The sequence below is a fragment of the Gymnodraco acuticeps genome, unplaced genomic scaffold, assembly GCF_902827175.1.
Source record: "Gymnodraco acuticeps unplaced genomic scaffold, fGymAcu1.1, whole genome shotgun sequence".
Taxonomy (NCBI): domain Eukaryota; kingdom Metazoa; phylum Chordata; class Actinopteri; order Perciformes; family Bathydraconidae; genus Gymnodraco; species Gymnodraco acuticeps.
The window spans coordinates 2,724,650-2,851,383 of record NW_022990271.1 but is presented as its reverse complement, the minus strand read 5'-3'; the positions used below and the strand labels follow the sequence as shown (position 1 = coordinate 2,851,383).

The following is a 126,734-nucleotide window of genomic DNA, read 5'->3' as shown; positions in this document are numbered from 1 at the left end:
CCCCATCACCAAAAACCCAGTATTTACATTCTTATATTCAAAGAAAATCAGTAATATCTTTAAAAACTACAAGTCCTTTTCTATCAGCTGCGCACCGTTACCTATTTACCAATTGGATCAAATATAAAAGTCAGCCGAATTAGTATTGATAATGCAAGGAGATGTATTGTGTGAAGAGAAATTGAAGATGTTGTTTAATTGCTGATATATGTATGATCCACGTCACATATTCAGTTTCGGCGGGATTTCTTCCAGTTTGTCCAGAAGTTTTCTAATCAGGGCTCTATAAATAGAGAACTACGGCAGATGTGTAATATTTAATACAGCCGAACCGTGTATTACAATGCCGTTATGTGATGACTTTCAAAGAGAAAAGCAAGCGCACTCGGAATAAAGTATATATATATATTTTTTAATGTTTTCGGATTTCATATCGCTAAACACCATATCCCAACGTGCATTGCGGCTAAAACATCCAATCACCGAGCTTCAACCATAGCTGAGGATCTTGGGTAATCAGTTAAATGGGTGTGTATCGCTTACGTCTGTTTCCGGTGACTTTATTTTGAAATTCAGTTCCTGCCGGATGCCAAAGAAGCCCGATATTATAGAATTAAACAAATAAATAAAAACAAGGATAATTGTGTGTTATTCTTTTCTAAATAACAGTGTGTTATTGTGCGAAAATTGAAGTAACTTGAAAGGTTGAAGTGAAAAATTGATACAGCGTATTTTTGGTATATTCATTCATATATAAGAGGTGTGTTGCATCATGTTATCACTAATATATGTGTGGTTTTATACATTCCTGTGTGTTAATAGTTGAAGGAACAAAGTACATTTTTCCTCTTAAATATAGAGGTTTTTTATATATTCAACAATGTTAACAATGTTCCCTTTTTCTTAAAAGTAGATTAGCGCAATAGTCTTTTTCTTCCACCTGTGTAATCAAAAGGGTGGGTTTTTGGCTATCTGTGAGGAGGTCAAATGCAGGATTACTTGTGAGTTCTGTTTTGAGTGAAAAGATGACCCATTAAGTGTTTTTCAGAAAGCCTTGTTGCAGTTAGAGGCCATGAGTTTCTTAGGTAATCATCAATGGTCTTTGCAAAATAACAGGAGAACTCCAAGAGACATTTTCCCCAGATAGAAGGCAGTTACATTCTTGTAGTTAATGATGCATGTCAGACAGACCTATAAAAAGGGCCTTGAGAATTGGGTCACACAATTAAGGTCTGAATAAAATGTATGTATTAAATTGTGCTGAGCAATGCCTGTGGTTGCATTCTATTGACTTCTCTGCTGTATTCTTTCATGTGTGGGTAAAATTGCTACAACATTTGTGGAGTAGGTAACATGTTTTATTACTCTGCATAAAAAGGGGGGGTGCAGTTGTGCAGGACAGGAGACTAGGTGGGGGAGGGGAATATTCTGCTTTCCAACAGGTCAGGGAAATCTACATATCTTGAATGGTATATGTGTGTGTTTAATTACTTTGTATTTATAATAGCAGTCTGTGTAAACAAACGATGGAGATATGATAAATGAAATGATTATCTTTGTGAGCAAGGGGATATTCTTTGGACAGCTCAGGCCTCTGGAATGTGCAGAAAAGGGTGTGTGTGAAAGTCTATGCGAGAAAGTGAGATAACGGACACCAGATGTATTTTGCTACAACCTCAGAGACACTTGTTTATTATCTGCCTGGCTCGCGCTGATTCGCTAAGAGACGCCATCTTTTTACATCTCCCAATGAGATAACCTGACTCAGCTCCTCCTGTGTTTTGTGGTATATAAGTTTGTTTTGTATTGAGTTTGTTCTCTTTTTCCTCCTGCTGCGAAGACCGAAGGATCCCACCAGCACGAGAAACTAGAGCAGGAGTGCTCCTAATTGTATTATACTGAATTGTATTGCATTGGATTATTACCTTTTATAATTAAAACAGATTATTGTTTAACTGGTATCCTGGTGTTTTCTGATTTCCTTCCTGTTATGATTTAAGGACTCGCCAAACGACACGCGGGGCCGAGGTGGGTTGTAAAAACCTCTCTGGCGCCAACATTATTTAGAAAAGAATAACAAATTAGAAGGAAAAAAAGATTTTGAAAATACAGATTTCAGTATTCTGAGGCTCTGAGCCCCATTTATTTTCCCCACGGACTGCAAAAAAAGTCAGATATTATACGATTTAAAATAAAAACAATAATCGTGGCTTGATATTGAGTAAGAAAATAACCACACAGCTTCCGGTCTTCCAAGACCCGACCGGACAAAAAGACGTGGTGCAGGCACAAAACATACTACCAATAGAAATACATTGCTTTTAAAATCGTTTTGTGTGACACGAAAAAAAAAAAAGGGGGAAATCGTGTTGGTGAACAAGAATCAATAGATTAAATATCGTGACTACAACACGAAATGCCGTGAGAATGGGTGTGTATGTTTCAAAATAACTGTCTGTGACATAAACATCAATAAAGCAAATAATTGTTGAGTATGGAATACAAGGATTACTCCAATTTTGAGTAGCTCTAAATATATTTATACAAAGTTCAGCAGACATTTAGCGAAAACAACATACAGTAGATTTACTTTACAGCCAAACAACATCCAAACAGGTTATTCTGTTACAGTGCACTAAATCCACCTTGGTGTCAAGCTCATGCAGAAATCAAATACATTCAAGCTGTATGTGTGTCAAATATGCACTTCATCTGCAAAACCCAAAAATTAGATTTTTTTCCAAGCAAATCATAAATGCTGCATAGATGATGATGAGGATGCATATTTCAGAAGAATGACTGCCTTTATTCTGAAGTCTGAACATGCTATCTGTTGGTAAGAAATATCTCTATCTGGAATGATTTCTACAGCCACGCCTCCTAAATGCTTTGCTTTGCTTTCGGTTGAAAATAATCCAAGTCTTTTAGCGTATGGGAAACAGTAACCGTGAGAACTTTGGGAAAGTTTCCATTTCTGGCCAATCTTTAGACTAGCAGATGAGGGTCTTTCCCTCATCACAGAGATCCTTAGAGTAGGGTTCAAGGGACATTAAATGATTCAACTGAGCTGATGGCACAAACACAAACAATTTTGTAGAAAATAAGTTGAACAGGCCCAAAGTCTTTAACACTACTACTATCATTGTGAGGCCTTCGATGAATTGCTCAGTGTGATGGAAACTTCTGAAGCAATGGAGACTCAGAGAGCAGGAACTTTGATGGCAAACACTAATGGTTTATTTGGAGCTTCGGCCGGAGAATTCACAAGACGTGCTGTGCCACGAGTTGACACAGCGGTGCCAAACCAATTCTGAAGATCTATACCCCAGACCCATGTATTTAGCTAGTTCTGAGAGAATAATCAACATTGTGCAAGATAAAACCATAACACCTCTATCAGCTGACGCCAACAGGCAGGAACAGGCAGACAAAACACTGAGAGCACAGCCTGATAACTGATAACTGATAAACTGGGTCAAAGTTATGGGCCCAGGAAAATATTTCCCCAACACAGTATGTACATTTGCTGATTTAATTTGTTCTTGAACTCTTTTCTAGACAACTGTTGATTTTGGCACAACAATGCGGTAGTTATCCGTGGCTATCACTCGCCCTGTTTGCACCCCTGGTAGAGCAGGTGACTCATGCAAAGCCAAGACCTTACCGCCCATTTCCCTTTTTCCCATCAGCATTAGCACTGTCAATAAAAGCCCAAACCTTTTATCTGGAGCCATCATTAAGTTGACATTTTTATTAGAAAATGACAACAATTACATAGAATGGCATGACAATGATCTGGAGACATCAAACAAAGCCAAAAAAAATAGATGACATATAAAGTATAGAAGATCAGAGTTATCTAACACATGCATGGTTCCACATTTTTGAAGCTGAAATGTTCTCCTGTTCTGCAGATTTAGTCGTGTAGTTGGTCTGTATGCAACAACGTGTTACTTCAATTTATTTAGGGCCATCCCAGGTATCATACTCTCTGAAACCTGTAGGGCATAAATAAGCTACCACTGAAAAAAGGAGTGGCTCCTTTTGAACTAGCTGCCTGCTTTCATGTTTTGCCATGACAGGTTTTGTCAGTGATGTCACAAACTACTTTGTCTGTGCAAAGTCAGATAAGGCCATGAGATAAATTAGTTTAGCTCTCCTCCATCACCTAAGCAGTCAACGTCATGGAGACACACATAGACTGTGTCTCAAACTGATTTAAATTCAAAACGTGATGAATTTATTTTCTTTGGTGGGTTACAAAGCTAGCAAAATTGACATTCTACATAAATCCAGGGTCCCTAAATTCAAATGATCCACTTTTATCAAAACAGTGGCTTGCGAAGCAGGAAAATAAACTACCACATATAGCCTGCCAGCAGCATGGTTAACAAAGGTAAATTACATAAGATCATCCTGATGGCAGAAATAAAATGAAAAGAAATAAGTTGTGCAACAGGTATTATGACTTTGAATGAGAACCGTGAAGGATGTAAACTGAATTACAGCATGTTACACGGGCCTGCCCTTTTTCTAGAACATCTTTGTACAACGCTGCTTATCTAATGTTGTACACACTTTACATTAAAATTGCGACAGTTGCGGCTAATGTCATTTTTATTTGTTCATTGTTTATATAGTTTTTATCATTATGTCATTATTTTGTACGTTCTGGACATTGCCTTGCAGATCTTTAATGTCCAGGGTCCCAGCATTCATTTAGTTTCTTAAAGAAAGGTTGCAGGGGAGAGGAAAAGCATCTCCTCTCTATTTGTGTAACTGATGTGTAACAATGCACACTAATTTTGCAATTAAATTGATTATGTTTTTTATTGGGGAGTACTTTGTAATTTATAAACCCTTTGGATCTCCACCTCCCCTGAATATATCAATTAAGCTCTATGATTGTATGTTTCCTAGCCTGATGTTTGAATTGTGCCAACAAATAAAGACTAATCACTTCAGTGCCTTGAAATAAAATGATGTATTTAAACAGAGAACAGATTACATTATATTTCATTTAGTTGACGCCTTGATCCGAAGCATTTTACAATAACCAATATCATCTTCTACCCTCAAGGAGACAATTTAAAATCCCTTGATTTACACTCAACATGCTGAACACTTCTTTTACACATCAGTCTATCCTGTTGCTTAAACCAAAATCAGTGAGATGCAAAATGAGACCTTAATCTAGAGGAAATAATGTTATATTTGTAATTGTCGTGACTGATACGGTCAGAATTGGAATGTCGTCAAGCAACAACAATACTGTTGTAAGGCGGCAGGGGCGGACTGGGAGGAAAAAGTGGCCCGGGGATTAATTGACAGACAGGCCCACTTCATGCGCGGCATGTATCGGCCGGCCGGCGACGAAAGTATGTTACTTAACAAAAAACCCTATGCATTTAATGTTATTTTGGACCATTATTCATATAGTCATCACATTACCTGAGCCCTTGAGTTGCCTAGAGCAAAATAGTTACGGCATATATTTAGTGATTTTAATGTTAACAGATCATTGATGCAATAACATTTGGACCCAATTTGCCTGACTTGACACATGGAATAAAACATGGGCGTGGGAAGCATCCTCAATGTGGGCGAGACAATTTAACAGGGGGTGTGGGCAGGTGGTGGACCTCACTTCCTCTAGGGGGATCCGGGGGCAAGCTCCCCCGGGAAGATTTTTTTAAATGTTGAAGTTAAATGCATCAATCTGGTCCATTTTGAGAGCAACATTAGGGACTAAATCTATGGCAGTCAGTAGGGGCTTGGACTGTGAGCCGTAGGGTCGACGGTTCAAGTCCCCGACCAGACCTACATTTGGAGTGTGGACTTCTACTTGGAGAGGTCCCAGTTCACCTCCTGCCCTGCCGTGGTGCCCTTGAGCAAGGCACCGGACATCCCCCTTCCCCCCTCACTCCCATTGCTCCCTGGGCGCTGTACAATAGCTGCCCACTGCTCCTAGTACTAGACTCCTGGTACTAGGATGGGTTAAAAGCAGAGAACACATTTCACTGTGTGCTCTGCATGTGTGACCATTAAAGAGGGTTTCATCTTCTTCTTCTTCTTCTTCTTCTTCTTCTTCTTCTTCTTCTTCTTCTTCTTCTTCTTCTTCTTCTTCTTCTTCTTCTTCTTCTTCTTCTTCTTCTTCTTCTTCTTCTTCTTCTTCTTCTTCTTCTTCACCCATATAAAACAGAACTGTAAACAGATTTACTTTTTCTTTCAACATGTATTTGAAGAGCAAGTGGAGGCAAAAGTGACCGCACCCAAACAATAAACCTGCTGGCTAACAAGCCTAAACTCAGTAACAGAATGTGGGCAACACGTTGTTCTCCACAGCCGCGCGACCTCTGAGTCAGACGTCACTGCCCTCTTTTCTATCCTACGGGTACAGCCACTCCCCCTGAACCCCGTTTCCCTGCCAACCCCCCCCCCCTCCCCTCCCCGGAACACTTATAAATGTGGGCCGGTAGGATTTAGGCAAAAAAAAAAAAAAAATTATTATTATTATTTTATTTTTTTTAATGTGGCCCTCCGGCCGCGGCACAGCACCAGCCCACGCTCCCGGTATTCCCAATGGCCAGTCCGCCCCATTCCCAATGGCCAGTCCGCCCCTGTAAGGCGCTGTTGAACTCTGCTATTATGTGTTTGTTATGAATCTGCTACAGAAATGTGCACAAGCGGATATTTGTCCATGGTAGAATGGAGTGATAAAGGCTAGTTTCTCAAATAATGGTGGTAATATATGTGAGAGCAGCAGAGAGAGTGAGAAGAAAGGAACAATGGTGGCTGCCATGAAACATGATATAACAGGTATGGGGGGGGGGCTTTACAATGGCTGCTAATTGGCCTACACATGCCCAGTGGACTTGCCCTGTGTTCTGCTGCTTTGAACTGCATCTGATTGTACAGGAACACAGAAGGAAAAACATTATTTTTTCAGAGTTTGAAAATCTGTGACTACTGAGATAGATGTGCATGTTAGTTTTTTTTGCACATTTTCCTCATTTGTGCAGCATATGGTCAAATGAGCTCATGTTCATAGGATATTTTTTAAATGTATCTCACCTTTTTTCAAAAACATTCAAAAGCACTTTCTGAAGATAAACCTTTGTTCAGAGTCGTTGGGTTCATAGATTTGCATCAAAGAAAAATGAAAAAAGGTTTTATCAAAGTGAAATGCTGCTCCGAGTCTATATTATCTCAACATTTGTATGTAAATGTTTTGAAATTCCAAGATACTGATTCACCATAATGTAAGTTGAAAACCCATTGAAGCGTTTTAGGATAATGAAACATAGCTTTCACAAATCTCAGCCTTTCCCCTAAACTACTGATACATGTATTGTCCCAGGAGCCTGACTAGAATATTCTTTAAAATGCACTTTTGCATTTGAAGGGCAATATTCTATAAGGGTTAATCACATCAAGTTTTTCCTTTGCTGACCCATATGAAAATAATTTGACAGCAATCTTTTTTTTTCATCAAAAGTTACTTTGACCTTCCCACATTTTGCCTCATATGGTTGCAATATTTACACAATATAACATGTTATGACCTCGAGAACAAACACACTCACAGGAGGAAGCACTGTGAGAATAATTGTAATACTGAAATCTGACTATTGCACGCTGTTGAATGTGTTTAAGCCTTGAGGTTATACCTGTTATGAATCATCATTTGTGTATTGTAACCTTTCATTCTAAACAGTAACGGAAATTGGCCTTTTGTGGGTGTAGAGTGCACGACTGGACACGTTTTCACCCACATGCTGAGTAATTCACGACGACTGTTGATTCACGATTCATGATCGTTACAGAGAGACCGGGGCTAATGCCCTGCAGTGACACACCCATTTTCCTCAGATGCCAAAAACCACAACAGTCATTAGAGGTTTATCAATTCTTAAATTTCCCCTCCTCGACACCCCTCCTCGACTCCTATCCTCGATACTTAGTCCCGCCCACAGGAGATGCGAGTGGAGGACTGAGGAGGGGAACCGAGGAGAGAGGAGGGGAAGCAGCAGGCGGTTAGAGAAATGAGAACTCCTCTCCTCTGAGCAGTCATTTTAAAGAGACGTCCATTAATGATGACAGGAGGCACAGCAGCCCTCTGTCTGATGGACAGATGTGTTCATGATGACTTATATATTTACTTTGATTCATTCACAGTGCGGTATAATGAGACAATAACAGGCTACAGATGCGGACACACACACACACACATATATTTATATAAATATACAATTTCAGAATCAAACAAGTATGAGAGCACTCTCATAATAACGTAACACAATCAGAGACTGGATATATCCCCCCCTCTCTCTGGTCGCTGAAATGGGGAATTAAAATTACGGGCCAAAAGTTACAAGTATTAAAAGTAAGCAGAGGACACCAAACCAACTGAGACCCCTCTGTCCACCGCATCTACGCACTGTACCACACACACACACACACACACACACACACACACACACACACACACACACACACACACGCACGCACGCACACACACCTACACACTGTACACCACACACACACACACACACACACACACACAAACACACGGTGTGTGTGGTACAGTGTGTAGATGCGTGTTGTACAGTGTGTAGGCCTACCACACACCTACACACTGTACCACACACACACCTACACACTGTAGGCTACCACACACACCTACTAAAGCATAATCAGGCTACAGCCGTTGTGTATTTTATTATTGGAAGCACTAAATGGTCTTAGAAAAATATCGACTCTTTGTAGATATCTACTAAACTACAGCATACAAATACAGAGAGTAATGTATGCCTGTTATACTGAGTGATATATATTTTACACACGGCTCTGTTTTCTGCACGGACCTCACAGCTGTTCTCTCTGGAAACATCGCGACGCGATGAAAGGAGTTTCTAAAATAATATCCAGAGGATGCATGCAGAGCTGTCATTGGCTGAGATAAGTCTGGCCATGCGTCACGCCTCCACCGTTCCCGGAAATGCATCCGTGGAGGAACCATCAGTGTATCCTCGGTTAGAGCTCCTCCAGAGAGCCTCCTCGACGCTCGGTCCTCGATGTGCATTTAGAGAAATGAGATGTCCTTCAAAATGGCGCGCTGAAATTCATTTCCGGGTCACTACCGGAGGACCGAGGAGTCGAGGAGTCGAGGAGTCGAGGAGGGGAAATTTGAGTATTGAGAAACCTCTATTGTAAACAATATGCACTGCCTACAGGGAGATGAGAATGAGGCTACTGACCTGAGTTTGTGTCAAAATCATCCTGGTGAATTATATAATTGCCTGAGAAGATTGAATCTAGGCCAAAAATGAAGGCTCTTGTTTTGCTGAAACTCATTCCCGTAACCTGGGAAAAGTGAAAGGTACATTGATAATTCAAAACTGATATGAAAGTGTGTGTTGTTTTTTGTCTCCATAACCACACATCATTAATCATGTCTTTAATTAAGGGGTTCATCCAAGTTATTTTCCCAACTGTGAACCCATTGTTTTTAATATTTCAATGAATGCTGTGGTGTGTAGTTGTACTATGTTGCGCATAGTCAAACTGTTGGTTAAACTTAATTTACTCGCACATCAATGCTCTGCTGCATTTACATATTTATTTTATATGTAAACCCTGTACATCCTATCCAACGAACTACAATAAGCTTTGCTTAGTTTTTATCCTTGGTACCTTTAATTGTACTTTATGACCAGGTGATTACTTGATCACATTTACCATCATTTTAACTACATCTAACTTCTATAAAAACTGCTAGTAGAGTGAATATGGACCAAAAAGACTGTGAAAATGATGGAAGAAATTCCATTCAATCAGGTTAGCTTTCTCCCTCAGGGTGTTTTGTTTCTTTTCAATTGTTTATCCTCTGTTTGTATATCTTGTACATTTGCATGTATGTTTGTTGATATATCATGTATTTGCATACCACTGACTGTCATATTAGATCGACTGTATCTGTTTGCATGTATACATACTCTACTTTGCTATTCTGTATATAAATACATAGATAAATTGAACATGACCAATGTATTAGTACTGACATGTTATTGTCATACTGAAACAAAAGTCTTAATTTTTTTAGATAGATATAACCAGTGACATTTAATTTGTATTACTGTAAGCTTACATACACTTAATCTACTTTTGTAATTTCACCAGTATGTCTTTGTTGGAGTCTGGTTACCTACAACATGTATAGGAAACTAGAAGAAAATCAGTAACGTGGTTTTTCTGGTGCTTCTCTTTTTTATTTCTGCTGATATGGTTTGTTTTATGGCTTCTATAAAGTGCATTAGATTTAGCCTCATCAGTGTTTGTTTCCTTATTATTTAGTTTTATTTGGAATTTAAGGGGGTGAATGTGATCATTCAGCCAAGTTTCTTAAGTAACTGACAATGTTCCTGATATTTATCATCTTCCAGTAAAAATTATCTGGAAACAGAAATACTACCCGAAAAACTGGATATATTATGTTTCCTCAGTATTTGTTTGTTATGCCAAAGGAAGAGGATGAAAAAAAAAGTGTGAGAATGTCTGAGGAAGAGGGTGTGTTCACAGGTGTGCCAGCCCTTCTGCGTGCATGTGTGTTTGTGTGTCGTCATTTCCCCATTGTTGCACTGACGTGACACCTACCTGCTTGTGTATAAAAGCAAGCACATGATTCACCTGCTTCATAATCATTTCAGCGTGCCAAATACCTTTTCGGCTCTCTGACAGCTAACTTCAGCCCATTGCTTTGTCACAGGTTTCTATTAAGATGAGGAATCTTCTTGTGGGGGTTTTTCTCGGACTTCTTGCTGTTGTCCACTCAACACCTGTCCATAGTAAGTGAAAGTCTTTTTTTCTTTTAATAACAAATACTTAAGCAAACACTTATATTCTAGTTTAGCATGTGTTTGTTTTTATTTGGTAATTAAATGTTTGTTTATATAATTACATTATAAAATCCTAATCCAGGTCCATTTAATTCTGCTTTAATCCTAATAGGAGTTATTTAACGGTAGTCAGTACAATTATGTTGAAAAAACAGACACCTTTCCACCTCAGGACTCATGGACACAGGAACACACAGACAGACACAGACACAGGAATGTCTCTATGCTGTACCGACCTCTAAAATTTCAATAATTCCCATCGTGTCCTTTTTATTACCCTGTGAGTCAGCACTCCCCTCCTTACCCAAGACGCTCTTTATGTTTCAGGTCTTTCTGTAAGAATTCCAGAGTAGTATTTCATTATGGGTGCACATGGTTCCCCTGGCATCTCCAGATTACACACAGGGATCTTTGTCAAATGTGCTGAGCCCCTCCAGGAGGTGCAGTAAAGCGTGTGTCTGGAGTAAGGTGAAACCAAAGATCAGCTAAGAGCTGTTACACAAGTTTGGGCATCCGGTAACCTCATAGGGAACACTAGTGCCGAACGTGATGGGGCAGAAATGGAGAGTGGAGATGTTTGATTCAATTCTCAGGCTTTATTTGTAATATATTTCAGTTCACTTATCTTTTCACTTTATTGAGATTTTTCAGATTTGTGCTCAAGTGTAAATACACAGATACACTGTACTACTGAAGGTCAAGGATCATCAATGTCATACTTTTTTAGTATCAACAGTTAAAGTACTTGCTCTCAAGAAGAATGGTACCTTTAACTTATAATAGTATATTATTTGCAACTTTAGTATCAATGTGTAAGTAGTTTAAACACTAATTTTTCGAAAACACTGGTTTATTATGTTATTATGTATTGCATTTAAACGTTTATTGTATACTTAGTAAGATGTAGCTATAGCTCAGGGAGTAAAAAACCCAATTATTTTTATGTAGTGAAGTGAAGTAGAAGAACACAATGGAATTACTCAATCAAAGAACAACCTGCAAACAGTAGATAAGTACATGCTAAATGCTAACTGATTATAGTGTGAAATATCTAAAAATCTAGACTAGTAACAAGCAAAAACTTAAATCTAGCAAAGTGCCTAATTTGTTTTCCTTTGTGTCACAAAACTCTGGGATTTTCTTCCTTCCAGACAAAACTGGGTGTGTCAAGCGTGGTTGGCTCTTGTGAAACTGATGCTTTGATGAGGCTTCCTTTCTATTGTAAACTCTCTGATAGATGATTAGTCACAGAGGTTAATCATTACTGTCTCGAAGCAAACCTCATCAACGAAAAACACAAAACAAGTTTATACAAGAATTTTGGGCATAAGCCCTGTGTGACAATGTTTGTAAGGTATCAAAAAGGCTTGGTAACTTTCCTTTCCACTCATGTCAGGGCTGGTAAACACTCAAGCTGAACAGTGGATTTTTCTGTCTCTCTTTGTCCTAGCTACGACTCAGATCCCAGTCAAAGCTGAAAATGAAGTTATCAGAGAGGCTTTGACGGACGAATACATCATCGAACAGTCTTTACTCCCAACATTGACAACTAAATCGCCCAAAAGAAACACTACCGTTCAACAGATAACTGACACCACTCAGGAAAGTGCTAAAGGGGCGTCCATGGATCACATATCTACATCCACCATCTTGCCAGAGGACACTCAAGACAACATTTCAGATTCAACCACTACCCCAAACCGTCAGCTTAGCTTTACCTCTTCAGAAGAGCCAAATGAAGCCAAGTCAGGCGTCACGGCCACCCACATCACAGTCCCTCAAACTACTGACCTTACGACTGCCTTCGACATTGCCTTCCGGTCCACCCTGAGTTCTGAATCAGGCTCTGGAGATGGAGAGATGTTTACCCAGCAGCCTACTACAACCCCCAGTATGACGTCAGGCTCTGGAGATGGAGATGGGGAGATGTTTACCCAGTACCCGACTACAACCCCCAGTATGACGTCAGGCTCTGGAGATGGAGATGGGGAGATGTTTACCCAGTACCCTACTACAACCTCCAGTATGACCTCAGGCTCTGGAGATGGAGATGGGGAGATGTTTACCCAGTACCCTACTACAACCTCCAGTATGACCTCAGGCTCTGGAGATGGAGATGGGGAGATGTTTACCCAGTACCCGACTACAACCTCCAGTATGACCTCAGGCTCTGGAGATGGAGATGGGGAGATGTTTACCCAGTACCCTACTACAACCTCCAGTATGACCTCAGGCTCTGGAGATGGAGATGGGGAGATGTTTACCCAGTATCCGACTACAACCTCCAGTATGACCTCAGGCTCTGGAGATGGAGAGATGTTTACCCAGGTCCTTACTACAACCAGTTCACCATCAACCTCCATGGCTGGTTTTATCGCACCAAGAATGTTTGCAGGAAGCGAAGGATCAGGTGAAGGATCAGGATCAGATATTGAGAACAGCGGTATAGTGCTAATCAATGAGACACCTTCGAAGCAAGAACCTTTGAGAAATAGCGAAAATAGTAAGTATCTAAAACCTGCCTCAATAGTTATGCCTACAATCATGAACATTGTGTTTTATTGATTGCCAACGGAAAATATAAAACCTTTTTTTCTGTTCTTAGATCAGATAGGCCTACTGGACGATCCTGCCACTAACATAGGACACAGCACACCAGGTAAGTTTTGAAAAAATTGTAAACCAGATTTGTTCATGATCAAACTCTGCCATAGTCAGTCCCTGTCCTAACTTCTTATCTCCCATATCTCCAGGTTGGATCATCATCGTTGGTTTTATTGTGGGCCTTGCAGCATTGATAGTGCTATTTGTTGCCATCGCTACCAGAGACAAGTAAGGCTTTGAAAAAGGACAAATATAGCTATATATGTGTTGTTATAACTGGTTAAGCCTAGAAAAACATTCTTATTGTTCCTTATTTGTGCAGGTGGAATGCACCAAGCCAGGCATCCGAGACCAAGAGTAGCTCCTCCAACCAGCAGAAGGAGATAGAGATGAAAACGTTCCTGCACAAAGATAATCCCAGGGAGAATGGAACGGCGGGAGAGTACACGGTCATCCCCCTGGAGGAGCTTCCAGAACCTTCCTCACACTGAGGTTCAGACACAGACTCTCCGGAGGCTTCAGACTAATCACAGAAACACAAGTCAGAGTTTGAAACAGAACGCTTTGATCAGAGCAACAAAAGGGGCGGGGCTGTGTAGCACAAACGGTTCCTGTAAACTTCTCAGCTCTGATCCTAGTCCGGACCCCGAAACATAATGTGGCTTTTCCTGTCAACTTTCATAAACTCTTATTTACTTTTAAACTACAGCAATATTCATGTTGATGCTTTTATTGCCATTGTATTATCCGGAAAGAAATGCTGTTAGATGTTTTATTGTTTGTTTTTTGAATGTTTTTTTAACTGGCAATGATTCTGTGAAAATCTCTTTTTTGCAATAACATTATCGGTGTTGTGGATTGTAACTTATTTTAAGCTGTTGTGTTGTTTCCCCAACCTTTATTAAAAAACCTCTGATTCCTGAACAGAGCCCGACCCACTGACTCTTATGGCACATTTCCACTGCAGCGGGGTAGCCCCGTTTAAGCGTCCCTAAGCGTCCTCGCTCAGGCCTCGGGCTGCCTCGCTGGCCGTCCGAGGCCGTGGCGCATTTCCATTACAGTTTAGGACCTGGGGTAGCAACGCAGTGTAGGCGGGGCGATCGGCTTCACATTTCGAGTTGTTCCGTCGAGCTCCCGCTGGATTTTATCATCCCCAATGAGATGTAGGAACGTCGTCACCTTCTCGGTCGACCACGGTGTGCTTTTCTTTGACGTTGCCATTTTTGTAGCTCCTCCATTTACAAAAATGCTGTGTATAAAAATGCTGCAAGCTTGCTTCTAGATATATATGCGACGCTAGGGATGATCTCGTGTGCGATCTTGTGACGATTCTCTCTGACCAATCAGCAGTCGAGAGTGTTACATTACATTACATGTTATTTGTTAGACGCTTTTATCCAAAGCGACTTACTGTGGACAATCCCCACAGGAGCAATTTGGGGTGAAGTGTCTTGCCCAGGGACACAATGACATGCTGACTGCAGTGGGACTCGAACCCTGATTCGAAGTCCAGCACTCTATCCACTTAGCCACAGCCGCCCGTGTTGACGTCACTAGTTCAGCCCTGGCCCTGGCCTGATAGAACCACGATTTTATGGGGCCGGAAAAAGAGGGAAAAAGTTCCCGCTAGCCGGGGCTACGCTATATGGAAAGGCCACCAAAAACTGGCCTGACCGCTTGAGGATGGTTAAGGACGCTTAAACGGGGCTACCCGCTGCAGTGGAAATGCGCCATTAGACAACCTACACAGCACTCCATCTGTCGTTATTACATGTTCATATGATGAATTACACCGCATTTTATTTGAGAAATAAACACAACCACAGCTTATAATCAATAAACATTTATTTGTTTCCATTAATATTTACACACAGGTATTAAAACAGTTACACACTTTCAGTCCATTTGCCAGACAAATATTGTTTGTGTTACATTCAATCCTTCTTATTCTAATTTACAATAAATGTTGCATCACAATAAATGTCAGACACAAGGGAAATATTGGATACATTCTTGGACCGAAATGTGCATCAAATCATAAAGGAAGATAGAAAATATATGTTTTGTTTTGTAACGATTGAACGATTCCATGTTCATGTTAGGGTTGGACAACAATGCTACACTAGGCCAGTCAACTAAGGACATTTAGATCAAGGCCCGGAAACAATGCTACAGAAGTGATGTAACAAATAATTAGATAATGGATTTTACATAAGTCAGGCTACGATGATAATTTCCTAGGAAGAGTCTTCAATTTGTGAGAAAGGTAGTGCTTGAGCCAAACAAAGGATGACTTGCAAAGGTATCACAGCAGCATGGTGACATACTGTATAGCTGCCAACACAAAACTGAATCAATGTGCTGATGACCATTATATACTTAAAAACAAAATTCCCTGATTGAAGAGGAGAGCAATATTGGGCTCCCTTCCCCTAAAACATTCAGAGATCAGTAGTTTATTTTGAAAACAAATAAATGTAATGCATTGTTTCTAAATAAATAACTCTAAACTTATAACCACTAGTGGCTCATAACATGAAAATTAACATTGTACTTACATTGTTTTAAATAATATTGTTAAAGTCTTTATAGAAACGTTTAGCATAGCAAAAACAATTCTGATGCTTGACATGAAATGTCAAATCCTACACATTTGATTTATACACTTTATCTAAAGATGATATATAAAGTGCAAGGAGGCACTTTAAACATGAATATAAGCTGTCACTTATCTGAAAAGGGAAATAAATAACCTGTTTTAACTTTGAACAGAGTTTCTACACGGAGTCAAACTCAAAAACATATTCAGCCGACATCCAATGACCTTGTTGTTACGGCTTCAGATTCAGAGGCAGAATTTAGTGTGCATTGCTAAACAGTTATGACCACAGTTAAATAACTCTGTGTATACACAAGCGTGTTATTTATATATAAATCTGCACTTTTGATCATAATGTGCGAAATCGCACTGATACCTTGTGAGGAAATCCAGCATGTAAGGTGGAAAAACTTTACTTCTATTGAAATGTGTGTCCCAATATTCTAAAGAAATTAATAGTAATAAATGTTATTCATTGTTAGTCATCACACTGACTGCACTCTGCAGTTGACATCGTCAAGGCAAGGTTGTCATTTAGCAAAGAAATAAACAGTTTGAAATAAAACACAGAGCAATGCACTGGCCTGCCGAGAGTTTGAGAGACACCCCCTACCCCCCTTTTACTCTTGTTGACCCTCCGACTTCCTTTCCTTCAGAATCTTCCCCTTGCTCTCAGAAACACACACAAACACAGAAATTCCAGTACACAGGCATACTTCTTGACTAAAAACAGAAACACAGTGCGTCACCCATAAAGAACATATATACAAATGGAATAAATAAATAACTGTGAGGGCACCCTTCACATACATTTCTATTTCTGCTTTACAGCTCTCTGCAACACATCCTGTGCTGTTTGTTGCCACAGTTAGAGGTCAAACGCTCTGCTCTTATGCTTTAAGTCCTAAGCTTTGCTTCTTAGGCTTGGCCATGTGTGTGACATCAAGGAGTAATCCCATAAGTCAAAGAGTCATAGGTAGCACAGTGTTGAACCATTACTTAACTCATAATGACAGAAGCACTGTTTCATTCTGTTCATGTTCTATTTTCATGAACACAGTTCCCATTATTTTGAACCTTTAGACCAGATTTGGACATTTCACGAGAAAACAAAATACACAAACATGTTGATATTGACAACGATTCAGTAAGGAAGTCTGTCAGACTATGAATATGCCGATCTGGTACATTTGTTCTGAGTCAATAACACCAACCTTTGTATTTTCTCTTAAGTGGTCCTTGTATCAAAGGTAACAAGGCCATCATCCACGTTTCATCGCTCCGCCCTTAAAGCTACAAAGAAAATGCTTCAAAACAAAAGAAAAAATTGATTTTGCACAAGGTTGAAGAATTATTTTGTTGACAGAACAAGAGGATTGCAGCAGCACCAAGTAATGTGTTGTCAACCGAAGGATTTATTCTTATTTACAAAGTGAATGAAATTAAATGCACCAGTTCCTTACAGTTTGTGTATAATACAAGTTGCTGAGTCATCTGTAGTTTGCTCAGTAGCTACCCTGATGAGTAACTGAAAGGAAGAGACTGGCCGTCTAAGGATAGAAGGTGTCGTTTTACTCATGATATTCTGAACAATCTGTGCTGTTGTATTTGCTGTAAAGTGTCTCTACTGTAGGCTATTTTTATTTTATGTACAGCACTTTGGCTCGACCAAAAATCGTTTATAAATGTGCTATATAAATAAAACTTGATTTGATTGATTTGACTGTTAGTTCTTGTGGTACAGTTGACTCTGCTAACTTTTCCCCCTTTCTTTTCTACGTAATTTTTTTTTTGGTTCATTTTTAAAGCTGGAACTCAGGGTAAGGCGTGGCAGCATCTGGATCTGCTTTACTCGCATTTCCATGGTCCTTCCTCAACAAGAGAGAACCCTCCAGTCCTGCCATTTTTGCCCATGCCGACCTGTAAGCAATTATTGAGAAAATCTAACTTTATGGCCAAGGCACTGTTATTTACATCGTCAATGGTTGGGAGCAAAGAAGCCATGCGTCATTATATTCAGGCCCTTTTACATTACATGAATTTACAGGCCATCGACCATAGGGTATAATAATTGAGTGAATCCCCAACATTGAAATACATGCGATGAAGCAATGATGCTGTTTACATGTCAATGTGGTTGTGGTAACAAGATGATATTAAAACAAGGATAGTTCCCAGAGTTGGCCATGTATTGTATGGATTCTCCGCCCAACCGAATTACAATAATCAAAGAGCAACTTCAGCAACTTTAGCATCAGCATGCGAAAGTTGCATTGCACAAACAATGAAATAGCAACACAATTGAGTGAAATACTCTTTAAAATATCTTTGATAGGCATGTCATGAATGTGTGCATCACTTTGGGTGAAACATGGTGAAACAGCAGTCTTTATGTATACCTACAAAAAGCCAATGATTGAAAATTGTAATTTGGTCAGGGCTGCCAGAAATACATGTCCAATTATGTAGACCAAAATAAATAAATAAATAACAACAGTTAGTTTCTTAATGAACTCAGAACATACCACGCAACAAAATGCAAGTGAAATATAATTGTGTACAAGACAACACATTAGGAATGGTTGATGCTTACTGTCATTTGTGTTTCATGAGAATAAAACTTATTTTATATATAAAAATTATAAAAAACAAAAGTGTAGTATACAAAAGAACAAGCTTTGCTTTTGTTGAACCTGGTACCACAAAAACTGCTTTTTCATACAAGTAACAGGTGAAGAGCTAAATATGGAAATATTTATTTAGCTCTTCACTCCATTCAAAAAAACATTTTCCTCAAAGAAAATGTAACATGTACTATTTACATAGACACCGATACACTGATGTATAAAAAAAGAAACACACACACAGAAAGGAAAAGAAAGGGTAACACACACACAGAGCAGGGGAGGTTTCTCTACATACAAGTCTCTATGTCCGTTAACGTGAAATGTACCTTGCAGTCGTCTATCAAGACTGAGTTGCGGTGTGTGTATACATTCTGGTTGGTGTTATTTTCAATGAAGGATTGTGTCTTTGACATCTCAAATTCTTCCATCCGGGCCTGTTGATCGTAAAGGTCAAGCTCGTGCTTGGAAAGGTGGTACACAATGCCCGCTCCATAGGAGTCCCCGACCACATTGACTGAGGTACGGAAACGATCCCTGCATGAAGAGAAGGTGTGTTTAAAGTGTGAATGATAAATGAAAGAAAAAGCTAAATGGAGCGAGTCTTCTTTATGTTTTAATTTAAATGTTTTAGTTATGTTGTTATTTAGGCTTCTAAATCATCACAGAAAAGTAAGCATGTCTTTTTAAAACAGCAAAATAAAAATAAATGTTAGATGCCGGCAAAATGTGCTCAATACCGTCACACGAGCAAAAACCTAAATAATTCATTGAAATCCAAGCATCTGTATTGACTATGGTGGTTAAGCTCTATGCTTTATACATTGTGTGTGTGTGTGTGTGTGTGTGTGTGTGTGTGTGTGTGTGTGTGTGTGTGTGTGTGTGTGTGGTGTGTGTGTGTGTGTGTGTGTGTGTGTGTGTGTGTGTGTGTGTGTGTGTGTGTGTGTGTGTGTGTGTATGGAATGTCCTGGAATGAAATTCCTAGAACATATGCTGAAAACATATGTATGTCTAACAAAGTGAAAGGATGTTAATAGCTTAAGAAAATAAGGTGTTGAGGTGATTTTACATCCTTAAGATTGCAAAGCATCCAAAAGCAAGTTGGTACCAAACAACCAGGCAAGCATGATACAAGTGAGTGTTTATGCTTAGTGACAACTGGACTGTTGGGGATATATGAGTCAATGAGGTAGTTAGAGTTGTGCTTTGAAGCTGTCATGTATAACCGTTGTTATTTAGCCCCGAGTGAATGATACCTTTCTTATTTTCAATGTAGTCTTTTTGGGGGTAAAGAAATAAATTGTCCAAACATTATACTATACTTGTATGAAGTATGGGAAGTTACCATTATTCTCTTTATCTTTTTCAAGCCTTAATGTAAGAAACACCTGTATGGTATTGGAATGTTTTTTATAATGATAGTGTTTGTGTTCATGGTGAACTCACAGCAGCCAGTCGACAGCAACCAGGAGGCTGATGTCCTGAGTGGGCAGCCCCACCGCCGTGAGGATCAGAAGCATGGTCACAAGTCCAGCGCTGGGGATACTGGCCGCTCCAACACTGGCCAGGGTGGCTGTCATACTAATTAGGAAGCAAATCCAACTCTCATCAGGTCGGACAAACCACAGGCTCTGAAGCATCAACATACCTCTGCCACTTTAAACATGCAGATTCTGTATTGCTAAAATAAATACTTTGACAACAAATTATAGTTTTGAAATAATCAATTAAACTAGAAAGAGTCTTAACCATGGACAAGAAAATGTGGATAAAATGATGTGAAAATATCAAAATAAATCAAATGACTGTGTTTGAAAACAGTTGGAAACATGTTTCACAAGCATTTATAAACAATTATTTTTGCTACATCAGATGTGCAGTAAGGGAGTGAAGAATGTGGATAATGTGTTTCCAAATGTTGCCTTGCTAATGTGCTGTGTTATCTATATTTGTAGTCGCATGTTCACCTGACAGTCACAATCTGGCCCCAGTCGAGGTGAATCCCATTCATCTGAGCGATGAAGATGGCAGCCACAGCCTCATAAAGCGCTGTGCCGTCCATGTTGATGGTGGCACCCACTGGGAGTACAAAGCGAGTTACTCTCTTGTCGATGCCCAGGTTCTCCTCTAAGCATCGGAACGTGACAGGCAAGGTTCCAGCACTGCGGAAAATAAAACATAAAGAAATGCTTTGTTGTGATCGTCATCAACATCATATAGTGTCGTTCAGTTTGCAAACTTTGCACCCAATTTGGCTCTAAAACGTGCAGAGATGAATCTGTCTTGTTCACACTTTCATGTTGCAATAGTGTTAAAATTGCATAATTCCTTTATACGTACTGAAATAAATCAACTCTGGTTATTTGATCATTGAACAAAATATACAAATTTAGGTCAAAACTTTGATGAATTACAAATAAATAAGTTATACTAGTTTGAATTAACTTTGAGTGGAATCCCATAGAGAAAACTGCAATTGGGACTCAGCAGTTGTTTTGTATGTTTTTGTCTGATAATTATCAAGTGTCTCTGGCAGATGGAGGAGCAGTGAGCAGCACAGACATTGAGAGAACTGAGCTCACCTCAGGAGGCGAAGGAGTGTGTCATAAATAAAACATTAAGTTATCTCACATTGAGGCAAAGTGAGAAACCGTTGCTGGCAAGACTACTTATTATCATTTGAAATAAAGGTTACTTTTGTTATTTACTTTATGGCCCTGGAGGAGAAAAGGTGAATCTGAGTATTTACAAAAATCATACAGCACACTAAAGAACAAACCTGAACTACACTCTCTGAGCTCACCAGGGTCAGAAAGTCTGAATCCTAGAGTAAATAAATTAAGACATCTTACCTGGATGCTGTTCCAAGTGCCGTGACCCAAGCTTGGAATATTCCCATGAAAAACGTCCAGGGGTTCTCTCTTACTATCACAAAATATATCAGCGGGAGGAAGATGCCTCCATGGATAATGAGCCCGACTATCACGGTTACCATGTACATCCCCAACTGCCTAGCAACCACCTCCAAATCCGCAATGGAGATGATCTTTCCACAGATGAGGCAGGCAATACCAAAAGGGGAGTACCTGAAGATAGACACAGGATTAATCTTGTCACAAACGAGCTGAGGACCAAAATGCAAAACATGGGAAACCAGGGATAGTCGGTAACCAGCTTTATTGAAGGCAATAGTCTGGTGGGAGACAAAACGGCAGATAGTAGGCAAAGGGCTGGTCGGGGACAGGCCAGGGTTCCAGGAGAAAGCAGGACCGGAGTCGCAGGTACAGAACGGGTCAGGGAGCAAGCGAGGCAGGCTGGTCAGGGACAGGCAGGGTCGAAACCGGGAGAGCAATCTGGAGGGTAATGCTGCAAAGTACGATCTGGCACTCAGGTGAAAGTGAAGTGGGCCTAAATACTAATGGAGCTGATGGGTGTAACAGAGTGAGAGAGAGAGACAGGGTGTGACTACCAGGTGACTAAGGAATGTTAATGCAGAAAATAGGTGAGTGAGAAAGCAGACTGTGACAAATCTGATCAGATTATATTTCATCAGGAATATTTTTTGTTTTGGTATATAGTGATATTTAGGTTATTCAATATATATTAATGTATGTTTTATGTAAGCAAAAACAAGTTAAATAGTTTGACAACTTACCACATAATAGCACCAACAAGCCTCATCACAATCTCATTCAGGACGTTGAAAAAGTCCAACATCAACTTAGCCCTTTCTCCCATTTTTCCCATAATAACACCAAACGCGACAAAGAATCCGATCAAACCTATAAAAATAAGATAACATTGAATTAGTCTTGGATCATGGTGTCTTTCAGAAAATAAATAGCCAAGAATGAGGGTTAACCACTCTTCGAAAAGCCATATGCTAATGTAAATTGCTTTGTTTTCAATAAAACAATAATATTAGGGAAAAAAAGGAAATGTATGTTTTATCCGCCAAGGAGGTTTTGTTTTTAGCTCTGAATGATGCTAACGAACTTTAACTACTGCTTTTTATTTCCAGTCCTACAGTGGGTGGTTCTTTAGACTTTTAACCTACCCAAGACGTTCATCCCACTCTTGAACTGAAGCGTCCTTTTAACTGTGAACTGTGGAGGTGCTTTTGTTCTGTTAGTGGGCACTGGCACTTTAGTGATTACCGTTTGGATCTGGATAAGAAGCAAAGAAAGAACACACACTTGGAGGAACTGACATATGAATCATACAATGTATGTTGGGCAACTTATTTTTGTAAGACTCCTACCTGCTGAAAGCAGGCCTGCACCAAGTTTTCTGGGAAAAGGTTTCGGATGAGATCAAAGAAAGCGTCCACGCTGGACACATCGCCGTTCTTCTTTCCCTGGCCGAGGCCAGCCCTCATCTTGGGGTTACCTGGGTGGATGACCAGCACCAGGATCACTCCCAGGACCGCAGCGATCACAGTGGTCGACATGTAGTACACCATGGCTCTGGTGCCTAGGCGACCGCTGGATTTAGCATCCAAACCAGCAAGTCCTGTAGGAAATAATATAAGTTACTTATCTAAAAAAATATATATATATTATCTTAAACAGATAGTTAAAAAGCGAGATTTTGTTAAAGTCAATATATTTAAATGATATGCAGATATATAGCAGATCTAACCTCTTCTCTTGGTCTGTTTTTTTGTAATAAAATCTGATTTAGACATCACAGTTTTCATTGATTAGCTCCACGGACCGGTTGCAGCATTTAAATAGTGAAGTCTCAACACATTAGTCTACACTCATTTAGAGGAGTGTTGTGATTGCTCTGTTTATGAGGACATATTCTCCAAATCTATTGGAAATAACAAATTCTGACCCGACTCCGGATAAGCGGTTGACAATAGATGGATAGGTGTTGCACATGTGAGTCCTATATTCCAATTATATATGCTTTAATCTGCATGAATGTGTATTTTAGTGGACATGTTGCCCTCAAGAGCATAGTCAAGACAATTTAAATATATTTATATAAACTGTATATAAAAAAAAAAGTGTAGTTGGTTGGTGTCTGGCGTCCTTAGCACATCACCTGCCTACTCTCCTGTCTCTCCTGTTGCAACTGAACTCTCAACAAGTCGGACCGTGCAACCTCATTTCAGGACAGTTGTCATCTAATTGAGCAGAAAATGTGCAGCAGCTACTGTACCTCACCCACCTGTGACCAGACTGGAGACAACAAGAGGCAAAATAAGCATCTTCAGCATTCTCATTAGGATCTCTCCAGGGAAGGCGATGATCATAATAACATCAGGAGGGAGAGGCGATATGTGCCGCAGCAGCATTCCAGAAATGGAGCCCAGAAACACACCTGAGCCGGCGGGAAAACACACATCAAACACAAAGCAAGCTGACTGTGAGTCATGAGATACTAACTGTGAACACAGAAGGATTTTATCAACATTGGTGTGATAAATACAACACCTTTTGCTTTTTGGAGTTTTAAAGCAACACTACAACCTGTCATCTAAGAGACACAGATGCATGGTGTTACCTAGATACTGTGATATTTTGTGTTTATACTGTAATACAACTTTTAACCTTGGGTTTTAACATTAACAGTGAAAATATAACTGATCAAAGTGTTTTCCCTTTTACTTCTGTCAAAGAAGAAATGCTGTAAAACAATGAAAATTAAAACTGCGGTCACAGACGTGCACGCAGTTGTGGGCGGGCCTTCGCGTCCGAGCGCCTGTAGGGGAGGGTCGCCGGTCGTCCCGGCGTCAAGCAGACGCGCGCGTTTCCTCCGAAATGAGCCGTTCGTCATTTCTCAAACGTTCGGGTCCCGGGCTCCCAGGTCTTCCGGCAGCGACCGGGAAACGTATGTGGGCTCGCCGCCTCGAAGGAAAACACATTTCCGTAAAGGCTCGTCGACGATCGATTATCGCGGAGGCTGTCTGGAGGAGCCTTAACCGTGGCGTGCGGTGCAGTGGGTTGTGCAGACGTTCTGCCCTTGGCCGTTTGTTTACTCGATAAACGCATCTCCTCTGGATATTAGGCCATGTATGTTCTATACCAGTGGAGTTTGCTTTTTGTTGTTGTGTTTATTGATCAAAAAGCAAACCTTCAATACAGCTGTTATGTGGTCAAGGTAAGTAAAGTAATGATTGAAGCTGTGTATTGGTTAATATTAGTGGATGACTTAAAATGTAGTCTCAACATATGTATTGTACTGTATTACAGGATGAAAGTCATCAGATATAATTGTAAATAGTTATGTAATTTAGCTATGTAATGTAAAAGATCCTGTTAGCAGGGCAGTGGTGTTTGTTCTCGGCATGAAAGAGGTCTCCATTCCATTTCTAGTAAGACATGTAGGTGATTAGGTAAGGTGTGGGTGAGAAGAGAAATGAAGACAGTTTGTATGTGAAATGAAAAAAAAAATGTATTTGGGCTTGAAATAGTGTATGCAATGAAACGGAATGATTGTTTTTGTCTGGGAAGTCAGATGTGTTTGCAGATTAGGTATAGAATATGTGGGAATGTGGATTGGTGCTGATAACGTCAGACCTTTTTGCTGACTGTGGAACAACCTGTGGAAATGACTGTAAAGTAAGTAGGGTTAGGTGCAAGATGTCACAGAGTTGGTTAGTGTTTGTTGTGGATGGAGTTGACAGTGTTGAAGGCAATGGTGTGCCTCTCCTTGTGTACGCATATAAAGACATAACATATATATAGTCACACATTACTCCTAACAAGTCGCTCTGGTACTGACAACAGTTATGTGGGACTCGGCAGGGATTAAGGCACTTTGTATACCTGTCCCTGCTTCCGTTGTGTACACACACACACACACACACACACACACACACACACACACACACACACACACACACACACACACACACACACACACACACACACACACACACACACACACACACACACACACACACACACACACACACACACACACACACACACACACACACACACACACACACACACACACACACACACACACACACACACACACACACACACACACACACACACACACACACACACACACACACACACACACACACACACACACACACACACACACACACACACACACACACACACACACACACACACACACACACACACACACACACACACACACATCAATACCAATAAATTACTGTGAGTGTTCTTTGTCAGTTAGAGAAATGGAACTGTTGAAGGTTAGGACTGCTTGGGTATGAAACATTGAACTGCTTCATGAGTACTGAAGTACATTGAATTGACTTTGGTTTCTGACAGATATTGAGTTGTATTTGTGACATATAAAGATTGTAAAGATTAGTAAGATGTTTATGTGATGACTGACACATTTAAACTCAATGAGGAAATGCAGTAGCATTCACGCTAGACTTAACTTACATGGTGCCGTTGCCCATACTAAACAGATACATGCCTATTGCACAGCTAGTAGGGCTGCACGATATTGAAAAAAACTGACATCGCGATTTCCCCCCCCTCCCCTGCGGTATATATTGTTTGTTTTTTTAACCTGTTAAGTCCCAAAGTCCCGGCGGGTCCTTTACTTTTTTTTTTCACGACACTGTGTCTCAGGGGATCTTAATATTTAAGAACCTATTAATGTGTTATACCAGATTAACGGAAATAATCTCAGCTAACTGACGATACAAACCATTTTTACCAACACAAAACACAAGTCTCATAAGAAGCATCTAAATGACCCCTGAACGAAAATGCTAACGCACTTTGGCACAGAACTCAAGATAAAAGTACGCTTATTACTAGTTATCGTAGCTGCACATACAAGATATCCGATTAAAGCTGAGGTTCCACAGATTATTTAGGTATATAGTATCATCACTGAGTGATCTGAACTCGGACAGGGGAAGCAAACACAGACATCACAACACGTACCTTTACGTAGCTTCTAGGGGAGATGTCTCACCGTAGCTGTCAATCTGATCAAAAGACGTGTTCAATGGCATTAACACGAGAAAAAACGCGGCTGAATCGGTTAATCCATAGGTTTTTAACATCTCTGTATAAAATAATTATTTCATTTATAAGCCATAATTCCATTTTTATGTAAAAATCGCAGAGCAAAAGTTAGTTGCTAATGGTAGCCACCAGAGTGGCTGCTGCTTCCGGTCTTGGCTATGCGGCAGTCCAGCGCAGTGTAACACACACACATTAACAAATAAGGAGTGAGAGTGACGCGTAGCCAAACCCGGAAGCTAATAATGGTGGCTACCGTTAGCAGCTAACTTTTGTGCTCCGATTTTTACATACGGTGAGACAATCTCCCGTAAAAGGTACGTGTTGTGATGTCTGTGTTTGCTTCCCCTGTTGCGAGATCGGATCGCTTAGATACTATACTTAAATAATCTGTGGAGTCTCAGCTTTAATCGGATATATTGTATGTGCAGTTTGGATAAGTAATACGGGTATTAACCCTTCGATTTCGAGAAAACTCTGTTACCCTCTTAGGCCCCATGGACCCGAAATCGCGTCATTTGCAGGAAACAACGTCTAAGGAACCTTAATATTTAATAAACTATGAATATTTTATATCCATAGGCTATAACGGGGAAAAAAACTAATTTAACTGATCGTTTTCATTTATTTTTTCAAAAAAAACACAATGCTAACAGTGAGCCTCTGAATTAGCCCCGAGCGAAAAATGCTAACCTATTACTGCACAGAAAATCACTCCTAGCTCCCTTATTACTTATCCTAGCTCCACATCCAACACATTGTTTATGACCGTAAATACACAGAATCTAACGGTGCCCACCTCAACACTGAAAGATACAAACTCGCGAGGTTATCAACAAAAACGTACATCAAAACAAGTGGCGCTAGCTACTAACATGCGCTAGGCTAACATAGCTCTTTGTCTGGTCTAAACTGGTTTTCAAAGGCATTGCTATCCGCGTGAGGTAGCATGGACCTGCTTCATTAGCTTAACTAGCATTAGCAATGCACACACCCACCAATGTTCCAATGAAAAGCATACAACATACATTTCAGTATAACACACCAATTGCGATATTACTCACGTTTGACAAAGTGGAGCAGGGTTTCTATGTACCGAGAAGTGGGTATTTTAATGAGTCTGTCGACGACAAAACCTCCGCGCACACACACAGCCAAGGCAAGCTACCTGAATTAAGTCTCTCCCTAAACCGGCAATACCGGAAATGTGACATCCGGTTTGTCCTTCACAATAAAGTTTTTCAAAATAAAGGTACATTTAATATTGACGTATCAAATTGATTCAAATGTCTTACACAACACATGTATCGAGACAATAAATGAACTGTTTATATAGTCGATCAAGTATGTTACTCATTACAGGATAATCACATGACACTAAATCAGACCGTCTGTTCTCCTCCGTTTACATCCTGCTGGTTTAAATTATGTGTTATATTGTATTGCATAGAAAGATGTGTTACTGTTCTGCTTGTAGTGGAAAGACTGTTTGTAGTCGTAGATAGAAAAACAAAGATGGAAAACATTTCACCATACATTGTTTAGGACTTGTATATGTATTGGGTGTTTATGGTTCATGTGGGAAATTAATAAGCAGAGCTGTTGCTGGTAAATTTGTGTGCCATCATAATAGCAATGTGTATACAGCATTTCGTGAATATCTGGAAAAATATGCGAGTAGTTTGGAGTCATTTGAGACATGTAAATCGTCAAAAATGGTACATTCTCGGTTAGCTTACGTTCACCCCGATTGAGCTAGCAACTATTTTATTCGCAATTTAAATGATATTAGATATGGGCTTAACTTGTCCTGGACTGGAATTTTTCCGATCTTTTCCCGAGGAGGTGTTTGCGAAAATGCGCTTAAAATGCATGAATAACGCCGATTTTTCAAAATGGCCGACTGTCTGGGGGGCGGGGCTAATGGAAGATATTTTGAAATATGTCCGCAATTCCATCAGTAATGTCTGTGGCAAGATTGGGGTAGTTTGGAGAAACTATATGTGACTATCGCACAATAGGGGGCGCTACTGAGATGGTGTAGAAAAATGTACGTTTGTTTTGTACAGTCTGGAAAAAGACGTGGGTTGTGACGTGTGTTCCAAGGTATGCATCCGAAAGTCATTTTAGCGATTTTGTGGCATTTAAATTGTCAAAATTGGTACATGTTCTGTTAGCTTACGAGCTCCCCGTTTGAGCAGTCGATTATTCATTCGCAATTTAGCATCGCATTGGATATGGGCTGATCTTGTCCTGGTTTGGAATTTTTCCGATCATTTTCCTAGGAGAAGTATGTGAAAATGCGCTTAAAATGGTCATATTTCAAAATGGCCGACTTAATAGGGGGCGGGGATAATGGAAGCCATTTTGAAATATGTCCGCATTTCCATGAGGAATCTCTGTGCCAAGTTTCGGGTAGTTCGAAGAAACTATATTTGACTACCGCACTACTGAGCCATATTTGCTAAAACGTACGATTTTTTTCTACAGTCTGGAAAAAGTTGTGGGCTGTGACAAGCGTTCCAAATTTAAAGGCTGTAACTCATTTTTTCCCCTACTTATGGCTCGGTACATTTTTTAACCCTTCGATTTCGAGAAAGAATAGGACACGCCCACATTTTTCATTGGTTGCGACCCTTTAAATCTCAGTTTATACTCACCCTGCCAGTATGTCTATGACAACATATATTTTTTTAGTCCATCGGTTCTTGAGATATAAATTAGTTGTGTTTTTGGCGCTCCCTATTGTCCGAAATGAACATTGTTTGTTGTGCCTATTTACCAAGACACACTGAACCTATCCACCGAAATCTGTGATATTTGGATACATTTTGGATGAATTGTGAGCATTTATGTGTAGGCCACACCTTTTTGCTAATACGTTTTGATTGATGTCGGCCACATTTTTCCACACCTCGTGCTCATTTTCTACGGTAATGTGTCTGACCCTCCATTGAGGCTGTGCACTAAGTTTGGTGTGGAAAATCAAGAAATTGGAATTTCAGTTAATATTTCACTGTTTTTCACATTATGCTAATTTAAAAAAATCAAAGTAGGCGGAGCTTCTGGATTTCATGGGGATTTTTAGATAATATGTAGAGCTGCTGCACCCGGATAAGTGTGCAAAATTTCAGGTCCGTTAGAGTTACGCTGCGACTTTGTAAATGTTTCGAAAAACTGCATTTACACAGGTGGCGCTAGAGAGCAAGTTGGACATTTTTCACCCATCGAATCCAGAATGTTAACATTTTCACCCGTCCTGCCGGCGTTGCCAAATGTCGCTACATGAATAGTGTCGTAACCCCCTCAAAAACAGGTCGAAAGTGCAGAACCGGTAAAATAATAAGAAAGAATCTGACGATTTCAATAGGTCTTTGCACTTCGTGCTCAGGCCCTAATAACACCTTTTCTCTGTACAATTATCTGGTATCCCGGCCACATAATTAGCTTGTCACATTAGTTTAAACCCTGAGAGAAAATGTTATCAAAGTTCCCAAGAAACTGCTATCGAAGTGTCATTTTATTCCTCATGTTTCCTGGTAAAAGACTGGGTTGGGAAAATAATTGTTGGAGATATTGATTGCTATTGAAAGTTGAAAATAGCACTTATTGTGTGTGGTGCTCCAAACATAGAGAGAGATAGACATGCAAGAGCCAAGCAAAGAGCCAAGCAAAGATCCAAAGCCTGCAGACGCTGATACATCCCATTGGTATGTCGTACTGGCGTTTCACTGGAAGCAAGTAGAATACGCCCCCGAGTTCGGAATGAGTCATTCACATTTTTTGGGGGAATTTTAAGAATACCTACTAAATCACTGTTTTGGCATGTTGGGCAAGATACTGCACATTTTTCTACATACACATGTGATACAGAAAACCCAGCCTCCTTTGGTTCCATGAGAACTTTAAACAACTATTAATTGCACTTCTTTAAACATAAAGACAGATACTGTAATCTATTTATATTAAAAAGTATTTGGTAAAGTGTATGGCCTCACACAGGGAACCAAAAGTGACTCAGTGGTTGGTAATATTTCCTCTAAGCAAGGGAAAGACTGGGGCCTTCCTGAGAGTAGTTTGTATGTCTTCCATGTGCATTTCTGGGTAGATTGCCAATGAGGCTCTATGTGCCATCCACTGTCCAAAGACCAGGTAAGGCTTAATGCCCACTTGTTAAATGTGTTAGTTTGTTTTAGTGCAGTGATGGTCTAACAACCCATCCAGAATGTACATCTTGTCTTATCTAATACATGTTGGGAAAGACTCCATACATAGGATAAAGGGTTGATGTAAATAGCTGACCAGATATACGTACCAAGGATTGTGAGAGTGAGAACCATGTTCTTCATGATTTTATCACACATAGAGCCACATATACTGTCAGGAGTCTCGACGATGGGCTCCATGTGGCTTTCGCCCATCCTGACCTCCACTTGCTTCTGCATTTTGTTGGCACTGAAAGAAAGAAAAGTGGGTATCAATAAGTGAAAGAATAACAGCAAACCCACTGTATTGGTGATTCCAAACTAAGGAGAAAATAAAATCATAGTTCTGAGAGCATTATGTCAAAGAGCTCTCAGAAAAGGAGCAAAAGTGAATTCCCAATATTGCATGCAAGCTTACTATTTCAAAAGCGTGTTCAATTGTGTCATTAGGTAAGTAATGATGGCTCTTGGACACATGGTTAAATTCCATTAATATCTGCATCCTATGCATTTTAAATGCAGGGAACGTTCTAAAAGGTTTGCAGATGGTCTTTCATAATTAGCAATCGACATCGACATTAAACAATTAACGCAGAATCAATAAATAGCCTGTTTTCATCTGCATAATAAACTAATTATTACAGTTTTACTCAATTTGAATAAACAGAACACCAGCTGTTACTCATATCCTCCCCTGTTGCTTCTGTTGCTTCTGCTGGCTGTCTGTGCATAGTTAGCTATGGTCATTTTAGGTATTCTGAGGTATTTTTAGTAATTCAATTTTTGATACATGTATGTTTTTGTGTAATGTGGTCCTTGATTTTGTTTTATACTTTCTGAGTTAATTTCAGAGAATGATCCAACCAAATCTTCAATCCAGCTCTTTGTCTTACTGCTTTATCATCTCAATGAACCACCAAGTATCTCAGGTTTGTTGTGGTCTGCGGTAAAGCCTCTTTGACTTAAAGATCAGCTTTCCCCTGTGCAGCTTTTAAATCCCCTGTAAAGCACAGACGTGCACAGTTACGTAACTGCGAATGCTCGTGTCATTTGGATTCTTTCGACCTTCATGACTTTAACACCTGGATTATTAATGCTGGAAGCAACCACAACAAAATATGCCTACGTTTCTGTGGGCAAAGGAGTTGTATTAAGTGAACTGTCCCTCAACATAAGGACTTCTCTTCAGGACAATACATAGTAGAGTTAGGCAACAAAGCCTTAATTACTGTATAGGCAATATGGAAACAAAATGTACCTCGAAGATTCAATAACACATTAGATAATTCAATATTTGAATTTACCAAGCATAATAGGGAATATGGAACATTCTGTCTAAATGTGAGGAAAGAACAACTGCCATGTCAATCACGCCTGTCTGATACACTGTGCTCTAGCATTAATGAGACTTAAGCCTTTTAAAGAGGATACAATTAGCATCTCCAGCACACAAGTGATTGAGTTATGCAACAGAAAAGGGGCTTCCCAGGAAAGTCAAGGTGTCACCACCACCCACCTGACCAATGTTATGCAGGAGATTATACATTTAAATACCAAACTTCAGTGTCCAAGACATTTTTCTTCATTTGTATCAGTTAGTTACTTGTCCTAAATCCTTTGACAAGTCTTATAAAAGTAAATTAATGTGCAATTTTAGTCAGTCACACTTTACAAAAGAAACAAATTATATTAGAATCATATATATTTTCCAATGCTGGAAATGTGATGCTATTACCATTAAAAGTCACACAAAATAAACTACCATGAGGCTAAATCCAAAAGGTCAAAGGGCAGCAAACGACCAAGTACATGTACTGTTTTTAAACAGCAATGACAAATCATTAAGTCAAACATCATACTTCCACCATTGGAATACTACCAGAGGAATTATACAGATATCAAACGTATGGAAGTTTACCATTATAGCAATGACTTCTTGACAGAAGGCCACAGATATTATTGCATCATCTTAACCTGAACAGAAGCCGCAGAACATTATTTTGATGGCACCTCTTCAATGCCAATGTTCTATGATTATTCACATAGAACTACCACATCACAATGTGCTACTAATGATGCTTACCAGTTGTTTTGTATGTTGTTCTGGGTTGAAATTGTATTTGTGGAGAGCTACTACACAGCCATCCGCTTTGGTAAAGAAATTAACGAAGTCATGATTCATGCATCAGTAAATCCAGTCAGAACTTCCAAAAGGTTTTTTATCCCTCCAGAAAGGGCTGTTCACTGCTTAAATTAAAATCTGCAGATTATGTTTTTCCTCAGCGTTGAAGGTATATCCACTGGATGCCTGCTCATTCAGCCTCCGGGAGGTACGTAAAGGTAAACTGAATATCCCAGAGGTCTGACAGGAGTCTCGCAGACACGAAGGGTGGAGTCAACCAGCTAAGATTAGCCAGGAGGTGAAAATCCCTGCTGCTGACTTTTGCCTGGTTTATTTGTTTACTTTTCTTCCAGCAAAAGTCAATTACTGTGTTTTGGTCATCCAAATAGTCTCATTCGGTTCTGATTGAGTATAAAAAGGTTGTTTGTTTGACTGGTCTTACTTCACCAACACCACATTCGTTCTGGGATATTCTAAACAATTTGTTTTAATATATTTCAATATATGTTGCGTGTAGTTTACCCACCTTGGCTTAACATATACTGTTTTTCTTATGATAAGCTTTTTGGTCAGATGTGGTTTACCGGATTTGGATCAATTTCAGGGAACATATAACAGCTGATCACACGAGTGCTGTTTATCTGATAACTGGAAATGTATTGGGTGCAGTCCATAAATGCAATGGTCTTTAAAAAATGATTAAGATTCTTACAAACTAAGCAATATATTTGTTATGGTTTCATGATTCATTAGTATGTGAGACAGTGAAGAGAAATATTGTAGGGTTGATGTCAGGTTTTCAATTAATGTCAAGCACGAACTTCACAGTAAACAATAACTTCCGCATTAAGCAAAAGGCTTCAATGGGAACCCATTTAGCAGAATAAAAGTTGATAATGAGAGCAAAACAGAAGAACTGATTGCAGCTGTTTCCTCAATACATTTTTGAGTATTTAATCAGACATCAATTATGGCCTATGTTTGGGTACATTTGTATATTTTCTACCAGTTTTAATGGAGTTCTTTAGCGTGCTTGAGGCAGTCTGTTCCTGAGCTTACACCAATATCAAACCGCTTGGGATGACTTGTTCATTTCAGATAAAGGTAAATAAAAGTAAATTATTATTATTTTTCTAAATTGTGTGATGCATTCCAATAATATAACTGAATATTTTCCCATACTGCCTGCCCCAGCACCACATCTAGATTTGATTTGAGGTTGAGTTGCAGTGGTGCAGCCGATAAGTGCTGCTTAGTCATTGAGTGGCAGACTCGGTATGATTAAACTCTTCCTGAGACGATTTGTTCTTTTAGCTTTCACAGTGTGACATTGTACATGATTGTGTTGCCATGGCAGCAATTATTCTTTAATGTTGGGTTGGGACTTCCTCTGTGCACTGATAATAAGGTGTGTGTGGAAATGGGAACCATTATAACTTCAATTCTGACAGAAATTATTCGTTTAAAAGTCAATCATGATGACGGATGGTCTCTTACAAGGGTATTCTTATCCCCGCTATAATTTAGATGTTGGAATGGGGCAACAGTTAAACACATTGAACATGTTATACTTTATCCCTTGCAGTGGGAATTAAAGTGCTTGTTCATAATCAAAAAATAATGGAACGCCAGCTGTCTGATTACAGAGTGATCAACTATTAAAAGAATAAACAGCTGCTGTCGGAAATAAGTGTTTCACCACTTTTTGCTGGTTGCAAGTGAGTTTGTAAGAGTTTAAATCTGTGAAATGTGCATGAAGATTTCCATTCCTTAGTTATCAGGGAGAAAGAATCCAATCTAAAACACACATGGTAAAGATTTTGTAAATGCAATTCCATATCTTGGTCCTCCATTTCTTTCCTCAGCCCCAAGCAGACCTCATGCTGCAACACCTGACAACGCACACCACGCTTAGACAGCAGGTGTCTATAATTAACTAATCTGTTCTGAGCCATCCTAATCCAGCACACATACACACTGAGATGGATCAGACACACTCAGAGAACATGTCCACAACCGTCCACACCGGGGACATTTTAGAACATATTTACAGAAATAACTAAAGGTCTTATTTATCGGGTTCTTTGTTTATGTGGTGAAATTAGAAGTCGATTCATCCAGTTTTCTTCACCTTTCGTAAGACCTTTAACTACAGTTTGGGAGCAGGAGCATTAATACCCAATAATAGCAGAGGAGAGCGTTCTAACTGATAATTCAAAGGTGTGATTGCAGGTCAAAATAAGCAGGAGTCTCATGCACTTGGGCACAACCAAGCCTTAGTTTTACATGAAGAGACATTCTCTTTAGTAGAAATCTTGTCTTTCTCCGACCTTTTCACTGCGAGGAATTCTGCAGACTATAATTAGAACACACACACACACACACACACACACGCGCACACACACACACACACACACACACACACGCACACACACACACACGCACGCACACACGCACACACACACACACGCACACACACACACACGCACGCACACACGCACGCACACACACACACACACACACACAGACACACACACGCACACACACACACACACACACACACACACACACACACACACACACACACACACACACACACACACACACACACACACACACACACACACACACACAGACATAAACAAAGAGATGGCCCTGCAAAATCAAATAAGGTGATGCTGAGTATTCTCCATTGAGTGCTTTTGAGGTTTTTTTTATGAAAACAATATAGATTTTTGGGGACATATTTTGGAAAATGTTGAGCAAAATAACATCTTTCAGATTAAATTAAAGATTTGTTTTTCACTAAATCATTTTCTTTTTTTTACTTTCCCCTTCCTCATAAAGCTGCATTGCAATACTAATTTTAAAAACTATTTTGTTTAAAGATCTACAAAACAACTAACAGCATTAACAAGGCAGCAATTTGAATTGATTTCTTTGCTTCTCTGACTACAGTTGAATGTATTATTATTACATGTTACTTGTTAGACGCTTTTATCCAAAGCGACTTACATACTCAATACCGTGGGCAATCCCCACAGGAGCAATTTGGGGTGAAGTGTCTCAGGGACACAACGACATGCTGACTGCAGTGGGGTTTGAACCTGTGACCCCTTGATCTGAACACCACCGCTCTATCCACTGCGCCACAGGCCTCCGAATGTGTAGCGTGTGTGAATGAATCAATACAATTCATGTCTTATGGACGACTGAATTAACTTGTGTACGTGGATTCAACTCCCAAGCCCAAATGTCAAGCAACGTCATCCCCTCTATATCCCCCTTTCACCTCTGCATCTCCAATAAAGGCACTCTTTCGCCCCAATAATATATTTTAAAAGAAGAATACAACTTTCATCATCGACCATCTCCTGTTATTCAATGTGATCTAATGGTTGATGACATATGTTTGCTGTCAGTGTGAAAAGTCCATTGACTTCAGGGATTTAGTCTAAAGATACCACAACCCAGGGGTCAGTGAGTCGGTAAAATAGTGATAATTCAATGGGCCAGAAACAATAGGATTAATGGTCTTTTTCTGATGGTTCCATGTGCCAAAGTGTCAAACTGTCATCGCTTTTGGGATTTCATGCTTTCAGATCAGTTAACTATTATATGCTTCACTGCAAGTTTAGGAATATCCATCACATTTAGAGAGAGAACATCTTTTCATGGATATTATCTCTGGAGACTAACCAAACTTTGACAACTTTGAAAGTTGCCATTAACAAGTCATGAAAACTGTTATTAAGGCCAAATATAGGCCTTAATAACACCTCAAATCTGAATGTAGAATTGTTTAAAAATAAAACTATTTCTACAAAACACAAGTTAGAAGAATACTTATTCAAAGATCTTTATCTCTTTTAATTGACTACAAAGAAGTAATACATTTATTTTTGATGTTGAACTTTTCCTTGTTCCTGTATTATATCACATGTGATATTTTAATTTCCATCTGATATGTAGCAAAAACAACTAACTGTAAACTCAACCTTGGTACTTTTTTACACTTAAAATCTTAATCCATGACCAATCATTTAAATTCCAGTCACAGCAGAATAGTTACAAGGAGTCTAAAAATCCTTGGTGTGAATCTTCCCAGTTAAGGCAATGAGATATATTATGTGAGTTTCTGGCCTATTGGAGATCCAAGGAGGGAAAAAAAAAGCCTGACTGAATAACTTTTTTTTTCAAAAGGAAAATGAGAAAACATACTACAAAAAGGGTTTTTTCAAAGAGCACAACCAATATGTGTAAAGCAATCAGATGTAGTCCTTGTGATATCACCAGCTTGATGTCTATGGTTTTGGAGCCTCGGGTTGGGATTTGTGGAACCAGGAATGACGTAAGAGGGTGTAGCTAAGCACAAGGGAAAGCTGAAAAATGTCCAACATGTATTATTAACTGAAAACGTGCTTTTAAATAGTTTAAGTTGTAAGACAAAAACACAAACAAAACCACGATAGATAACGCTGTGGTACGACTTCTTAGTCATAATGTAGCCATGTAGGAAAATATAACCTGCTTTCTTTCCTATTTCATCGCAAATGGGACCGTCATTTATAAAATGAACATCCTGCTGTATTGAAATAGTCTTTGAACCAGGGATTAAGACACCACTTTAGTGTAATTTCACCAAAATCTAATAATGTAAAATCAACAAAAAAACAAATAAAGAATACGAGACCACTGACATAAATTACAAATGTTACTTGTAAATATATTTTTTCAGATTATGTGCATGCTCTTATCTAATAGTGTTTTATTTATTTTTTCTCTGTCTTCACCTTTGTTGTCACAATTTATATTTACCCTCTGTGGGAATAATAAAGTTATTCTTATTCTGATTAAGACCATAAACTAAAAGGGAAAATGTTTTTTAAAGTTAATAAAACAGGTGAGAAGTAAAATATTTGTCTCATTAACTACTGAGTTAATGAGTGCTCTTCTTTTTCCAATCAGTGGAGCAGTACCTTGCTGGATATTAAACACAATGTAAGAATGGAGCATTAAGTTTTAGGTTAACATTAGCAAAATGGGTCCAGGTTTTGGCTCAGACTTTAAGGTCCAACTGTAACATACCAAAAAAAGACGGCATAGAGTGTTGTCACTGGCCTAAGATGCATGATTCACGGCTGATGATCCTGTTACACTGATGATTTTGATGATTATATCTGTCTTGTAAGATGTGTCGATTGGATCGGAGACTGAGCTCTGCACCAGTTCATGATTATGAGAGTTAGCTGCTCTTACTTATGCAGGAAATGTACAATTAAAACACTTCAGATGGATGAGGAGCTTTTGACTTGCTCTGCCATCAGGCCCTCCACTTGAGAGTGAAGTTGAAAAGGAAAATCCCGTTTTCACAATTTTTGCAGCTAGGATTTCACTTTCTCATGTGGGAAGATTGAGGAATTTCTATCTAAGCTTGTTCCAGAAAGTGTTTAGTCATGTTTAGCAGGAAGCAGTGGGAACAAGCCACCATTGATACAACAAATCCATACTTCAACATCTCCGATATTTCAACATCCCTCTCATATTTCTAAATTTCCCATATTTCAACATCTCCCAAATATTGTTTACGTGTTGTGTCTTGTTAGCTAGCTGGTTAGCCCCTTATACAGTCTATGGTTAGCCCCCACTGCATCCAAGTTTACCCACTATGTTTTTGAGTGTTTTTAAACATTTTGGAAAGCTGGCAACCTCACAATGAGACAGGACCTCTGAGAGACTGAATGCTATCACTGTAAGTGTGCACAGCCCAATTGGATCATAGAAAAAAATATAATAATTGAAAAAATATGAAATAAAAACAGTCCTCTTTTTTTTTAATTTATAGATGTTTTGGTTGCATTTTCCTCAGCAATTTTAAGGTGTACTTTTCATCTGAGACAATGAGACAGAATGATTTTGTAGGCAAGATTTAAAAGACATATTGTCGTTTTAACGAAAAATATGTGTGTTTTCTTTTAACAAGAGGTTTCATACAGTAGTTACAGTAGGAAAGTCTACAGAGCAACATCTCATAATATTTCACCTATCTGAAACTTTTAGAATATGTTTAATACATGTTTAATATCACTCGAGTACATTTCTCTTGGGATGGGTAAAAAAAGACATTGCCAAATTATGTAACATACATAAAAAGGGTCCACTGTATATTTTGGAAGGTGTGTGACTTGAAAATGATTGAAATGGGCATGGCATTATCTTATTTATTTTAGGTTGTTGTGATTATGTATGCAGTTCAATTCCCCAACAACAAAGCATGAAAAAAGAAACTGTCTGTGGCGTGACCCATCTAGTTAATTCAACTTGATTTACAGTGTTACCCTTTGGGCTGTTCTTTTGAAGTTCATCGTCTTGCAGCCTTGTCTCAAGTTCGGGAAGTGTGGTGGGAGTGAATCTCAAAGAGCGCCATATCTCTAATGATGCACACGGGGCCCAAGGCCAGCAGTTTGGCATTGCTTTAAGAGACTGTCGCTAACATAAAATGCACTTTTTCCTGTCCCGAGATGTGAAGTCCTTCATCTTTAAATTCACTAACATTTAGTTTTTTTCTATCATTTTAGGCAGCTAGCTTATTTTCAAGACTTTGGACACTGATGATTTTCACTCAAGGCATCTTGTCAGTATCCTGAGTTGACCTACAAAAAGCCATTCAGTCAGGAGTAGGAGTAGGAATACAACCACGAGCTGCACCAACCATGACAATCAGGTGTTCCCAGAATTAGGTCACAGCACTAGAACAATAGTTACAAATCCTCTCTAATACATTAGCTTAATGTTATACAGTTTGTCTAACCAAGCAACCATCTTAAGTACGAGGAGCATCAACATGCTGAATGACTCTGCAGAGGATAAAGCAGAGGTCACCCTGAGAAAAAATCTCAGGCTATGTTGTTTTTCTTCACATTTTCATTACTTGTAATAACCTGTTTTCTATTAAGATGCATGTATGGATGTTACTGTAGAGGAATAATTTTCATTAAGGCATCTTTCGATAAAAACTGCTCACCTGTAGAAGTCTTGTCTTCGTCAAAAGTGTGGGCTTTCCTAATTGGAGAAAATGTCCCTCAATTGTTGGTCAAATTAAAGAAGCATTAGGATTTGCAGAGTTTATGGAGAGAAATAATACAGGTGTTGCAGCAGGTTCGTCCTCTCATGTTCTAAGGTAAACAAATCCTGTCCACCTCCCCTCAGTGATTGGTTAACACCCTGCACATGCACAGTGTGCACACTAATGTACAGCAAAGGGTGGGATTTGAGATGAGAGGTCAGTGCTTGCTCTCAGGTGTGGGTGGGGTGTTCTCTCAGTTAAAGGATGAAATAGATTAACACACTTTTCCCCTTTTGTTGTATTTTGACAACATACAGAAAAATGTAGACTACTGCTATTTAAAGGCCAAAGCCCATAATTCCAATTCAAATGTATAAATGTTGATAATGTAATACTCTTTGCAATGCATTTCTATAATTTGCATCAATTTACTCATGGGGCTCTGCAGTATTAGAGATGTGTTTCTGTGTCGAGTCTGATGCGTTTTCAGGACTTTGCAGCTTTTGTTCAGTCATTTAATTAAGCAGAACAATCATCAGTTGGAACCACTTTGCAAGTATCTGAGACAGACTACTGAGCTACTCATTGTTTAATTGGCCGGGATTAAAAGGTGTCCTGCACAAAGCCGCGGAGAGCACAGCGGGTGTGTACGTCTCAGGAGTAATGGCTAAGTTTAGCAAATCCTCTCAGTGTGTTTCTGAATGACAGCACATGTTTGACAGTATACAGAGGAACGAACGCATAGCTTCACATGCAATCGCCACAGACACACAGGTACTGCATACAGTATGTTCTGTGATAGATGCTAGGACATGATTTACATATGTAATGTACTGCTTCACACATGAACAGCTTGGAAATGCATACAAATTAAGGAAAGGATCTATGATTACATTTGAACTGATCAGCAGTTTTGCTTTGAAAATGCATGTAAACTATGTAAATTGGGAATTTAAATTGAACTGAGTTGAAAAATGTCCTTATGTCTCATAACAATTCAGCAGAAGATAATTGCATGCAAGTCTGCACATTGTGTGCCCTACTTGGCAGATAATGACTTATCCTTCTTGGAAAATGATTATCTCCTGGATACTCATAGGTCAGGAGCCTGGAGCCAGCAGTGATCAGGGATGGAGCATTTTTGGGATATTAAAATGGCTTTGTATTATAGTATTTATATTATATGGTGTTGTTTAATATTATAAATCATTATATGATACAAATATAAACTGCATTTTAAAGTAAAGTAACAAATTAAAGTAACAAAGCAAAATAAGATATACATCAAAAGTAATCCAGAGCAAATAAATGCCAAATAAAAAACAATAACACCTGACTGCTAATGGTTAACTCACTTTTGGAATGAAGCCTGGAGATAGCTAGACCCAGACAGGGCTTAAAAGATAATCAGGTATTTAAGAACATTTCTTAATTGACAGTGATAATGTCATTAATAACTATAATTTATAATATTCTGGCATCTGCTGGGTTTCTTTACATTTTTAAAACCATTTTTATTAAAATTATGAAAAATACACAGCACCACATTACATTCACACATCATGAGCATGTGATTGTGTGTGTTAAGCAGATCCTGTTGAGTTTTTTGAAGTGGCCCAAATCCTGAACAATGACATGCACACATAAGATATACGGGTAGAGTTCCACTCTTCATGATATTGACTCAGAGAGCAGGTACAAATGTTGCCAAATGTTGTGCTTTCACTGTCCGCTCCACCATCACTGTGAGCTTTACCTGGAAATAAATGACCATCTGAGAGGTTACAGATAAATCAGCTCTACATTAAATATTGAGAGGGTAAACCTACTTCATATTTTTCTCTATCCAGTCTCGGAAATTAGCTATTCTTGTTTGAACTGTGTAAGTCTGTTGGTGGCAGTTATCTTCCTTGTAGCTATAACTCTCTAAACCAAGAAGTTGCCAGCCAGAGCCTGAAGCTCCCTGAGTCTCCTTGTGACCCGGCAAGTCACCGCTTGTTGATGTCAACACAGCTGGCATGGTTGTGATACCTGGAATAACACTGGAACAGGGCTTTTGAGGACTGGACTTCCTCATGACACACAGTGTATTGTCACTGATCATTGTTGTGTGGGCTCTTCCTTCGGCAAATTCCCTTTCACATTGAGTAACATCAACCAACTCAACAAGTCTTGTCTGGCTCGAGGGAGTGTTGCCGCTAAGGTGATCGTTTGGTAAAATCCACCTCGAAGTGTAAGCCTCAAACGCTGTGACCTCTCCACCTTGAACTTTGGGTAGACACACTGGCAACACACGCTCACTGATCTTGGCCTTGTCTCTTAGCTTAAGCACAGCCACTTGGGAGTCTGGTGCAGAGTAAAAATCTGGATAGACTAAAATATCTGAAACCTGTTGAAAGAGAGAAGAAGGGATTACACTTGGAAGCTAGAATACCTGAGAGAGCCTAAAGTCACTTTTAGCCAACGTTTGTTGTTTTTGGGATATTTGTTAGATTATATGCTCCAGGATGCGCAGAGATTTCAAATCCAAATCAATTAAAGTTGTATCCCGGTAAAGCTTTAAGTGTACATCTAAATCCCAAAGGATTTCTTCCTTTTCCATTTACGGTACTGACAAAAACCTATCCAGAAGATTATATTTATTTAATGACCATTCCTTGTTTATGACTTTATCACGGCATCTGCCGTTTGGTATATTTTGCAGTCATAGAGAAACTTTTTAGCACTGCATATTATTGAAATAAAAACAACATTATAAGCATGTTGTTTGTAATTTAAAAGTTTAGGCTTCTTGGTTAAAGGGAGGATAAAAGTTGTTGGGTATTTAGACATCAATACCTCCAATTTCTACCACTATTTAAAGTGCTATTTCAACTGGCACTTTACACTCTGAAATATGGCCATTTAAATTATCTTGAGAGAAAATACATCTTTAAATCCAACCCTCCTATTGTCTTCGTTTCCCCCCCCTTACTTTGGTGTTTGCGGTAAAATTTGACCGGTCCTGTATTAACTCTTATTACATTAACACAAAAACCATTAGTCATCACCAAATTTCATTTAGCACCCTTTCAAACTGTAAATATTGTATCAGACTACTGGTACACATGACAAACTGCAGTAAATATACAAAGAATAGACACTGAACATGTATTGCGTGTGACAGGTGTGATCCATGTGGGGGGATGGGCACATAAGAGCGAGAAATGTGTCAAATTGTTCTGTGTGTGTGTTTGTGTGTGCCAGGTGTTATTCACATGGGGGGATTGGGCACATAAGTGGGGGGGGGGGACACACACATATAGACTATGTGTTTGTGTGTGTGCGTGGGTGTTTGTGTGGGTGTTTGTGTGTGTGTTTTATCTGATCCGGATGGTTACTAATTCCTTTCCTTTATGGCGGTCATTTTTGACCGGGAACACCATGGGTGTTACAACGTTGACTAAATCATCCAAAATTCAATGAAAGTGGTGATCAGCAATTGTATATGTTCAAATGTCTACTGTGAAGGATATCATAAAGCCTTAATGCAATCGAATGTAAAACAAAAAAGTTATGATTGATGAAAGTAGTAAATCGGTCAGATTTGACCCGAAGACAACAGGAGGGTTAAACTAATTCAGCCTATTTTTCAAAAATGTAAAAGGGTCTGAATGATTTTCCCCCAAACTGTGTTTTCTAACGGACTGCATTTTACCCTGAGGTGGTGCAGGCTTTTCTGACGACCCCTGGATGTCTGGTACTGCAGGCCTGTGACAACCTTTACATGTGCTGGGTGGAGGGTCTGCTGCTTGTCCTTGTCTACCACACACCGAGCGGCCACCAGGACGCTCCGCTGGGTGAGCAGAGCCCCGCTGCAGGCCAGGAGCCAGAATGTGGACTCCTCTGAGGCCCCCTGCTGGAGAGAAATGGCTTCTCCACTGGGCCTGTGGGTGCTGCCAGTATGTTCAGCAGGTGTGCGGATATAGACGGCTGCATGCCATGGCAACAGCGTGTCTGTGAGGTTGTGTAGATTGGAAGTGTTGAATTTGCCACAAACTGTGGGAAAGTAGCAGTCACAGAGGAGAAACAATGTTAATTGAATGGATGTGCATAATATTGGATAGAACCTTTAATTTCTTATAAAGTAGGCTAATTTAAGGTAATACAATATGAATATCATTCATCTGCCTTCTCAAACATTTAAAGGCCCTTCATGTATAGGGTAATCTTAATTCGATCTGTAAATCTGATTTATAGTCATTATGCTAGGTTAACCACATTTTGGTTCTAGCTTAATATTCACCATGCAGACGTGAATTAAGTAGCCTATCGATCTTTTCTTCTAACACTCTAGAGAAAGCTATTTGCCAAAATGCCAAACTACTGTAATGCTCTAAAAGTGAGCCTATTTAACTTTAAACTGACACTGTGGCCACAAGTGGGAATTGCAGGGTTGATGGTTAATTTTAAAATGTAGTGTAATCTGTTTCTTCTGGGCTGCTAACGGCACACTTAAAGGTGGGGTAGGTAAGTTTCAGAAACCGGCTCGAGATACACTTTTTGTTATATTCCATGGAATGCGCTTAACATCCCGATAGCAATGAATATCTGAAGTGCTTTGACAAAAAATCCATAAAAAAATGTCATCTGTGGAAGCCGTAGTGCTGTAAAAAGTACAACCAATCCGTTTAAACGGATTGGATTGCCGCCCTGTCTGTCAGCCTTCCATCTCGTGCACGCACAAATGTATCTCGTGCCCTCATTGGGGGTGCCGTCATTGGGCGTGCATTGCAGCAGTACTTCAATGACCAGCAACAGGCGGCCACTTTCACCAGTCTGCTGACGTCATGTGCGCGTTCATGTGTGTTGGAGGAGGTGCTCTGTAAGGAAGTCTGAAGGAAGGGGCGGATTCTTTTCGGCTGTGTACTTTCAAATTTTAGTGCACTCGAGCCGGTTTCTGAAACTTACCTAGGTAATAGGTAATTTTGGAGAAACCAGCTCGAGTGCGCTAGAATTTGAAAATACACAGCCGGAAAAAATCTGCTACTTCCTTACAGAGCCCCTCCTCCAACACACACAAACGCGCACATGACCAATGAGGGCACGAGATAAGTTTGTGCACAGATGTACAGTACTACGGCTTCCACAGATGACATTTTTGTATGGATTTTTTGTCAAAGCACTTCAGATATTCATTGCTATCGGGATGTTTAGAGCATTCCATGGAATATAACACAAAGTGTATCTCGAGACGGTTTCTCAAACTTACCTACCCCACCTTTAAGAGTCATGAAAATTGTCAATGAATTTTTAGTTAACTTATAAACAATATCTGTCTAACGATTACCCTCCATAAAGTATTGGTTGAAACAGGTTCAGCTTTTTAATTTGCATTTCAACTACTTTTGATAAAGTCTCACTCTATAGTTCAATAGCTGGGTCTATAATGTTGCTGCTCTCACCTGGTGAGCAGGAAATATGGCGACCACTCCACCTGCCAGATCTCAGACAGGTGCGTCGGGTGCTACCTGTGGGGCGATATAGCGGGGAGGAACATTTGTACTCAATCCTTGTGTGCACTGGGTGAAAACCTTTAGGAGACTCCAGGAAACCGGTGTCATCTTTTTCTGACTGTTTATTCAATTTGAGTTGAATAAAGCCAGCTGATAAAAGATCATGCATGTTGTATCTTGATGAAAGGGGGATTCTTTGGTCTGGATTCTCGCTGTGGAAAAGATCAAATCTGTTATTTGCTATTTTTCTAACAGTATACTATAATAATAATAATAATAAATTACATTTATAAAGCGCTTTTCCTGGTGCTCAATGTGCTTACTATGCATACTTACAGATTGTTCTAGAGCTTTCAACCACATCTTGTTGCCTTTATAAGCAAACTGATTGCTAATTTCCTTGTGCAAATTTAGTTTTTTGGTCAAACTACCATTTGGAAGGTTAATGATGAACCTCCAATCACTACTTATTTAATATATACTACTGTAATAATAATAATAATATAATACTATATATAATAATATAATATAATAATAATAATAATAATAATATAATACTACTTATTTAATCACTACTTACTTATTATAGCCTACTTGTTCGCGTTAGTGAAAAATAAAAACGAAACGTTTTCTTAACCTGTTAAGCCCCAAGGACCCCCTCGGCGGGTCCTTTTTTTTTTACGACACTGTGTCTCAGGGGATCTTAATATTTAAGAACCTATTAATGTGTTATACCAGATTAACGAGAATAATCTCAGCTAATTGACGATACAAACAATTTTTACCAAAACAAAACACGAGAATCACTCAAATTTCTTGGCTCTCACATAAGCAATAACCTCAAATGGAAGACCAACACAGACCACATCTACAAAAAAGCCAACCAAAGGCTATTCTTTCTGCGGCAGCTCAAGAAATACAGAGTGAGGAAACATCTCCTAATCCAGTTCTACACAGCCATCATCCAAAGCATCCTCACATCATCCATCACAGTCTGTCTGGTACAGCAGTTCAGACAACCTCTCCCGGAATAAACTTCAACGTATCATCAATAAAGCATCAAAAATCACCTGCAGTCCCCTTCCATCACTCGAATCACTTCACCACCAACGAACTGTCACAAGGGCAAAGAAAATCATTTCTGACCCCTCCCACCCAGGTCACCATGTCTTCCAACTTCTGCCCTCAGGGAGGCGCTACAGGTCACTGTCCGCCAAAACCGCCCGCTTCAAAAACAGCTTTTTCCCCTTTGCAATGAGAAGGTCCTCGCTGCGGAACGCGGAATGGGGCGGGGTCGGATAAAAGGCGGGTTGGATGTCCGACCCCGCCCAGAGAAGAGTTACGACATCTCCATTCACTCCAATGGACCAGTTTTTTACAGCAATGGCGGATCGCGGAGCCTCTCAATAGTAGCTAACTTCCGGGAAACTATTGAGAGGATCTGCGGCGAGCAGCGCAGTAGAGTTGTAGCATAATAGATCGTTGGTGATGGACTTTTAAAGGTAAGAAGATGTTTAAAGATTTATATTGCGGATATTATCAGAACATCTGAATCAAATTAACTACACATGTGTATTAAAGGATGTTAGTGGATTATCCCGTCAATCAGTATATTTAACGTTTACAGATAACAGATTAGGCTAGAATACCGGATAAAGTTAGCAACACGAACAGCCTATTAATCCGTTCTCCTCATGTTATTTCCTCCAACGTTGTGGAATTAGAGAAAAGGGGCTTCTTAACGTGCTTATATCCGGGGTGGAGGGAGTTACATATTAGTTAAATATAACATTGGGGCGTGTGATTGTAGTGGGTGGAGGTGGTGAAATGAGGATATCCATTTTGGAGTTCAAGCTAGTATAATATAGTTAACGTTACACAATAATAAGGAAGAGAGCTATTTTTGTGATACATCGCTATCGATATGGATTTAGAGTGGATATTTGAGACTTCCAAACAGTAAACAAAAACGTACTTTATGGGTGAGTGTTTTTAGCAGAGTCATATTATGTCTTTGTGATTCTGTTGATTATTACCTGTCTGTATTATGTTGCAGCTCAGCTGATGTTGGATTGATGGCAAAGGGAGAGGGACTTAAGTGAGAGTGAAAACACAAGGTAAGTTTAAAATAGGTCAGCAATTTCCCATCCTCTAGCTTGCTAGATGTATCTAACCCTTTCTCCTGTCTCCCTCTTTCAGCACAAGAACCCCAGGGGGATTCAATGGAGCATGAAGACCTGCAATGAGACCCTCACCCTGCACCTGAGTCTCAACTCCCAGAGCTTTGCAAGCCTCTCCCTGTTCCTTATTTTTATTAAACAGACGTTAAGCTTCCCAATGGTGTGGTCTTCGTTTTGTGAAAAATATGATTACCTCACATATGTTGTTGCTGTTGTTGTCTTTTGTGATAGTTAAATTGCTCCTGCTGACTTGAGCCAGCCATTCTTTCCTCCTCTCTGTGTCAGTGGGGAAACCTTACATTCATACTCCTTTCTCTGAGCGCTTGGAGCATCCCCAGGCAGCACAGCATTTATGTTCAGGTTCAAATTTGAGTCGGACTATTTCATGTTTTTTGAGCAGTGCATTGATAAAGAAAACCTTAAGGTTCATGCCTGTTTTGAAGAGCGCGGTTGAATGTTTGCATCAGCAAAGCCTTTCACTGTTGTATAGATTTTTTTTTTATATACTTTTTTTTTTTTTTTTATATTTACTGTATTTGATTTTTCGGTTCTGTTATCTTAATGATTGTTCTGTTATATGATAAATGTTGTAAATAATAAATGCTTTTTCTATCATTCTATGAAATGCAGTGCAATGTATCATTTTAAATATATGGACTAGATATGAGTATGCACAGAACTGACTAAATGAATAATCAATTAAAACAAATATTAAATAATGAACTTAAATACACTAATATAGAAAATATGACTTTTTATACCACATTGCACATGTGGTATAAAAAGGTATATTTAAATACATTCATGCATTTAATTAGTATGAAGTTTTTATATTTAGTTTTTAAATTATATTTAGTCGAGTACAGATTTGTACTTCTTGTAGTTGTCCAGCAGATGATGCTGTTTGTCTCATTAGGATATCCATACACCCCGCCCATCGGACGTCCAGCCCCGCCCACATCTGACCACGCCCCATTCCGCGTGCTGCAGTCAGGGCCTATAGTTTGCAATACGGACACTAAATGGACTCTAAATAACCCCAATGAACAATAACAATCCACCACACCTTGAACTTTATGTTATGATATGTTGCCCTGTGCTGTGTGTTTTACTTTTTATTGTCTGTTTATTGTATGGAACAAGCTGTAATACTCTGCACTGAACACGAATTCCACCAGCCTGGCTGTGTGGTCATTAAAGATTCTAATCTAATCCTAATCTAAATCTCATAAAAAGCATCTAAATGACCCCTGAGCGAAAAATGCTAACGCACTTTGGCACAGAACTCAAGATAAAATATACCCTTATTACTTATCGTAGCTGCACATACAAGATATCCGATTAAAGCTGAGGTTCCACAGATTATTTAGGTATATATATATATCATCACTGAGTGATCCGAACTCGCGACAGGGGAAGCAAACACAGACATCACAACACGTACCTTTACGGAGCTTTTACAGGAGATCGTCTCACCGTAGCTGTCAATCTGATCAAAAGACTTGTTCAATGGCATTACAACGAGAAAAAACGCGGCTGAATCGGTTAATCCATAGGTTGATAATGTTTCTGTGGAACTGAAATAATTATTTATAATCAATAATTCCATTTTTATGTAAAAATAGGAGAGTAAAAGTTAGCTGCTAATGGTAGTCACCAGAGTTATCGCAGCTTCCGGTTTTGGCTATGCGTCAGTCTCTCACACACACACACACACACACACACACACACACACACACACACACACACACACACACACACACACACACACACACACACACACACACACACACACACACACACACACACACACACACACACACATTACCAAATAAGGAGTATGTGGGAGTTACCCTCGATTCCATTGGCTCTGACGGTTAGAAAGAGATGTCAATCAGCAAAATCGAGCAAGGGGAGCCAGAGATATGGAAAATCCACCCAAATGACCCCAGAAGTGTTTTTTGTTGCTAAATCTCTCTAAAAATGTCAAATTTCACTTGTTTTGCACCAATCTTTATACAGGGTACTTATTATATGTTGTAGTTTGGATTCCTAAAGCTTTTAGTCTACCATCCCATCATTCAAGGGTGGTTTTCACTATAGGCCTACGTTTTTTTTTTTTTTTGGACGGACACAATAATTTTATTTTTTTTACTGTGTTCAATCTGAATTTAATTTAAAATAAAAACATCTATATTGATTCTTCTGACACTTCTACATCCAACTCACCGATGTAACCTTGCTTTGAGAAAAAATATTATTAATTGAACCCTTTTAGAAGGGAATATATGGTCATTTGTTCTGGGAATGTCATTTTTGAGCCTGAGACCTGAAAAACAGGCTCGGGGCTTAAATAATGCTGCTATAGACTGAGTTAACAAAACAGGATCTAAGTACCTTGATATCCGATGTGGCTTCACAACAATTTGTCGCACAAGTTCCGACACTTTGGGCTCCCGACATGCTGTAGGGGCAAATAAAGCAGGTGACTCATTGTATGGGTATCGCTTTATGAATATCCTCGACATTAACAATATGACTTTAGTAGCATGAATAATTGTAAGCATGTATTATTTAGAGGATATTGAAACAATTCTATGCATACATTAAAAGGGACTAACTTGTTTATTGAAAAATAATTTATTATTATTATTATATCAACATATATGTATATTAGCGCTCTCATTATACATTTTTACTTTTTCACTCAGGAAAATGTGGCTTTCCAGGTATAAGGCTGTCAGATAAGCAAACGACCTCCAGCATGTTGGACACATGTTGTACAGTCCTTACATTGTAATGATGCGGAAAATAGGCTACTTTGGGTATGTAACATCTTATTCCCAACCCTAATGTCTTTTTGAAAACAGCTACCTCTCAAACACCTGGGTGGCCTGCTACTCCAGGATCCATTAGAGAGGCAGGTACTCTGGTGGTTTCCAATTAGGATGTAAGAGTTTTTACAGAAAAACCCAATGGTCTCTTCACCTCCAGCTGTGTCACTAGCAGGTCTGTGGTAGCCATTGAGCAATTTAGAGGGAGGGGCACACCGGACTCTGCTTGTTCGGCCTGCATGAATTATGTGTTTGAGACAAAGACAAATAATTGTGGGTTTTAAACTGGAAAAACATCAGACATAAGAACCAGGTGCCAATTGGTGGAAAGTGGAGTTTACCTTTGACACACATGGGAACTGTGCCACTCCATGTGCTATTAGGCAGACAGATCCTCTGCTGGGAGCCTATCAGTGTAAAAGGTAGATTACACCGGTAATGTACAGATACAAGCTCCTCCTTTGATCCATAAAAAGGCAGCAAATGCCCATTCACAGGTTTCTCTGGAAGTATACACTCTGGATTCTTGATGGCTGAACCTGTGAAGATAATTTTTGGGTGATACCTCCATTCCAATGATAATCACAATAGGTACAGCCAAAATGTTTACAGTTCACTGAGTTCACAAAACGGTTCAAATCTCATCAATCCTCTTATTGAGCTACTGATCCAGATTTGTTGAAAAACTGCTGTGGTATGTAAACACTTTTTCTGCCTTAAAAGGAAAACATTTAAGTTGAGTTACCTCTTGCTGTGGCAATCACTGATTGGATAAGCAACCATTCCGTGTATGATGTATAGTTCTCTCAAGAAGACCTAACTTTTTCAAAATTATGTTTGTAGGGAAGTAAAGATTGTTGTTTTGATATATTGTGGAAAACTGTTTTAGCAGAAGGTGAATGCTTGAAACATGCACTAAAGCCCCACAGTTGGTATACATTTCTTGAGATTATCTAACTAGATCTTATTCATTTTCTCAACGAGATCCAGTATTTATTACTTTGACATTCATGGTCGATACATTTTTGGCAGATGATTCTAATATTGCTGTATTCACCGCATGAGCAATTTGCTTATTAAATTATTACGTACACAGTAAAAAGAATAATAGCCCCAGGATACTGCCCTGGAGGCCACCAAAAGTTAAAGTTTTCCAGCACAAAAACGATAAATATTTCCCCCAACAATTGATTATATGCTAAAATACTTTAACCTTTCTTTGGCTTATTAAAATAAGCTTTACTTTAATATTGCTGAGAGGGGCACTAAAAGATAATGTTCAGGTTAGCTATAGCAAAAGTGTCCCAGAGGGGAAAAACTGGATAAATGGGATGTAAGTTTGATGCATGATTTTATTCAAAGGGGGCAAATGGGGAGGGATGAAAGTGATAAATCTGTGTCGCTGACTGTCCGGCTCACATCACTGCATTGTATTGGAGCCTGCGCACACACACTGCAGAATATTTAAAAAAAGTCCTGGAGCAAACATGGTGCATGCACTCAAAGAGATGTGCTGCATGCATGAAGGGAGAGCAAAGCATTATCTGTATCATGTACTCATGAAGGAAGAATCAAAGTAAGTACCTGCAGTATAATAATAATAATAATAATAATAATAATAATAATAATAAGCTATAACAAAAGCTATAAGGAGAAAATAATAAAATAAAAAAGACATCTAAAGGAGCATATTGAATAAAATACGGTAATATAAAAAATAAAAATAAAAGGTTAAGAGCATAAAAGGTTTAAAAAATATATATTACATTTGGTTAAATAAATATATATATATATATCCTGAATGACAATAAATCAGACTGATATATTCCAGATAGATAGATTCCAATCCAGATATTAAATGACCTTCTATGCCGAGTGTGTGGAAAAATACCACACATTATGATGCATGAGAATAATTTAACAATACTTTTACTGCAAAAACACACCTGTTAATATTTTTATAGGGTGATGATTTTCATGTACTTGTATAAGATTGCATCATACTGATGTGTAATTATTTTAATTTGTCTTATGTGAAAGAAGCATTACTAACAACAATTATACCTGCCTGAACTTTCCTGAAATGTCAGAACAAAGCCATCAAAGTTGTTGAATCCATCTGAAGAGAACAGGATGTGCACGTTGTTCCCAGAGCTTTTAATTGGAGGAGGCAGCTGATCCCCACAAAATCTTCCAATCACAGGGGAGCTCAAATCGTTGCCGTCACGCAACTCAACATAGTCATAACGACAGTTATGGTCTGACTCCAGGCTCAGCAGTGAAAACCTGCAGCATAACCAAACACATATTATGTACTTTTTTTTTAAACAATTTAAAAGGCTTAAACGATGAATGTATCTGTGACACTCCCCATGTTGAAGTCTCTACATTTGTGATGTAAACTATGTTTTTCTTGCATGCCTCTGGTGAATGTACCAGTGTTTTAAACAATAAGGTTACAGTGAAAAGGCACTGTTTAGGAAGTACAGAATATACAATTTGGATTTGCTGCTCAAGTTATATGCGAGTGTCTAAACTGATGTTTTGATCAAATTGTATTGTTGGTAAAGACAGACACAGTTCATGGAAGTGTTAAAACATTGACCCACCTCAGCTCGATGCTGCTGTCCCTCCCCACTTGCACTGTCCATTCACACCGAGTGTTTGTTGGGTAACTCTCCATGGATATGTGACCCTGGGCCCGTTGAATGACGTCTCCACATGCTACCAACAAGAGAACTGTAATCACTTTCACTTGGTAAATGCATACTTTAATTCTCAACAAATGTGTGTTTATCACAATAGCACTGAGTATTGTTACAGTTGAAAGCAGGATCAGTAATGTGGCATGCTGTTTAAGAGGGCAGATCATTTCCAAAAAGATTATTGGGATGACGGGATACAACGAGCCACTTCAAAAACCATGATTATAAACATCATGCTGGGAGTCATGCTGTTATGTGTGTTTTTCAGATGAATACAAAAGCTGAACAAGATATTAAATATTCAACAAATTGAGTTCTTTCAGTCCTTGCTGCTAAAAGGGACTGGGGTGAAGGTTGACACTTGGGTTTAATTTGATATTTACTGGTTAAAGATTTTCAAATGTTTAACAATTTAACCATTCACAAACATGTTTGCAAACACTGCTACCTTAACAGATAATGAAAATCATGCAGCCTTTACATTTGAATGATTGGCCACTTTACCTATAAAGACTCTAAACTGCTTATCTAGGACAATTGAGGTTGAACATAAGCTTCTTCTTATTTATTTAAACTACGTGAGAGAATGGCATTAAAGGGCCAATGATGGGCCATCAACGCTAACAATTGTAAAATGTAATGAGTATTTAACCAGCAGGTAAACGGGAGGTTTTCTTTCCACTATGAATAGCAACATGTCACTAGTACATATGTGCCTTATGGGAGTTGCTGTAGCTCGATGTGTTTTCAATTGTTAACAACATTTAAATGTATCCATTATATCTTCATTATTTTTGAATTACATGTATTTATTTTTCACTGAAGCTTGTCAGAAACCAAACCAAAAAACGTTGTCGCCACCTAGTGTTCTAACGGTGTTTTACAGATTTGGGTGCAGCAATCTGAACACTGTGAACCACAGTTTATAATCATTATGTGATTGATCATTAACTTACAATAGGCTTATAATTAAAACAGTTCCAATAAATATTTACAAATGCTGGATAAACAATTTTTTAAAGGCGTTGTAATACATTAAGCAGTTTTACATTTATCAGATATTGCCTGTCTTCAAGAGCTCATTGTGGAATGAGCACCTTGCATATGAGACTTAACTATTAATTTCACATGTTGACTTTATATTAGATTCTGCATGTCATTTATTACATTTTAATCAAAAAATGTAAGAATGCATTCAGCCGAAGAGTTGTGCGGATGTTATAAAAGAAAACACTTATAGAACACTCCGGAATTTCCCCATGGGTATTACTTAAGGTCCATCTTATCTTATCTTGTTCACAACTGCATCAATGTGTATTTCCAAAATATATTTACCTTGTGCACCATATTTTCTCATATCAGCAATTTGATTCAGAATATTCGGCCTACATAAATGGTACTGTGCCAAAAAGAGTCTCACATACTGCATTCAAGCAACCATACAGTAACTCACTTTTACAGTCCCCTCCGCTCCAGCCTTGGCGACACTCTTTGCAATACTTTCCATTGACGAAGAAGTCGTCATTAGCTTTCCATGTTCCATTGTGGCAAGCTTTACAGTTCTCAAACAGACTGCAGCCTGGCAAAGACAAAGGCAGAAAGAAGATTAAGTATTGAATGTAATAGATTATAACAAATAATATAATAATAGTATATATAAGGGTTGATGAGAGTGTACCTGGGTGAAAGATACAGGGGTCACACTCATCCAGAGCATTGCGGCAGCAGGGGACAGTGTAGCCAACCCTCGACCCTTTTGAGGGACAGCGACACTGGATCAGCTGGTACTCACAACACGGACGACACATGGCGTTCCACTGAAAGCTTGGGCAGTTGCCCCCTGTAAGAAATGTCGAACCAAAGCAGAGAAAGGAAGCAATAAACCTCAAATGTACCTGATGACACCTCTGACTTCTGATACTCATGATTCACAGTTCTTAGAAGGTGGATGAGGAAGACTACAGCAGATAACAAACATTTATATATGTTAATGTTTAAAAAGGGCTTTCTTCTGGTGTGGTTATAGACACGCAGGAAACAGTGTTGAGGTTCAAACGTGCCTTTTTAGCATAACTTAAATGATGATGGAGATACAAAATTCTGGTCAAACACATCTATAACAAATAATGATGACAGGACAAACTCCTGAACTGTGAAATATTTTATGGCAGGTGATTTTGTTGCAGATGACACCACTATGCTCAAGCTAAACCGTGTACTATTTGCAAACCACATCTTAAAACCTTGAGCTGCCATGGAATACTATGAACTTTGACCTGCAATGATCCACCATGTTTTCACTGCTTGGGATATGTCCCAAACCCCCAATTTGGTTTGAATAAACGTACAACAGAGCAGTGGAAAGTGGATTGAAGCTCACAAGGAGCGATAGCTAATTGTCATCATCACAGGTTTATTTCTTCCCATCAATAATTATGGATTTCTGTGCTAAATAAAATACAAAAGCCTCCCAGATATCGAACCCTTACTAATGTGTTCAATGTCTTCATTAACTAGCTAGATTAAGGGTTGCAAATTAGCTTTACCAGGAGAAGTTACGTGTCATTCAAATGTTGGTGACGAACACAGAGTCTGTAACATGAACTGAGACAAGTCTTAGCAGCAGAAGTGACTCATTGTCGAAGAATAGTTCCACAGTTAGTCAGCAATAAAGTCCACAGGCTTTTTTTCTTTAAAGGTAGCAACATTTTCACAAAGAAGAGGCCATGTGATGTAAAAGCCTCTCAAATACTATTTTCAGTAACGACTAAAACAACTCCCTTATACTCACCACGTGGCCAAGCTGTTGCACACAAACAGACATTTAGGAGTAGGTAGAGTTTGTGGTCCAGACAAGTTGATGTGCGCAATCTCCTTGTAGGGAAAGGGAGCATGCTGGCTGCCAACTCACAGCAATATTTTTCCAAAGATGTCCCAAGAATAAAGACCTAGCTCAGACCTAGACCTAGACCAGACCTTCCCTTTTTCTCAAAATGTGACGTCGCTTTGGATGATTAATTCTTCCCTTTCAGCATAATGGACAGACATCCTTAACCCATTCCTTCCATGATGCTTTCATCTGTTTTCGCTTTGAAATTGTTCAGTTCAAATCAGTGCTAAATCTCCAACTAGTTCCTGTTCATCTGCTCTCGTTGGGAGTCCAGAATGAGAGCTGCGTGAGGAATAGCGAAAGAGGCGAAAATACTTGTCAGCAGAGGAAGTGGAAAGTGCAATTGGGGGGAATCAAGAAATGGTAATGAGGAAAACAGTGAAGAAGGAAGTCCAGAAAAAAAACAATCCATCAGTTTATTGTTAGGGGTTTCAAGGAAAGAAGAAACATAATCTCGGTTTGGCAACTATTTATATATTTAAAAATATTCTTGTTCTCCAAAATACTTCAAAATCTATGCAGATAAACATACATATATATTTCCAGGTAGATCAGTCTTGTTGCTTCATTAAACAGCAGCTGTCATGCCGGACACGAGAATTTCACAACTTCTTGGTAGACAGATGACAGATGTCTTTTTTATTAAATGTTTATGATGTTAGGCTTCATATATTTGCCTGGAGCAGTAACGCTGACAGGATAGTCACAGTCTATTTCATGCCCAAGGTTGCTTTTCCATTACCTTGGCATTTACCCAGGAGTTTCCATGTTATCATAATGTCTCATCTTTTCCTCTGCAGCAGCTTGTAAGCAGACAGATTGAAGCTGACACATATATTACATGATGTCCACTGTTGTTTGCTGTTTATAAATGAGGTTGTCTTTTTCATTTGAAATATCTGATTTGTATTATTATCGGATATGTATTATCTGATATTCTATAACACATAGGTTTGAACAAGCTCTCTGGTTGGTCAATAGGCGTGTTTGATTCCACGATCAAACAACGATCAAATAGAACGTGCCTAATCACAAAGTATCCAGTGGCCTACACACGCCACTAGCCTACCGAAACTACTTCCATGAGCCTACATCGTGTGGTTTCCATAGCGACGTTTAGCGACACACAGCCGTTACACTGTTATACATTGTCTCTCGTTGGAAATCGGCCAGAGAAATCATGTCCGTTAGCGGACATAAAAACGAGTCATCGCTTCGCAGCTACTGGGCTCCATCTCTAGACAACAGAAAGATGTGGAGCAACGCGCTTTTTGCCGGTCCGGGACACGCCATGAAACGGCCACTGGAGGAAAGCTCTTCCTATAACGTAGTCCTACCCGTGAACACCACAGCACCACCTGCAAAAAAGTCTGGCATGGAGTTCATGGAGAGCTGTTTCAAGAATTGCACTTTTAATGGCAGCATGAACATCAACCTTCATTCTGAACCCAAAATGTTTCAGCACCATGGACAGCCTGATTTGATTTGTTCCGCTAATCCCACACAGTGATTACTCAGATATTTAAATAGCCTAATTCAAAAATTGTTTTCAATAAATTGGTTAATAATATATTATTTACTATAATTATATCAATCACTGTAAGCGGGGTAGCAGGAGTGTTCGATTGATCGACTATCGTTACCATGGGAACTACTTTCTAGGAACTACTTTCTGACGGAGATTAACTCAAGCAGAAAGCGTAGGTTTGGGAGCAAATTAGCCCACATTATGAAATTATTTTTACGATATTGTTGATTACAATTGTAAGGGAAACTTCTGTGTAGCAGCAGTGCAGTGGGAGTCACCGACTCAGGAAAGAGACACGGGAAGAGCAGGAGCTTTGATGTCAAACACTGATGGTTTATTTGGAGCTTCGGCCGGAGAATTCACATCACAAGTCACAGCAGCCACGATCTGACTGCAGGGTAGGGTTGCCACGTCAATTCTCAAGAACTCTACCCCAGACCCCTGTATTTAGCTAGTTCCGAGAGCATCATCAACATGCTGCATAACAAGATAAAATCATAACACCTCTATCAGCTGACGCCAACAGGCAGGAACAGGGACACTGAGAGCACAGCAGCCAAGGTTACGAGGTGCGTGTGCTCAGTCAGGACAGTTTGAACTGATAAACTGGGTCAAAGTTATGGGCCTTGGAAAATATTCCCCAACAACAATGATAGTTTGTGTAATAGAATCGCCTGTACTCCAGTACTCCTGTACGGACCTCGGCGCTTGCAGTACTGTGGGACCAATAATGACGTTCAAGAACGGCCTCTCGTGTATGATTGCTTAAATAAAGATCAGCTGTTTTTTTAATAATGTAGGCTACTTTTTTAACCCTTGTGTTATGTTCACATTTCGCACCCTTTGGTAATGTTCGGGTCAAATTGACCCGGGACATATTTGAGGGTTTAAAAAAAAATACAGAACTAAATTCAACATGCACAATTCCTTATATATATTGTCTTTAACTCATTCCCCAACAATATAAATTAAATATAGCCTATGATTAGTTTTTGAAAATACTCTTTGCTAGATCAAATTTAACAATGGAAGTGTCCATCGTTTTTTGTGATAACATTTTTATTTATGTTAAAAAAAAAATACTGTAATAAAAACTAGGTTTACATTTTGCTCATGCTTTTCTAGGACTAATGTAAATGAAAAATGTTTTCATTAATGTTTATTATTTTTAATCTGTCATATAATAATCAAAGCCCTGAAGGAAATAAAGCAATTTAGCAGCAATTGGAACTCAAGAACCACACATCCAAAAGTATTTGGCTGTGAAATATAGAGGGAATGAAACATCCATATACATGACATAGAACAGATATAAACACAAAGCAAATAAAAACAATTAACAGTCACTATTCATAAAATGCAGTATATCCGAAAACTATATTGATGAAGTGACATACAGTCGGCGTCGCGTCACAGTTGGGGGCGGGGCATTTCGAGGGGGAAAACAATCCTTTCCCCCTCGCCTGGAGCACTGTAAGCGCGCGGATTTTAAATGTTAAACAAACATGTCATACATTGATTCATTGCAGCCCATTTCCAGGGATAGATACCTTAACATTTTATATTTAATAGGATCGGATTCTTGTCCATATCTTATTAAAGAGTGGACGAATGATCCGACTGAATGGCCTGAAGTTTCATTCCCTGATATCTTCTGCTACCTGGTTGAATCACCCGGTAAGAGGCAAAATCACGTTAACTGATGAATTAAACCTCACATAATTTATATGTCTAACAAGGAAATTAGCACGTTTTAGTGAATTTGTTCATCACACAATGGTTGTTATTGCACAATAGCCATCATGAGCTGCATATACATATTGGTTATTGACGACTCGGTACGTTATCACGCAGGGATTTACACACACACGCCAAAAGAACTATCGGTCCCTGGAGGCACACAACTTTTTTACAAGTGGCTTTGTTGGAGTTGTGCTCCATCATAAACTACCTTCATCGGATACCTACCTGTTCCGATGTGATGTAAAGCCATCCTGGAGGGTGACAGAGAAGCCGCAAAGGCTGGCTTCCGCATCTGCCAAACTATGCCATACCTGGGGGTTTCATGTGATGGCTATGTTTCCTGTGACTGCTGTGGTGAGGGTGTTATAGAGGCTAAGTGTCCTTACAGGTGGGGGCAAGACACCTCTACTGGGTACCAACAGTGGCTTGAGGACAAAAGAGGACATCTGGAAAGTCTGACAAGCTTAAAGAGAAGTCATGCATATTTCACTCAAGTATTTCAATATTTCACCTGCATATACCTGCACACCTCTAATAAGTCTGGATCATTTTGTGCAATTATCCAAGATAATTATCCACAGATGGCATACTGTCTATAATGTACATATTAGTGTTATGATGATTGCATTGCATTTGACAGGTCCAAATGCAGATGTTTGTTACCAAACGGATGTATGCAGACTTCATCACTTGGACTCCTCAGACCTGCCTGATATTCAGAGTACAAAGAGATGAGGACTTCATCAGTGGTGCCATTAATGTGATGCAAACATTTTGGTCACAACACATACTACACAAACTTCGGGAGCTGAAAGATGCACAGGTAGGTGGTTGCATTTCCTATCAGTGTAAAAATGGCAACAAATAAGTCACTGTGACAGAGTTACATATTTATTTATACCAATTCATTTTGAAGCATATTATAGCTATTTCATTCAGTATCAACATAGACTTCTAGACTATATGTACAAAATCAAATATCACAAAGCCTATACATTTATTTACAACATGAAAACATACATAGGCTACAAATAGAATGAATAATGGGCTGTACAATATGTTCTATATTTGTGACTTTGATACTAATCAGATAATAATTGTTGATATTGTTGATCAAATTGTTCTTGTGTTCTTTTCAAAGGGGGTGTACTCATTTATGATAAGCACTGTATATGTTTCTGCTAAGTAGGCAGAACACAGTCCAGTCGAAAGCAGCACAGGGAGTGACCCATCAGGCAACACAAGTGGCAGCAGAACATCAGGCAACAGAGGCAGAGCGTCAGGCATCAGAGGCAGAGCGTCAGGCATCAGAGGCAGGGTGACAGGCATCAGAGGCAGAGCGTCAGGCATCAGAGGCAGGGTGACAGGCATCAGAGGCAGAGCGTCAGGCATCAGAGGCAGAGCGTCAGGCATCAGAGACAGAGCGTCAGGCAACAGAGGCAGGGCGACAGGCATCAGAGGCAGAGCGTCAGGCATCAGAGGCAGGGCGACAGGCATCAGAGGCAGAGCGTCAGGCATCAGAGGCAGGGCGTCAGGCATCAGAGGCAGGGCGACAGGCATCAGAGGCAGAGCGTCAGGCATCAGAGGCAGAGCGTCAGGCATCAGAGGCAGAGCGTCAGGCATCAGAGGCAGGGCGACAGGCATCAGAGGCAGAGCGTCAGGCATCAGAGGCAGAGCGTCAGGCATCAGAGACAGAGCGTCAGGCATCAGAGACAGAGCGTCAGGCATCAGAGACAGAGCGTCAGGCATCAGAGGCAGAGCGTCAGGCATCAGAGGCAGAGCGTCAGGCATCAGAGGCAGGCGTGCAGGCATCAGAGGCAGAGCGTCAGGCATCAGAGGCAGAGCGTCAGGCATCAGAGGCAGAGCGTCAGGCATCAGAGGCAGAGCGTCAGGCATCAGAGGCAGAGCGTACAGGCATCAGAGGCAGAGCGTCAGGCATCAGAGGCAGAGCGTCAGGCATCAGAGGCAGAGCGTCAGGCATCAGAGGCAGAGCGTCAGGCATCAGAGGCAGAGCGTCAGGCATCAGAGGCAGAGCGTCAGGCATCAGAGGCAGGGTGACAGGCATCAGAGGCAGGGTGACAGGCATCAGAGGCAGGGTGACAGGCATCAGAGGCAGGGTGACAGGCATCAGAGGCAGGGTGACAGGGTGTGCAGCAGCAGAGCAGCACTGAGATCAGTTCAGGGACCTGTGGAAAGACAAACAACAGGTGGTTTTGATTAGAAAGATCCATTATGTCTCAACTGAAACCTGTTAAATGGCACAATTGGAACAATAATGACTTCTTTGTTGTATAAAAAAGTTGCATAAAATATTGTTCTCTGATGCTCATTATTAAATGACTGCACATTGATTTTGTTCTTACTCTCAGATTCTGTAACGGTTGTACATGACACTGCCAGACAGGTTCATTAGTGCTGCACAGACATGCACAATCCTATCAATCATGGCCTCTTCTCTCTTCTGTCTCTCACCCTGCAGTCTCTTCACCAGGCGCAGAGGAAGTGGGCCATCCAGAATGTGGTACCGGCTCTTCAGGGCCCCAATGACTCTGCAGACCACAGATCACATATTTGTTGTTAAAATGCTGTTTATCTACATTGTTATGTTTGAGTTTCACAGGAGTAGCACAGTTGACCGTTATATCATATCGTCAGTGCATTGTGTCCTATAATTAGTGTTTCTTTTTCATGTTAAAGTGAAGAAAGATCCCTGTTAACTTCCTGTTCTCTTGATATTGCACTAAATGTGAACAACAGTTCAATGTATTTAAATATAGAATAACATGTTTTAAGATAAAATGTTATCTTAAGACACCCTACAAAGTAGGGATTACACATGTACTCGTTGATGTGATTAATTGAATAACGTCTCAGCACTTGTTAACCCGGATCTGTACTGTTACAGTAATTCATTTAGTTAGGGAAATGTGAACCACGTCAGCGGCAAGTAGCAACAGTGATTTGATGATGCAGCACACTCTGAATACCAAAAACATTAAAATGTACATACTGTATGAATCTGACTGCTGACTCTATACTTACCAATGTGAATTCTGATGTTCGAAGTCACACGAGAATTTGCAACATCTTCGGCTGACAGTTGTTTTCGGCCCCTCGTGAAAGACGGTGTGATGAGCTGTGCACCCAAAACAGCAAAGTCATCCTTCAAAGTGAAGCCCCTGTCGGCTAAAATCTGAAATAAACATAACAAATACTTAAAAACACTACTTTACTTCAACAGCAACTCAAAAATGGTAACTATGGGTAAATAATAAATTCACAAATAAGACTTAAATTAGAAGAAAAAAACCGGTTCAATTGTTACCTGATCTCCTGCATGGTGGAACTTCTGAGATAAGAAGTCTGAGTTCCTTACAATATGCACATCTGAAGCCCTCCCTCCCCAGCCTTTGGAGAGATATGTGATTGAGCCAGGTGGGTGACATGCAATGAAATACTTCACTGTTGTCCAGTTTTTGTATTTTGAGTAGGTGATAGCTCTGTGAGAAGAGACAGTCGTTAGTAATACTTATCTATAAATTATGTACATATACACAGACAGCCAGGTAAGTATTACAAAAACCCGACACTTTATGCATGCTATCAAAAAGAAAAATATCTCACCTTGTTTTCAGCTTCTTTGAGTGTTCAATTCTGATCTCAAAGCAGTCGATAATTGCAGTCACTCTAGGGTACTGGAAGAGAACCTCTGCTGGTACTGTGCTTCTGATACACTCTATCAGGCCATTTAATCAAAAAAGAAATGTTGGCGTACATCAAATCCAACCATCGGGAGAATACATCCAGGAAAGTGCTATGTGCCAGGTCAAATATTCCACACATCATATCGGTTGAGGGGTTCTGCCGCAGTTTAACCAGAGTAATAAAGAGCTGGTCTTGTGTTGACATCTTGGATGTTTTCTGTGACTTAACAAACTGTACCAGGTACTGATGAAGAGTGTCAAATACTGTCCATGACAGGCCTGTCATGACTTTACATTTAGTGTCATTTTCTCTCACAGTGTTTACCGACATTTTCAACGTCTCCAATTATCTGATGGCTTCAGCTCGCTCCTTCATGGCCTCATCTCTTTCTCTTCTTAAATTATACAATTCTTCATAAAGTTGTTTTCTCTCTAACTCCTGAAGAGGTATGGGAGCTTCTGATGTTGGGGATTCTGGTGCTGGGCCCTCTGATGTTGGGGATTCTGGTGCTGGGCCCTCTGATGTTGGGGATTCTGGTGCTGGGCCCTCTGATGTTGGGGATTCTGGTTGGGCAGACTGAACACCCTCACGCTTCCTCCTTCTCTCTAGCCTCTGAAGTACTGACCTGGGAGACTTTGTCTTTTTATGTGGGAACAGCGAGGTTGTGTAGTCTGGGTGGGCTATGTCCTCGTTTTTTAAGCCTAGGGCAAGACAGTTCACAAACGAAATGAGAAGGGGATAGAAGGGGGTGAAATACATTTTAACTGCAGAAAGCTCGGAAGCTACCACCAGTGTTGTTAGCATAGCTGTGTTTTTGTATACTCAAGCAAGGTAGCCTGCATAACGTAGTAGTTAGTTAACTTCTCTTAAAACTAGTAATTGAACATTCATGTTAACTACGAAACCATTTAACACTGTTATTGTGTGAATAACGTTGTCATACCTGTAATGAAGTGCTGACTACAGACGTACACATGTTTGGATTTTGGATCCCACAGGTGGCCTAACTCATCCTCCCGACGGATCGCTTGAAGCCACCGGATTCTTCTCCTGGGCTCTGTGCTCCCGTTGGGCAAAATATAAAATTTTAGATTTGGATTTTTAAGCTTGTTAGTTGTACAAAAGGGCACACTGCAGCTCCTGGGCATTGTGGAAGCCGGTTTGTTTTCCCCCTCAGCGCGAACCGGATGTGACGTTTTGTGGGCGTTCCCTCGCTTGCCGACTGTATCTATGGGCAAGTCCGTTTAGGAAACACATGATGTACAGAACTTGTGTGTATAGCACAGATGCACTTGTTGCAGTTGCTGCATGTAGTCTGTGTCTTGGAGTCCTTTGAGGGTCCACATACCTCACAGCTGGCTGTGGGGGTCTTCCAGAAGCTGACTGTGGGAGTCTTCCAGCAGCTGGCTCTGAGTCAAGTTCATCTTCCAATTTGCTGTCAAATTCTGAGTTTACCTCCACATTATCCTCATCTTCAGAAATGTCTTCCTGTCCCACTTCACCGTGTTCCTCTAATGCATTCCACTCACTCTCATCCATTATTAGCTCCAAGGCTCTCTGAGCAGAATATCTTTTGGCCATTTTGTTGGTAGATAATTGTAGTTCTGCACTACACTGTTGTAGAGGCTAAGCCAACGCTTTAAGCCTCTGAGGATCCGCTTAGTGGGTGTAATTGACGCACACAAGTTTTCTGCCGAATAAAGGTCACAAACAAAGTTTCCAGTTTGAAACAGTCCATTTATTTCCATTTTACTGGTTTCCATTTACTTGCTTCTTTCCATATTCACCACACGATATTCCCGTTTACACAATACCTTTGCTTTGCTTGTAATCCCGTGTGTGTGTGTGTGTGTGTGTGTGTGTGTGTGTGTGTGTGTGTGTGTGTGTGTGTGTGTGTGTGTGTGTGTATGTGTGTGCTCCGTGTGTGTGTGCTCCGTGTTTGTTCTCCGTGTGTGTTCTCCGTGTGTGTTCTCCGGCCCAATCCCAAACCACTCCCTCGACCCTACCCCTCCGTGATGGAGTGAACTCCGTCTGTAGCCACACTCGCAGCTCAACGAGGCTCCCTCCTGTCAGATGGAGGGAGTAAATACAGCAGCAAGCTTTGGGACGGCCTCCCCTCTCTCCGGCAGAAACAGGAAATGCCGTAACTGTGTGTAACAACGGTTTCAAATCAGCATCTCTTTGACAAAAAGTTTAAATGAATAACTCAAATAAAACTCCAAACATCTTTCATTGTGTTTCAAAGCTCTTTTAGTTTTAAACCTGATGTTTATAAGCTTCTTAGTTTTTGCAACGGTCTGTAAATAGGCCTATACACAACTTTATAATAAAATGCACACATTTACCTTTTTCTAGACTAAACACAGGTATGATCCTAAATTAAAACCAGGCCCGGTTCCAGAACAAAATGACTCAGGGTGCATCTGAGATTAGAGAGGGTGCAGTGGTAAAGTGCTATTTTTATAAGTGGGGAGTGGACCTAACACCCTCTAGGGGGGTCCGGGGCATGCTCCCCCGGGAAGATTTTTTTTTTAAATATTGAAGTTAAAAGCATCAATCTGGTGCACTTTGAGAGCAAAATGAAGAGATCTATGGATCTATGTACTCTTTGCTTGATTCATGCCTTCCCAGTCCCTTATCACTTAGCCTATAAGAGCATGGCGCCAGTTGTTGTAGCCAGTTGTGGTGAAGGCATCTGACTTAGCCTACTTGAACCGAAATGTCTACATGCATAGCAGAAGATGGCATCTGTTTTACATGAATATTCCAGCCAATCTCTGTTTCGAAACCATGAGCAGCAAAATGAGCGCCTCACCCCACTGTACAGGTGAGTTAGTTACTTTTTTAAATATACCTGGGCAGGCTCTGTTTTGCCGAGGTCCTCTGGCACTTGCGGGCCGCCGAGGGGTGGCGGTGTTTGGGGCAACGAAGACCGCTGCGGCTGCTCCGCCTCCGTGGGTGAGGTGGGCAAAGCCGGCGAGTCGGGCAGGAGGACGTTATTGTCCACGACAGTGGCCGCAGATAACGTAATGTCCCCATGATCTGAACTGTTATTACCTGCAGTAGATGCAGTGTTACTGCTGGCGATAAGGGCTGGTTGTTTTAACAATTTTCTGATGTCCATCATTGACTGCTGTATAAGCACCTTGCAGATGACGAACGCGCAGCGGCACAGGTCACGCGCACCTGACATAATAATGTTACTTACCGTTTAAATTGACCAAATAAATGCAGCACTATCTTCTTCTTCTTCTTCTTCTTCTTCTTCTTCTTCTTCTTCTTCTTCTTCTTCTTCTTCTTCTTCTTCTTCTTCTTCTTCTTCTTCTTATTATTATTATTATTATTATTATTATTACTATTATTACTATTATTATATATTTAATATTTTTCACTTTTCATTTTTTTCACTTTTCATTATTTATTTTTTTTACTTTTCATTTTTCAAATGAGGGTGCATAACGACTCAACTGAGGGTGCAATGCACCCTTATGCACCCCCGTAGAACCGGGCCTGGTTAAAACATATGAGGTTATCATGAGGTTGTTAACATCGCAATTTATCAGTGGATGTTTGCTGGAACTACTTGTAAACAGCGTATTTTTTGACGGACACACACAGCGTGACTCCGGTCAGGTAGAGACCGGTCTCAAGTCAGCACCGCTGCAGACTCGCTGTTTGTCGGCTTGATAGCCCACTCCCCCTCCACACTCGTTGCTTTGGAACAGCCCTCAATATGGCGGACCCTCCGCGTGAACGCGCAAACGGAGGGGTAGGGTGTAGGGTGTAGGGTGTAGGGGTAGGGTGTAGGGGGCGGTTTGAGAATGGGCCTCCGTGTGTGTTCCGTGTGTGGTCAAAAACTGTATGGGCCTTCCGGCGGAACCTCTCCCCAACACACATAGGTTCCTACCTTTATACCCACAGTTAATTGGCTCCAACAACTGTAATGTGAGGTTATGTCTCTGTTTAGTCCCTCCTCCGGCGTGCAGGTGCGAGGGGGACAGTGCGAGAAAATGTAAAATGTTTATACATTTCTGGAAGATCTCAAATGTTTATAATGTTCTAGGATAGTTTTGTGTACATTACATTACATTGCATTTAGCTGACACACACTACAAAGGGTAAAGATCAAGGGAAAACAGGATCAAACAGCTTCTCTATGCATACGATTGTGTGTGTGTGTGTGTGTGTGTGTGTGTGTGTGTGTGTGTGTGTGTGTGTGTGTGTGTGTGCGTGTGTGTGTGTTTGTGTGTATGTGTGTGTGTGTGTCTTTAGTTTCTGTGTTTCTGTGTTTCTGTGTGTGTGTGTGTGTGTGTGTGTGTGTGTGGGTGTGTGTGTGTGTGTGTGTGTGTGTGTGTGTGTTTCTTTAGTTTGTGTGTTTCTGTAGCCTCATCCCAATACCCCTCCTCGACTCCTCTCTTCCCCTCCTCCGGGACTTGACCCGGAAATCAATCAAGACACGCCATGTTGAAGGACGTCCCAATAGCTGAAATGCACACGGAGGAGTCGAGGAGGGGTGAGGGAGGAGGGGTGCGGGAGGAGACGAAAGGGAGGATACACGCAAGCAGACTACGCGGAAGTGTTTTCACTACTCGCGTATAAAAGCCCCGCCCCCACCTTCACAGCTGGTCGATTTCAACAGAGGAAAACCGACAACTGGAAGATGAGTGGAAAAGCGTCACATAAATGTATAAGTGCTCACAGCTCCGTGGGAATTATTATGTGCAATTAATTTCTAAAAGGCTTTCACATTACTATAATTATATTTGTATTTAAATGTAGGCTACATTTTACACCAAAACGGAACACAAAAGCAGGACCAACCATCATACATTGAATTCCTTGACTAACAAGAGAAAGATTCATTCATTAAATACATATTTAACAACAAATGGGCCGGTTCTAAATGGTTATTCAGTTAAGCCCGATGAGAGGGGATACAGCTGTGCACATGTCATCATTAACAGACGTCGTTTAAGAGTGACGTTTGAGTGAACGAGGACATCCCAATTAATACCTGAGGACTCCTCTGTCCTCGCGTCACCTCTTCGTGTCTCTCGCTCGCATTTTACGGAGGCGGAGCTAAGACGCAAGGAAGGGAAGCGAGTGAGGGAAAGGAGGAGTCGAGGAGGGGTATTGGGACGAGGCTTGTGTGTTTTTCTCTGTCTCTCTGTCCTGGTAATGTAAAACAATAAAAACAATTCCACATGTCCTTCACAATAAATAAGCCCCGGCCATTGAGTTTCAGGTTGAACGAAAATATCCTTATATTTTTTTTTATTCATTGAAAATGGAAATCGGGTCAATTTGACCCGAACACCACACAAGGGTTAAGAGATAATTGAGAGATCTGCTCTTGGCTTCCTGATTACATTAAATATACCCACAACAAGTGTGTTCTGTTCTTTTTTTGGTTACATAACTGGTGGTATAGGCTACATAAGAATAATAATTATAATGTAGATTTAAGGATTCAAGGCTTTTATTGTCATTCGTACACTGAACAAAAATATAAACGCAACACTTTTGTTTTTGCTCCCATTTTTCTTGAGATGAACTCAAAGATCTAAAACCTTTTCTATTTACACAAAATAACCATTTCTCTCAAATATTGTTCACAAATCTGAAAAAATCTGTGATAGTGAGCACTTCTCCTTTGCCGAGATAATCCATCCCACCTCACAGGTGTGGCATATCAAGATGCTGATTAGACAGCATGATTATTGCACAGGTGTGCCTTAGGCTGGCCACAATAAAAGGCCACTCTGAAACGTGCATTTTGGCTTTATTGGGGGGGTCTGGGGGGGTCCAAAAACCAGTCAGTATCTGGTGTGAGGGGTAGGGTTAGGGTTAGGGTAATGTTGTGAATCGAGTGGCCTGTTCGTCGTCCATAACATACGCCTGCCCATACCATAACCCCACCACCACCATGGGCCACTCGTCCTAACCCTAACCCTAACCCACTAACTGTCTATTCACACATCTAGAATACAAAAACAACAAAAAGTATGGTCTCTAGCTTGCTAGTTAATTAGCTTCACTTCACAACCTTGTCTTTATCTGTATGCTGGTTGTTGCTAGGCTGCCATACAAATCTCTCCAGCTTGACTGGAGTAGAAATTATGTGGTAATTACAGATGCTTCAAACTAAAATTAAAGCTGTAATTAGTGCCAAAGGGGAAAAGTAGACACTTGCAGTATATATAACCGGCATCTAAATTATAATGAATTTAGACATCATTTTCAAGTCAAGCTTTCATGCTGACATTCAAGTTATACCCCATACTTTTTTAGCAATAGGTAAATAAAAAAAACCTCTCACACTTTCAAGTCCACATAAATGATTTACCTCAATGAACATACACAGCCGGTTTGGATAACAAGCTATGATCACATTACAATGAAGAATTCAGGCAAAACAATACCCAAATGTTTCCATCTGGTGGTCAGACATAAATCCAAATGAATGCTAATATTACAGTATGTTAAATATGGAGCTATTTCAGGGTCATACGTTTATTTGAAAGTTCAAGTTTTTATCCTGAAATTTGAAAAATACAATGATGTATTCAAACAAAAAATTTGAAATAATTGTTCAGGTTGAATATTATTTTGATTCAGTTCAGCAATTTTTTGGAATAAAATATTTATTTTCATGTTTCACTTTCATACATATTTTGATATTTGAATCCTTTTTTAGTTTCAGTTGCAGATTTTACGTTTTCAGATTCAAAGCAATTATTTTTCAGTTTAAAATGTTGTTTTTTTCGGTTTCACATTGTTTTCTACGGAGCCCTGCAGGGTTCATAGAGAGAAAAATAAATAAAACGAGGCCATGTTTTATTAATTTGTGCGCACGAGATGTAATTCGTAGCCTCAATTTATATAAAACGAGGCCATGTTTTATTAATTTGTGCGCACGAGATGTAATTCGTAGCCTCAATTTAAATAAAACGAGGCCACGCTTTATTAATTTGTGCGCATGATATACTTTCTCGTTCGCACAAGATACTTTTTTGTGGTTAGACCTATGGGTTAGACACATCGAACTGCCCGATTATTACGCCATATTATTAGTTTTATGAAGAAGATGTCCGGTCGCCAGGGCGTGTGTGTGTATGTTTGTGTGTGTCTGTGTGTGTGTATGTGTGGGCATTTCCGGTGCACTCCGACAGCATTTAGCACTAGTTTACATCGAGATTAAGATTAAACAAACGTCTTTCACTTGGGAATACATATATGGAGTTAGCCAGATGTGAAAATGCCGGTGTCGGAGTCGGACACACACATACACCGAACACACACACACACACACACACACACACACACACACACACACACACACACACACACACACACACACACACACACACACACACACACACACACACACACACACACACACACACACACACACCATGTAGCATTTCACGTTTCCATAGCAACAACAACTTCCTGTAAACAGCGTAAACTCGCCTTCAAAATAAAAGCATCTAAATAAAACAGCAAGTTAACCTAAATTACATTTAAGACATATACAACTGCAACGAAAGTAACAAAAACAATGTCATACTGTTTTCAGTTTCAGGGGCTTACCAAAGAGTAGTTTGGCATCCTGAGTGACAGGCCTCCCTCTGTCATGTTGCCTTCATGGATGTTAGTAGCGCGAGAAATATAACTCAACACTTTCTATACACAATACTCCGTCCCGTGATTGGTGATAAACAAAACTGATATCAGCGTCAAACACCCTCACCACGGGGGCCCAAACTATTTTAGAACATTAAGAAAAAAATGTTTAAGTAACCTTTCCTCATTCATCAAGAATTAACATTAATAGAATGTTATATTGATAATGTACTCACTAAACATACAATTCATTTAACTTGTTTTCTTCCAAAAGTTAATTATCCAAAGCCTCTAGTTTGTACATCCCCTTCTATTTACATGTAATGGTTTGGTCCCGCCTCCGCCTCCGACACTTTCTACCAGAGAGTGAGAGCATGTGAGGAGCAGGGATGCTATACATACTTACGTGTGTACGATGTCTCAACGACTAACAAAGTCAGGCTTTCAAAAAGAAAATAAAGGAGAGAAAGACAAGAGAGAGGGACTAAAGAGCGACAGTATGTCACCCAGTTTTTCAAAAGAAAATGTGGGTGTGGTCCATGAGTGGTGGAAATTAGTCTGTTAGCTAAGCGTAGTCCATTTTAAATAATAATTGTTGCACGTTTGCACAGTGTTATATTTTCACAGCTCACTGTCAGTAAATACTGTGCAGTTAGTATTGGACTACAAGATAGATGCAAGCCTGTACAGGTAGAGTTATTTAAAGCATAAATGAGTCGGTTGGGTTCTGGAGGTGTGGTTACAGCAATTGTGCTCGGTTGGCGTGGCCTGTGGTGGGGCCCAATGTGATATCTTATAGCCGTGGGAACATGTTTCAAATGGGGGGTGCTGTGGGGATGACACCAGGGCCGGTTCTGACCCATTTGCTGCCCTGAAAGATTTTTGCTGGTTCATTTATATCTTATTTTACCAGTTAGTTACCAGTTAATAACTTAGACTAAAGTGAACTATCTAAACCCTCACTGAGTCTCTCAGGGCAAATGGAAAATGTAACCGGGGTGAAAAGGGTGTTATCTTTACTTAATTATGAATGTGAACAGTTGTATCAACAGCTTTGACAATGTGCTGCTGACTGCTGGAAAGTGGTTTTACTTTAATGTATTTGTTTCGTCCATTGTGTTTACCTGCAGGTGGGGCCGACCAGTTCAACCCGGTATCACGACAAGACGTGAACATGTGACGATTTACCATGCTGGGAGACGTGAAGATGTCACGATTTCGTCCATTCAAACGTGACAGTTACACGGTATTGTTAACATGGCCCAGGGCCGGCGTCATGGGCGGGCCCCATGGGGCCGGGCCCGCCCATCCAGGATTTGGGCCCGCCCATGAGAAATCAGGGCTGATTAAAAAAAATTATATAAAAATATTTTTTAAATGTTTGTATTATTATGTTTATTGTTGTTATTTGTAGGGCTTTGTCATACCATTTATTTTTGTATTAAACTATGTTGAAACATTAGTATAATATAATTTTTTTATTTTGCTATGAAATTCTGAATGAATCTCTGTGCGCGAGACTGGTTTTTCGCGGGGTTGAGTTGTGTGTGTTTTTTTTAAAAAGTGAGACTCGTCACAGCAGCTTGTCAGTTTACTGTGGCGGTTAGTTTGGCTAGGCTATTATCCTTTTTTATATGTATCGGCAACAATGGATATTAGGAAGTGGTTCACGAACAATAAGAGCTCACAAAAGGATTGTGGCACTGACAACTCAGCACCAGATGCTGGCAACTTGACGTGTCTCCCGCCACCTATTCCTTCTCCACCAGGTCCCGAGTCAACGTTGTCAGACGAAGCCTCTTCGGGGCCGGGCAGGAGCAGCAGTTCAACCTTTAGCAGCCCAGGCCCATCTCCCATTCTAAACGCTCGTGATCTTGGAGATTTTAGTTTTCTAGTTCCAGAGGACCTTGGCGTGGATACACCAAAACAGGTAGTCCTGGATAGTTTCCCCTCTCGGCTCTTTTCCGGGAAAAAACGTAGTTTTGCCAGCTCATGGTACCAAAACCGACCCTGGCTTGAATACTCCGTAAAAGGCGATGCTGCGTACTGTTTCCCATGCAGAAAGTTTAAGGCTCATCATCATGACGCATCATTCACCATAAAAGGCTTCGAAGACTGGAAGCATGCCTTACAAAAGGGCACGGGTCTTAGCAAACACAGCTCTTCCAAGGAACATTTAGTCTGTGAGAAATTGTGGAGAGAAAAACAAATGTGCATCGAGACTGGTCAGGAAATCACAACTCTTGTCAACAAAGATCAGCTGGCTCGTAACAAATATTACGTGGGCTCCATTATTGACATTGTGACTTTTCTCTCTACCAGCAATCTTCCTTTCCGAGGTGACCACGACTCTTTAGAGTGTATGTCCAAGTCTGGCAGTGGGTTATTTTTGTCATTGTTTGAGTATACCATCGAAAAGGACCCAGAACTCGCGAAAATTGCCCCCACCATTCCCAAAAATGCTTCCTACATAAGCCATGATATACAAAACGAAATAATTGACCTGATGAGCAAAGTTGTAACGGAGCATATTGTTGAGGAAATAGGCGACTCCTTTTACACTGTCAAAATGGATGGAACCCGAGACCCAACAGGCTGTGAAAACATTTCAATTGTACTGCGTTTTGTTGATGAGAACTATGTCATAAAAGAGAGGCTCTTGACAATCGCCACAGCAGTTGCAGGTGATGCAAAAACCCTCACACAGACACTCATTGATGAAATACGCAAAGCTGGCCTGAGCACAGACACAATTCTCAGCCAGGTATACGATGGAGCAAGTCTTATGTCGGGGAGACACGGTGGGGTTCAAAGACTCCTTCAAGATGAACTGGGCAGAGAAATCCCATATGTGCACTGCTTCAACCACCAGCTGCACTTGGTCGTTGTTCACGCCATGTCCGGTGAGAGAGCCATTGAGGATTTATTCAACATCTGTAATGTCCTCTACAAGTTCACACGAAAGCCCACCGTTGCTGCACATTACCAGGGAAACACGCTGAAGCGTTTACTCGAACAGCGCTGGACAGGGCACCTGGCCACTGTTCAGATTATTCTGAAATCTTTTCAGGATATAGTGGAACTACTACGACACGTTGAAAACTCTGCATCATTTCCAGTTGACTTGAGAATGGAGGCAGCAGACTTGCTGAGCAGAATGTTAAAGCCAAGCTTTAAATTCCACACCCAGATAATATGCAAGATATTGTCCCTGCTTGAGCCAGCTAACAGGATGATGCAGTCAGAGGAAATGGACCTTCAAACGGCAGTACAGCTTATCAACACTGCCAAAGAGTGTGTTGAGGCCCTGCGCACCGAAAAGGTGTTCACGGAGATGTGGAGTGAGTGCGCAGGAGATGATACTATCCATCCCGGTCCCACCAAGAGAAGGCGAACTCTTAACACAACTTTGGAGGATTATGTTGTTGAAGAGACAGTGGGAGTGGGAACACAAGAAAACCACCAGATGACAGAGAAACGGCGGCTGTTTTACAGCTGCATTGATGCAGTTACGGGAGAAATTGCGCGCCGCTTTGGAGAGCGAAACAGCGCATTCATGGAGGCTATTGCTTCACTCAACCCGGAAAGCAGCTTCTTCCTGGAGCCCGAAAAAGTGGAACCTTTGCTTAAACTGACTGGAACCACGCTCGTTGATGCTGAGTTCATTGTGGCCAAAAAGCTGATTCTGAAACACGTGGACAGCATCACACCACCAGAGGATGGGAAATGGACATTGAAAAACATACTTGGTCATCTCCACACGACGCTTGAGGCAATGCCAAGTGTTCTCCCCGCATTTAAGGTTTCACTTACCTTCGGAGCTTCGACAGCTTTATGTGAGAACTCTTTTTCCACACTGAAAAACGTTTTCAGTGAGCACCGAAGGAGCATGTCTCACACTCGGAAAGCAAATTTAATCCAACTTGGTTTAGAGAAGGACCTGACAAAAAAATGCAAGAATGAGTGGAAAGAGATGTTGCTGAGGAGGTTCCATTCATCTGGGAAACGTCGGCTACAGCTTTATTAGGCCCACCCTGAGTACATCGTGTAAGTATAAACAATCATATCACGATGTAGACTAAGCCGTTGTTTTCAAGCTTTAATGTGAACAAAATATTGGGTATTTTTCAGTGTGTTCTTTTCACTGTATGTTTGCCAATATATTTGTTATTTGTTATTTGTTTAATTCCACTTCTTTACGCCAAGAGACACACCTCTGCTTTAAAGTAGTTTGTGCAAACTGATGTTTAACATGTAATTTCCTCCTGATGCTCATCTTCTGAAATTAAAATACATTTGCATATTATATTTGTATATTTTCTGGCAGTATTCTGTTTTTTGCTGCATAACTAAAGCCGTCTGATATTCTATTACATCTTTAAATGTTAACAGCCTTGACTCAATACATTGTTTTTTCTTAGTACATTATGCAGCATTCTCACAGCTTTTTTCTGTAATGTAATTAAATGTTTTAAATTACTCATAGGTAATCCATCCATGGTGCTGAAGTAGCGTTATTTTTGTGCCTCTATCCTGAGCACATGTGTACATTTCCTATGCTCAAAAGGTTTCATTGCGTGCACAAACATAACGCCTAAATCTGTCTGCAACTATATAGGCTATGCACATATGTTACGTTAAAATGGGGTGGGGCCTGGTGGTCGTGGGGTGGGCCCGCCCTGATAAATGAAATGCCCGCCCACAGATGTATGTCTGCCGCCGGGTCTGACATGGCCCAACCAGTGGAGAAATACCCGGAAATGCCAAGCAAATGCTCTACCCCGACGGTCGGTTGTTATTGTCAATATTAATATAATAATTATTTATTTTTTAATAGTCACACTCAATTTCGCCGATTTTCTTGTTGCCCCAGCTGGTCGACACCTCTTTTAGCAGAAACAACGGCTACATTAATGTATTAAATTGATGTTAATCCATGTGTTTGTTTGGGGAATTAACGGACGTGACGTTGTGCGATTGCGTTGCCAGGCAACAGGTTCATGTTAATTGACAAACTCTTCAACTAGAACCGTAGTTATATTTAAAAACATTTTAGAAGGCCTCACAAAATACTTTAATATACATTTCAATGTGAAGGAATGTGTGTACAACAAAATACACCCGTCATAAGCAATACCGGAAACAGACGTAGGCAAGATCCTCAGCTCGCTGATTGGATGGTTTAGCCGCAATGCACGCTGGGAAATGGGGTTTATTCGATGTGAAATCCGAAAATAAAATAATACTTTATTCCGAATGTGCTTACTTTTCTATTCATCTTACGTCATCACATAATACACGGTTCGGCTGCATTAAAGCTGTCTTTGGCTCTTGTTTTCTGTAACAATGTAAATGTTTCCCCTGTGGGGACAGTGGGACTAATAAAGGTATTCTGATTCTGATCGCAAAAACCAAGCCAATACTATGCTGCGTTCATTGAGCTATGTGGAAGTGGGGAATGACAACGCTTAATTGCGGATACATAATTTCACATTCTAGCAGTTTATTGCTCTTATACCTTGATTGTTGCCAACTACGATGCTCAACAGCTCGCTTAACGGAACGCTGACAGTTTTGTTTACCACCAATCACGGGAGTATTGTATAGAAAGTGTTGAATTATATTTCTCGCGCTACCTAACATCCATGAAGGCAACATGACAGAGGGAGGCCTGTCTCTCAGGATGCCAAACTACTCTTTGGTAAGCCCCGTCCCCCAACGTTTGAAAGTAAACAAATATATATCTGAACGTGAAAAAATATCTGAAGGCGAAAAAAATTGTGAAACCTGAAAAAACAAGATTTGAAACCTGAACAAATTATTGTTTTGAATCTGAAAAGGTAAAATCTGCAACTGAAAAAAATAAGGATTAAAAATATCAAAATATGTATAATAGTGAAATGTGAAAATAAATATTTTATTCAAAAAAATTGCTGAACAAAAAATAATATTCAACCTGAACAATTATTTCAAATACTTATTTTTATTTTGAATACATCATTGTGTTCAGGATAGAAACGTGAACTTTCAAATTAATTGTATTTTTTTGAATGATCAAAACGTATGACCCTATAGCTCCATAGTTAGCAAGTTATACATATCAAATTGGTAAGGTGATATTTTATCAGGGCACTGTTTATTACTTTTGCTGTCCTTAAGTAACCAAATAAATCAATGGATGCATGCTGCATTTTATCACAAGAATGAGATACATAACAGGGGTCTTCAGTAACAAAAAGAGTGCGACTGTCCTCCTCACACATTAATCAAGAATGTGTTTGGTTTGAACACACAGCAAGAACATACTGCAGTTGTGATTGTGAATTAAAATTATCCCAGCAGCAATGAATGATCAAATCATCAAAGTGAAAACCACATTTTGACCACACATATAAATAAATATGAGTAACTTATCACGTTGTGTTCAGCCTTTGAACTGTCAATCAGTTTTGAAGATGTTTGCCTCGTCCTGTCATTTTGAACTGAGCCAAGGACGGGCGAAAGATGAGGAACAAGGTTTTTTCTTATTCCACATTATCATAGTTATACAAATTGCATTGCCCATTTACTGTTGAAATGAGTTCCTGACATCAGAAACAAGTGTTTTTCTGGTACATGTAATTGACCGTGTAGCTCTGTCAGCTATTTTTAGCCCCCCTGTTGCTCTGACAAGTATCCCCATAGACTCTCATCCAGCAGTGCTCCACTGACCTTGCTCAGCTCCATAGTGTGACAATACCTACCGACAATTGTCTATAGTGACAAAAATGAGGGACATCGGACTAAAACACACCTCATCATCTTAAATGAAGCCCCAGCTGTAGCCAGGATTATGAAGATATATCTTTTTGAAGCAGTTACTTGCAATTATCAATGTATGTCTTTCAGACATTAGTCCCACAGAGACAATCAATTTGAGCTTTTTGTCATGTTTTATCAAGCTGCTTTAATACTAAGTAATATCTCATGTTACTCCTCTTTGGATTGCAGTCTCAAACCAAAAAAGGCAAACATATATTACTGAGTTTTCTTTATTCAAACAGCAGTTTGGTGGTACTGTAGATTGCCCCAAATCATAACCATGCTAAACAATGTAGCTTTGCACCTGATCCTACTGGTGATTTAAAAAGGGATAATTTCAGTAAATTATAAGCATGTTTATTCCTTTTGTATCCTTTTATTTTGTTTGTATTCATTTCAGCCGTTCTGAGAATGAACACCTTATTTGCGTCATTGTGGTCATAAAAACATTAACAATGCTTTGTCATTGCTTTGTTCTTGTGCCTTCATATTACACATTAACTCCAGCAGGAGGGAGGTGTTCAAATGTTCACTTATCAGACACCTCTGCATGTGGCTAACTGCTCCGTGTGCCAAGCATTTGTCACCTTGAAAAACTGGCATCCAGTGGTGTGTGTGCTGATACATTCAGATTTTTTTAAGATAACAATCAATGTATTGTTTTAACATCAAAGTGCCTAAAACCACCACCTACAGCATTATCAACGCTCACAAGTTCTGGTTCTGAATTATGATTATATTACAATTAAAATACAACCACAGATGAGAAATTATCTGAGGATGAGTCTGTGTTTGAATGATATGTTATTTTTTTATGAAGGATTTGTGTTGTATATGAAATAGTGACAGGTTCTTCTTTCAGTTTCAAGTGAACAATAATGCCTCTAGTAGGCATAAAAGGCATGTTTCTGTTGCGTTGTTTTTTGACATCACACTTAAAATAAAAAGGTTGGAACACTGTCACAACTGAATCAGGGAATCTCAACTCAACATACTACGGACTATAAATCACAGTAAACCTCTTTTATCTTACCAAAGAGTAGATGGCAGATATCACATAATGATCTATGGCCCATTGAGCTTTTCTGTACTGAACAACATATTAAAACCATTAAAAGTTTGTAATAATTGTATTCTATTTTATGGGGGCAAAGACCATTTCAGTTGTAGGTAATACATTGGATATTTGTACTATATTGTGTTCACTGCTGTTAAAAATAGCTATTATGTGAGAACAAATACAATATCAGAATAATATAGCATTTTTTAAACTCTTGAATGGCAGTCTACTGTCTCTTAATTTAAGATGGATACAATATAAAAACATTATTTTGACAGAATTGTCAAAACATATGTGCAAACAAATTATAAAACTCACTTTGTTCAAAAAGAGAACACTTGAAAAGAGTTGAAATGTACATCATCTTTAATGTATTCTTTGAAATAGGTAATCATGAACCTTGTTTCAGCCTAAGTAAGGTTACCGGTTACCTAACCGCAGAAGATTATAAATCAATTTGTCTTGGCTTCGTTATTATTTAAGAAAGCAGACATGTTGTTTGGCAGATTATACCGTAAAAACAAGATAGTGACATACACTACAGATTTTAGAATCATAATAAAAAAAGTTTATTTTTGCTATGATGCCAACACTCAATAGGCGCGTTCACACCGCAGTACTTTTCCCACTTTAGTTCCGATATAGTTCCGAAATGTTGCGTTCACACCAAAAAAATCCAGAACTAAAATTAGTTCATCAGAACATTTTTACCCCCTTTTCCGTCCCTGCTAGAGAGCAGGTACTTTCGTGGGAGAAAAAGGTGCCTATGTCTGATTGGCTGGGCGGATTGCTTATGGCAACACAAAAGAAAACATGGGAGCGGTGGAGATGAGGAAGTGTCGGCGTTCTGGCGATTTACTCGGAAGGCTTCAGTAGAAGCTGCTGGGAGTCCCAGTAGCTTCTACTGAAGCCAGTCCCCAACTCCGGGGACTTCCGGCCGGGGACTTTGGGCGGCAGTATACGCCGTGAAGTGGTTTGCGGCCTGCCAGTAAACTCAAAGCAGAAGAAGAAGAAGTGACGTCAGCGGCTTCATTTGCCTAATCCACCCCCAGGAATTTATTCTGGTGTAAACGCGATCTGTACTTAGTTCATGCGAACTAAAGAGTTCTCATGAACTAAGTTCTGATGAACCTTTGTGGGAAAAGTACTGCGGTGTGAATGCGCCTATTATCAGCATACCATCCCTACCAATAAAAACATGATTTGTTCCCTCTTCACTTGTAGACTACATGATAAAAGATACATTATTGCATTATACATAATAATGTAAAAAGGCCCCAATTGCATGTGAGCAGCTTTAAATAAACTATAAAAAATCCTTTAGGCCTCAAGTCAAACATTAAAAAACCACAAACTATTAAACCCAACCACAATTTGAATCCATCAAGAAGGAAGCTTACATTACTTCATATTCTCACGTCATATGTATAAAAGTAAAATATTTCACAGGCTACTTAAAATGGTTAAACTCCCAGGTTGCCTTTCTCCTCTGGCAGCAGTTTTTCCTTCGCTGAGTCGGGAGGGACTCTTTGTGGAGTCTTCTTCATTTCTAGACTTTTGACCCAAGTGTAGGCTGAAGAGCCCACAAGAACCATCAAGTTGCTGGTCCACCACAGCAGGCTTTTACTGGAGGAGTTGTACACCACTGCAATGACAGTCTGAGCACAGGCCTTTGCTGTACCTGAGACATTGTGTGTGAGTGGACTGGTAAACTTGATCTGGAGGCCTGTGACGTAGCCGATAGCGAAACCAAACACTCCTCCGAGCGTCATCATGCCCCAAAACTTGAGGTCAGAAGAGTGGCTGAAGCTGGCCAGACTGCCCAACTCTCCGAACAACAGAATGAGCGGCAGGAAGAGGACGCAGGCGTTAATGTTGTTGTAGTAGGACAGTTTCCAGATGTTTCCTTCTACTGCTGGCATCACCTTTTTGGTGAAGATGGCGTTCAGAGAGACACATGCGCTGGCCAACACCCCGAAAAAGACGCCTGTCCAGGAGAGGTTCCCCGTCATGCCTTCCTGGTCCACACCAAGCCAGAATCCACCTGAGAAGCATGGACACAAGCAGGACTGTGAGAACACCATACACACAGACCTGTCGCGATAATCAATCAATTGACTTACCGTACGATAAATAAAAATGGACTCAATAACTTTTCTGAGCTCGATAAATTGCAGTTTACATGCGTGTTTGTTTACATAAGGATGTGACCAGCATTTTAGCCAGGCGCGCTGTGAGGGGCGGGGCTCACACACAGCCCATGACACAGCCAGGTCAGGACACTCCGCGTGCAGCAGTGTAGCAGCCAAATTAATAATATAGAGACAAGCAGGAGATAACGGGTGACTTACTCGAGGGGATTTTGAAGTTAAATGGAAGTGGTTGCAAAACCTAATACCACATCTCCGGTGTGGGAATATTTTGGATTTAAGCCAAATCAACGAGGCGAACCTACAGACTTGAATGGGCCGGGCAGTGTGTCACATTTGTTTAAAAAAGGTAGCAACTAAAGCTAGCAATACGACCAACCTTAAACTGCACTTGAAACACAACCTACCCATTCCGTTTTCCCAGCTGGGAGCAAACACGGCAGCTGGAGATGGAGAGCCCCCCACCTTCCTGACAGTTTGCAATCAAAGATGCATTTGCCCGACAATGCAAACATCTTGGTGTTCCTTGCTCGAAATCTTTGAAATACAGATTTGGATATGGCCTGTTGAGGCATCTGGGTCTTTATATGGACAGTGGACTCTACACTTGACTGTTGTTTTAAGGAGGGGTTTTTGTGTGTGCTCATATATATGCATATACATATATATATATATATATATTCATATACATATATATTCATATACATATATATATTCATATATATATATTCATATATATATATATTCATATACATATTCATATACATTCATATACATATTCATATATATATATATATATATATTCATATACATATATATATTCATATACACACATATATATATATATATATATATGAGAGAGAGAGAGCTCTGTTTTCCAGCCTGAGTCTATTTAATTGATTTTTTTGGTTGTGTGTGATTTTAATTAATGTGTTATAATTACATGTATTTGTTTTATTTATTATATATAATTTATATATTTGAATATGATTTCACATTTCATTTGCAATGTTGAATGTTCAATAAAAAGTTCTGTTTGAAAGGATGTACTTGAATTATTATTATATATTATCATTATGTCAGTGGTCTAAAATGGTCTTACAACGGTGCCGACAATATTATCGTTTATCGCAATAATTTACGGGGAAATGTATCGTCCAACAAAATTAATTATCATGACAGGCCTACATACACATAAAGCATTTTAACACTTGAACAGTCAAGTTGCTGAGTTTAAATCAGAAATATGCCAACATCTTTCATTCTAGTATTTTTTCAAGTCATACAAGTAATTAAATAGTATATCCAGATTTTTAATTAATATAGGTTTTGAATAGGGTTGTATCGAGTATCGAGTATTTCAAAGAGTAAGTATACAACTCTATCCACTTGTTCATTGTTTGGGCCCCATTTAAGTTTATAACAATACTTTGCTTAAAACTTTGTTGCAAAAGCTAAAAGTAGTAAAACAATGAGAGCAACTGTTTTCTGGGGTTGGTGTAGAAAAACTTGACTGGCTTGAGGATAATGCAGAAGATAGATTTCTGACACATCTACTAAGAAACTGTTTTATTTTTAGTTATTCAGCACATGTCAATAATAGTTTCCAAATTAGTCACCTTACTATTCATCTAGTATAGAGATACAACCCTGCGATATCATCCACACACCCTACGGGGGAAAAAACCGTTAACATACCTAGTATGACCCCGCAACACATTATGGCTTGAAGTGATGTGGTTTGTTTCAGGATGATGTACGACAACAGCACGTTAAACACTGTGCTGAGAGAACGACCGACCGTGTAGAAAGCCACTCCGACATGTTTCAGGCACAGGTTGTTGAAGGTGATCATGCCGATGAACACAATGGACAGTGGAAGGACCTCCCGGGACGTCTTCAAGTCAAATTTGACCGACGGGAAGTCGATGAGACCCGGGCACACTTTGGACAGCAGCTGCATGAGCCAGCACAGTCCCACAGTCACCAAACATTGGTAAAACGTGACAAACAATGGTGCGTCCAATTCTCGGTTGTCCAGCAGATAACTATTGAGAAACACCATTGTTATGGAGACAAACCAGTACAGTGCCACCACAGCTCCTATCCGGACAGCCCGGAGTATGAACGTCTCTCCATCGCCATCCGGGTTCATCGTTTCCGAGCCGGCTAGAGCCATCCTCAGGATACTGGACCGCTTCAGCTGAGTCCTGTTGTTCATGGTTAAAAATAGAGACACTGTGTAAAAACTGCAGCATTTACATAAGCTTATATGTAGCTACATGGTACAAACATGACGACTGTGTTCGGCTAACAGCAATAACAAAACGACTTCCGATTTAGATTTTCAGAATAAAAGCTCATCTACACAAATCCTAGCTCGAGCCAAACCAAATTATTCTTGGGTATGAGATATGTAATTCCAGTTAAAAATGACCATACGAAGTGAGACCAACTGTACAGCTTTTGAACAAAAATATATACAAAACCCCTGTCGTGCCTTTTCATGCACAGAAAAATTATGCATTCAAAACCATTCATACAATTTGCATTTAGACACCATGCAACTTGTATTTGTTATCGTGTTATATCACTGGGACAGTTCAGAAGTAGCATGGCAAATATGTTTTGACATGGCCCAGATCAGAATGCGTACCTTGTGTGTTGGCCCATCCATTTGTCTAATCTTTAAATCTTAAAATGCTTTGACTGAACTGTTTTTATCTTGAAAATAGATGCAAAGCCGGAAGTGTTTCCAAGCAGGACTTCCTCGTTTGAACTAACACATTTAAAGAGATAGTCATGGAAAGTGTCTTTGACTACATATTCCTAGTAGTGGCGTAGTTTAGTGTCCATATTGTTCTCGCTTTATTAATAAAAAGTGTTTATGAGCTGCTCTTGCTAATCAAAATAGTAATAATATTACATATGTTGTACGGTGCACTACGTTGCAAGTGTAACTCTATCGGTTGCATTTACCCTTTTATATCTAGAAGATATGTGTTTAGTTTTAAATATTACCTGACAAACATTGCTTTTTCTTGATTAGGCTATGTAGGCTATGTTTAATGTTTAAAAAAAAAAGGTTTTCATACCTTCAGTTGATGCTATAAATCCAGTATGCAGTGTCTATCAGGAAGTGTTCTGCCCTTTTAACGAGCTGTCCTTCCCCTCCTGCTCCAAGGCAACAACACAGGCTGCTTTTATATGACATGCATTTCCTGGTATAGACTTCACCAGACAGACATAGGCGGCGCGTGAGGCTCAGGTTTGGGAAGGCGATAACTTGTTTTACCTGACGCGGCCTGCCTCCGGCATCTATAGAAAATAGATCAACTCAGTGAAAGCACCACCTGCTGACCAATCAGAGCTCAGTGTGCAGAGTTTAAATCTATCAAGTCATATTACAGGATAAAGGAAATACAGTTTAAACTGCCGTAGCCTATGCAGAGAAGACGCCGACGTGTCGCACTTATCATTCATATCACCTCATCAATCAATCAATCACATCATCGATCATATCATATAGGCCTATCATATATTTCCTTATCCGAGTCAGCTTCTTGAGCCGTATCTGGCCGTGCAACACTCACAGTGTCACATACTGTATGCAGAAGTATTATTTTAAGCAACACAGGTTGACAAAACACAGATGTAGCCTAATTAAAGTCAGATCCACTCGTGTCTTAGACGGGGCCAGGGTTGGGAGGGTTATTTTGTAAATGTAATCAGTTACTGAATACATGGCTCTGAAAGTAATCCGAATACAGTTACAGTTAGGCTACGTGTTTAAAAAAAGTAACGTAATCAGATTACTTTTAGATTACTTTCTTTTTTCATCACATATGGGTATGTTTTGGTGAACAGGAGACACAAAAAGCAAAAGGAAACTGAACGTGTTTTTACTGTTTTAATGGCGTATCAAGAGCAGTGGCGTTGCGCAATATTTCGGGGCTCCCCCGCAGGTCGGACCATGGGGCCCCGCCCCCTCCCCTAAATCAATAATAGAGTGACATGGGATAGACATCGCGGCCACTTTTTTAAATGTTTATTTTTTCAGGCATCTTTTGTAAACAGTAGGCCTATAGGTCAGTAGGAACTTTCTGTATAGATACATCTGATTTAAACAGTATAGGGTCAGTAGGAACTTTCTGTATAATATACATCTGATTTAAACAGTAAGGTCAGTAGGAACTGTATAATAATATACATCTGATTGAAACATAATTGACAAATACAAACAAGTGGCTGTGTATTTTTTGTAACATGAAGGTATATTGTAGAACGTTATAGCCTATCATCATTGGAGTTCACACAACGGAACGGTTCACATAACATTCTGTATAAAAGAAAAGTAGCCTACAAAAAACAAGCAAATAAAACACATCCTATATAGGCTACAAAGAGGATGCAATCAGGAGCTGCTTTGTAGGCCTATTATTTTATACGAGCACGTCTCCTGGCATTCTTCTGCGCAAAGTCCTGTATAACAGTCTTTAAATCTATACTGCGCGCGCGTCGGCTCTCAATACTAAGGACTGCTAACCCAGACAGTCTCTCTTGCGACATTGTGCTCCTCAAATATGTCTTTATTAATTTAAGTTTTGAGAAAGATCTCTCAGCACTGGCAACAGTCACGGGTATAGTTAAAAACAATTTCAGTGCTGTGGCAACATCGGGGATACTTGGCAAAATGGACTGATTTTCAATGAGCAGGGTTTGTGCAAGGTCTTTGATTGTTCCACGCTCAATTTTCTTTATAGTAGGCCTAAGAGCATTACGGAGGGACAGGATCTGGAAAGGAAACTCGGCTGACAGGTCGTCTTTATACTGGCCTGATAAAGCACTTGCGGACTCAGACAGATCCTTGTCTGTTGCGCGCAAAAGTTCGCGGGGAAGCAGAAAAGAAAATCGCTGTGTAACTTCACTCATTCCAACAAATCGATTTTTGAGTTGGGCAACGACAATATCGATATTTGCGTAAAATACCGCCACTCTAAAATGCTCCCCTGGGTCTTGGAGCCGCTGGTCCTCGCAAAGCTCTGAAAAGTGCCTCTTTGTGCGCCTTGCGCGTCTGTCTTTGAAGAGACTGTGGACACCCCATGAGGATGCCAGGTCTTGCGCGTGCGCTTTTAAGCCATCAAACTCTCCTCGGAGTTGGGCAAGTGTATCGGTTGCGTTACCAAGCATTGCTGTCGCCTGTAAGAGGTCCACGTCTTTGCGCTGGAGAGCTTGGGACACAATGTTGACTGTTTCAAGGACCTTGCCCTGTATTACAGTCATTACAACAAACTCAAAGCTCTCCATGGCCTTTTTCAAGCCAGTCGCCTCGGCACGTTCCTCGCTTTTTTTGGAGAGCAAGTCTATCTTAGTTAGCGCTTGCATAATGTCAGCATAACGGAACTGCAATGATTGGACGGCGTCTTGTCTTGATGCCCATCGTGTCGGGCATAGTCTCTTCAGTGTAGGCTGGCCAGCCTTGGGCACTGAGAGGTGTGTTTCCAAAAGCTCCCAACGTTTGATGCTTCCACTAAAGAATACATATAGCCTTTCAACAGTGTCGTAGAAGTCTTTTATCTCAGGTATATTTTGGCATGCGTCATTGAGTACAAGGTTTAAATTGTGCGCAGCACAATGAATGTACACTGCGTTGGGCTCTTTATCCCTTATGCGTTTTTGTACACCGGAGTAGACGCCACTCATATTGCTAGCCCCGTCATATCCTTGTCCGCGGCACTTCCCAAGTAGTATCCCCTTTCTCTCCATCGATTCGAGAATTTCTCTCTCTAGACCTGCAGCAGTTTGGTCTGTGACTGCATGGAAGCCCAAAAAACTTTCGTTTATTTTCACCTCTGTAGGGTTTCCATTTTCATCATTTGCTATAGTAACATATCTGAACACTTGACTCAGTTGGTCTACTTTTGAAATGTCCTGGGTAGTATCCATTATAATCGAATATAATTCTGCATTCTGTATGTCTGTAATGATTGTGTCCTGCACTTTTTTCGATAGCAATGAAATTATTTCGTTTTGAGTTTGAGGACTTAGGTAGTTCACCTTCTTTTTGCTTTCAATAAACCTTTGCAGAACTGGATCATAACGCGCCATAAGTTATATGGTAGATAAGAAATTACCATTATCTATATCACCTATTTTCTCTCTGTGACCCCGGAAAGCAGAGTTGCGAGAGGCCAGTGTTAGTGTAACATCAGTTATTCTGGTTAGGACCTCGGTCCAAAACCCCACCTCTCTCTTAAACTCAGATGATATTTGCGCGTCAATGGTCAGATTATTTTTCCACGTATCATACACGACACATGCTGCCAAATGAGAGCGAGAGAATTCGTGTTCCTTAATCTTTTTAGAGAGACCCTGCCAATCATTTATTCCTATTCTCCACGCTTGGTGGAGGTGATGGGCAGACGGTCTGTCACCGAACAGCCAGCACTGCTCACAGTACACCCGGTCCATAGATGGCGAGTAACATAGCCACTTTCGTGGAATTCTACATCCAATTTTGGATGTTTTGTTATAGAACTCTTTTGAAAAGCACCTTCCCTTCCCATCCCTTTTGAATGGCCCTTCAGGCTTGCATGGCCCGTTATTCAGAATGTACCGTTTAACATCATCGTCTTCTAAATCTACAGGGAATTTCCCCCTATCAGTAGGGTATTCAGTCACAGAGTTGTCGCTGGCCAACGTGTCCCTGGGGTGGGTGGGAGCTGCTGTCACTGTCGGGGCACGGCTAGCTGGCTGGGCAACCTTGGCTATGTCTGAACTGGCCTCGGAGGGGGCACAGCTGACTTCTTGCTGACCTGCAAAAAGGAACGGATTATATTGCAATTCCAATGTAACCTGTAGCATACTGACTCGTACTGTTTATGGCGATTGGCGAATAAAACTTTCTATTATTCTAACCTGTCTCGAAGCGTGAGGCACGACTAGCTGGCTCGGCTGTAACGGGGCTGCTGGGGTCTGTGGGGGCACGGCTAGCTGGCTGGGCAGCCTTGTCTATGCCTATGTCTGAACTGGCCTCGGAGGGGGCACAGCTGACTTCTTGCTGACCTGCAAAAATGAACGGATTAGATTCCAATTCCAATGTAACCTGTAGCATACTGGTTATGGCGAATAAAACTTTATATTATTCTAATGTCTACCTGTCTCGAAGCGCGAGGCACGACTAGCTGGCTCGGCTGTAACGGGGCTGCTGGGCTGTCTGCCTGGACTCGGAGCTGACGGCCGGGGGCCGGGGGGGGGTTGCTAGCGGTCTATCTGCAGTAACGTTAGAGTCTACGTCTACCTTTGCTGCCTGCCGGAACAATGACGTTATTTTAGGTAGTTTTGCCCTCTCCTGTTCGGCTTTCGCTCTCATTTTGCTTTTCTGAGCACCGCTTGGGTAGTGGCGCTTCATTTTTCATGTTTACCGGCAACGCAACTAATGAACGTTATTTATATGAGCAATGCTTCCCGCTTTGTTTTGAACACTGCCCAGCCTGCCAATGAACATTAGTTATCAGCCGGCTAGCCCTATCGCAGATGAACAAATAATTATAATGATACACTGTTGTACTACTACAGGCAGCGTACACATGACGTAGCAACATAGCAGGGAGGGGGGGGGCCCCGCCCTCTGCACCCTGTTCCCGCGTTACGAAATCTAAGAGGATAGCCTACAGTGGGGGCGGGGCCCCCTAAGCTCCGGGGCTCCCCCGCACCGCGGGGGGTGCGGGGGCCTCCGCTACGCCACTGATCAAGAGCACAACTGAAACATAACATCTGAAACGATGTAACAACATAATACACTTTCTGAGGATGCAGCTTGGGATGTGAGGAGTGAGGGACACGGTTTAGAACGGGCGTGTCGCCTTCTGTCCTGCCAGTGTTGGCAGGACATGAATTAAAATGTCGAACTCGGACTTCATTTTAAGGACATTTCGGCCAGGGGTGTAGAGCTATATTTGTTTAAGCACCGGATTGGCAAAACAGGAGACTCTGTGCACCAGTCTGCCTTGATCTATGAATTAATGTCCGTGACACTGCTGCCCACAGCTGTTTTATAGAAGGAAAACTTCCTTCACTTCATGACATCTCTGCAGCACCAGGGGGGTATACTACGAATCTAGTTCAACCTATCCTGGATATGTTTTGAGTTATCCGGTTGACTTTATCCAAAACAAAGCCGCTCTCGCTAAATTGTCCTACAACGCTGGCTATCAACTCGTTCGCTCAAGCCAGCCGTGTCCTATCTAGTTAGGTGCGCGTTCACATAAAAGGGGTGGTATCTGGAGCATTCGACCAATCACAAACATGGAGAAGCGTACTGACAGCGCAGTGTCATACTTCCTGAATGAAAAGTCAACTATAATATTAGACATATGAAGAAGTTAAACCTTAAACATCCATGACTTAAACACTTTATCCAGGATAAAAGCCACATAGCTGCACCTGCAAGGTGAATACAGCTGGTAAAAGAAAAAGTGTTTGAATGGCTACATTAACAGGTTTATGATATCACTAAGACACGAGTGGATCTGACTTTAATTACATTTGACTCGAGTGTTTCGTCAACTTAATGTGTTGCTTAAAATAATACTTATGCATAGAGTATGTGACACTGTGAGTGTTGCATGGCCAGATACGGCTCAGCTGACTCAGATAAGGAAATATATAATACATTATGATGTGATATGAATGATAATGGGACACATCGACGTCTGCACTCACAGTGCCGCTGACTGTAGGCTACGTAATGTTACTTTGATCCGGCTACTTAGCCTATGTTGTGGCAGATATTTAATTAAGCTTTCTTAACATAGCCTAATAGTATAATAGTTATAATAGTCAGATTGCTCTGAAGATGGGAGGTGATGTTCTATTCATTTTCACGTTCACACAGTCGGTGATTTTGGCCGGCCGTCTTTCCTGCAACGGCAGTGTAAACTGTATTTCCTCCACACACTGAGCTCTGATTGGTCAGCAGGCGTGGTGCTTTCGCTGAGTTGATCTCTTATCCTGGAACCTATCCTGCTTCGGAGCACAGACCAGGTTCCAGGACAGGCGCGCCGGATTCATTTTAGAAGTGGGGGGGGCCAAAAAAGTGCGTGTGTATGGCCCAATCCCAAACCACGCCCTACACCTACACACTCCCCCTCCGTGACGGAGTGAACTCCGTGTGACACATGAGGCTCCCTCCTGTCAGATGGAGGGAGTAAATACAGCAGCAAGCTTTGGGACGGCCTCCCCTCTCTCCGGCAGAAACAGGAAATGCCGTAACTGTATGTAACAACGGTTTCAAATCAGCATCTCTTTGACAAAAAATGTAAATTAATAACTCAAATAAAACTCCAAACATCTTTAATTGTGTTAGCCTACTTTTTTGTAAAGCTCTTTTAGTTTTAAACCTGATGTTTATAAGCTTCTTAGTTTGTGCAACAGTCTGTAAATATACACAACTTTATAATAAAATGCACACATTTAGCCTACCTTTTTCTAGACTAAACACAGGTGATCCTAAGTTAAAAAAATATGAGGTTATCATGAGGTTGTTAACATCGCAATTTATCAGTGGATGTTTGCTGGAAGCCTGGAACTACTTGTAAACAGCGTGTTTCTTGACAGACACACACAGCGTTGAGACCGGTCAGGTAGCCTATGGCTACAGGTAATGCAATTCATGACACTTATTTCAAGAAATTCAAGAAATGGACATAAATTATTTATTTAACCGAACCAAACAACACTTTTTGTGAAAAGAACGTAGGCCATAACAAGCTTGTTAATAACACAAGCTGTGATGTCGTGTAATTAAAATCACATGACTAAAATGTCCAATAACAGATGAGGGTGGAGCAACCTTCAAACAAATGTCCCACAATACATAGGGTAAAGCAAAACAAAAATCCCCACGTGACTAAATCTAGCCTACTTAATCTTTCTACATTTTGCCAAAGTAAACCTCCCTTCGCTCACTGGCAAAGCAGAAACTCCGGAGCACTTGTTTGAGGTCCAGGTCGTCGGTCAAATCTTTGTGGATGTGGAGGAAGAGAAGGTGATTTAAGCGGCGCTAGTTGAACGAAGGAAGGTCTTCAACCGACGGAGGCTGGAGAAGCTCCGCTCAGCTGTTGCATTGGACATCGGCACAGTCAAATACAGCCATAGAAGCTTGTCCACTTCACTGAAGAGGGATTGCGTGCCTCGTCCCTGTGCCGCCAGCATGTCCGCGATTGTGGCCACCCCTTAACAAATAAAGTAAACAACGTAACAAATAAACAAATCTAAGCTTTTTTATTGGTTGTAATTTACATGGATACATTTGAATGGTGTGACAATGTCCTATTTGATTGGGTTAAAATGTAGCCTACATATTCTTCCTGTTATGTCTGCCTGCTTTATTTTACCTTATGCAAAGTGACCTGCTCTATCGAAATCAGTCGCATTGACCCGAAGACACATTTTGAGTTGTATAGCCTACACTGTTGGAAAGAGGAGATTCCGAGCTTTCTGATTATATCAGGATTGTTTTTGTACTCCAAATATTAAGCAAAATAGGCTATGTCACATTAGCCTATTTTGCTAATGACTAGAGTCATCATTTTGAGAAAAAGCCCTTCAAAGTGTCCTCTTCTCTGGATCGATCTGATTGATTATTAGCGGAGCAAATGATCAAAATACTACGGAGGGAAGATATTTTCGTTTGGATTACTGGTCTGGGGGAAGCTCGCGAGTGTGTGTGTGTTTGTGTATTTTGTGTACACCGGCTGTTGTTATGCCTGCTGTGACGTTAAGTTACTCCGTTCTCCGCTTGTAATTATGCCGTTACAAGCTTCAAAGCTGTATTTATCATCTGAATTTGCCGAAACAAGTATAATATTCTGAAAGCCAAGACTTTGTTTATTTGAAATCAGATAAAAACAAACTGTAACGGACCCTGCCGTCTATGATTATATGCCTTACATTCATAACTTCAGTGGGAGGGAGGGGGAGCGGCGCTGAGGAACAGCAGAGTGGCGAGTGAGAGCTGTCATCTTCCCTTTACAAGCTTAAAAAATGCCTGTAGCTAATGAGATTGAATATAACAATACAAAATAACAAAATATAGCCTACACAGATCAGATGGCGTTCTTTTTAGATGCGACTTTAGAGTAGAGGGGAATTATTGAAACGGGATTTGTACAGTGTTCCGTGCCGTGTGTGTTTGTATATTTTTGCATTTGTGTGTGTATTGTGTTTGTTTCCCGGGGAAATTTAAACACTCACGAGAAACACCGGCTGTTGTTATGCCTGCAGTGACGTAAAGTTACTCCGTTCTCCGCTTGTAATTATGCCGTTACAAGCTTCAAAGTTGTATTTATCATCTGAATTTCCCGAAACAAGTTTAATATTCTGAAAGACAAGACTTTGTTTATTTCAAATCAGATGAAAACAAACTGTAACGGACCCTGCCGTGTTATCTGATTACTATGCCTTACATTCATAACTTCAGCGGGAGGGAGGGGAAGCGGCGCTGTGGAAGAGCAGAGTGGCACGTAAGAGGCGAGCTGTCATCTTCCCTTTACAAGCTTCAAAAATGCCTGTAGCTAATGAGATTGAATATAACAATCAAAAATAACAAAATATACACAGCTAGATCAGATCGCGTTTTAGATGTGACTTTAGAGTAGAGGGGAATTATTGAAACGGGATTTGTACACGGCATCTGCCGCTGAGAAAATGTGGGGCAGGGCTGCTTCGTAGTATAGGCCTACCCCCCAGGAGGCAGCGGGAGGGTTAACTCAGCCTCTGAGAAGACGAGCGTGCAGTGCCTTTCACGCACCACCTTCGCTGTGTTTACCTTCAGAATCATTAGAAAGGCTAAAGAGCGACCGCAGGCTGATGTGTTTTAACCACACACACCTTTACACGCACACGACTTAAACGCAGACTTTTGTTCCTCCATGTTTCGTTGTTATTGTTTCACTGAGTGGACCCGCCCCTTTTTTTTCAAACGCTCCCTTTTTTTGGTCCATCTGCGGCGGTAAAAGTGTTTGTGCGCTGTGATGATTCGGCTGTACCTTTAGTAATGAATATTAAATGTTGTGAGGAAATCTTTCCACCAATAATTCCAATAAGTAATCCAAAATGTATTCACTTCAGGTTTACGAAAGTAACTGTAATCAGATTACTCGTTTTTCAAATGTAACGCGAGCTGAATACAGTTTGATTTTTATATTCTGATTACGTAACGCCGTTACATGTATTCCGTTATAACCCAACCCTGGACGGGGCAGTGATATCAGTGACAGTGACGCTTTCAAACACTCTGTAGTTTATTTATTTTTTAACCATTTGTTCTGTATTCACCTTTCAGGTGCAACTATGTGGCTTGTATCCTGGATTATATGTTTAAGTCATGGATGTTTAAAGTTCATATTTGTCTAATATTAGTTTACTTTTCATTAATGAAGTATGACGCTGCGCTGTCAGTACACTTGTCCCTGTTTGTGATTGGTCAATTGTTGCTAACCCCGCCCCTTTCACGTGAACGCGCTCTCAGCTGGAGAGAGAAACCCTGGCTTGATTTACCAAGTTGATAACCAGCGTCGTAGGACCGCTTAGCGAGATCTCGTTTGTTAGGGTTAGTTAAGGTAACTCACCGCGGTGAATTTAGTTTTAGGTTGGATATTCGACGGACATTCGCGGACCCGCCAGCAGCGTCAGTTTCCCCTGCTGCTGTGTGTATTACGACGGGGAGATCTTCTCCGCGAAACGAGGCTTTCACTTAGGGACCATCAACAAATGACTTTTCAATTACACAAGAACATTTTTCTTTTTAATAAATCGACAGCTTCCCGATTGAGTGAATGTGAAGCAAATCCACGCTAGAGCATGCATTTGTTGAACACACCTCTCTTTATTGCATTTTAATACTTTAAATATTTTATATTAATAATTTGATGGAAAAATGTGCTTATTTCTTCAATACCTTCCAGGTCATGTGACCGATTCACTCAAAATCAATGTTGGGTCAAAGAACTACACTGGCTGCATAGGACACACCTCTTTTTATTGCATTTTAATACTTTAAATATTTTATATTAATATTTTGATGGAAAAAATAGCTTATTTCTTCAATACCTTCCAGGTCATGTGACCGATTTACTCAAAATCAATGTTGGGTCAAAGAACTACACTGGCTGCATAGGACACACCTCTTTTTATTGTATTTTAACACTCTAAATATTTTATATTAATATTTTGATGGAAAAATGAGCCTATTTCTTCAATACCTTCCAGGTTATGTGACCGATTTACTCAAAATCAATGTTGGGTCAAAGAACTACACTGGCTGCATAGGACACACCTCTTTTTATTGCATTTTAATACTTTAAATATTTTATATTAATATTTTGATGGAAAAATGTGCTTATTTCTTCAATACCTTCCAGGTCATGTGACCGATTTACTCAAAATCAATGTTGGGTCAAAGAACTACACTGGCTGCATAGGACACACCTATTTTTATTGCATTTTAATACTTTAAATATTTTATATTAATAATTGTATGTGAAAATTAGCTTATTTCTTCAATAACTAATGACTCAAAATCACTTTATGAATTGAATACAAGTCTGTACACAATAGAAACAGCTCTTTATATCGGATAATATTACATCCTCTATTTAATATTAATATTTCTATTAAAAAAATCAGGTTTTTTTTCTAGAGCTTCCCTGTCATGTGACCCAGTGATTAATGATCAGAAAGTAATACAAACAAGGCTACACAGGACACATGTTTTACTAATCGTCATCATTGAGCACATTTCAAGTATTACTTGCACAAAGGACAATTCCAATATCCTGTCTCTGCCTTTTTAAAGTCTCTGCTGTCCATTGCCAGGCACTGGGCATGGTACCATCGTTCACAGTCATCACACTGAACCTGTTGAAGTGAAAGAAATAGTGTATTTATATATTTGTACCTTAGATTACCATTCAGTTGTCTTAATACTTAAGTGTTAATGAGGAATCAGCTGACACAATCACCTGCTCCTTAAAACCCACTGCCTGTGTTTTAACATGCTCTATTGTTTATTTTTTATTTTTTTATTTTTATTGTTTCTATCTTTTACATTTTTTTTATTTAAGTATTCCATTAATGTGTGTTGCATGTTTTAAATGTATTGTATTTAGTTGTTTAAAATTAATTATGTGTTTGAGGTTGACTTTTAAAATCTGTCCAGGGACTACAGATGAAAAATAGCCTCTTGGCTAAGTCTGGCAGTTACAGAAATGTTAATTAATGTGCACTGTCCCTGTTAAATAAATGAATACATAAATGTATACATGACAATTCCACATTTTCTTCACAACAGCTCACCCAGTCTGTGATGGGAGATCCAGATCCTGGAGGCCTTAAGGCAGCACACATAGCACAATAAGTGTGCTCATCAAAGACTGAAACAAGATAACAATACATGTATGTCAGCTTCTATATACACATACATATACATACATACATATATATATACATACAGACACCCATATATATATATACACATATTCATATTTATTTACCTGATGCCTCAAGGATTTCGAGAGCCAGTTCTCTCCTCTCCCGTTTCATGTATTTCTTCGAACACTCGAAATTCACATTCGGGATCAGAGGGAAGGACTCCATGACTGCCTTTGCCATCTAAACAAACAACACTTATGTTATGGAGGGTTTTTCTTCTTTATTGTATAGTAATACAGATACAGACAAAAACATGAGACACATTATAGAAGACATCCACCCTTGACTAGAATGCCTCCCAAAACCTTTGAGTATTGATATAGACCGGTCCTATTATTGGAATTTTGAGATATTTGGAAGCAAAGTTTTGTCAATTAAACTTTCTGTGTTCAAGTGAATACTACATTAGTATTAAATAACTGTTAATTTAAGTTCAGCAATGTTGTGTCATAATCCAATTGTTGTCAGTTGTGAAAAATACAATAAACAACAACATGATATCGTCAATATACTGTATATTGTCCATTGGCCAACCTGCCTGCTAAATATTATGGGGATCAGCATCGGCCTTTAAAAAACCTTTATCGGTCAACAACTACTTTTGACAGTTTTTTTAATCCGCCCTTGCATTCAAAAACTGTCTTTCACATTAAAAACTCTGCTTGTTAACTGGATGAAAACAGAATCTCTTCAGCTCACCTTCACAACAACGACACCACAGCTACATCCATCCGTTTGAAGTGGGTGGCCCATAACGCCTCCCTTCCACTTAACATCCACCCAGTCTGTTATGCTGTGGCGTGTCCTCCTCACCCTGAAGTACTCCCTGAGAAAGGATCATGTTAACACACTTTACATTTCTAATGATGTGGCTCCTAAAGATAATGTAAGAGAAATTCATACTGTTTGTATTCAGCATATGACCATTTATTTATATAAGAGGCAGCCACAGGTCAGCTATAGATATCACTGTCTGAACACAGACTGTATCACACTGTTTAAAATGCTTTCAATGCTGTTTGTGAGTATGAATATAACTAAATGTGACACATTTTTTACGTTTAAATATAGTTTTTACTTGAATTTTCAAATATCTATTGAATTTTGATTTACTGTATTCTTTTGGCAGCATGTTCGGAGTCATCAAGCTCTTTTATGCTTTGAGCTGGATCCACCAGCTCAAAGCATAAAAAAAACAAAAAAAGTAAAAGCACTTTTCATCAAAAAATATTGTTGGTTTCACTATGTAAGTCTTGTGCTTTAACAGAAATAATACAATGACAAAATAATTACAAACCAGCAACTTCCAGTGGTTGTTGTTGACAAGTACAAAGGACAGGACAGCTTCATAGTTGTCAAAGTTGACCTATAATGGCATCAAATAAAGGATTAAAACAAACTTGAAGGCTAAGGTAAAAATAACAACAACATTAGTCTGACAATGATGTTCTTGTGCCATTCATTTGTTGTGCTTAAAACAAGTGTTGGTATGGGAATTCAATAGTAAGTAGATTTATCAGGTGATTTAACTAATGAGTATAGTTTCAGAGAGGATAAAGTAAAATAATCTCAGCTAATTTCCTATTTAAGACCTTCACTCCATGTACCTAATGTGTGAGTGTGAGCCCACAAATCAAATCCACACCTACTTCCCCCTACAGCATCACCATGCACAAACACAACACACCACACACATAAACATACACAGACCACACACATTACCTTCGGTAAACTGTGAGATATTAGCTGAGTTCTGTCCCCGAACAAAATGACACTTGCTGTGTAGTGATTTAGCAAGTAAATTTTGTTCAGAACGGCGAATTTGTCGGCAGCAACATGAAACACGCCTTCAATTACCTGGCAAAAAAGATCATAACAATTTGCCAATTAATGCATATTCCCAGTTATACTGAACTTTCATTTCCTGCAACTTTGAGAATCTTGTGACTGACAAAAGTATCTAGACATTTTGGGGAGAAATCGTTAAATGCTAGATAAAGAAAATAACACAGTGTAGAGTGAAACTTCAGACACTTGAAACATGTAGTACCTCCCCTGTCAACCACTGGTGGGGTCGAAGTGAGCATAGCTCACAGTGGCGGATAAGCAAGATGCGTCCTTTCATCTGTGAGGGGAGCACTGCCACGACCACCTCTGTGTCCTTTTTTTTCCACAGCCAGGTCAACTGCAAGTTAGGATTGAGGGGAAATAGATGCAGTCTGTTTAATATGGACACTTGAGGAATCTTTTAACCCTCCGGTATCACTCTGGACATTTTTGTCCCGAATGACTTATTAGGGTAGTGCACTTGAATGACACCAGAGGGTTAACAATCTTGAATTTTTGGGTGAAGGCCTTGTTTTTGTATATGCACCATCAAAGCTACATGCACAAAATATAATTAAACTGTCCATGTTTATGCATTTAACCTCAGTCCCTTTTAGAGTTTTCACTAAATGACATTAAACAGGCTGCTCAGGAACAGAAACTGTAATTGCAGTTTAAAGTCTGATTTGGAAATCTAGTTTCTGTTCTAAGTTTGTAAGCTGTATTTACATTTTTCATCTTCATATTCTCCCCCTACAACATGCACCTAATCATCTTGGGTTATAATACTTCATGTCCTTTGTCCTTCACCTCACTCTTTACCAATTTAGTCCATGCTTTACTTTCTGACAATATTTACTTATTCCATTGTTACAATTAAAATGCTGGAGAACAATTTACACACTTTGAACATAGTAAGTCTTAGAGAAACTCACATTTCCCTGTGCATCTTTTTCCTGTTGGTCCACTTTTCTTTTCTTCACCTTTGTGGCAGGTGGGCTCTTGGGGTTGGGTAGTGCTTTTGGTGGATTGAAGTACTTGGACTTGGACTTGGAGTGACCAGCAGAACTTTCCCGCTTGTTCCACTGTTCCTCGTGGTCATCATCTGGCCTGCTAGGATGCCCAAAGTTTTTGTCCAGAATATGCATTGGCAGATTGTGTTGCTCAATGTGCTCTACGTATCTTCCTTGTATTGAGGCATACATTTTGGAGACAAACTCAGCTGGTCTCAGGTACTTTTTTTTTAAAAGGATGGAGTGTTTGACCAACCCAAACCAGAGCTCAACATGGCAGTTGGTATCCCTGGTTTTATGACTTCCATCTTTTTTTGAGGTACCTTTTCTATGTCGCGACAGATCCCCAAGCAACAAACCACTCCACAATGGGAAGATCCCCATGTAGTTTTTGAACAGTGCATCAATGACACCAGGACAGAGGTAGTGGTTTTTTACCTGAACAGCATCGTCAGAGAGAATGTCACACTCTGCTTGGTCCCGCCTGACTTGAAAAGCTTGTGTAAAAGGGGACTTTCCAATAATGCTATGAGCATTTGTTTCCATTTTGCTTTCCTCCTCTCCCATTACATGTCCACTTTCCTCCAGTTTCAAGTCCCGAGTTTGCAAAATGCACTTGTCGAGGTACATTTTGCTCTGTTTCACCGAATAAGTGTACTCCTCTGCATCAAAAAGCACACACATATGATAAAAAACATTAAGGGCTTCCTGCATACTTGTGCAGTTCAGGATGTACGCAAAACAGAATGTTGCATATTCCTGTGTGCCTCTGTCTACAGTTTTTTTCCCAAATGCTTGTGACACAGCCTTCATGATATGAGCAGAGCACAGATGCAGCACAGTGAAGTTAGGAATCAGTTCAGTTTGTCCAGACACTATCTCAAATGCTCTGTCAAGGTACACTGACATATTTTCCCTGTTAAAAGACAGAAGCACACTGTTTATCAGAGCCCAACTATAATCTGTCTCAACCTGTGCTATCTTTCTTTTTGTTATGTAAGACAACTTTCTTTTAAATTCCATGAGCCAATGGGAAATAGATGGAATGGAATGGCTGTTGGTGATCAGTTCTGTGACAGGCAAGGGAGGCTTATCCTTACCCATTCCGGGCAAAACCAAAGCATAATACAAGACCCGCTTATTTTGATCAGGAATTTTCTGTATCACGCTGCCTGTGGCATCAAGGTAGAGAGTCGTAGGTATTGGCTTTTTCAAGTGCTCAGTCAATATCTTTATTCCAGCATCTGTGTATAAATGTACAGCAAACGGATCAATTTGTAGGTGCTGAAGATAGCCTTTTGATGATGCATGACTGCTGCTCTCTTTGATTATTTTTTGAGTCAACATGAGCATCATGTCATCGTGGAGCCTTGCACTTTTCTTCACTTCAGAGGATATTTTCTTTAACACGTCTTTGGTGAGGCTTCTGCTTATGTTACCAGCCATTATTTCCTCTACTGGTGTCTGTCTTAACATAGTGTAATAATAATTACTGACACCACTGGTTAAGGCTTTGGAAATTGTTCCTCTTCTTGTGTATTTTGCTGGTCTAAATCGCCTTTGATTTTTATGGTGTATAACTTCACCAATGCGCATGACTTTAAAAATAATTTTTTTATCCGTTGATTTTGGCCTGTTCTTTTTTGAGAAACTGTAGACAGCGTTGCATCCATTAAATGTGCATTTTGCAGAGGCACAGAAAAATGGCGAATTCTTTTTACGGCTATCATTTGTCTTAACATGCTGGTATTTGAAAGCAAGTGTGCAGCATGGATTATTTTTCAAAAATTCTTGATATAATGTATCAGTCCAGGGGGGACGGAGTTTTTTTTTGCCATGTTTAGGTTTAATTTTGTTCCATTGTTTTCTTGTCATGGCAATTTTGAACTTTTTTGGCCCTGCTTTGCACTTTCTGTTCATTGTTGTTGTCATTTCGGTGGCTGTCTCTGTACTTTGTTGGTCTGACTCTTCTGTGTCTATCTCAGACTGTGGCTGTACGTTACTTATTTCCCTGTCATCCTGACTTGTGTCCTCGTCTTCCTCACCCGTAGGTGCGCTGTAACACTGTTTTTCTTCATCATTCTTATCTTCATCTTTCCCCACAGGCTCTGTCCCTGTTTTTCGTTTGTTCCTTTTTCGTTTTTTATCCTTTTCTGGCCCTTTCTTGTCCTTGCCTGTTTGTCCCTTTCCGTTCATTGTTGTTGTCATTTCGGTGGCTGTCTCTGTACTTTGTTGGTCTGACTCTTCTGTGTCTATCTCAGACTGTGGCTGTGTGTTACTTATTTCCCTGTCATCCTGACTTGTGTCCTCGTCTTCCTCACCCGTAGGTGCGCTGTAACACTGTTTCTTGATACTGTGCTGTCCATCTCTCCCTCTTTCACTGACATATTTTCCTAAATACAAACATTACAAAAGTACAAAATCTCATTTAATTACTGTATCTCTTATCGTAAGACTACAATGCAACTTTAAGCAATCTGCCATCCTTGGGTCAATTACAGTAAATTCTGTTAACATCCTACTGTGATGCAGTATTTAATTAAATAAGCACATTAACCCTTATGCCTCCCTAAGGAAATGTATTATCCATGCCACTGTTTAATTTTGCGAGCATTCTGATTGTGTTAAGAATATGGCACGACATTTGGTAAAGATGTGTTTTTTTGGAAACATGTTCTTAATAAGTGTATGTGTAATCAAAATAGTGACTTTCAAATCCCTAGCGACAAAAATAAAAATGAATGAACATTTGATAATTATGATCAGCACTGAATTTGGTTAAAAATATGTAAGTAATTGAAAGTGGAACAAAAATATTAACATAGCCTATAATATCTTTATTACAGTATTTTTAGATGAGGAAATTTTTGTCGTTAGTGTTTTCAAAGTAACGTTTTTAAAAAGGGATTCACAAGGGTTAAGCTTCAACTTAAAAGCCTCTGGGGCAGAGTCCTGCATGGGTCCAGTTTTGCAAATCTGCACCCACCCGAACCCTCGCAGCTCAGTAGCTACCGCGAACCGACCGTTACATGCAATTATCTTCAAGTCAAATCTGGACCCGACCTGTTGATATAACCTGTTGACCCACGACCCGACCCGTTGTGAATTTGGGGGGGGGGGGGGCTAGTGGAGTACTTCGTGACCACAGAGCGTGAACGTTGTGATCAGCTGTTTTAGAGCAGTTCTCCAGTGAAGGGGGGGAGTCTCCCTCCGCAGCCGGTTGGCGTAGTTTTGGCACAATTCCGTTGTACAGACCGACGTTAACAGCAGCCCGGTCTGTGCACACGGAGACCGACTCTGTCGTCCGGTGATCTAACCGCCTTCTGGAAAAGCTTCACAAGTACGTCGGTACGCAAATGCGCTTTGTGACACAAGTGACCGTACGCAATTCAGATTGTTGCCGCGCATGCGTACCTGCGTACCAGTTATGTGCACCCCTGGATATAGGCCTACATGTATGTTTTGCCCGTTACACAACTATTTTGCGGGTTATCCGCCGGGTATCCGAGGCAGGACTCTGCTCTGGGGCTCATCAAAGTTATTTTTTAACAGTACCTGCTTGAAGCACCTCAGTCCGGACTCCACGTCGGTCTTCACCCCAGATGACCCTCAACCACTTAAGATGCTCTTTCTTATTACTTTTAAACACTGTAAGTGTAACTGAGGACCACTGTTCAGTTGTAACATTAACTTCACTAAAACCATGAGAAATTAAAGACCTGGTGATGAAATCTCTACCTCCTGCTTGTTGCCAGAGGTCTAAAGCTTTCTTTGTTTTGCCTTTTTTGAAGCGCACCATTTTTAGATCAAACAATGTGATCTGGTTTCTAAAATGTCTTCTTCTTCTTCTTCTTCTTCTTCTTCTTCTTCTTCTTCTTCTTCTTCTTCTTCTTCTTCTTCTTCTTCTTCTTCTTCTTCTTCTTCTTCTTCTTCTTCTTCTTCTTCTTCTTCTTCTTCTTCTTCTTCTTCTTCTTCTTCTTCTTCTTCTTCTTCTTCTTCTTCAAATGCAATACAAAGAGGTGTGTCCTATGCAGCCAGTGTAGTTCTTCGACCCAACATTGATTTTGAGTAAATCGGTCATATGACCTGGAAGCTATTGAAGAAATAAGCTAATTTTTCCATCAAAATATTAATATAAAATATTTAAAGTATTAAAATGCAATAAAAAGAGGTGTGTCCTATGCAGCCAGTGTAGTCCTTTGACCCAACATTGATTTTGAGTGATTAGGTCACATGACCTGGAAGCTATTGAAGAAATAGGCACATTTTTCCATCAAAATATTAGTATAAAATATTTAAAGTATTAAAATGCAATAAAAAGAGGTGTGTCCTATGCAACCAGTGTAGTTCTTTGACCCAACATTGATTTTGAGTGATTAGGTCACATGACCTGGAAGCTATTGAAGAAATAAGCACATTTTTCCATCAAAATATTAATATAAAATATTTAAAGTATTAAAATGCAATAAAAATAGGTGTGTCCTATGCAACCAGTGTAGTTCTTTGACCCAACATTGATTTTGAGTAAATCGGTCACATGACCTGGAAGGTATTGAAGAAATAGGCTCATTTTTCCATCAAAATATTAATATAAAAATATTTAGAGTGTTAAAATACAATAAAAAGAGGTGTGTCCTATGCAGCCAGTGTAGTTCTTCGACCCAACATTGATTTTGAGTAAATCGGTCATATGACCTGGAAGGTATTGAAGAAATAAGCTAATTTTTCCATCAAAATATTAATATAAAAATATTTAAAGTATTAAAATGCAATAAAAAGAGGTGTGTCCTATGCAGCCAGTGTAGTTATTTGACCAAACATTGATTTTGAGTAAATCGGTCACATGACCTGGAAGGTATTGAAGAAATAGGCACATTTTTCCATCAAAATATTAATATAAAATATTTAAAGTATTAAAATGCAATAAAAAGAGGTGTGTCCTATGCAGCCAGTGTAGTCCTTTGACCCAACATTGATTTTGAGTGATTAGGTCACATGACCTGGAAGCTATTGAAGAAATAGGCACATTTTTCCATCAAAATATTAATATAAAATATTTAAAGTATTAAAATGCAATAAAAAGAGGTGTGTCCTATGCAACCAGTGTAGTTCTTTGACCCAACATTGATTTTGAGTAAATCGGTCACATGACCTGGAAGGTATTGAAGAAATAAGCTAATTTTTCCATCAAAATATTAATACAAAAATATTTAAAGTATTAAAATGCAATAAAAAGAGGTGTGTCCTATGCAGCCAGTGTAGTTCTTTGACCCAACATTGATTTTGAGTAAATCGGTCACATGACCTGGAAGGTATTGAAGAAATAGGCTCATTTTTCCATCAAAATATTAATATAAAAATATTTAGAGTGTTAAAATACAATAAAAAGAGGTGTGTCCTATGCAGCCAGTGTAGTTCTTTGACCCAACATTGATTTTGAGTAAATCGGTCACATGACCTGGAAGGTATTGAAGAAATAAGCTCATTTTTCCATCAAAATATTAATATAAAAATATTTAAAGTATTACAATGCAATACAAAGAGGTGTGTCCTATGCAGCCAGTGTAGTTCTTTGACCCAACATTGATTTTGAGTAAATCGGTCACATGACCTGGAAGGTATTGAAGAAATAAGCAAATGTTTCCATCAAAATATTAATATAAAAATATTTAAAGTATTAAAATGCAATAAAAAGAGGTGTGTCCTATGCAACCGGTGTAGTCCTTTGACCCAACATTGATTTTGAGTGATTAGGTCACATGACCTGGAAGGTATTGAAGAAATAAGCACATTTTTCCATCAAAATATTAATATAAAAATATTTAAAGTATTAAAATGCAATAAAAAGAGGTGTGTCCTATGCAGCCAGTGTAGTTCTTTGACCCAACATTGATTTTGAGTAAATCGGTCATATGACCTGGAAGGTATTGAAGAAATAGGCTTATTTTTCCATCAAAATATTAATATAAAATATTTAGAGTGTTAAAATACAATAAAAAGAGGTGTGTCCTATGCAGCCAGTGTAGTTCTTTGACCCAACATTGATTTTGAGTAAATCGGTCACATGACCTGGAAGGTATTGAAGAAATAGGCTCATTTTTCCATCAAAATATTAATACAAAATATTTAAAGTATTAAAATGCAAAAAAAAGAGGTGTGTCCTATGCAGCCGGTTTAGTCCTTTTACCCAACATTGATTTTGAGTTATTAGGTCACATGACCTGGAAGGTATTGAAGAAATAAGCAAATGTTTCCATCAAACATATTAATAAAACGTATTTAAAGTATTAAAATGCAATAAAAAGAGGTGTGTCCTATGCAGCCGGTTTAGTCCTTTGACCCAACATTGATTTTGAGTTATTAGGTCACATGACCTGGAAGGTATTGAAGAAATAAGCAAATGTTTCCATCAAACATATTAATAAAACGTATTTAAAGTATTAAAATGCAATAAAAAGAGGTGTATTCAATAAATGTATGCTCTAGAGTCAATTTGCTTCACATTCACACGATCGAGAAGCTGTCGATTTATTAAAAATAACAGTTTTCTTGTCTAATTGTAAAAGTCATTTGTTGATGGTCCCTAAGTGAAAGCCTCGTTTCGCGGAGAAGATCTCCCCGTTAAACTGACGCTGCTGGCGGGTCCGGGAAACTGACGCTGCTGGCTGGTCCGCGAATGTCCGTCGAATATACAACCTAAAACTAAATTCACCGCGGTAGATAACTCAAACATATCCAGGGTATGTTGAACTGGCTTCGTAGAAGAGGGCACAGGTAGCAGCGCTAATGTCAAAGGCACAAACATTATATTTGTATTTTACCAGGATGCGACAAAAGTATTTGGGAAGGCTTATAGTCTACACTACAGTACCCGCCGCCCCTGCAGACAGAGGACAGGTGAAGGGTGCGTTCACACCTGCCTTGTATAGTCCGGTTGAATCGAACCCTGGTGCGGTTCATTTGGGTCGGTGTGAACAGAATCCGAGACCTCTTAAGTGAACTAAACAACCGGACTCTGGTCCGCTAAAATAGGTGGTCTCGGAGCGCTTGCTTGCGAACTCTGGAGCGGTTCATTGCTGGTGTGAACGCAGTCAACTACATAAAAGTAAGAACACCTGTCGTCGGTGAAACGCCCTCCTTACTGCAGAACGTCTCTCATGTGTTATAATGTTTTTTAACTGACGTTGTCTGATGTGATTATACAGACACTAGCGGCCGCGCGGCCGCTAGTGTCTGTTGATCTCCAGATTAACAGCAGCATGAGAATAACCTGCCGAAAGTGCCGATGCTCCATGGCGGAGGCTCCGGTAGAAATGGGCGGGATTTGCGTTTTTACCATGGTTTTTACCCCCTTAATGTCTGACCAATGGTTGAACAGCATTTCCGTGCACATGATTTGTGTTTAAAGTTTATAGTCCGTTTGAGTTTTGCCCGTGTGAACGCAAACCGAACCTTCTGAAAAATGAAACAATGTAACAAACTGTGGTCTGGTGCGCACCAGAACACGGACTATTAGGTGTGAATGCACCTTAGACAAACAATAACGAATATTACAATATATCATTAATACAATAGAATGCAATCCCAATAAAAAAAAGGTCTTGGCCCGTTTATCTTTCAACAGTTTAGCTTAAAGGGCTGAGAGTGCACTTTAGATAAGTATAAGGTTAGCAACATGCTCTAAGCCTTGCTGTGCCCCTAACTTGGCCGACAAGTCCAGCAACTAATTTATAAATGTTACATGCCGCCAAAGAAAAGAAACAGGAAACGTGAGTAATGACATGTCTTACAACGAATAAACGAACAGCAGATGTTTGAACAGTAGAGCCAGAACAATAGTGAAAAGCAGGAGTGACAAAAAGACTGATGATTTTATTCTTTACAAATAGCCTAAGTTTTGTTATGGGGTCAATTGGTATTGAGTGTTGTAATCATGCCAGTTTTTTAGGTCTAGCAGTCATGTTTTCAAAATAAAAACTAATGTAGCTTAGTTCATTATTTAGCTTTATTGTGGTCAGTTATTTGGTTTGGATTCTCACTTTTCTCATAAAGGCCTATCTACAGTAACAGGTGTATAGTTTTTGTATTTACCTTTTCTTTCTTCTTTGTTCATAATAAAGGTTTTTTAAATAATTTGATTTAAAACTAATAAATTAAACTTTGTGAACAAATTCCGGTTGTGGAGGACGGTTCTTATCAGTCACTTTATATTCCTGCTGAACATTCTATCTTCAGATGTATTCAAACCATTATCTAAAATGGATATTGTAGAGCCGATGAACGGGAGTCAGTCAGAGGCAGTGCATTCAGAATGGATTTCCACACTTTATTATTATTAATCCAGACAACGTGAGTACATGAGCTGCTCTGTGTAACCAGCTAGCATGAATGAACTCTCACCCCGGTACCCTCACTAACGGGTCCGGGTTGCAACACACACTATAAAACAGTGAATTATGTCCCGTAACTGTCACCACAATATACTATTAAACCAAATTAACTTTCCCCAAACTTCATTTTCACAGAAACATATTTTGTTTCCAGATAGTATCCTACTTAAATCTTGTTTCTATAATGACAGAAACAACAACAACAACCTTATTTTTGTGTAAATGTGTTTAGGTTATTATTATTTTTAAAGTACATTTAATACAGTTCACAGGCAGTTGTATTCACAGATCACTGTTAATACTCCTGTACTGAACCCTAGAGACAGTAGGTGGCAGCAGATAATCAAAGTGGATAATGTGCTTTGCTGCAGGATTAGGAACTAATACCCAACTCGAGCAAAGACATACTATGATTGCATAGTTACATCAGCTTTGTTAGATTTACTAGTGATTGAAACTAGTATTATAGTGGAACAAATAGTATTATCAATCAGCAAAAAATAAAATCTCAAAACACCACAACAGATACATCTTAGTTTTTTATTGATCCTACACCAATCTTTTTTTAAATGTAGACTACTCGATTGCCCTTCAGAAAAAGCAGACCTAACATAAAGCACAGTCAAAATACTGTTAGTCCATCCAACCCCTATTGTATAACACAATTCGTGGTTGATATATTGAAACTAATGATATGTGCCTTTGGTTGTGTTTATTTGACAGTGAAAACGGACCAGAGACGTTGTGATTGATGGTATTTTAGACCAGTAATCCAAGAGAACACCCATGTTTTTAGCCCTCACACGACATTACATAACCAATTCTACCCATCATGCATCTGTTGACTACCTTAAGCACAGGTTCAACAACAAAGCAATCTATAAGTTTGCAGTTGCCAGTGTGTCTGCTCAGCATTTCATCTTCTGATATTTATATATTATATATTTTTGACTTTTAATGTTCCCTCAATGACATTTGACAATTCATAACAGTGTTTAAAAAAGTAAGTGATTGATTGATTGAAAATTGTACTAACAGATTGCAGAATGGGTACAATACAGTACAGCTCAATACACACAATTGTTAAGGGGATGAAGACCAGAGAAATACTTTCGTCTTGTTTACATCAGGGTCCCCCATTTGAATTCATCATAACATATATGACATACATGACATACAGATAGATTTCATTTTAGATTAATTTTCAATTCATCATAACTAGGGGTGTAACGGTTCACAGAAGTCACGGTTCGGTTCGTACCTCGGTTTGGAGGTCACGGTTCGGTACAACAAGAAAAAGCAAAAATAAAGTCCCAAATGCATAATTCCAGGTTTGTTGTTATTTATGTTTGAACAGTAGTGCAAGTTTCAGTTTAAAAATAAAGAACTCTGACATTTTGAATAATTAACTGTATTAAACAGTTAAAAACAAACCATACACAGTACACTCAGATGGCCATATTATCTATAATGGCTGATGTCAAACAAAAAGGTTTCATCAAGCTGTACAACTAAAAAGAATGTCTTGAAAATATGACATCATAAATAATAAGAAAGTGTTTCAAGAGCGCAAAGTCGTTGAAAAACATGTGCCAAAAGCTTCCGTTATTTATTTTGGTCTGATTGATTGATTGATTGAAAAGTTTATTAACAGCTTGTATATTGGGTACAGTACAGTACAGCTCAAAACATACAATTGTTAAGGGGATGCAGACCAGAGAAAGACTTTCGTCTTGTTTACATCAGGGTCCCCCATTTCCAATTCATCATATCATTTAAGACATATTTGACATACAGATGGCTTATTTACAATTTACATACAGGTGGTTTTTTACATACAGATTACTTATTTACAATTTTCATTTTAGATTTCGTTCTAATACATCCTAACCGGACATTTAAGACACACCAAGTCTACAGATATACAGTTAGTAACAGAGTCTAAAATGCGAGTATATACATAGATGGGGGGGGGGAAGCTGTCCATTGAACGACAGGTTGAGATTTGTACCATTACCGGGGCCAGTTTTGCAATGCTCTCCCCCGAAGGTGCTCTTTAAGAGAGGTTTTGAAGGTAAGTATAGTTTTACTTTCCTTTACAGTTGTGGGAAGAGCGTTCCACCTTGATGTGGCATAATTGCGAAACGTGTATTCCCCCTTTTTTGTGCCAAATCTGGGTTTCACATGATTTGTGGAGCTCCCTCTGGTGTTATGATCATGGTATTCCTTGACCTTTGGGAAGAATTTTGACATGTACATGGGTACCATAGAGGTGTAGTGGATCTTGTAGACCAGGCCCATTGCAAGTAGTTCTACTCTGTCGTCTACTCTAAGCCATCCTAGGTTGTCAAAGTGGGCAGAGGTGAGGTGGGTTCTAGATGAAAGGTCAAGCAGTAGTCTGACCAGTTTATTTTGCGATGTTTGAAGTTTTATTTTTAGCGCCTTGGAGGTGCTATGGTACCATGACGTGCAAGCATAGTCATAGTACCCTTGAATGAGTGCTCCTGCCAGAGTTTTCAGGGTGTTTTTGTTTACCAGAGAGGAGATCCGGTATAGGAATCTAGTTCTTTGATTGACTTTTTTTATTACATTGGATGCCATTTTGTCACAGGAGAGGTTTGCCTCAAGAATAGATCCTAGGTATGTAATTTCCTTCTTACTTGTGACAATAATGTCGCCCACTGCAACTGAGAAGTCGTCGGATTTGCTGAGATTATGTTTCGAACCGAAGAGAATGGACTCTGTTTTACCCAGGTGTAATGATAATTTATTATCGGCGAGCCAGGTGCAGATTCTGCCGAGCTCGGAGCTGAGGGTTTTTTCAACCTGCAACCTGTTCCTGTCAGAGACCAGCAGGGCTGAGTCGTCCGCGAACAGGAACAAGTTGCAGTCACATGCTGATGACATGTCATTTACATAAATTAGGAACAGTAACGGACCTAATATGCTTCCTTGTGGAACACCACAGCTCACTGGGAGGGGGGGGGACAGAGTACCGTTTACCTCCACCATCTGTTCTCTCCCCTCCAGGTAGGATTGCATCCAGCTCACCGATAGTTTATCAAAACCAATTGCTTTTAGCTTGTCAATCAGAATGGGGTGATTGACAGTGTCGAAAGCCTTTTGTAGGTCCAGCATCACCATGCCGCAGTACTTGCCCTCGTCCACCTCTTGTTTGATGTGGTCGCTCAAATAAAGAAGGCATGTGTCAGTGGAGTGGGATGTTCTAATCGAAATACCCACAATCGAAATATTGGATTGTTCTTTCTTAGTAAGATCCAATTTTCATTACAATTGTAGTCTTACCTTGACTTGAAGATGAAGTCCATGCTATCCTTCTGGACAACAATCTCTATTACTTTTTTGTAAAAGTCCTCCTTATCTTCCTGTAGTTTCAAAAGTCTAGTTTGTTGTTTGCGTCTACCGTCTCTGCGTAGAATAACAGTAGCAACAAGGACCTGTGGGCTCACGTGCGCCCCCTTCAGTGCGGCAGAGGTTATGGCTGCCTCCCCTGGTGCTTTTTTCATTGCCGTTGTACGGCGAGCCTAAATATCATATATACGTGAAATAAGTTATTTAGAGACTATGGATGGCGAGGATAAATGTAATATTACATTGGTGACCTACAGTGAGATGGTAACAGGCATGCGCTTAGTGCCCGCTTTCCAGCCAGTTTCTGTGGGGTGAAGCATTCTGAGTTGAGGCAGAGCTCATCTGTGCCTCACCTCACCCCACAGTAACTGGCTTGAGCGCGCTCACAAAATAAGTGCCCGCGCTAAATTAGTGCCCGCGCTCCAGCAAGTTACTGTGGTTTATGTGAGGCAGAGCTCGTCCCTGCCTCACTTCTCATCGCTACCCGCGTAGTTGTAGCGGAGCTCGGCAAATTTGCTGATTTTGACTATAAAAAGCGATTGGAATCATACATAAATCACATTTACAACACAGATCAGTGGAGACATTTTATTATTATTACTATTTAGTTTTTCTTTAGTTATTTTTCCGTTACATTGTAGTATGACCAGTCTATGAGTATGGCAGGTGAGGCTCTGCCTCCCCTGACTGCACGTCGCTGATGCAGATTCTGCCGAGTTCCGAGCTGAGGGTTTTCAACCTGCAACTTGTTCCTGTCAGAGACCAGCAGGGCTGAGTCGTCCGCGAACAGGAACAAGTTGAAGTCACAAGCTGACGACATGTCATTTGCATAAATTAGGAACAGTAATGGTCCTAGTATGCTTCCTTGTGGAACACCACAGCTCACTGGGAGGGGGGGGGGACAGAGTACCGTTCACCTCCACCATCTGTTCTCTCCCCTCCAGGTAGGATTGCATCCAGCTCACCGATAGTTTATCAAAACCAATTGCTTTTAGCTTGTCAATCAGAATGGAGTGATTGACAGTGTCGAAGGCCTTTTGTAGGTCCAGCATCACCATGCCGCAGTACTTGCCCACGTCCACCTCTTCTTTGATGTGGTCGCTCAAATAAAGAAGGCATGTGTCAGTGGAGTGGGATGTTCTGAAGCCAGATTGGAATTCGTAAATTAGATTTTTTTCCGCGAGGTACCTTTCGACCTGTTCGTATACTATTTTTTCCATGACAATCGAGATGGAGGTAAGTATAGAAACAGGGCGGTAGTTGCCTGGGTCCAATTTGCTGCCCTTTTTGTGCAGGGGGGTTACTCTCTCAATTTTGAAGTCTTTGGGTACTTTTCCCTGTTTTATGGAGAGGTTAATTATGTGAGCTATGACTGGTGAGATGGCGGTTGCTGTGTCTCTGAGGAATTTGGAGGGGATATTGTCATGGCCAGTGGCCTTGTTAGGTTGGAGGGCGCTCAGTTTTTTGTGTACCTCAGCTGTTGTTACCATTACTAGTTTGAAATCATCTTTGCGGACCCCTAGGTTATTGTAGTAGGCTAGGATGTGTTCTACCCCAAAATGCCCTGAGTGGGAGGGTAGTTTATTTACCAGTGTTGTGGCTATGTTTGTGAAGAAAATGTTTAAGTAATTGGCCACATCCAGCTAGTCTGTGATGAGCGTGTTATCTGTCTTTATGTTTATGTTTGAAAATCTGGTTTTAAGTTTTTTACTGCAGCCTAGTTGATTATTGAGTAATTTCCAAAGTTCACAGGGTTTATTTTTGTTTTCCTCAGTTTTGTTATTGATGAAATTATTTTTTGCAGTTTTGATCATGGAGCTTACGTCATTTCTAAGTAGGCCTAATAGTAGTAGCCTAAAGAAAGTTAGACTTGGACTTTTCTGTCAAGACCTTGTATGAAACCCGTCTTGGTGTTGTTGAAGGTTCTGGAAAATTGCTGCGTTTTCTGTTAGTGTTATATTTTCTGCTACAGTACACAGCAAGTCACCTTTTTGGTGTACCATGTTGGCTGCTGGGTGAGTAAACAATGCCTGTGGTTTTATATAATTATGCTCTCAGCAAGGATGTTAAACTCCATCATCTTCCAAGAACACAAAAGCAGTATTTGTGCAGTATGACTATGTGTGGAGTTAATTTTGGTTGTTTATTCATTTATTTTCTATTTATTTATTTCAATCATTAAGCATTAAGCTACTTGTTTAGTTGTGCAGGTTGTCATGAAAACCCATCCATCATGGGGTGTCAGACCTCTCATTGGGAAGGGAAGAAATGTCCCACTGGAGCCAAGTTTACTATTCACAAGGCTTCCCGACCCCTGTGAGCTGTGGAGATTTACTTTATTAACAGGCACAAACATGGAGGGAGGATGCTGCTAGTTGTATCTTGGCTAATATAAGGCCTTGGAGCATCTACACATAACATTTTAGTAAAAAGTTCACGTTGAACAAAAGACTGCCACACACTGTGCTCTTCACTTGCAGTCAGAGATATTTAATAACAACGTTTGGTAACATAGGCCTTCATCAGGGCATTTTGTCAATCTACAGAAGTAGGCTCTTCAGTGAAATTATCATGTAAAGTAAACAGAGAATGTTCTCTGGGTTTCTAACCCAGAGAAAGGAGTGGTTTCAAAAACATTACAATAGAAAATTGGCAAAAACACATTTTCACCAATCAACTCAAAGGTGAGTAAAACATTGCAAACCAAACCAAAAAACAGATTCACAGAAAGCTGCCACAGATTTCTCTTTCAACAGACCAGTGAATAGCATTTGGAAGATTTTTGTCCCACACACACACACACACACACACACACACACACACACACACACACACACACACACACACACACACACACACACACACACACACACACACACACACACACACACACACACACACACACACACACACACACACACACACACACACACACACACACACACACACACACACACACACACACACACACACACACACACACAATACAATACACATTTAAATACAAAGGAATACATATACGATTATTTATCTGAAATATGAGCACACATGACATCAACTTGAATAATATCTGATGTGCCCACTGTGAAGCCACTATCAATGAATTATATGACATGCATCAACATAACATAAAGAATTCCAAGTAATTGTGACCTTCTTTACAGAAACTGTATCACCTATAGAACGGCATACAACTGCACAACTGAAAAAGCTTGTATTCTATAATTTGTCCAGGTTCACTAATAAATTATTAATTGGTACAGGGCCCAGTGAAGTCAAGGAAGCAGCTTTTTCTCAGACCAAAGACAATGCAGCTCCTTTTTACCAGAACCATTGCTTTTTATTATTTATGACACCACTATCATCAAATGAGGCCGTAGAGTCTACATTTTCAGTAGCACTTCTTCATGCCTTAACCAATGCCAGGGCTGTGCTGGTTTATATGTAATTGCTGTACATAATGAATCTTCCAGCAAGTGGGGTGAATGGATATCAGGCCAGCGAGGCTGTGCAGTATGGTACAGTCCAGAGGGGAGCTTAATTTCAAACACACATAATCCTCCTTTGTGGACCAAAGCCATGGTTTCCAGGCTATTCTGCTTTTACTACTTTGATCAACCTCTGCCTTCTCGCTGTCTAGGGAAATGAAAGAACAGTTGGAGTTTTATAGTATAGGGCCAAACGGAAAAAAAATGATTGATGATTATACTCAAAGGCAAACTAATGCTTAATCCTATTTGATACTGTACAATTCACAAAAATCTACAGCCTTGGGAGGGGTGAACTTTTTGCTGGAACTTTTTGCTTTGTGTTTTGGGGAAGAAGCACGTAAAAAGCTGTAAATGTTGTAATAGTTTTATGGCACTGTTTGCTTTCCAAATGCATCTCGTCAGTGATGTTTAGGAGTAATTTGACCTACAGTAGCAGGATGAATGAAAAAAAGAACAAAATAGTATACATTTGCTGACCAATTGATTTCTCCTTATTACACTGAAAAAATACCAATGTTGGAATGTCTTCCCTCTGTCACAATAAAATAAAAAATATTTAAGAAAAATATCCTGATTCATGTTTGAGTTGTTTAAGTGTTTATGCTGCTGGAGTCGGCCAGGATTTCTTCACCACAATTGTTACTTTTCAGTGCTTCTAAAGCCACTCCCGATGGTGAGAATTAAAGTGAAAGGCATTTGATCAAGGGGACACTTCTTTGGCCATCCTGGCACATAAAACATCCCGTCCCCGTAAGACTTTTAGAGCCAAGAAAGAAGGACATCCTCCTAAAGAACTAAGACCATTAAACATGAATAAGCTACCCTCTCAGAATTAAATAGCACCAAATAGCTATTATGAATCCCTTTAACTATTCAGTATAAGCTGGCCATCGTCCTCTTAGCTCTGCAACATGAAATACAACTGCACTATATATGCTGATGTAACTCTTGTCTCTGTCGGACTGACATGTTGGCTTTGTTCAGTGGGCTGGCGGACTCCAAACCTGTTGAGGGAACCAGATGTGTGTGATTACTCATTCTTCAGTGACGAGAAGCAATCATTTTGAGGAGCAGCACGATGATAATTGTGCTGCCATTTTGTTTCAGAAAATCTTTCCATCCATCCAGTGGTGCACTCAGGCAGGGAACAAAAAACATGCATGCTTTATGCGATGGGGCATCAGTGTGCAGAGGGTGTTCAAGCAGCCTTCATGGCATGGCTTTTTTTAGATTCGAGCGGTACCTTTTCCTCACTGGAGGGTCAATCAACACAAACACACAACTCCAAATAAATCCTATAGCGGCTCTGTGTCGGCTGTTAATGTCAATAGCTCATCATAGCAACTCAAAAGAGCATAATATTTTACATTAACGGCTATGAAGTATATAAGTGTTGTGTTTGTAGCTGGATTCTGCTGCCCCCAAGAGGCCAAAAGTATAGATTATTCCATATGTTGTAAATCACCACAGTTTGTAATATTGCTGCAACACATTGAGATATTTTCAAATTGTATATAGCAGTAGAAATATTGATCCTGATTGAAAATATGAATCACAGGAAATGTATTTCAATAGAGTTTCTTTCTTTAAATGGAAATTAACTAAATAAAGCAAACAGGTATTTTTAAAGTTGTTGTTAAGATCGTGTGAATCATTTCTAGTGAGTTAAGTTAAGTCCTCCTGTAGAATTGAACGTGGCATACATGCGCTCATGAGTGCACTATAAAGGTCACCAGCAAACTACCTGACTGAGTGACTCACCGGTTACAACAGTGCTAATGAAGCTAAAGTGGCTGTGTGCACGCTTGCGTTTCCACTTCCCTGCACTGCTGCCCAAGGGCTTGGTTAATTATCTCCTTTGTATAAAATTGTTCTCACACCAGCTTTGAATGTGTTGTTAGCGGGGTGAGTGAGTATTTTTGCGTTTGATTAATAATAGGACTCCTGTGTAGCAGTAAGAAAATCCCACTTTCTCTCCATGTGTGTTTTTTCTGATTCAATCCTCCCTTTCTTTGCTGTTAATCTCTTCTGTTCGTTTCATCTTTAACACTTCCCTGCTTTCCTGTCTGTGATTGGTTGTTCTCTAAACCCATAAATGTATTCATTGCATACAAATTTATTATTACTTTGAACAAATTCCAAGTGATAGCAAGAAACACATTTTTATTTTCACATACATTTCATATTTACATCGTACTAGTGTCTTCTTTTAGTGTAGTGATTTTTTAGGAACTGGTTAAAAAGAAACTGTATTTTTCATTATCTCGTGGCCAAGCCGCCTTTTCTGCTGACATACTGAAATATTGATGTGGAATAAATTCCCGTCTAATTAGAGTGGCTGAATTAATCGGGAAGCGTTTAATTAGCAGAGTTTTCTTTTTCAGTCGAGGAGAGGTTTTAATCCGAGCCATATGGTTGCTCCCTCTGATGTACCATGGTTCACAGGCTTTTAAATATGAATCATTTTTGTGAGAAGTGTCCATTAAAATTAGCTAACTGATGTCAGGAGGTACATTGTGATAGACATGGGTACTTGTAATGGCATTAACTATGCTATTTTAAATACTTGAGTATATCCTGTCATGTTAACAATGACATAGGTTCATTTAAGGATAATTAGGATTAGGTTATTGAGGTGAACAGGTCGTAGGGTAAGCAGATTCAGAAAAAAAGAGATCCTTGTCAGGCATTGTGGAAGTACAGTGAATGGTGTGTGAAAAATGTAATGTGTCCTTGTGTTTTTGACAGTGAGAAATCTCCCTTCGATCATGTTTAAACTTTATGTTTATTTTAACATACACCAATGTATGTTCTCCAATTAAACAAAGATAAAACTGAGGTAATGGTTTTTGGAGCCAAGGCAGAACGTTTAAACGTTAGCGCTGCGCTTCAGTCTGCAATGTTCAAAACAACAGATAAAGCCAGAAATCTAGGTGTAGTCATGGACTCTGACCTGAGTTTCAACAGTCACATTAAAACTGTTACTAAATCAGCCTATTATCACCTAAAGAATATATCTAGGATTAAAAGACTAATGTCACAGCAGGATTTGGAAAAACTTGTCCATGCTTTTATCTTCAGTAGACTCGACTACTGCAATGGTGTCTTCACAGGTCTCACTAAAAAATATATTAGAAAGCTGCAGCTGATTCAGAACGCTGCTGCTCGAGTCCTCACTAACACTAAGAAAGTGGATCACATCACTCCTGTTCTGAAGTCTTTACACTGGCTTCCTGTGTGTCAAAGAATAGATTTCAAAATACTGCTGCTGGTTTATAAAGCACTGAATGGTTTAGGCCCAAAATACATTTCTGACCTCCTGCTAAATGATGAACCATCCAGATCTCTCAGGTCTTCAGGGACTGGTCAGCCTTCTGTCCCCAGAGTCAGAACTAAACATGGAGAAGCAGCGTTTAGTTATTATGCTCCAAATATCTGGAACAAACTCCCAGAAACCTGCAGGTCCACTGCAACTCTTACTACTTTTAAATCCAGACTAAAGACTTTTCTTTTTGTCGCTGCTTTTAATTGAACTATTCACATCTTAAACTGCACTGTAACTTTTATCCATGTATTTTTTCTTTTAATGTTCATTTTATTATCTTTTCTTTTTAATGACTGATTTTAAATGCCATTTTCTTAATGTCTTTCCTTTTTTGGAAAGCACTTTGAATTGCCTTGTGTTGAAAGGTGCTATACAAATAAACTTGCCTTGCCTGCCTTACAGCTAGTCTTGTACACTGCAGTAGTTTAATTCAGTCCACAGTGGTTTACATTTTGGATTTACTCACATGTTAACCAAAATAGAAATTAAGAGCAGAACCATAGCTGCTCTGGGAGATTATACAACTCCAGAAAAAATTAAGAAACCACTTGAAAATGTTCAGTTTCTCTGGTTTTACTATTTATAAGTGTGTATTTGAGTAAAATCAAATGTTTTTTGTTTTATTGAATAAACTACTGTACGCACAGCAGTATTCTATTATGCTCTCAATGAAATTGTGTTAATCACAAATAATTGCAGGCCATGAAACTGTCATTAGGTTTACAGATATTAGGTTATTAACTTAACTTAAAGTTCAAAACTGAACCTGGTGATAGCACTAGATTGAAAGATAAGAGACCAAGACAAATTCATCCAATTAATTGTGAGCTGAACATGAATGTTTGAAGCTTTCGTGTAATCGTGTAGTCATATTTCTTAAGGATATGTCCCCTGGGCACCATGAATTAAGAAATGTTTAAATATGCATTCATTGTGACAAATTAAAACTTTAATACAATTTGTCACAAGAGCAAGAGCTCCAACAAGCGGTTTAGGACAGAGAGTGAATACACATACAGAGATGCTGTATGAGAAACCAATGTCATTTTGGAACATTGAACATGTAAATCTATTCTAGTAGACCTCAACAATGGAATTATGATCAGTAGAAATGGCCACGACATGGGACCTTTAACAAAATGATCTATTCTTATGTAACAAGACATTAAACTGTAAGTGTTAATTAGGTCTAAATAACTCAAAATTAGGTATTTCTATCTAAAAATGTGTTCCTTATTTCAAAGTGAAGTCTTGTTCATAACCAATAAGCTATTAGTTTGACTCTAATTGACCTGAACAGGTTCCTGATTCTAAAGTTGCCTCCTCTTCACACTTTGTAAATACATTATAGCACACAACTACTGAAATGAACCTCAACAGTACATGAACAAAGTAGGCTCACGTTGAAATATCTGTTTTATTAATGAACCACTGAAGAGAGGTTCAGACACATACCAACACATGTCAAGTTTGTCCAAGGCTGAGAACATATATGCAGCCTGTACTTTTTAATAAAAACTGATTTTTAACAGAGTTTATGTATTTGTAATCATACTGTGTGACCTGCTTGTATGTACTTACACACTAGGTGTAGGCCTACTGTTCTCTCTCTGTGTTGTCTCAGTGTGAACATAGATTAAACAGCCAGCCAAACTCTTTTGAGAGCCAGGGAATGAGCAGCCATGCTCCTTTATTGACTTATTTGCAGTCCACTGACATTCAAACGGAGTGAAACTATAAAAAAAAGAAGTTACAAGGCACTTAATGATCTCATACATGCCAGTGTAACATACACAGATTAACCCATAGGACCGCTAGGCTTACACTTACACTTACAGCCATTGCTTTCTGACGGACTTTACCCTTTACTATCTAGGTTGCATAGGGAAAATGAGTAGTAGTCTATTGCCATCGCTTTCTCCTACTTCCTGTACCCGGTTTCCTGTCTAACCTTCAGTACAAATTTTACAAAAATATAAATGTGCAAATATGAAACATACAGGTCAATATCACCTTGCTATTGGTAGCTGAACTGTCAATACCCCTAAACATATTCTTAGATATAAATAGGCCTACCTAATTTTGAGTTATTTAGACACAATTAACCCTTATAGTTTCATGTCTTGTTACATAAGAATAGATCATATTTGTTAAGTGTTATTATGGGAGAATTACTATTCTTGTGGTACTACTGCTTTATTAGGCCCATATTGAGCAGAGCATATTAAGACCAAAACTCGTACAACAACTTCCTTACTTGCAATAAATAAGCACTAATTAGAGGGTTATTGAGGAAAACTCTCAACTAATGGCCGATTACTCGTAGAATACGGTCATGTAGAAAAAGGCATTAATAAGTGTTTAATAATGACTAATAAAAAGCCAATATAGGCCTACTGATAATATGCATGTTAATTAACAACTAGTTGATGGTTAATTTGTGTACTGTAGTGCCGAGAGATAGGGAGTTAGAGGCGGTGCAAGGAAGGTGCAAAAGGGTACTTTATTAGAGAGTAGAACAAGACATGTTGTCCGGTTGCAGTCCGGGAAGAAGAGAGAGAAGCCAGGAGGGCACACAACATATATAGTAAACACATAACATGTCCGTGTGGGAACAATACCCCCAACTGTAGTTCCATGTATGAATTATGTCCCAGTGTATTAATAGGTGGTCACCACAGTACCTTAATATAAAGTGTTACCGAATAAATAAATATAATACTTATTCCTATTGTAAGATATCTCAGATTTGTAAGCAGAGCCTGTGAAAGTATATGTCGCCGTTGTACTTTAACATTTCCATCCAACTCACAAAATAGTCCATATCTTCGAAAGTTTATTCAAGTCTTTATACAGTAAACATCTTTTTTTTTGGTTTCCTTTTTTACAGCCCAATGATGGTGAATGAGTACAAGGTCAGCATGGTGAGTTTGAAAAGGATACCAGAACCAGATGCATCACTATTTTCCCCAAAATATTTTACCATTCAACTAAACTGCATTCTTAATAAGTAATATGTATTTACTTCCCTAATAGGGTTGCAGTTTCAACACATGGGGGTTATACTACAAAGCAAGGTCAACAGAGCAAGGTTATCTTTGACTTAGCTCGCTCGACTGCATTACAATAAATTCCCTGACTTATATATCTGGAATAGCTAACATTAGCATACATGCTTCAAAGCCTTTTGCACCTGACTTCTGTCTTTATTGGAGGGAAAACAAAAGACAAGAACATGTTCACTGCATATATTAGCATCAATAATACACTTTGGAGTTAAAACTGGTAATGTATGCATATGCTGTTACCTGTTTAGATAACAAGCTGAGAGAGGAGAATTATCACAGCTAATCAGCTTGTAGGACAAACATGGCAGTGTTTGTTTGTCATCAGAATCTGTCTGTTTGCAGTGCTAGGTCATTATTTTAGGAGTTTATAAATGTGTACGAATGACCCTTTTACAAAGTTTCCGCCGCTGTGAGTTATTCAAGGCCAAAATTGTTTTAGTTATTCATGTTGATTAGAAAAGGCTTTAGGCTCTCATGATGTTGTGTGGAAATTGGCTTTGGCAGCTAACATATACCAGATGATTATGTTTGTTTCCTGCACTGTATTTGTGCGGTAGATTACATAGCCTGTTGTTATTTCTATTTAAGTCTTCAGAACGCCACAGCTGAGTCACTGTTCATTTAAATCATTTCAATTGGAAACGGTGTATAAATATTTGCTTGAATATAAATGTTGTAAAGCTGGTCAGAGGTCTTCAATCATTATTTAGCTGAACACAGAGATTAACAGTTACATTAAGGCTGTAAGTAAATTATTTTAAAGAAGGGGCTAATAATGCACTGACATAACAGAGAAAATTGTTTTAAAAGCATGGCTGTTAAACAGCAATCACGTGAGCTGGCTAATGGCTATGTATTATTATAGTAAGGCCTTTGCCTTAAAACACGCTGAGACCTGTGGTTTAAGCTGATATGGATCCGTGTTTTAAAAAATTCTGAAACTACCTCAAGCTACAACTGTTAAATAGACTCTGTTTTGCACATCATTATATGAGAGTCACTGCAGCAGAAATGTGGATACTGAGACTTGCTTTGATATGGAACATCAAAACACAGTTTGAGTGTCCAAACAGTACAATTGTTCTATCCAAGGGCACAGTGTGAACAGAGTCTCTGTCTTTCAGCGTCAACCCAAGCACAAAGACGTGCACTATAGATAAATCAAACATGCCACTCAGCCCCCTGTCTGAGACAAAATGGCCAGTTTACTCTGCTCTTTGTTATCGTCCGTGAGCACAGGGAGCCGAGGTGCTGGCTAAAGTGCTGCCAGGAATCTCTTTTATAGCCTGGTGATATGTGACACTGATGACTGAGCATGGAAAGCGATATCAGTCTCTTCTTTTATCCTGTTTTCCACTACTTTACCATCCGGGAAGTGTCACAGAGACAAGATTAGTGGACGTATCTCCCATCTCGCCATCTTGTCACACTTAAGTGATTGGATTTCTCAGTTCTTTTTTCGGTAATGTGTGCAGATCGGAGGAACAGACAGGGGGAATATAGGTTCCAATCTAAGTGTGTGAAATGCATTTCAAACATATAGATCAATGTGTAGAGTATAACAACAATGGTGGATTTATACATTTTATGAATACTACTACTAGTGCTGCAAATAATAGTAAAAATACTACTACAACTACTACTACTTCTAATATTAATAATAATAATACAAATAATGACTATACATACTGATATACTTATACGTAAATAAATAATAACCAACTATGTACAAAAATGAGAAACACATTTTTCAATTCCTTTAAGTAATTCAACTAAAAATATATTTTTGTGCCATCATTCATCTTTATTTGCTCTGCTGAGTTATTCTTAAGATTTGAATGCCACCCTTTCATCTTGGTTCTTCACATCTGAGTCACGTTTTCTGATACATTATTAACACCAAATAACTAAGTGTCACCCAAACCCAGGGGGATTTTTAATGGTCTCCCAGGGGACCACCATTGATCAATAACAGTATCAGCTCCCCGCAGCTGCAGTGTGGTGATTCTGGGCTGTGGGGAAATAAAACACTTTTATTTTGTTGTCCTGTTTTAGTGTTGGTAGAAAAGGCAAGAACTTATACGTTTCGATGTGTTTTCTCAGGAAATCCTCTCACACTCAATGCTAATGATCGGAAGAGTGACCCAGAAATCAATCCAGGAGCAGACACTTGGTTAAGTAACTTGACTAAGGAGGTTATTTCTTGGGCACACAAAAGAGAAATGGTGAGCAGCGATGTAATCTAACAAGGTCAGTGAAGGGCCATATATTTCTGGAACAGAATGGAGTCTGTCACTGGTTTACTAATGGGCTCTTGACTGAGCGCATGGGGGTGGGGACTCTAGACTGCAAGAGTCATTTCATTTTAAACAACAGCCAGCAGCTCTTTGTACATCAGTATACATCCAAAACCTGTTTTGTCATATAGATTGTATTACATTCTGTATGTTAGGACAACTTGTTCTGGTACCGGTCACAATGCTGTGCATGATACTATTTTTTATTGAGTCTGATTGGAGTGTTAGATACTTTACTTAGTCCAATGCAGTATCTTTGGTGTGGCAATTAGAAAAGAGATACATTTTAGTTGTGCAATGTTTGAGGGACCTCAAGTGCATAGCTGGGGGACAATGCATGGCTAAATACCTGAAGTCTTGAGAAGCCATTTGTATATGTGTTTGAAAGACTTGCTGTAAAAAGCAATGACTACTGTTATGTCCCATATATTGGTACTTTGAAGCTTTACACTGACATTTACATTTTACTAAAGCCAATTTCCCCTTTTCTAAAAGATAAAAAATGCATTCATAGACAGAAATCTTATTATATTTCTCGGAAAGCAAACAGAACTAAATGTATAATATTTGTAGTAAATTAGCTAAATCATGTGTCATTTAGTGGGAATGCTGTCAACAGCATTCCCACTAACTGTTATTCTACGGACGAAAAGTGTATTATTATTCCGCCGACTTATTTTGCCGCGCTTCTCCTCCCGCATTGAACATCGCAGAAACTCCGTTCAAACATCAAAACGTTCAGCTCTGTCGGGAATCGATTGCTATTACTTTTCTCATTCATAACTTTCATAATTCCAAAGATACACATAATACATCCCATTTTTAACATTGAAGTCAATGGAGAAATTCTTCAACTTCAACAAATCTTCTTGCGACTTCAACTGCTAACTGTTCATTCATATTTCCACTCAGAAACCTCATTCCAACTTTAAAATGTTACACATCTTTCTGACATTATTCGTGTAAAACAACTTTTAAATCTGATTCTTACTTTTAGAGATATTAAACATTGTTCAGACCTTGTTAAAGAGGTTTTCTTCAGATTTTAAACATTACTAGACTAGAGTGTGTGATGTCACAGCTAGAGTGGAGGACAGCTTGAAATTCGCATTCATATATATTTTTTAAACTGCCATAATTCTACATTCCTGAGACATAATTGTTCATGATAAACGTAGGAAAACATCTCGTAGCTTGAAAAATTACAAATAATTAAGCAAACATAATTAAACAAAATGCTTTTTAAGGGCATGAAGTGACAAAAAACATTCAACATTCCTCCATTAAACCCCATTGTAATTTCAGGCAGATATTTCCTCACGGTAGCAGCCGCACACCTTTAGTTAAACTGCCAAAAAGGCCACATTATAAACCCGAAACTACACAAAAATTACACTTCAGATACTCAACTTCCTTGACATGCTTCACGTTTTGAAATTTCACAGATATCTGTTACGGTTCTTCCACAAAACGTTCACATGTAAGAGGTTATCTCTCATTCAGAACAATGGAAACCTGTGATCTCTGCACACGTCGTTAGCTCAAATATAAACACCTGGGTCATGGAACACGATGATGTCATCACTCCAATTGACATGGTTCACGGCTGTTTCTGCATGTCAGTCTTTATGTATGACGGTGTTTTTGATAATGGATCCTGACCCACTCACAATTTGTACACTGTGGAGTTAAACAAATTATATTATTAACAAATATATAACATAAATACAAAAAATACTCTAATTTAGTCTCTTTTCCAGCGCTCTTCATCGGTTACTTAAGCATTCTGAGTGTCCTTGAACGCATCAATAATAGCAGATGCGTCACACCACCAAGCCCGGGAGATTATTCTGCTCTGACTCCTGCTAGGTAAATTCATTGTAGGAGCCATTTTATGGGTGTTGTTTGTGTGTCAGTTTATTTAAGTTATATGTATAGTGCAAATAATATTTTTGAACACTTGGTGGCGGGGTTTAGCTGCACCGGGTGTATATAAAGAGGTCATAGGTGACAGGAGAGGAAGGACACAGAAGGAGAGAGCATACCGATTCCACCAGCCCGGCAGATGCTCATCACAACAACTAGAACTGTACAATTAACCCTGGTATGTAAAGCTGAATAAACCTCATTATAAACTGCAACAAAGGACCGGAAACTCATCTGTTTGTGTCTGCGTCTGGATCACTCTTCAGCCCTTCTGTGAAGTAACGGCAAAAATATATAGGACATAGGAACTGGGAATTGCCATTACATTCATGTATCCATAAACACCTGAACTTTAAAGTGTCAAATGAACTATGTTTAAAAGTATAACACACCGGTTGAGTTTGTTCATAGACTGTTTACTGGCGTGACAAACTGATATTAATTTACACATTAAAGGATACAGCTTCTAACGGACTAACGCTGCTAGCAGAGACTCCCGTTTTCCTCCCGGGGTCATATTTATCCCACATTTCTAAATGTGATTTGTTTCATTCTAACATAACGCACCAAATGTTACTGTTTCCACTTCAATACAGCTACACCATTGTTTGGTTTCTCTTTAGTAGCGCGAGCAAATGGAAGTCTGAGAGGGTGTTCAGGAGGAAGATAGTCAGAGAAAACAGAACCAAGAATGGAACAACTCGACCCTCTGCTCACTCCTTTCCTGTAAAATTAAACTATAGAGAGGTGAAGTCCCTCCCCTTCCGGGAGCCTCCATGGGACCCCGGAAGCGGAAAATTATACATTGAAGTCAATGGAGAGAGAAAGGTTATCTTTTGATCCCGTTTGAATTGTGCCACGAATGACACATATGATGTTTGTCAATTTAAAAGAACATTTTACAAGTCAAAAAAATTAAATGTGTCGTAAAACTGTGAAGTTACAATTTTTTTTGTGTGAAACCGCTCCGTGAACTACAGGTCTCTGGTCTCGCCACAAAACGCGTCATCACAAGACGGCCGTCACGTTAGCAAATATCACCTGTTTCTTTCAGAATGAGGCGAAAAGTAAACGAGGTGAACATCACTACAAGTCTGGGCACGTTGAGAGCTGTACCTACACGAAAGGGGAGTTAGTCGGTTCTGTAAGAGCAGCGGGACCGGCTTTACAAGGGTTCGGTGGAGTTAATATGAGTGCAATGTGTAACGTTAATGTCAGCTAGCTAACATTAGCTAACAAGGTATACTAACGTGTTTTGTTTTAGTAACTAGTTTTCTCCTTAAGAAATTCGTGGTCTCTGTGTATGCTGTGATAACATTAGTGTTCACAAGAACAAGGTACACCTCCCGTGTTTTGTTTTAGTTGCTCTTCAGATTGGAAGCGGACAGTTTTATATCGACTATACTGTATGTGTGATCTCCTTTTTCTCGTTGTGTCATTTGACTTTATTTGCTGTGTGTAGATTCAAGGATTTTGGTTATCTAGGCACAGCTGTGTTGTGGACTCCCCTCTGGTACACTGGTATGTGTTTTCCTAATGTAGAGAGCTCATTAATTAATAAACTACACACTGAGTCTAGATCCTGACCAAATCCTTTTTTATTGTTGATCAAATGTTTTTCAAAAATGTATTCATACACATTTAGAAAAATACAATGTACAATCACAACCAATACAACACAAATTACAAAAAATACAGAAAAAACAAACAATAACAACAATCAGACAAGAGGACAAAACTATGGAAAAATAAACCCTCCCACCCCCAGATCCGGACCATCCTTGTATTATTGCTCATTCAATCTATTATAGCATGCTAACAAATGGTACTTACTTTATTTTTACAGATCTGCATGGGAGACGATGGCGCGATGCAGAGCGCTGTCTGTGATTGTGCACAGGGGATGTACAAATGCAGCCAACGCTGCAGCATTGCCAATATTTGCCATGTGGCAGACCAGCTCCACAGATGTTGAGTGCAAGTGGAGGAAGCCTGGCACTTAAAAAGTAGTCCAGCCGGTTTTGTCTCAACTTTACCAACAGCGAGAGGAGACATACAACCCACTGGCCAGAGACATCGCAACTGTCAACTGGGGGGTTGTAAACGAGGCCGAAGGGGTGATAGGCTTTTGTGGACGGCCTATCGGGTTGACAGTGTTCGAACTCGAGTCTGGTCTCTTTGTGAGTGAGTCGGGTGTTTTGGGAGCATCACCCGATGGACTTGTGCAGCCATCTGCCCTGCTGGAGGTGAATCACCCATACTGGCAACAGTCCAAGGGCAGCTGCACATCACAGACCCGGAGTCTCTGCTACTTTGTTGTGTGGACCACGAAGGAGGTGATCATCATCCCCATCCCCAAAGACCCTGCATGGGCATGGAAATCTCCTCCTCCTGGACAAATTCTACACCCAGCATATGCTCCCTGTGTTGGCCAGTAGAGAGGAGGACATTTAAATAACATACTCTTAACACCCTCGGACTCTGCGTTGTGTTTCGTATGTGTGATGGGGTGTTATGCAGAGGGGAGGAAAAACAGGACACAGCAGATTGGGATTGTGGTGGAGATGCTGAGCAGTTATTTAATTGTTGCAGTAATTATTATTATACTGCGGCTTCTTAGTTATTCCATCTTTTGCTGTTAACATGGATCTGTTATGTAACTCTATATTTACTTGTGTATTTACCACACTTCCTCTCTACATCATACACCATCAT

At 39.7% G+C, this 126,734-nt stretch overlaps 6 protein-coding genes across 17 annotated transcripts; 1 reads left to right on the top strand and 5 right to left on the bottom strand.

The window, feature by feature from the left end:
* Positions 1–10,714: 10,714 nt before the first annotated feature.
* On the top strand, positions 10,715–14,436 carry LOC117549406 (mucin-5AC-like). Its single transcript, XM_034221294.1, has 5 exons — positions 10,715–10,847; positions 12,349–13,401; positions 13,504–13,557; positions 13,652–13,730; positions 13,825–14,436. The coding sequence occupies exons 1-5, from the start codon at positions 10,781–10,783 to the stop codon at positions 13,991–13,993; spliced, it is 1,422 nt and encodes a 473-aa protein (XP_034077185.1). The 5' UTR covers positions 10,715–10,780; the 3' UTR covers positions 13,994–14,436.
* Positions 14,437–15,329: 893 nt separating this feature from the next.
* Positions 15,330–28,011, bottom strand: LOC117549297 (excitatory amino acid transporter 2-like). The gene is made up of 11 exons (XM_034221065.1): positions 28,003–28,011; positions 27,772–27,871; positions 23,904–24,056; positions 22,987–23,237; positions 22,783–22,891; positions 22,381–22,507; positions 21,578–21,811; positions 20,693–20,887; positions 20,172–20,306; positions 19,055–19,262; positions 15,330–18,021 (listed from the first exon to the last, which is right to left on the bottom strand). The coding sequence occupies exons 1-11, from the start codon at positions 28,009–28,011 to the stop codon at positions 17,950–17,952; spliced, it is 1,593 nt and encodes a 530-aa protein (XP_034076956.1). The 3' UTR covers positions 15,330–17,949.
* Positions 28,012–41,645: 13,634 nt separating this feature from the next.
* Positions 41,646–56,208, bottom strand: si:ch211-102l7.3 (inactive serine protease PAMR1). The gene is made up of 11 exons (XM_034221315.1): positions 56,106–56,208; positions 54,993–55,154; positions 54,768–54,893; positions 53,219–53,333; positions 52,684–52,895; positions 50,951–51,148; positions 50,650–50,844; positions 50,173–50,239; positions 45,545–45,807; positions 43,798–44,138; positions 41,646–42,489 (listed from the first exon to the last, which is right to left on the bottom strand). Exons 1-11 carry the CDS (start codon positions 56,206–56,208, stop codon positions 41,926–41,928), a joined length of 2,346 nt encoding a protein of 781 aa, XP_034077206.1. The 3' UTR covers positions 41,646–41,925.
* Positions 56,209–79,741: 23,533 nt separating this feature from the next.
* slc35c1 (solute carrier family 35 member C1) lies at positions 79,742–84,067 on the bottom strand. Of its 2 annotated transcripts, XM_034221228.1 has the most exons (3): positions 83,913–84,067; positions 82,516–83,027; positions 79,743–80,711 (listed from the first exon to the last, which is right to left on the bottom strand). In XM_034221228.1, the coding sequence occupies exons 2-3, from the start codon at positions 82,994–82,996 to the stop codon at positions 80,131–80,133; spliced, it is 1,062 nt and encodes a 353-aa protein (XP_034077119.1). In that variant the 5' UTR covers positions 82,997–83,027; positions 83,913–84,067; the 3' UTR covers positions 79,743–80,130. The 2 variants fall into 2 exon arrangements, with proteins under 2 accessions (XP_034077118.1, XP_034077119.1); XM_034221227.1 differs by lacking the exon at positions 83,913–84,067 and having other exon boundaries at positions 79,742–80,711; positions 82,516–83,157.
* Positions 84,068–86,798: 2,731 nt separating this feature from the next.
* Positions 86,799–88,064, bottom strand: LOC117549372 (zinc finger MYM-type protein 5-like). Its single transcript, XM_034221229.1, has 2 exons — positions 87,736–88,064; positions 86,799–87,632 (listed from the first exon to the last, which is right to left on the bottom strand). Exons 1-2 carry the CDS (start codon positions 87,929–87,931, stop codon positions 86,929–86,931), a joined length of 900 nt encoding a protein of 299 aa, XP_034077120.1. The 5' UTR covers positions 87,932–88,064; the 3' UTR covers positions 86,799–86,928.
* Positions 88,065–94,570: 6,506 nt separating this feature from the next.
* On the bottom strand, positions 94,571–102,117 carry LOC117549369. 11 transcript variants are annotated; one of them, XR_004569470.1, is made up of 9 exons: positions 101,706–102,117; positions 98,073–99,066; positions 97,361–97,495; positions 97,033–97,167; positions 96,424–96,676; positions 96,010–96,136; positions 95,373–95,490; positions 95,176–95,252; positions 94,571–94,737 (listed from the first exon to the last, which is right to left on the bottom strand). XR_004569470.1 is itself a non-coding variant. In XM_034221224.1 (8 exons), exons 4-8 carry the CDS (start codon positions 96,658–96,660, stop codon positions 94,627–94,629), a joined length of 486 nt encoding a protein of 161 aa, XP_034077115.1. In that variant the 5' UTR covers positions 96,661–96,676; positions 97,033–97,167; positions 97,361–97,495; positions 98,073–101,360; the 3' UTR covers positions 94,571–94,626. The 11 variants fall into 11 exon arrangements, 4 of the variants coding, with proteins under 4 accessions (XP_034077115.1, XP_034077116.1, XP_034077114.1 ...); XR_004569465.1 differs by having other exon boundaries at positions 98,073–100,543; positions 101,706–102,115; XR_004569471.1 differs by having other exon boundaries at positions 98,073–98,812; positions 101,706–102,115.
* Positions 102,118–126,734: the final 24,617 nt, after the last annotated feature.

Coding starts and splice junctions, on each gene's coding strand:
- slc35c1 (XM_034221227.1), bottom strand. CDS start 83,038: ATGAACAACAGGACTCAGCTGAAGCGGTCCAGTATCCTGAGGATGGCT. Junction 80,712..82,515: donor GTGTTGCGGGGTCATACTAG/GTATGTTAACGG, acceptor CATGCTTCTCAG/GTGGATTCTGGCTTGGTGTG.
- LOC117549297 (XM_034221065.1), bottom strand. Junction 19,263..20,171: donor GTTGCTGTCGACTGGCTGCT/GTGAGTTCACCA, acceptor CTCTTCATGCAG/GGATCGTTTCCGTACCTCAG. Junction 18,022..19,054: donor TCTTGATAGACGACTGCAAG/GTACATTTCACG, acceptor AATTGCTTACAG/GTCGGCATGGGCAAAAATGG.
- LOC117549406 (XM_034221294.1), top strand. CDS start 10,781: ATGAGGAATCTTCTTGTGGGGGTTTTTCTCGGACTTCTTGCTGTTGTC. Junction 13,402..13,503: donor TTTGAGAAATAGCGAAAATA/GTAAGTATCTAA, acceptor TTCTGTTCTTAG/ATCAGATAGGCCTACTGGAC. Junction 13,731..13,824: donor GCCATCGCTACCAGAGACAA/GTAAGGCTTTGA, acceptor TTATTTGTGCAG/GTGGAATGCACCAAGCCAGG.
- LOC117549372 (XM_034221229.1), bottom strand. CDS start 87,931: ATGCTACAGGTTACATTGGAATTGGAATCTAATCCGTTCATTTTTGCA. Junction 87,633..87,735: donor TGCCTCACGCTTCGAGACAG/GTTAGAATAATA, acceptor TCCTTTTTGCAG/GTCAGCAAGAAGTCAGCTGT.
- LOC117549369 (XM_034221225.1), bottom strand. CDS start 96,660: ATGAAGCTGTCCTGTCCTTTGTACTTGTCAACAACAACCACTGGAAGT. Junction 95,253..95,372: donor CGAAATCCTTGAGGCATCAG/GTAAATAAATAT, acceptor ATCTTGTTTCAG/TCTTTGATGAGCACACTTAT. Junction 94,738..95,175: donor GATCTCCCATCACAGACTGG/GTGAGCTGTTGT, acceptor TCACTTCAACAG/GTTCAGTGTGATGACTGTGA.
- si:ch211-102l7.3 (XM_034221315.1), bottom strand. CDS start 56,208: ATGCTCCCTTTCCCTACAAGGAGATTGCGCACATCAACTTGTCTGGAC. Junction 55,155..56,105: donor TGCAACAGCTTGGCCACGTG/GTGAGTATAAGG, acceptor CATTTCTTACAG/GGGGCAACTGCCCAAGCTTT. Junction 50,240..50,649: donor GCCACCCAGGTGTTTGAGAG/GTAGCTGTTTTC, acceptor TTGCCCCTACAG/CATGTCGGGAGCCCAAAGTG.